General features: G+C 39.2%; 1 protein-coding gene across 1 annotated transcript; it reads right to left on the reverse strand.

Moving 5' to 3' along the window:
- Nucleotides 1–2,902: 2,902 nt before the first annotated feature.
- Nucleotides 2,903–103,115, reverse strand: TLN2 (talin 2). Its single transcript, XM_034065874.1, has 57 exons — nt 103,006–103,115; nt 89,361–89,531; nt 88,638–88,735; nt 88,010–88,139; nt 86,437–86,589; nt 85,438–85,580; nt 83,904–84,031; nt 79,934–79,997; nt 77,806–77,910; nt 76,982–77,137; nt 76,326–76,427; nt 75,358–75,434; nt 73,611–73,791; nt 72,487–72,600; nt 71,739–71,847; nt 70,824–71,032; nt 69,900–69,998; nt 69,169–69,336; nt 67,427–67,721; nt 65,504–65,670; nt 64,479–64,607; nt 62,863–62,976; nt 60,956–61,069; nt 59,561–59,695; nt 58,473–58,601; nt 57,782–57,884; nt 55,581–55,789; nt 54,639–54,758; nt 53,427–53,624; nt 51,256–51,395; nt 48,218–48,311; nt 47,819–47,908; nt 46,829–46,951; nt 45,429–45,572; nt 45,083–45,244; nt 43,866–44,006; nt 43,040–43,221; nt 42,092–42,224; nt 40,628–40,729; nt 39,617–39,787; nt 38,616–38,762; nt 37,927–38,028; nt 36,622–36,741; nt 35,125–35,271; nt 34,375–34,541; nt 32,774–32,957; nt 31,736–31,861; nt 29,306–29,422; nt 27,090–27,275; nt 22,441–22,548; nt 20,932–21,037; nt 18,699–18,823; nt 12,311–12,436; nt 9,751–9,813; nt 9,480–9,662; nt 6,995–7,120; nt 2,903–6,051 (listed from the first exon to the last, which is right to left on the reverse strand). Exons 2-57 carry the CDS (start codon nt 89,494–89,496, stop codon nt 5,923–5,925), a joined length of 7,629 nt encoding a protein of 2,542 aa, XP_033921765.1. The 5' UTR covers nt 89,497–89,531; nt 103,006–103,115; the 3' UTR covers nt 2,903–5,922.
- Between the last annotated feature and the right edge of the window lie 41,064 nt (nt 103,116–144,179).

Raw genomic sequence — 144,179 nt, forward strand, 5'->3', positions numbered from 1 at the left:
TAATGCACACCTTCAAAATGCTTCTGAGACTGCTAAATTAACGTTTGATTCAGCACCATGAGTGAATTTTCATCTTCAAAAGTTCTGAACTTCTGAAGTGAATGTTCTATGTATACCTTTAACAGAGATTTTGACTTTATAGCAATACCAGTTGTGAGTAAACATGCCAAAAGAAACCCTCCTCACCTAAAATAAACCCTTGCAATGGACATTTTAGGATGCTAACAAGTCACCAGGCCCTACTACCTAGTTTTAAAATAAAAAATATACTTTGAGAAAAAAACCAGTAGGGAAATAAAATGTTTGTTACATAAGCTTTATATTACCCTAAATATGCATGCATAAACCCCACTTACTAGCATTTCCTTTGCCACACTAGACATAACTGAGTGACTTGCACAGATAGAAAACTTAACTGTGTATGTTTGTCGTGGTTTAAACCAAGTCCCCCAACTCCCGGAGAGTTAGGAAGGAGAATCCAAAGAATGTAGCCCCCACGGATTGAGATAAGAACGGTTTAATTGCTAAGGCATAACACAAAACCCCTACTGCCATTTACTACTACAAATAATAATGATACAGCAAACATCAAGTGAAAAGAATACAACACCCCACCAGCCACCGACCCATAACTCACTCCACCCTGCCCGGCTGAGCACCGCGTGCTCCCTCCTCCATTTTCCTCTAGAGCTCTACCCCTCCAGCTCTCTCTTTCCCAGTATGCATCCTGGGCATCACGTGCTATGGTATGGAATACCTCATTGACTAGCCTGGGTCAGGTGTCCTGTCTCTCCTTCCTCCTGGACTCCCCTCCTCCACCTGGCTGGAAAAAACCTTGAACAAAAACACCCTCAAAACATGCTCAAACCATGACAATGTTCTTGAAAGAAAGATACTTTGGGGAAAGAGTCCAGCTTTAATAAATGCTCAGAACAAAAGAGAAAGGGAAAAGCTAAGAAATTTGCAAGATAAGGATGAATGGGACCCAAGCATATCAAACATTGTGGTTTAGTTTTCAAGTCTTCAGGCATTACCACGCAAGCACAAAGAATTACTTTCCCTAGAGTCTCTAAGGTAGTGCCTAGAAGGTTTTCAACACAATCAAAATTGTGCTGCACAGAGAATAAGACCAGAGCAAACTTGCCAAATGCTTTTCCCCTAGTAGTTGAAAATACCTATTTTAAAAGATTTTAATAGATATTTAAATAGGTGTTTAAACCTAAAACATACCTCAGGCTTCTATAGTCCCCATTTAAATATTCAGATAAACAATCCTAAAATAGGAGCTTCTTCAATCTTGTTCCTGTCATGGAGAATACACAGAAGAAATCTACCATATAGTCAGTGACATACACCTGGTGATGGAGCCACTTGATAAGCAGACAGAACACAAAAAGGTCCCACTTTGACACAAATGCAGTCATGCCAGAACAGACTCACCTGGCAGCAACATAAAGTTAGCTACAGTGCAACTGCTCCAGGGCAAGATTTCCAGCATAGATTCCATATGGAGAAGTAGCCTAACTGTACATACACAGAGTTACATTTAACATGGAATAATGCTGAATGAATGGAAACCATAACAAATAGAAAAACAAACCTAGCCTTCCCCATAAAAAAACCACTAAGCATCCAGCACCCTTGAATAACTAGTGCTTGACCTTTGTATATACTTATGTGAGATTAATGTGCTTTACTTTAAGAATATTGCATGCTCACTGACACATATCACAGAGTAGGCATTCCTACTTTATACTGCAGAGCTTTAAATAGAACACTCTCCTCTGTCACCTGGGAATCCTGCCTCTTCCCTGCCTTGCAGATAGATACAACTTCTGTCTTGCTTTGCTTAAAGAGCAAAATGATCCTTTGCATGGCCATGGCAACACAAGCCACAGAAACCTACAAGCAGGGGCAAAAAGAAAGAGAATTCCTTCAAGGGCTTATTGTTGGTGAAGACAAGAATAAATTATGTATTTATTCTGTGGCCAGATAAGTACTACACATAATGGTGTGGCAGCAGCACTGCCAATTCCTTTGTGCCTTTCTTGGGGTTAAAACTTTAACAGGAAGGGAAGACATTAAAGTTAGAACTTAATAAACGACAGACAATAATCTTTAAGCAAAATGAATCATGGTATGAGATATGAACTGGCATGGGTACATCATTTTGACACTGTGATGAAGGAGTTAGCAAGGGATGTTGTCTCTTGGGCTGCATGTACTTCAGCCACAGTCACTCAAAGATCTCTGCATTGCTGTCCACTGAATGATGCCTTGTGCCCAAAGACAGAGGTCACACATTAAATGAAGAGTAACTCATGAGCTGGATCTAGTCAGTGCATCTATCTCCAAACACATCTATTCAACTCCACTGCCAGGTACTATGGTCAGGTGACACAGCGATTTCTAAGACCTGCAACTCACATGACCAAACAATGTCTGCATTTGATATCGTAATTTGGGCCACAAATATGTGTTGTTCCCTTAATAAGAACAACCACAATATGTTTAATATATACTGCTGTGAATAAGGAAAAGCAGGTTTCAGGAATCATGACAGCAATAGGAAGATAACTCTGTTAACCATGATGCAGTCACATAAGGACAAAAATTTTTACTAGTTTGGACTGATCAAAAGCAACAACATGCTTGTGAGCTAAACATATCTACATTTAGGAGGTTTTTAGTTTATCTATTCATCCCTTCATTAGAAATTAAGTAATGACGATGCAGAAAACCAAAGGGAAAGGGGCAGACCGAACAGGAGTTTCAATTCTTGTTTTAAATCTTTTCTCACTTTGAGACTTCCGATAAAGAGAAGTTTAGAAAAAGGATTAAATGTTCAAATGATTTCTGCACAGTTGCGGAAACAACACCGGACTATTTGTACACAAACAGCTTTGAGGCATTTTGCTTTTAATTTGCATACAATTCCTTAAAGTGAATTCCACATGAAGAAGGGTGAGATACAACAGAGTTTGTTTGCCATTTCACAAGTTAACAGAACAAAGTAAACATCTGTCCTTCTTATTACTTAGCTTCCATCCTGTACTCCAATTTGTAACTTCCTATTGCAATTCTCCATGCCGAATAAATGCATGGACTAGTTCCAAACTCCACAGACGTTCACATGTGGACTTCAGTGATACTGCAAATTATAACAGCAAAAAAAAAAAAATTAAAATAGAAAGACTTTACATGAGCTTATATTCTCTTCATGTTCCTCAAATAAAGACCAAACATTCAGAGTAAAAAAATACTTCAGTTGTTCAGCTCCGCTACTCATCTGACCACAGTTCCTCTATAGAGCACACAGCTGAGGAGGAAAAAGAACGGTGGCTTTCTGTCAAATAAGAGGGAGTGTTAAACCAAAAACAGAGAGGTCTCAAAATAACTGTGCTAAAATGGACTTCCCAAACTGCTTATTTGGAACACAGCCCGAGCATGCTCTTTCCTCCTACATACTGATAAAGTTTTCTAGCTATACAACTTCCATACATTTGACCAGGCTTTTGGCTTCTTTCAAGCTGACAAATAGCATCCCGATCAAAATATATTACAACAGTATTATACCGATAATAAAATACTGGCATGATGCTAAGGACAGCATCATCTTTCTTCGTGCTTTAATGAGACCAAATAATAGGTTAAACATACGTTAAAAGGGGAGCAGTAACAAATCTGTATGGCAGATCTTTCTGATATGGGAGCGTGAGCCTATCCAGCTAATATAAAAAGAGCCATAAGCTGTAAAGAAGCCAGGCCTCCCAACAGCAGCAGTAACTCCCTATCACTAGAGCTGTCTTTAGTTAGCTCTTAGAGCAATAAACACCAATTTAGCCTTGTTTAGCCTGAAACTTTAGAGTGAGCCTTTTTTTTGGTGTAGGAATTCCTAACATCAAGATTCTGTGACACTGCTCACAGCAAGCTGAGTGAGAAAGATCAAACTAATTGTACTGAAGTGGAAAATGACAGAACTCAGAACTGCAGGTCTCTGATAGTAAGGGTCTGCATATGCACACAAGCCTACACACCACAGCACATCTGTTGATGCCAGTGATTCCATTTGGGACTTGCCAATTCTTTCCTCTCATGATTGTGGAGCCTCCAGCAACTCTACTGAGTCTGAAATATGCCAGTACCAGAGAAGAGACTCTAACAATAAAAATCTTTGTACACTTTAATATTTATTAGTTGTCTAGTAATTTTTTGCTATATATTTAATACTAGTGTGACAAAATTCCTGGTAATCATATCTCATGCATGTAACTTAAATGAGGAGTTAGCACTATCTAAACTGGTAAACCTACCACTAAGGGATTACTTTTGAGTCTACAAGACAAGTATTTCTGCAACAATGACGACTAGTTGGATATGCATGTAACATAACAGGCTTAGCTGAATGGACCTAGCAGGTATCTAAATGACAGCACAGCCTTCAGAAGGACTGGAGTGGCAACATCCTTTGACCTAAATAGACATTATTGTTTAAGAGGGCTTGAGTGAAGTTGGAGGCATGTTGGAAATCATCATTAGGAGAGATGGTGTTTCTGTACTTAGTCAAATAGTTTACCTTTTGCTGGTTAAAGTTGCTGTGATTTGTGTTCTTTCCCTGACAGGGTAAGATGTGGTACTCACTCTACCCATATTGCTATTGTTTAGGACACAACAGAGATATTGAGAGCATCCTAACTATTCTATGATTCTATATTGTACCTTTCTGCAGCTGTAGACAAAAACTGATGACTGATTGCTGCTATTCCTTCTCTGCAATTCCTTGGTGAGTACATTTTCATCAATACCAACTATGGGAACAGACTCCCTAGAGTTCAGATTATTAAAAAATATATTACAGGAAAAGTCTACTTGTAAATCACTTTCTCTTTGCTCCTACCATACCCACAGGTTTCAAAGCAAAATCAGTATAAATGAAATCATTAAACTAACAAGGGTTGTGATAGTTTGTTGTTGTACTGGGCATTTCCCTTTTTTCACTGACATACATTCTAACAGAAATCCCACAGTACAAACAAGATAACTTCCATTAAAAAAAGCAAAATGCAAGCTATTCAGCCCAATGTTCGAGCATGTGTATGTGTGTATAATACTGTAAAAGTAGTCACACATTAGAGGTATATCATTGAAACAGCATTTTCTTTCATGAACCTGCTATTATTGAGGCAGTGACAAGGTTTCCATTTCTTTGTCTTCCAAGCTCTTTAAAGAATGGCTATTGCCACATTTTGTAAACCTAAATATTGTACAAGCAGAAGCTTGTTGGTATCAGGTAAGGAATAATACCACTAGTGCAAACAGGTGCAGAGACAATTCCTCCAGTTTTGGGGTGAACCAGCTATATAACACTGAAAGAGGACAGGCATCTTCAAAGCCACACTCATGTGTGTTTCTCCACTCAGACATACATCCTTCTCTGTCTTGGTCTTCTTTTTACAAGAGTAGTTGGGGGAGAACCACCAGCTCATGTAATATTTATCATACGAAATACTTCTTGACTGTTTTCCTGTTAATAAGATGAATATTTTATAACAAGTCAAGGAACGATAAATACCTCAAGCATCAAGAAAGTGACAGTAATACTGACTTAGTATCTTTAGTAAAAAGTGAAACATTCTCTCCTGAGATATAAGTCAAGGAAGGAACAGGAACGATGAACCTAACACTGTACCATTATTTGATCATCATGCACCTCAGCTGCCCAGATGAGAAAGAACAAGTGTTTATTGCTCTCTGCTCATCCAAAGGTATGACACACAGTTTATTTAGCTAAGTGCTTGGCATACCAGATGTTGTCAGAGCAGTTCTCACTGTACTGTCCCCCTTTAGCTTATTTCTTCAAAAGAAAAGAAAAAAGGAAGAAAAAGAAGGGAAAAAAAAAAAAGGAAGAAGATCTCAGCAGGTTTAACTCTCATCTTCTCTCAGCTCTGTGGGTAGGAATTTGTATTGCTGTTGGCGAATCTGAGCCAGTTTTTTCCTTGCCTCTTCCAGCTCTCTTTCCTTTTTCAGCATTTCTTCTTGGGCTGCAATGATCTAGAAAACACAAGCATAAGTTGTGACAGCAAGGAATACTGTCCATAAAACAAGATTCCTTTCTCTGTGACACCAAGCACAGGTCGGCCTTGAGCATTCTCCAGAGAAGCACCAATTTTCAGTGACTTCAGCAGGAATTGCTCAAATTTTTCCAGCTTCCAGGAGTAGGCCATCAAGAACACCATATTTCCTCTTGTGCCTTAAAGAGGACTAAAAAAAGAAGAATCTATGAGCATAGTTTTACCATACACTCATGATGAATTTTATAGTACTCATGGTGGTGTGGGGTTCACACCATGTCTTAACATAATGTTTGAGTGACAGCAGAATTGAGCACTCATTACTGCAGCTGTCCACAGTATTCTCCTCCTTCTCAAAAGGCCAAAAGAAAAACAACAGTACTACAGACATGCAGAAATAATAAATTTCAATATCTTGTAAGTAGTGACCACAATAGATGGTGTTCCTCATTCACAACAGGATTCACAAGCTGGTAAAGCCTCAAAGCCTTGGAAGGTATTTTAAAATACTGCTATTATTTCCCCATATTTGTTATAGTCACAGCAATGAAATGTCACCAGTTCTTATCTCTGTTTCTTTGATTATATACATACAAAAGTAGTGTTCCACTGAGATTTGTGGATATTTAAAGTACATAAGAGAAATTTGAAAACAACTACTAACTTCATCAGAACAAAATAAAAGATACAGGACACCACTAACTGCTATTAAAGTAAATGCTCAGTGAAGAAGCACTAGATGTCTTGCAGTCTTGCAGCTGTTATGTCAATGGTTACCTAACAGTGAGATATCAAGTAATTTACCGTAGATTTCTACATCTATTTGTCCATCCTGCAACACAGCAGATGGACGATCTAACACTATGCTATGTTTCTATGATAGTTTTCCTCTGCTTTACTTCTTCTTGGGTGATTTTACCAACCTGAGCAATGCCACCCACAAACTTCGTTTTGACCACAACGTCGTCATCCTCTGCTTTCCCAAATGCTGCTTTTTGGGCAGCCCTGACCAGATTGTCTGATGCTCGCTTGACAGCGTTTCCTGCAGCCTTTGAAAAAGACAAAACAAATTTAGCATAAAAATGTGTAAGTAACATGGATTCATCTGAGCATCAAAACTAAAAGATCCCTGCCTGACTACACAAGAAAGGTGTGCTTAGTTTTTCTCAGTGAAAAGTGAATGCATCTTGCAAAATCAATGGCACAGAGAGGAATACAATTCCTTTATTTAAACAGCTGGGAAAAGCATAAAAAAGATTTTTTTCCCCCTACAGTTTGCAATAAAACAGGAGATGAAACCACAAGTTGTTATGCACAACATTGAGTTTTCTTCTTCTGTCCCTCACCTCCCCTCAGTCCCATTCCATATTTCCAGCTTCATCTCCCTTATCTCTCTTCCCACCTGAAATGACCCAAAGATAGATTAATTGAAATTTGCTATGCTCAGTCTGGAGCTCACCCAAAGAGAATGGAAACATTTCTATTTGTTTCATTAAGTTTTGGCATAGGCTTAGTGCATTCCAAGGAAGTATGCATGGAAAATGCAGTTCAAATGTCTTCTCCCAAAGCTTGCAGTTGTTTTTAGGCTAAGAAGGAGAAAACTGATAGACTCAAACTCCCACACCTACCTACTGACTAAAGGTATATGAAAGCATTTTTTGCTGGGGGCAAAGCCAGATGAAAAGCCTCAGTAGTTTTGGCAAATACACCAGTAGAAGTATTTAGTAGACATCAGCTCACTGGTTTTGCTATGATAAAGGACATAATTTCCAAGTGCAAACCGTTTTTCCCTTCATTATTCACTTTGACACTAATAGGAAGCTTGATAGAATCTCCAAGTTAAATTTCAATATGTGCTTGGGCTTCTTTCCTTTTCACATTCCCTTTCATCTTTTCACATTCAATCTTTATTTAATAATATCTCTCTGAGTGACTTAGCACCCCAAATTCCCTGGCAGAGCTGACAAAACAGCCTCTAGTACTGGATTTTGTTCCTGTTTCTACTGCTTGTTCTGCATTTAAAATTAATTCAGACCCATCTTAGCATTTGGATACTAAAGTGCAGGTTGCATTATAGCCAGAAATATCTTCCAGTTACTGATCCAGACCCTTGACAAAATCAGTCTATGCAAATCCTCTAGAAAGCACTAAAACCATCTCACCCCTTAGAGATGAAGACGTCCCTGCTCATTGTAGTGGGCTGGACTAAATGACCTTTGAAGGTCCTTTCCAATCCAAACTATTCTATGATTCTTTAACACTGACATGCCACTGTTTTCTGTATATTTTCATACAGTCATACATCTGTGTTTTTTAACTCCTAAATATCTAACCCATTTCTCTACTTTTAAAAAATAACGGAATCAATTCTTCTTCTTCAGACAGATTAAAGTAATACGTATTTCTGTTGGACTTGATTCTACCCATCCACACATGAGCTGTTATATTGAGTGTTATATTGAGCATTTGTGCAAGTAAGAGAAATGGACAAATTTCACTGTCAAAGATACTCCAGTATGAAAAAAGGAGCTGAAACAGTTCTGAGGTTCCAGGCTGAGCCTGCAGGACAGAATGTCACAGAAGGCTGTAGCCATTTTTAAAATGAACACGCTTCAACAAGACTTCTGGAGATGTTCTGTTTTACCCATCATAACACACTGTTAATTCAGCAACAGTTCATAGAAGCTCAGCATGAAATGGATGTTTAATGTAAAAGGGAACTAGTTTCACATAAAAAAGTTAAACCAGACTCTAGTTGAGACACTGCAGCAGCTTCTGCTCCTGTTTTAGCTTGACATTAATTCTCCATTTTAGAAATGTTCTATCTACAGTTGCTGTCTCTTGACGCCTAGAAACAAAGGAAAGCTGACCATAACTCAGGCTGGCACTAAGGAAAGTACTCTGTTGCACATATGTATAATCTTGAATAGGTCAGGAGGATACTCATGCACAACCCAGTGAAGAGCGCTTAACTGTTTGCAGGTTACTGGGAGTCTAACTGAAAGCAGACTAATTGCAGAGAAATCAGCTGTACTCAGTTGCTATAAAAATGCACGCAGTAAAAATTCCCAGCTCATCTATTCCTGTGGCTTACCATGAATACTGCACCTAAACCAGGGCTTGGCACAGGCCAGTCAATATTTGCATCTCTCAGTGTCTTGTAAAATTGAAGACTAAAACAAGCACTAAATTGAGCCGAAGCTACAGGCTGAATAATGACAAACGCACAATCATCCTTGATGAATGAAAGTGCCCCACAAGGGGCAAGAATCCCATAAGGAAGAAAAACTGCACAGAGCGCTGAAAATTCAATAAGCTATTCCTAAAATCTGGGGTTTGTTCACACAGTGCTAAAACAGCATTTACATCACACTACTATAAGTTTTCAGTAAGAAAGAACATAAGTACCTGCAGCCGCCTCATAGCTTCTGAGTCGTGATCAGCCTTCACTTTGCAAGCCACAAGCAACTGGGCTGTAGAAGCTGCCACTTGTTTGGCAGATGAGATGAGCTTCTCCTCACTAGCGTGGCCTTGTACTGATGCATTAGCTGCTTCACAGAGATTGCTGGTTGCAGCTGCCACCATTCGGGCCTAGGAGACAGTAAAAAAAGTCACTGTGCATTCTCACAGGTTATTATTTCTTCAGGGATGGTGCTAGTTTTCCTCAAGAGTTACTCACAGCAGAAATAAGTCCCTGAGACCACTGTCCATCATCAGCTGCGTTTGCAGGGATTGCTCCAACCTGAAAAACAGTTCACAGATATCTCACAATAAAACAGGACATACAATTGCTTTGTCTCAGTTTTAGACAAACAGTAATCCATGAAAAAAGGAAAGACCTGCACTGTTACTGTGCCCAGCACATACAGTAGCAGAAAATCCAGCTGAAAGTTAGTTGTCAAAGTGTGCTTCCAGCATGTCTGCCTGCTCATGTAGTGCCAGCTTGCTATGTTTCTTGAATTGCCCCATCCTTGGAACATGCGTAGAAGTCCCACAGTAATGGTTGTTGCAGCTGAGACATTGGCCTAAGCAACAACAGCAGGAGATCCCAGCCTCCTGATCTTTAAAAGACTTTATTTCTGTCTCCACAACACATTTGGATTTACATCATTCAGACTTACATCATTCCTCAGCCTCTTCGGATTCTGGTACTATGGGAACATACAAGCCAGAAGCTCCACAGGCAAGCCCCCTAACCACGGTTGAACCTAATAATGGCATTTGAAGAAAACAGCCTATTTTTCTGCATGGCTAATCCACTGAAGAGTTCTTGACACCAGCAGTACAGGCAACAAGAAGTTGTTAGATGCAAGTAATGAAACAACATTCTACACACAGTTGGTTGCCAGCTCTCCACTCCCAGCTGCTGGGGCTGGGAGGTTTTGGGAGAGGAGCTGGAAGGTGTGAAATGCAAACAGGGTCCAGAAACTTCATGTATTTTTAAGAAAATTGAAACAGGGATTTGTACATAATGAGGATCCCAAGGGTTGGAATTGAATTCTTATGTGCAGCATCAGCATAAACAGAAGGTGTGCTCTCTCATAGCTATAGTGACACAACATACTAAATTGGAAAGGTCAATGAGGAATAGTTAGTTGTCAGAATAAGTGTGTTTACCCCATAGTGATAATTACCTAAGCACTCGTAATTAGTAAAGAAGAAAAATGGGTTAAGGCTTCATTATTTCAAAAGTATCTTAATGGCTTTATTTATTGGTGAGGAGTATCACAATGTGAGGATATGCCACACTGATTTTGGTGGGGATCAATTTCTTCCTTTAAAGACTACAGTATTATTTTCATATCCTTCAAGCAGGCAAGAAACTATCAGTAAAAGCCATTTGCAAAAGCAAGTTACTACAGAAAAGTGATGGATAAAGCAAATCAGCTAAATTCAGTAAAGTAGGCACAACAGATCTGCTAATAGGGCAGTATATTTGACAGGTGTGCTTCTGTTAGAACGGCAAGATAATGCTTTCCTTAGAAAGACTACAGTGGTCTTAGCAACTATCTGAACTTGGGTGGAATAGGATGCAAATGCCTCAATCTGAATTGTTAGCCTCAATCTGAAAGACACAAACAGAAATGTATCTGTGGGAGCAAAGCAACCAAAACCTGCAGGAGATTCAGGGCTGGTACCAGGTATGTTCTCTATTATTCTATCTAACTTTACAGTGGTGGTGATGAGGAAAGTAAAGCAAGCTGTATGTCATAATGAAACTAAGTAAGAACAGGTCTCACCGCATAAACACACTGCACAATAATTTAAGCAAAGCAGGTAAGTAAAAATTCTCTTTTTTGGGCTGTCTCCACAGTCAGATTTTTATCACATTAACATCTAATTTTATGCAGCACTGGCAAGTTCCATAGCTACAGCTCACAGTGGGTCTTTTCACACAGTTACATCACTATTGTTCTGAAACACGTGCTCTGTGCTCCTGCTGGAACTAACAGCACAAGCTCTTCACAAATTCTAGCTGAAGCAGAGAGCATTGCGCTTTTGCGACAGGATCCACGATACAGTCTGCTCAGAATAAAGAAGTGGATGAAATTGGAAACCACTACTATATAACAACAATGATCCTTGAACAAATTTTCTCACAGGGAACATATATATTTGCTATTCAGATTTTAAATTTCAAAGTATATTAACTGGGAAAAAAACAGTGATGGGTAGGAAATGAATTACAAAGCTCTCAATCCTGACCAGACCAAAAGGACAAGCACTCTTTCCATTGGTCCTGACAACAATAATAAGCACATCCACTTAAATGCACTGCACTTGCACACAGGCCTGCATTCTCACTGAATCAGACCACAAACACCAAGGACACATTAGTGAAACCCTTTCTATTCCGGTTCAGAACAGTGTTGTATACAGTGACATTTGGTTTTGGATCCCCAGGCTGTCTTGTGGGACTGTACACTACTAGCATGAATGACAGAGCTTCAGAAAATGAAAAAAACAAACCCACAAACACAAAACCTCCCCACAGCAGAAAGAGCTGGAAAGCCAAACACTTCATGACACTTGCAAGGTTTAAATAAATATAATTGTGTTTTCCCTCAATGGAACTAGGCCTGGACCATGCATTGTGATGAGCAAAAAAAATACTGACATTTTCATTACTCATTCCCAGGTCTTTTCCTCGCGTTTTAACAGAGGAGTTAAGAGGCTAGATTCAATTTTGATGCTTTCGCCATCACCCACCACTGTTGCTGCTTGTCCTGTTTACCCACCTTTCCCTGTGCCACCAGTTCCCTCTGGGCTGCTGAAGCTGACTTCACAAGGGCGCTGGTAGCAGCTGCAATGGATTTAGCTGCTTCCAGGATCTGTTCTTCAAAATCCAGAGTCTCATCTGCTTGCTATAACCAAGAAGAAACAATGTCACACATTATTCACCTGAAAGCACTTGTATTTTCAAGAGAGAGGACATATGAAAAGTGAAGCAACATGATTTTGAGACACATCAGTAAATTCACTAAGACCTACAACATGATTTTGTGCAAAGGAATTTCCTGTGAACTGAAGCTGAGAGTCAACAAAAGTGAATTTAAATATTGGGTTGCCCTGTGGCTGCTCATAGATGAAATTGAGTATCACACAAGAAACTTATAGAATGACCTTCAGCTTTCTAACACGTAACTTCCACTAGGGCTGCTCAAAACTACATTTGGAAAAGTCCAGGTCTGAAAAGAAATTCTTGGTTTTCCGTAGTGCTATCATACTGGCTTTCAGGATTGCTAAACTAAGTAGAGCATTTTCTAAATAGTTCACAACTTCAAGCAATAAAAAAGAGCAGTGAGGAATGTATATTGTCTCATTCACCTGTACTAAGAAATGTAAAGTAGATGCCAAGCAAGCCATAGAGTTAATAGCTTTTAGTAAGAGCAGTCATTTCACAGAAAGCAGCACTGTGAAGCAGTCCAGTTTAGTCACCTTGGAGATAGGAAGTTCCAAAGGTCTGTCTGGAACACTTCAGTCATCCAAAACGTGTCTTTCAACAAACATACATAACTAGAGACATCAGCTGTTCCTAATAAGGCTTCTTACTATTTAAAATGCAAATCTGTTGTTCCATAAAACAACTTCAACTTCCTAATCACTTAAGCAAATACTGAGAACATCATCCATTTAAGCATATGCCTCTGCAAAAAGAGTGTAAGGAATTGCTTTAAGAGCACAAGTCATGTTCCATGTGAATTTTGGCAATGCTTGCAATGTCATATCACAACCATTATTACACCTAAGTGGTAATCACATTCGTCCTGAATTTATGCAACAGGCATCAGGTCTTACAAAAACTCTGCTTCAATCACAACATCACAAAACCAAAGTGACTAAATGGAATTCAGTATAGTCACAACAGAGTCTTTTTCATTATTAAAATAGATGTGGTTTTGACTTTAAGTTGACTAAAGACATAAACGAAAATAGCAACAAAAACCACTGGACCATAGTACATTTAACAAATACGGTACTTCTACTTTCAACAGACTGTTATTACACTCTTATTTTATTCCAAGGCTCCTGTTATACTTAATTACTTAAACTAAGTATAAATTGAGAATTTAAGTGAGCACTTAAATTTTTATTTCCAGCACATCAAAATATATGATGTGTATTATCCTTTCTAGGTCAGCATTGTCAGAAATTCAAACTTAAGTGAGTGAGCATTTCAGTGTCTGCTTCCTTATCATAAAGGAGGTGTCGTTCTTTTGTCCAGTTAATAAAATGCCCATGGCCATGCTCTGATCTATGAGGCACATGGGTATCTGCCCCATTTGTTACAAAACAGCCACCAAAAAGAGCTGAAAGTTGTTGTTGGAACTCAGTTCAGTGGAGTGAGCAGATTAAGTATTGCACACAAGTGCTGGGAAAAAATAACTGCTTTCCAAGGGAATGCAGATAAATCAGATCTTGCATTACTGAGAATGCTGTTGTAAAACTGCTGGATTAACCTCCACCATGCAGCAGCAGGTAAAGCTCAGTAGGAAAACAGATAAATAAACCCTACTATCTCATTAGGAAACAGATTACGTTTTTTTAACCCCATGTACCAAATGAATTTTTTCCTCATTATATTGAAATCTGGGAGCAGAGAGACAAAAAGTTTCTCAACTTCCAAAGCCCACATTTCCTGTCATCTCACAATTTCACAGACTCACAGAACGGTTAGGGTTGGAAGATCATCCAGTTCCAACCCCCCTGCCATGGGCATGGACACCTCATACTAGATCATGTCACCCAAGGCTCTGTCTTACCTGGCCTAGGTAAATTTCTTTAATTTTAGGTTGTGTGTGTGTGTGTTCTATTGACAGTTGATCTCTTCCATGGATAATTTATTTTGGAAGCAGTCTTACAGAGCACACAAGCTGTGGAACTTCTCTTGAGTTTCCATCTTTTCTAATAAATCCCTATTTTCTAGTCCTTCCCTACAGTCTTCCTGTCAGCATTCTCAGGTACAACATATCTAAGGGTTGAATCCTCATGCGTGAAAGAGGGAAGATGGCAGGAAGCTTGGACAGTGCTGTGGGTATGTTTACCTGTCTGTACTCTCCAAAAAGCACTACTCAGCAACAGGACATGTAGCACTCCAAGACTGAACACAGCAAAACACCCTACAAAATAAGTTAGCCTTCTACCCACTCACATTCCTGAACAGCATGTTCCTGAGCTGCCTGAGGTTCACACTCCTCAACAGTGCCCTCAGCACGTGTCAACTCACAGCCTTCATGAACCAAGTTAGGAACAACAATGTGATTTATGGCAGAAAATTTCACCTTGCAGGATTTTAGTTACTTGAGGGGGTACTTTGGCTTCTTTAGAAAACCAGATTGATAAGACAAGTGACAAGTTTCTCCTTCCTCAAGTAGCCCCTACAAAGATCAGCATCTCATTTCCCACAAGCTTAAAGTAATAAGCTGTTATTGACGAAGTACAAGTTTAAATGGATCCGAAAATGAAGTCACCAGAACAGACAAACAAAACTATTATGCTACAGTCTGTAGCATGAAATAGCCTGAAAATGTTGACTGTGCCATTAAAAAATAAAGTTGAGCTGGTTTTGAACTGTATTTTAACCAGTTTTCTACAGCATCTCTACTATTAGGGGTAGCATAAATCAAGCCAGGGTTAACAGAACAGATGAGCCCCAAATCTCACTGCTAAATAACAGAGAAAATCACAAAAGATAAAGCATTTTATTTTGAAGCAACTCTCATCTTCTGTTTCATAACAGAAAACCAGTATGGGTAAGTTACTGCACTGAGCCATAGAAAACACAATAACCAGTTCAGAGAAAGTCAGTCCTTGGAACAGCTGCTGCTCACTGTCATAAAAGGCCCTACACAGCTTAAGAGTCCCTCCAAGAGCTATTCCACTGATAAAGGAGCCCTTCATGTATATATTTTAAATCAGATTAGATTAGGAGTCTGCAGAAAGTCTTCTAAACCTGCTTGTGAGTGAATGTACTCCTTCATATTGCCTTCTACTATATTAAAACCCCCGGAGACAGGGCAGGACACTGTAGGAATATGTTTGATATATAGTTGGATTAAATAACAACCTAATATATCAAACATATCACACAGAGTCCTGCAGAAAAAGGCATCCAGGTTTGATTCATCTTGGGGAAAAAAAAGGACAAGCTGCTGAAAGCTAACAGCAGGGAACTCTTATTGACTACTAAAGACACTCGTGTTTGAAGGCATAAGCCTGCACAGAAGCATGACGAGCACACCAACAGACTAGGGTAGGTACAGAAATGTTCTCTGCTGTTGTACCTCATCTTCCACACCTTTTTCCTTAAAAGTGTTCTTTTCCCAATAGTAGTGAAGCACGTAGTTGTTACTAGACAAAAGGTTTTTCTTCTTCTGAAGCTACTAATTTGGGGGGTGGGGGTGTTGTTATTCTAAAGCCAGTGGCATATTTGCATAACAGGAGGAATATGTGGCTGTACTGCAAGACACCTGATCCTCCAAAATGGAAAACAGAAAAAAAGGAGTCTACACTCTGGAAAAATATAATTGTATTTAAAGGAAATAAACCAGCCAAAACTTGTTAATAAAGATCTCATCGCTTTAGAGAACATTCCCCATCTTGAACATTGGAATAAGAGCACTGAACAGTTTTTGTGTTATGGGGAGTAGTAACACCAGCTACTTAGGAAAGTCCTCAAAGCGCTTGTAAGATAAAAGCTTAGAAGACAGACATATATTAACAGGGTATCAATGGGGCAGGGGACTAGCACACTAAGCATTTTAGGAGCACATTCACCAGCAGCTATATGGCCAGAATTTAAAGCAAACAGAGTATGCATCACACAATAAACATGGGCAGCAGTTAACAGGTCTGTGTCTTATTAGAGAATGTTCTCTGAGATGATTCCCAGTACTAGAAAATGAAGACATCTCATGCTATTGGTCTCAGTCTAAGACAGCAAAGGGGTATGGTAGGTGCAAAAATATGAAAACATGGAAAAGAAGAATGAAAAAAGTCCAAAGTATAAAAAAAAAATTCAGATAGCAGAACAAATGAGAGAATCCCCCACCTTCAACTAGTAGATTTTTTCTTTAGAAGTAATAAGACAAACTGGAACACATAAAGATGAAAATTTCAAACCTGAATGAAATGACTCTCACTCCCTGCCCCAGTAACAGAAGCTTACCCAGAAACAGAGAAGCCGCCACCAATTAATAATGATGAAGATGATGGATTTCCTGCAGGCAGATTATTCTAAAATTACTGACTAATGACTTCTCTGCAAGTCCACTTGATGATTACTGTTAACCAAAGCAGAACATTGGACTAGCTGCAGCACTGGTCTGTTGCACTGCAGAAGATAGATCCTATTCCTGCATTTCATAGACTAAGCATAAGGAAAATCAACTATATCAACCCCCTTACCTAGTCTAGGCGTTCACCCTACAACACTAGGTATGTTGTCAAAGACAGAGCCTGTTCAGAATCCCACTCTGGGAGGATATGAGCTACAAGTCTTCAGCAGAAAAGGTGACATATGAGCCCTTCTGTGATCTTCCTAGTACTTTTCATGTGAATTACAATCCTTACTGTGAAAGGGATTAAATATCTAAGAAAGGGTGTAAAGGCTGTTCAAACCCAAAATTACACAAACGTCTGGATATGAATTTTAGTTTCATTTACTAAAAACATTTAGTTTAGTTTTATTTTAGGCAAATAAACAGAGCAATAAATCACAGAGACTGGACACTCAAATTACCATGTTAAATAAGGAGCAGGTGTGAGATCTACATTCATTGTGAAATTACAATGACCCTGGAGAAGCTTAGATGTTGGAAGGAAACTGCTCCATGGTTACCAGGCAACACATATACACTATTGTGTAGCGATTGTACAGAAAAGGTGATGGAGGACTCTTCCTCTCCTTGTACTCAGCCTGTGTCCTCTGCTCTGCAGAATCTCATTAGAAAGGACCACTTTTCTTTATAAACAAAATAGATATACTTGTTAAAAAATGGAGGACAAAGAGCATTTATTTGTTATGAGCTGATTTATTCCCAGCACCAAGCAGTGTGAGAGGACTGCGGTGGCTGGGAAGTCCTCAAAGAGAAAAGCTATCAAAAACTATTTCATCTGATGTTCCTCAGTGACAAAATACCACCCTGTACCAAAAACAATCATCTACCACTGAAAGTTCTTGAGGCCCTGCTTTTAGAAAGACTTCTCATTAGCTTCGAGAAAACAGTTCTGTACCTACAAAGCAGCATAAACAGGGAAATGGATATATAGTTCTTTACTGAAATCAGTTATACAGCTAAAGCATGATTTTCATTTTAAAGACATGCAATTCCAGACAACACAGAAATTTCTTCTAAACGTTGCCTGTTATTCCACACAAGGCAAGAAGAAGCAGTTCTCTGTGATCCAGTCTTGTGAGCTATGTATACAACCAGAAGTAGCAGCAGTTTCATGTACTACCTCTATACCACCCACGAAAAAAGCTGGCTTAATTTAATCTAATCTATTCAGACACACATTTGAAATGAATTTGCAACATGCAGCACTACTTGCTTTCATAATGAAATGTAATTTATTTTCCTTCGGGAAAATTAAATATAAATGGTCATACCACATATCTCATTAGATACTGAGACAGCTACTCTTTTAGCATGGCATAAAATGCCATGTTTTTAATCTGAGAAAATCCTGAAGGTCTTTGCATTCTCCTGAACCCCTTCTGTGTTGCTACTCCTCTCTCCTGCTATACTACACACTAAAGGTGAAAACAAAGCATCCTTCAAAGGAAAGCAAATGAGAATGATTTTTTACATCAGTCAAATGTGACTGAGAAGTAAATAATTAACAGCAATGATGCTGTAACTCTTACAAGCATTTCTAACATTTGGCTTTTCTTACTTTGCTTGCTCATGGCTGGTGCTTGACTCATTCCCTGAAAAGCATCTTTTACCCTCTTCCTTCAAGGGTGAGTCCCATTCAGTGCAATGTCTCATGGCACTGAGAGCAAAGCAAGGTTTGACTGTTTATACCATTATCAGAGACAGTATCAAAGTATATACCAATATATGGGCTATACACATCTTCTGCTTTATTAACTCCAAAGGAACAGTGGGGATGGATACTCACCTTTGGCTTGGCTCTTGGTTTCAGCTGCTCTAACTTCTTTGCTGCAGCTTCAATTGATGCTGCAGCCCCTAGTAGCTCCGTCTCTGCAATGACTGTTGGGTCCTCTGGATCCACCCACTCTGTCCCTGAAATTAATACAGACAAAGACAATAACTTCAGAGCCACTGTGAGCTGTCACTCAAACAGGGTGATTTGCAGTCAAGTGTCAAACACATGATGCACATGGTAGAAAGCTGATTTGAGTACCATAATGGCATAAAATCACTAATGTTTATATCATTGAGAGTGAAATGTAACTCAGAGTGAAAGAAAGCATTTCTTAGGATTACTCTATTATGAAAGTAACTGAAGAACTGTGCAAGCAAAGCAGCTTCAAAAAGGGATACTGCCATATCCTGGGAACAAAACTAGCTGTCACTCAACTTGTTTTATCAAAGCTCTTACTAACGTGGTTTCTAACTTGGTAAGGTACATTGAGACGTCTGATGGAAAAGTAAAGATGACATGTTATAGGCAACACAGCCATCCACAGCACACTTTTCAGAGTCTCTTTTTATGGTAGTGGCTAGAGATGAGGCTATTATTGACTGCAGAAAGCATGCTTTTGGCAACATGTTCCTAACAGCAATGTAGAGTTTCTGCAGCATAGCCAAAGGTCAACTTTTTTTGGTTTGTTTTGTTTGGTTTTTGGCATTTCTCTTGGCTCAAAGAGATTCTGGAGGTTCACAAAATAAACACTTGGCTGCATAAGTCTCAGATTTCTCTGTGCATTATTATTTTCCATTTCATAACATTATTCTCTGGATTACAAGATTTAAAAAGCATCCATGTTTTGGACCGAGGGAAGCAATGAGACAGCCAACAGGAAAATCAGATGGAGAGAGAAAAGGAAACTAGAAATAAAACTAAGTTCATAACTACAAGAGGCAAGGGGAGAAAGTGGCATCACAGATGGAAACAGCAGAGGATAGGAAGCAGTGTACACCAGGCAAAGGGAGACTAAGCTAGAATGAAACAAAGAAAAACACCTCTTAACACCTTTTTAAAAGTCACTGAAACTGGATCAGAAAATTTGGGTGAACCTAATAATAAAATCTCAACCGAAACATCAATCATTACTAAGGAACAACTACTGGGGAGAAGGATACTGGCACTTTGCGTCAGGAATAGCATAACCCATGTCTGATTCATCAAACAGCAAGGAAATAACATTGAATGTTTATGGATTACCATTGCACCAGGTAAAGAATGAGGCAGTTTTTGTTCTGGATGACCAAATCACAGGAGAATGCAAAATGACTGGTTCCTACTTTTGATGTGCTAGGAGAAAATTGAAGTATATGGTACTGTAATCCTGCTGAGCTACGTTTCATGCTGCTAATCACTACAGAGTACATATATATGTGTTTTATATAAAATATCAGAACGTTACCAAAGACAACTTAGCTCAAGTAGTGTACAAGATGAAGGAAATGTATATTAAGCCCTAATATTGGCAGATAAGCAGGGAAAGAGATATTTTTGATGAAGGCAGCATGTATAAACACAGTCAAAATCAAACTTATAGCAGCTCCTCTTCAAAACCAGGCACTTTACAACTACCTGACAGGAGGATGGAGCCAGGAAGTGCTGGTCTCTTGGTGACAGGACAAGAGGAAAGAATCTCAAGCTGTGACAGGGGAGGTTTAGGCTGGATTTTAGGAAAATCACCACGCGAGGAAGTATTCACAAACCGTGTAGGTGAGGCCCTTTGTGCCATGGTTTAGTGGTGGCCCTTAGCAGCACTGGGGAAACAATTGGACTTGATGATCTTAGGTCTTTTCCCAGCTGGTTGCTTCTACGCTCCAGACCACAACTTTCTGAAGTCTCACTGTCTCATTAACATGCTTTGCCAGGGCTGGACCCAGACAGGACTGTGTGCACTTATAGATACCACTGCTAGAGGCTGAGTATTAATTCAGTAATCAAGCTCTGCTTGATGGTTCCATCTTCAAAGGCCACACAGATGACTTATGACCAACCATATTAAGTGCGAGATGGTCAAATATACGTTTACCAAGACTGTGAGCTGAACACCAGCAGTGCAATTTGAAAAATGAAAGTATGTGGTACCAAGACACTGGAAACATAATCAAAAGGGGGTTTGTTAGTTTTCATTTTGTTTTAAACTACAAAAATGACAGTTCCATCATCTGGAGTATAAAGCATACTGTATCCAGGCTGCTCAACTCACCTTTCATTGCCTCTGCTGATTGGATGAGCTCTGTAACAGCACCAGCAACCCGCTTGGAGAAAGAGGCCAACTGATGCTTTAGTTCTGGAGTTGGTTTTTGAAGGATCTAGAGGAAAAGATAAAATGTACTAATGCATATTAGTAAGGATTCCAGAGAACGCTGGTACATTTCCGAGCCATACTACTGAATGGGTTGAGAGAAAACATGAGTGCAGTAAAAGAAATACAGTTGTCAGTGGATCCCTAGGAGCAAAGGCCCATCCTGCAATGTCTGACACATGCTAGGGAAGTGTCACTGCCTCCCATTTCTACAGGAACTGGCAATATTGTCTGGAAACTGCTGAAACTAGGACAGGATTTTCCAAAACAGAGGTACATGTGTGACTGTGTGAGGAACACATGCTTTAGCACTCCAGTCTTAGATATTACAGTCATTATACTTATGCATCAGGCTTAGTCCTTCTACACTGCTGGAGAGGAGCTGATTTCCTCATATGAGCAAACTGGATGATCACTATTACTAAGAAACAGAATTAGAGTTCTGCAAGCTAGCTCTAGTTGTCTGTTCTGGAAAAAATCACCAATGGTGAACACAATGGAAATGTCAACCCTGGGCAAGACACTTAAATAGCAGGGAAAAGGAAACCCCTCTGAGCTGAATTTGCATGAAGTATTAAACTGCACTTCTGCAAATGAAAAACAGTCAGACACTCAGACAGTGAAGTTGAATTCTTTCCTAAACAGGAACAACATTTGCATCTTTAATTACCATGTTGTAGGGAGAAAAAAGATTAAGTTTGGAAATTCACATATACTCAAAAACTACTTCTGAGACGAAAGTGACAGATAAGGAAAGAGATTTAAGAGCAAAACAAGACTCTTGAAAGTCACATTCAGGTATGCATTTTCTTCATGTTTTCAAAGCTGTTCTGCAAAGCAGCTCAAACTACATGCACATCAAACCCACATTTTATCTTTCTGTAGGCATGTTTCCCATTTTGCAGATAAATGCCTAACCTTGGATATGAGAAGTTTTATATAGAGCTTTGGGGATGCCATGTCTGGCATGAGTTGGAGAGCTCTTTGTGACGCAGTGCTGGCTTGGGGTTTTGGGGTGGCATTGAGAAGGTGTGACTGCAAAAGGCAGGTTTCCTAAAGAAATCTCTTTGCTCTGGGGGACAGAAGTGTGCCTAACATACCTAATGCTTACAGTGGGCTTAAAAAACACTGAAGTGTCTTATTTTAATTTCTTTGTTGGGGACCATTTTTAGGTCAGGACTCATCAGATCCCAATTCAGTCCCATTTAAGTACTTCTGGTCTTCCTCCTACCTTGCAGCTTGAGCTGAAGTGTTGCGTTTACTTCAGCTTGCTTTTCCTGAGTAACAAAACTGTTCAAAACCTTGTGACAAAGTGATAAAAACTTGTCACTAGCAGCTACTGTACAAAGAGGTCAGAGAGAACATTCTTCCTGGGAGGGACCCAGTATGTGCATGCAGACGACTCCTTACCAGGAGAACATGTTCCAAGAGTTCCAAGTATCCCAGGGTACATTCTGTTCCAAAGCGCAGGGCTCGCTCTCGAACTTCTCCGCTCACATCTGGGTGATACGATGCTTGCTGAGAAGGCAGAATATTAGTACCCCAAAATTGCTCCCACAAGCAAAAGTCAACACAGAGAACATAAGGGAAAAAGAAGGGAAGAGATTTTTCATAATATGCAAATGACATTCGAGCTCGGGGCCGACCATTTCTGTTGTAAAGGCATAACCAAATGGTGCTCAAAGAGCAGCAGAGCTCCAGTTCCAAGAATGGCACTGGGAACACGCTTCCTTTCATCTGCACATTCTCTTGTCTGGGGGTACATCTGCAGTCTTAGTCCTTCGTTAGGTATTGTTAGCAGCAGTACTACTTCTTTCTGCCAAATAGCGAAACCCTTGAAAAACCATCTAAAAAATACAGAAGGATTTATGACTTCTTCTGAAGACAAATACATCACTTGGAATAAACCTTGGGGTTGGAATGGGCTCTTGGGTTGCATTTGTAATGTTCTGCAGTGCAAAGGTTATCTTGTGGCTCTTCCTTTTTACCAGCAAATATAAACATTGTGCCACCCACATATGGCAATTCACTTCTTACAGGTTAGGAATATGCTAAACCCATTTTTAAGCCTGTACAGCCTACCATCAAGGAATGAAAGAAGAATGTCCATCTGGTTTAGAGACCAAAGCACTGGTCTGGCCCCACAAGACTTTGGGCCAATAAAGGTCAACCCCTACCCCACTGTGTGGGCCACACATGGGTCTCACTTTTCCCTCTCCACTATAAAAGATAAATATAACAGTCTGTTCCTTAGAGAAAGCTTTGCTACAGAAGTGCAGGAAATTGTTACTTTCCACCAGATACACAAAAACCCCAAACCAACCCACCCACACAAAAAAAGGTTTTTTGTTATTTGGTAATATGTTGTAAGTAAATGCTTGCTAATGGCTTCAGCTTCACATAGGGATTCAACACAGCAATGGGCAGCTCTGGAACCATCTGTTTAAATACAGAGGAGCAACAACAGAGTCAGTGCTTTTTCTTCTTAAGGATTTCCATTAAGTACAATGCCTTACATCTAACAGAAGCCTGACTAATTCAAGCATGCTCTTTCCAACAAAAAGTGAAGCCTGCAGCATCTTCCAGCTTTGTTTTTTTTCTAAAGTAAGCTTCCAAGGAACTATTTTTTAAACACAAATGCCAGTATTTGACAAGTTGGACTTCCTTAAAACCTTGAAAATCAGCATTTCCTCTCTCAGAGCAGCTCCTTCCTCCCCTGCAGCTTCCTGCCTTCCGCTAGCAGGGGGCATTGTCTCACTGCTCGCCCATTTCGAACCCTTGCTGCAGCCCTCAACATCCCGAGCAAGCGCCGCTGTCAGCGGGGCCCGGAGCCGGCCTATGGGCTCCCTCTGCCGGGAAGCTCAAGATGAGCAGAGCACGAAAACATCTCTGCAGGTTGTCCCCAGATCATCTGCAGGGAAAGGCGATGGGAGGAAACAAGGTAGGATTTCCCCCAGCTTCAAACGACGCCCAAACCATACAGAACAGCCCGTATTTAATTCTCAAGCAGGGCAGAAGGATCCGCTAGTGCACTGTAAGCGTCCTAATACTACTCCTTGTGCTCTTAAACATTATTGATACAAATGCAATTAGAGCAAATGTGTAGGAGAGGAATAGAAATTTCCTTTTATGCTTTGTGTACATAGCCAAAACTGACATCAGAATATTTTGGGAGCATTTTTGAAGGTCAGCGAGTCTCAAAACATACTTCACAGCAGACTAAAGAGGTAATAGCTGTTTTAGGAACACATTTTTGTACCCAGAAACATCTCAATAGCAATCTCACTGCACCAGTTAGGACCCACAACAAAGACGTGTACTCCTCCAGACTTGCACAGAAAACCTGCTGAAGCACCTCAAACAGAAACATGTGTCCGAAGAACCAGAGTACACATTTATTTCCTCCTGCTAAAGCTTCCCTTCACTATCAGACCCCTTTTTCTCTTCACATTCTTTCAGAACAGTAAGGCAGCAAGCAATACTTGGCCCTAGGACCACAACTTCTAGCCGTCAGCACTGATGAATAACTTGTGGAGGTAAAATGTACTGAGATAGTAATAAAATCAGTGCCATTTGAAGGAACCTGGAGAACTCACATAGTCCAACCTCCTGCTTAAAGCTGGGTCAACACTGAATTCAGACCAGATACTATAATAGTGATGTAATACACAGGTTACTTAGTGCACAGATATTAGTTTGTACAAATAGGTAATAAAGAAATTGTTATTATCTTGGAGCCCGCTCTAACCTTCACTAAATGTAATTACAGTGTTTCCACTGACTTTAATGAGAGTTGTCTTGATTCATTATATCCTGCAGTCATCAACCTCATTGTCTTTTGAAATGGCATCTTCTTATAAGCATAGAATTAGCAATGGGTGCTGTAAATTCACATACAGCAGAACAAGCACATGAGTAACTGATAATAATTTGGATCCCTTACGACTTGCCTTAGGCAGCCAGCAACAAAATGGAACTTCCTCACAGCAGGGAAGTTTAAGCTATGTTCCATACAATTCTTACATAGATCATATACATGTACTTTTGTCTTGCCCAAAGGATATCTAATCTGATTATTTGTCAGTGCTTATTGTACAGACTAGCTGAGCCACACTGGAAACTCCCCCAGTATTTGTCAAATATCACAGAAATCAAGTTGCACTCACTGCCTTGCACAGCTTTCATGGCATAGTGAGACTAAGACTGCTGCTTCCTACCCCCAAAATTCAAGAGATGTGGCTTATCAAGGGAATGCCATGTACAGTAACCAACTTGTAGAAATTAATGGCATAAGATTTTTAAGGCTCTAAGCAAAATTTGTAGAAACAGAATTTGCTAAATAAAGTCTAGTACAAACTGTATATTTAAAAAGCTTTGTTAAATGACATGGCTATTTCGTCATACATTTTAGTTCAAATGTATAATAAAATTAGGATACCTGAAGACTTTTACTGCTGCTTGCCAAGTAACCACCTCTGATTTTATGAAAACTAGGCAAGATAAAACTAAACCTTACTCCTTGTCAGTGTACCATTACAGGTAAGTAAAATGATTCCCAGTCATTTTCCTTCTGAGGATTGCTTTCTTTGTGAAGGTAATTCCCTGGGACACCACAGATGCTTTTCCAGCATTGTTCCATTTGCAGGAAGTTTCATCCTGTCGGCCAACTTGCAATTCATGAACTCTGAAACCATTAAACTAACTGGGAACAAATGTATACAGAAAATGATGAATGTTTGTAAGTTAATGTTCAGAATTACATATTGAGATATACATTGTGTGAGTGTGTTTATATTATTTCTGGAAAAAAGAGGATCCTCTTCCTGAGAATTTGCTGTCTGTGTGGAGACTTTGGAACAGAAATGTAGCACTAGCCACTTCCAAAGGACAAAGGATGCTTAGTGCGCCTCAGCATCTGAATTCATGCCTGAATTGATTTGTTAGAATGTGCCACAACTATGAGCACTTCTTAGCCTCCCTTAGAAGTTTCAATTAAGTGGCTTGGACCTAAGACATAATAGGCTACAGTAGCTCTCATGTAAGTGGCAGTCGTCTCATTTTGCCATGCAAATTAGAGCTGGTTTGCTGTGTTGATATGAAGCAGAGAGAACAGAATCCAAATTTGAAATGTGCCAAGTGGTCAAGAACTGCCAGACTAAAGACCCTGACAGAAAACTCAGGAAAATGAAAAGTTTTAAGTTCTATTAGGACTTGCACTTGCTCATGGGGATCAGTTTAGAACCAGTTATTAGAATTAACCCTTCCATCCAGGCACTTTTAAGCTGCGAGTGACTTAGGCAGTTCAGATTTGACCAAAGGCTGAAAATCAGACACCTCATAGAGAGCACAATTATTTTACTGTCATTTTCCACACATGTAAGGGCAAAAGAAAATAAATATAATTTACTGGCAGAGGTACTTTTGTGTTACTACCAAGGACCAAAAGGAATGAGATCTTTACAACCCTTTTGTTTTTAATTTATGCCTAGATCTTGTTTATCATCAGAACAAAGCCAAACGGTTTAATATGACACATTCCCCCCAGAGATTTTCAGCTCAGATTTCCAAAGCTGTTCAGCTCTAGCAAGCGTAGAAAACAGGGTGCATAGGCAAAACACACTCTTGAAAAGCACAGCAGAAATTGAGCAAGCCAACAGATTTTTTTAGGGTAGAAAATGACTATGAAAAATAGACCAGAGTGATTCCTTTCACTGTTCTAGCAATACTGAAATTGTATTTGTGACCATAAGATTATATGTATAATCCACTACTTGCACAAGTTGTTTTTCTGCTAGTTTAACAGCAGACTGAAAAGTAGGAAATTTCAGGTCAACTAAAACTTCTCATTTGAACAAACAGAGTTGGTATTAGTGCTGCTGCTTTTTTTCTGTGCATAGCACAGATAATCCTTTCTGAGAGACGATCCCTTACCATTGACTTTCTCATCTGAAAAGTAGAACATTAGTACAAAGAAACCAAACAAATGATAGCATTTGAGGGATTTAGAGGCACACCACAGGGAGGGGGAATCAATCTTAGGCAAGCAAATGAATCTTTACCTTACAAGCTGTTAGCATGTCAGCTACTGCTTTGCGGCTCAGATTCGCTGTAGCAATCACATCTTCCTGTCTGCATGAGTTCCCAGCTGCAACAGCTTTGGCAGTTGCCATGGTGATTCCCTTCGTCATCCGGATTGATTCTTCAGGTGATGATGTCTTTTCTGGAACCTCGCTTGACTGAAACACCTAAAAGCGAAAGCAGAAGCAAAGCCTGATGCGATTCAAGTCAAAGCAGAACATCCATGAGAAAGAGTCAGCAAATGAAAGCAGCCTTCCAATAGCAGGAAATCAGAAAAATATTCAAAGTACTTGAATATCATTCTTGCTTGTCATGAGCCTGGTCCTGAAAAGCCTGCTAACCTACAGACAGCAGAGAGAAACAATAAGCTGAGGGAAGCATACAAAAAAAGATTAACCCATCTTTCTCATTTGCCACTGCACTACCCAGATGACAGTTTGTCACTGAGCAGCTGTTCAGAGTGTTATGGGATCAAAAGAATTACCATTCCCTTAATTACATTCTTTTTTCATCCTGATAGCTGCTTAGGCTGGTCTGTTCACATGAGGAGGTCCTTCCTCTGCAAAGGCTGGGCCCTACCAAGCTTTGTTAATAGCACAGTGTAGGACAGACTGAGAACATCACTGAAACAGTCAAATGTCTCTTAAAATAGAGGTGGAGTGTGGCCTCTTACACTGTACTTAGCCTTCCTGGTAAACCTAAAGATATAATTCTGCAGGGTGAATTGTGTGAAAATAATTCAAATTATCTGACAGTACATACTGCTCTCATGAGTACTGGAATACATGAACTGTGGCACAACGTGGGTAACCTTACTTTTATCTTACATTTCTTTTTCCCAAACTTTAGTCTGTATCTGCTTGCCATTTTGTTACTGTGCAGGGGCAATTTGGAGTGCACAATTCATCAGGAGAGCTTTCTTGACTACACACAGTGCAACCTAAGCAGTCTAGTGGTTACAGAATAAATATATCTGGGCACATATAAGCCTGGTCTATCCCATACTCCCATTTCATCAGTTTTTCACTTTCTCTCTCCAGAAATGGAACCAAGATCAAAAAATAAAGTTGAGTTAAATGGGCAAAGGACATCCCTCAATGTTGATCCAGGCCCTGGAGTCCCAAGTAAACCTTGAGGCATTTTCTGGAGCATATACGTGCCATCCTTGGTTCCTCTTGACCCTCTCCTAGTACTCCATTTTTGGCCCTATGAAAAAGATGACATCTCCACAGACCCATTCCTTAGCAATGCTTGGAAAAAGAAAAGGAGGAGGAGGAACATTTCAAACAGATGCCAACCAGATGTGATGCACAATCCTTCAGTGACTGATCAGGACAGGTTTTAGATCAGAATTATGGGAAGGAATGTAACTTAGCCAGGCCTTCACGAGGCTCCATGACAGAAAAGTGCATTAGATACCCTTGCACTAGATACAGAACATTCCTGATCAGGTACTGACCTGAGCTTTTCCCACTGCAGACACTGTATGATTTCCCAACCACTGTGTACAGGTATTTTAAAACCCTTAAATGATCCAAATAAACAAGAGTTATTTCTTCATTACAACAGCATTGCTCACCCAGTGAAACATACATGTTTTATGAAGAGCACTTGACAAGGCAAAACTGTGATAGCACCGTTACAGTGTTATTTTTATATCGTTTAAAGAGGAAGGAAAACAATTGTCATGGTCTAATACCTAATGTGGAAGTTAATTCCTGCTGAGACAGCATATCAGATAACAGACTATGTATCACTGGTAGTATCATTTCATAATAAAGGAAAAACAGAAACAAGGTTAAACGGGTGGTGCAATACAGCTATAATGCTGAGGAGACATTACCAAAGCCAGGATCAAAAAAAAATGGAATAACATTGGACTCAGAAAATAATATGTGTAATGAAGCTTAAGAGCTAAAAAACAAAGAAGTAGCAGTTGTTTCCAGATAGGCACAAGAGAAGAGAGTAGCACCTCAAATCTCAAAGTGGCAACTGTTAATATCTGAAAGCAGATAGGCTGAAGTGGCATTGTAATTGTACTTCCAGAGACGATTTGCAACAGGTAGAGAGCACCAAATTGCATCCAATGCACTGCAAGGAAGTAGAGCAGACCTTGAGGAGGAATGCCTTGGCTGCCTGGTTTGAGTGCAAGAGCCTACTTCCAAAAACTGCTACATATGGCTATTCTGATCTATACCGTGAGTTCTTGCTTGATATACTCTATTGTGGCCTCAAGAGCTCTTGTCCCTCGAGTAGCTTCATCTTCTACTGCTTTAACAGTCTTCAAAAGCGATGTGACATTGGTTACCATCACCTGAAGGAGACAGAAGTGAAGACAAAGATACATGATTCCTTCCTCCCATTTTTCAGAGATAGCAAAGTATGAAGTAAGGCAAATTGAGGTGGGTAGGATTATTATAGAATCATAGAATGGTTAGGGTTGGAAAGGACCTCAAGATCATCTAGTTCCAACCCCCCTGCCATGGGCAGGGACACCTCACACTAAAGCATGCCATTCAAGGCTTCATCCAGCCTGGCCTTGAACACTGCCAGGGATGGAGCATTCACAACTTCCCTGGGCAACCCATTCCAGTACCTCACCACCCTAACAGGAAAGAATTTCTTCCTTATATCCTATCTAAACCTCTGCTGTTTAAGTTTCAACCCGTTACCCCTTGTCTTATCACTACAGTCCCTATTGAATAGTCCCTCACCAGCATCCCTGTAGGCCCCCTTCAGATACTGGAAGGCTGCTATGAGGTCTCCACGCAGCCTTCTCTTCTCCAGGCTGAACAACTTTCTCAGCCTGTCTTCATACGGGAGGTGCTCCAGTCCCCTGATCATCCTCGTGGCCCTCCTCTGGACTTGTTCTAACAGCTCCATGCCCTTTTTATGTTGAGGACACCAGAACTGCACACAATACTCCAAATGAAGTCTCACAAGAGCAGAGGGGCAGGATCACCTCTTTTGACCTGCTGGTCACGCTCCTTTTGATGCAGCCCAGGATATGATTGGCTTTCTGGGCTGTAAGCACACACTACTGGCTCATGTTCATTTTCTCATTGACCAACACCCCCAAGTCCTTCTCCGCAGGGCTGCTCTGAATCTCTTCTCTGCCCAACCTGTAGCTGTGCCTGGGACTGCTCCTACTCAGGTGTAGGACCTTGCACTTGTCATGGTTAAACTTCATGAGGCTGGCATCAGCCCACCTCACAAGCGTGTCAAGGTCCCTCTAGATAGCATTCCTTCCCTACTTGTAGTAGGGCCTAAGAAGCTTCATGAACTGCACTTGTTATGGGACTAAACACCAAATCTCCTGCTTGTCAGTTTCTGAAATTGCCCTGTAAGCTGCAGCACAGCTTATTGCAGAGTGACACCATCAATTCACAACATTTCCATTTCTCTTAGACAAACTGATTATCTTAGTGTCTTTTTTTCCCCACACATCTTACACTGCAAGTTGAAAGAGATGTGAATTGAGGTACAGTATTTCTTTTTGAAAGGTACCCAGTACCATCTCTGCAATCACATAAACCCACAGGTAAGCAAGCAGCCAAACACCAGCCTCAAACCCAAATGCAGAAACAAAATTAATGTTTCTGTTCCCAGTACATACAATAGTCCTGATGCAGAATGACCTCATATATTCACTACAATAACTACACCCTTCTTATAGCCCAGTATGTTTAGACAAAAATGATAGCTACAGTGAAAAAAGAGACAGAAAGGACAGCTTCTTGACCATTATGACTTAAAACAGAGACCTCTTCAAGGCAGGAAGAGTCAAGAAGCCAGCTATTTTTATTAGATGAGCCATTTCTAAGTAGTACCTCAACAATATACTGTTATCATGTGCTCTGAAGAGAGGCACAAGTCTTATATATAAGCAATAAACAGTGAAAGAGTGAAATAAAGAGTGAAAACAGCTTCCAGCCAAGCAAGAAGCTACCATGACACTCATAATGTGAAAGCAGAAGTAATACCACCTAAATCTCCATGTCTGGAAATATTTTGCTGACACAAAGTCACAAGATCTTTGTGAGGCCAATGTCAAAAAACATCTCAGGTGAAGAGAAAATCAACATATCACAGGGAAAGTGTAATCCGTGTAAGTTTTGAGCTCTGATACTTAGATACTTCCTGGAAAGCTCTAGCAGAGAGGGATCAGAAATGCACAATATCTTACTGCAGTTATTGGAGCGTTTTTTTTTCCCCTTCCCTCCCCAAGCCACAAGGTCCAAATAAAGAGGCCCCATGCCTATCCTGAGCATGGTATTGTTTAGAATACAGTTTTCAGGTACCATTTCATACTGGAAAATTTTACTCAATAACATTACTAAAGGAGAACCTGCCCTGAAATACAGGCTGACAAAAGAAAGCAGTTTCTCTTCAGAAAGATGACAGTTTTTTCCATAAAATCACAAAAGTCACCTGGCAGCCTACAAAACTGAAGGCTACATGGAAACTCAATTGCATCTTATTTTGCTGTATCATCCTAGGATGATAACGAAACAAAGGAACAGATGGGATTTTACGCAATCAGGAATTGCTGAAATCCCAGCTTTGCATGTCTATCAAGTGCAATTGCACATATAGTTTCAAATAAAATGTAAGAATATGGCTTTACTTTAGCAGCACCCTTCAGCTGGTACATGGATGGATCATCTGCTGGTTTGCTGGCTGCTCCTTTTGTAGCACCAATGAGATCAGAAAGGGCCTTTGCCACATCCTTGATAGCATTGATCAGGACAACCTGTAGGAATGAGACACAGTTGTGAGGATCAGGCAGGAAATGGCAGACAGGACAAGGGTGTGATTTTGAGAGCACAGCTAAAAAATAAATCTACTATTGGTCAAATAGCATCTCCCTCCCTCTACTCCAGTAAAACACGTTGTGTTCTGGAAGAGGAAAAGCTGTGTTGATATTTCATACAACCAGTCAGAAAACAAAAGTGACTACTTCCCATGAAGACACTGAGATGCTGACTGCAGGTAGGATTTCCTTCCTGTGAGCTTCTTAATCTTTTGGGTGAAGTGGGACAAGAGCAAGTTTATAAGTTTACTATCTAATGCTACAGTTATGTACCAATGCTGAAATCAACTACTGAAAGATCAAACGTAGTTGCTATGGCTAGGTGTTAGAGGGAGATGGTTTTCCATCAGGAAAAGGAAGCTGAGCCTCTGAGAGGCTATCTAGAATTAAATGCTAAATAACTTGGTTGGCCTTACAGTCAGGAAAACTCAAGTCTGGAGATACTGTATCCTAAACCCAAGCTTAAAGACAGAAGTCCTAGACAAAATACAGACACTACAACAGGCGTCTTAATTATTTTAGGGTGTTACTGGAATAATGAATAATTCTCTTCTCCAAATCCTTCTCCTTTTCCGTTTCCACCAGCAGAAAAGCAGATGTTCCAAGTATTCTGCTGGAATTACGAAGAGTTTATTTTAAGGAAAATATTGAAAGAACACAAAAAATGAAAAAGTTTGGGGTGAAAATAAAGTGTGGAACACAAAAAAGAGTGATGTCTAAGTGAATTCAGGAAAGTCCCAGACGAGATGAACCTTACTGTGACGCTTAAAAGCAAAAGTCCCACTAAGCATTATCACTTGAAAACTGTCCCTGGTCTTTTTAAAAGTGTAAGAAAAGCATTAAAAATCTCACCTGTGTCTCAGGGTCATCAGATCCCAAGCTAGCTGCTCCCAATTTTACTACCTCAGCAAGCTGAGTGATGGTGTTAGCTGACGACTGAGCTGCTTGAGCCAGTTTGTCCTGACTCGAGGCAGCACCAGAAACCAACAATTTTGTATCTTCCACTAAAGCTTTTGCAGTTTTCAGAATATTTTCCCTATAGGAAAAAAAAAAAAAAAGAGGAAGCAGGGAAGGGAGTGGAAAAGGAGAAGAGGAAAATAATGTGCTTTACATTGTTATGGTGACTAACAGCTACCAAAAAGAGCTGATATAAGTCATCATGGCAGTGTTCACTCATGATACTATACCACAGGCCAGCTTGCAAGTAAATAAATAGTCATTTAGAATGAAAAATAAGTACTACAACTATGCAACAATAGTATGATACTTTGGGCTAGATGTAAGGTAGTTTATTAGAATGACCCTATATTGAAAAGAAAGGAAACAGGGCAGTAGCAGAAGACGGCATTGCATTGTAACACCAGAAGACAATCTGGCCATGCTGTGGGGAAAGTAACAGCTGTCAAGCCTCCATCTTCATCAGCATATTGTAAGGAAATGAAAATAATGATTTCTGAGGAAGGCAGCAGCAAGAACAGCAAAAGGAACAGAGAACATGATCCAGTCAGGGCACATCCCCCCATATACATGTTTTGACATGACAATAAACGCAAAGCAACATCTGGGTAAAAGAAGAAACCATTTTGAGTACATGCTTCACAAGTAAGTCAAATTAACTGAGAACCAGAACCACATCCATGTAAAATGCCAGCCTGGAAATTAATGACACCAGTATGGAAATCCCTGACTGACAGTCTACAGAATAGTGGCAACTTACACACCACTGCCTCTTTCCCCTTTCTTTAGTAACTGGGAAGGCAGGGAATAAACACTGGCCATGCAACCGTCACATAGGCCAATTAGGCTGTAAAGCAGTAAGTCAGTGTCTTGGTTGCGAAGCCACGGGTTTTACTGCAAAGGAAGTAACAGTTACATGCTGCAAATTTCTTAACGTGATGAAAAATGCTGTGGGATTAATTTGTTACAGATGCGACTTGAAGGGAAAAACGGGCTTATCCCTGCCAAATGGGAAAATGTGTGGAATAGCCATGCCATTGCCATCACTGCTGTCCACAACAGCATTAACCGTAAGCATGATTTAGCAAAACAAACAGCCAGTCAAGAACAGCTGTTGGAAAAAAGCATACAGAAGATTCCTCTTTAATGTCATGAACAGCTAACACTGGAGTGACAGCACATCTGTGCAGTGACATGGCCTGAACACAGTAAAATAAAGCCACACTAGCATGACAGTCGTGGTCTGCTGTTGGGACTGCTCTCAGCAGATGTTCCCCAGCTTTTTCAAATTCCTTTCTCACAGAAGTAACCAAGGTGAAGTTTGCTGTACTTCACTGATATCCCAATCCTCCCGTTTCATTTCTCACTCCACTGACCACACAATTTCATCCACAGAAATGTAGGAAGGCAAAAATTCATCTTCACGTGCTGGTTACTTCTGCCACTTCCATTGTTCCCTGTGCACACATTCTTCTATCTTTTCCAGTTACACTGACCTGTGGTCTGCAAATGATTCATTGTTCTCAGCATTAAGGGTTCCAGCAGTAGCAAACATGATAGTGGTGTCCAGATCTGCAATTATCCCAGATACTGCACTAGCTGCAGTAATACAGGCTTGAGTGCCTTTATTCCCTGCTTGAAGAGCGGATAAAACTAAGGAGACCTAAAATAACATAAAGCAACAAGGTAGTCATCAGAAGAAACCTTCATTAGGGGACATCCGGTTCAGCAAGCTTGTTAACATGGCTGGAATCAACAATGGAAATTCACTCCATGGTATCATTTTGCAAACTGTAATAAAACTTTCCTCCCCCTTTCCCTAATTGCTCTCTTTGTGCAGCAGTCATTGTGGTGACTAAGGATTGCCTCAAATTAAAGGTGACTTCAGATAGGAAGTCTGCTTTTCAGACAGAATGACCTGGTCATCATAGGATGAAGCACATCAGTTACAACTTCCATGAAATACAGTCAGAGGGAATATAGTGAACTTCTGCTGAGATAAAAGTCATAGCCAAGAGCCATCACGTTTTCCCTAATGTGCAAATAAACACTGCTCTTAAGCACCCCAGGAGTCACGTACAGTACACTGATATAAACTTTAACATCAGGAAAAATAGAACTCTGACAGCACTGACTAAATATGCTTAGATTTGGTATATTTATTATCCCCCACCTGGGGATATGCATACTGACTTCTAGCAGCACAGTTCTTTCCTGAGTTCTGTCCAGTTTCTATGTTTTCATACCTTTTCTGTGACAGCACGAGCACATTCTATCAACTCCCTTTTGGTGTAGCTGTCTGTTGGGCAAATCTGCAGAGCTCCAGCTTTTTGCACAAGAAAGATACAGCCATGGCCAAGTTCTTGTACCCGTGTCCTGATCTGGAACCCTATCTAGATGGTAAAGGAGGTACAGGGAAAAAAGGAGCAAGAGCAAAGTGAATAAATACACGTCATGTGGGTACATTCTGTCACTACAAATGGAAACACAGTCACTCTGCGGAATCTTTATTACCAATATCCTGCCAATTGCTATGCTCTCTGCAGAGATCAGAATAAAAGGACAGATGTGATACTACCTGCTCATGTAGCACTACCCTACGAAAGGCTCACTGATGAAACAGGAGTACTAGTGAACCAGACCAAGTGTACCTGATTCAAGTGCACACATCTTCACTTCATTTGAAGAATGCTGCTTCATCTCCCAGCGCTGTACTGTCAGCGTGAGCTGTGTTTAAGGTCTGTACTATGGGTACCCAAAGAACACATCTACTCTGTGCTACTGAAACAGGGTCAAACAGTATATGACTGGTTTTGAATCTCACACAGAGCTTCAAGTCTCCAGAACTGACCACATATAGGTGGAGCACTGACATGTGGGAAAACCCTGCCCTTGCCACTTCCCATTTATTAATAAACCTACAGCATAAACTGCAGGGCTCCTGCTTAGAAACATGTGATAGTTTTAGTCCCTACATGTACTTAGGCATATAAGTGTGTAGTGGGATAAGTAAGCAGGAATCACAGCCATTAGTATCACAATTATTTCAACTTCAGGCAGAAAATAATGTGCAGAAATGGTACGTCAATTTAACAATATCAAGCTGCTTTTCACATAGCTACTGAGCATGGAATACCCAAGTAGTCTACCAGTGGTAGAACCTAACTACAAAGACAGAAACTGTTCTATATAGGTAATCTGATACATTTGATGATGGTGAGATACCCTCTTACCACATCTCAACACAGTTTGTCTATGCTCCACAACAGAGGCATGCAATGAGAAGAGGTGAAAGTATTTCTGTAATTGTGCTCAGAGAATATGCAGCAACTACTGGAATGGGTTAATGCAACTGAGGAGAATAGTCTGTATTCCTCTGTTAGCTGTTACGGGCAAGAGGTAGTGCATCTGTTGGCCCATCAGGCAGAGCTAACATTGTATAGACAGTACTTGCGTACAGAAGTAGCTAACGAAGCAAAGGCAGTGGAAATGTGTGCGTTGCAGTCATTTTAGATCATTGCAAAGACACTGGAAAGAAACTCCTTATCCAATAGCTCAAAACCTGTAATCTGTCTGGTCATACAAGGGATGTGTCACATTTGGCAACAGCTGCAAATGTGTTGCTGCAACCGAGTGAGGTGGATGCCCCTCATCACTTCATATTTACTGTATGCTCTACCATTAAACAATACCCATTTGATGCCACAATGTATACAGAATAAAGAGGTCTAAAAAATGCAGACCTCCTCTGGTTCTGCTGTAGCTGCAGCCATTCGGCCCTGGAGAGCCAAATGCCCATAGTCATTGGTCATTTGTGATGCAAGTCCTCCCAACTCCTCCGGGTTAGTAACCGACTTAGTCATCTGGAAAAAGAACACAGGCGAGAGAAAAACAAAAATGACAGGCATGAGAATAATTTGTTAATACACTCCAGCTCAGAAGCACAGTCGTTTGTTTGGCCACACTGATGAAATGGGGTAAACCCCTTGCCATGTAAGAGACCTGTCCCCTAGCAAGAATTCCATGAGGCAACTCAAGCAAACATGCTTTATTAGAGTCATGGTAATCAGGCACTTGCAGAACATAGGGAGCAATCAAAGAGCAGCAGTTAGAGCTGATAAATCACTCTTTGACGCAGCAGGGTGATGGCCCAGATACACAGTCACCTGGACTGGGTCAGGAAGCAGGTTTGGTGTCACAGCCAGAACTGAATCTGTCTTTAGAATAAGCCTGACTTTTAACAGAGATACTACCTCTTTCTCCAGTTCATGCTAGTAAAAGTGATGGAATTCCATCCTTGGGGCAGAACTAGTTTTAGAAAAACATACACTGTTTACCAGTAAGCTGCAATGTCATAGGTAGCAGAATCATCAACCTGTCTCGACGGCAACAGCAACCAATTTTGTAAAAACTGTGTAGCATACAGCAAAGTCCCCTTGCCTCCCTCAAAGACAAACAAGGAAGGTACTCTTCAGAAGGCAAATGTGGTTTCACTACTGTGAAACATGAATTAAGAACATCTCCACTCAACAAGCGTCCTGTCTTCTTCTGTGCAACCCAGGCAAATCACAGAAACACAAGAAAAGAACAATGTGAGATGTTGCTCTCTATTCATTCTGAATTATTAGGGGGTCTGAAAATACATGTTATTTCACATGCTAAATGAAACAGTAAGTGTGAAAGAGTAACCTAAAGTCATCTGTAAGTATGAGGTGGTATTTTAGGGACAATTAAAGAGGCTGACGTGTGTAAGTACAATGTTTTCCTTTTATTTCTCATTAAAAAATGTGCCAAATGAACAGGTTTTGTGCAGAAGAGCCAGAAAAGGGCCCAGCACTCCTCATGTAGAGGGCCACCCCTATGATCAAGCCACTAAGATCCAAGAGTGAATCTGACAAAATCATCACTTCCTGTGTTCCATTACCCATAAAGAGATATATATAGGCATAGAAAATAAGCATTTCACAGTTTCACTGCACTGAGCAAATCATTCCACCTTCCCTATGTACACAGAAGAGTTTGTATTTTATTCTAATCAAATATCTTACCATTTCCTGTGCTGTTACGGCAATGGCTTTCGAATATTTCACCACAGTGGTCTGATAATCAACAAATGTTCCCTTGGGATCTGGAGGAGTGCCTTCATCCAGCTGCAAAGAAGAGAGAAAAAATATGGCAGAAATAGTAAAGTCATAACCAAAAGCATGCTTTACACTTAATGATGCAATTGTATTATATATTCATATTTATAATCTCCTCTGTCTCAAAATATGCAAGTGCAGAAAGTGCACCAGGGTGTACGGTGAAGCTCAGACAAGACTGTAGCCCATGTTACAAAGATGCAGAAATTGACAGTGCAGAGTAAACTCTCTGAAAGCAGTTTGCCTCCGGGTTGCTCTGCTGATCATTTAGGAGACTAACATGAAAGGTAAGTAGGAAAAGGAAGCACAAATAAGAGGCCAGTTGACCTAAGGCTGCACTTGAACATCATCACATTACCGAATAAAAACATGTTACATTAATTCTACTGACAGGTATTGTGCATGTTGTTAATGCGAGCACCAAACCCCACACGTCCATCTGGTTTCACATCTGCAAAATCAAAGAATCTTGAGGTTTCCTGTCATAGCATGTCAGCCATCGCTGCTGTCAAGAAGCAGCACCTCTTCCAAATCCCTGCAATGCTGATTGGCTGTCAAGGGCAAAACAAAAAGGGGGTCTGGATTTCTGTACTCACCTTGCTCATTGCCTCTGCTATTGAGTCCACCATACCTCCAACCATGCCTACTTCACTTGCAGCTTCATTTAAGGTAACCATGATATCATCCACAGCCTCTTTCATGAGCTGAGCAGCCTCAGTGATTGCATCATGAGTATGGGATGCCTGGAAGAGAGAAAAATGAGAAAACAGTGATCAGAGACAATTCTGTGCATAATCAAAGTATGACTCAACAGTGCAATTAATGAAAACAGTACAATAAGAGCTCTGAAACAACAGAGCAACAAAGGGAAGCAACAAAGACAAAGGAAGACAAAAGTAGCACCAGACCATGACTAAGTGTACCTCCATAACCCCCTCCCCAGAATTTTCAGAAAAGACCTATATAGACATATGAACAACACCACAAAATGCCTGCCATAAAAAGGAAGAAAAAATTAGTGCAGCTAAATACATCTCTAAAAAAGTCTGTAACAAAAACCATAAGGAATCATTCCACAACAAAGGGTTTTCTAAAGCTGTAAAAGGAAACAAATACCAACCTGCCAAAACATCCATCTTTGATAACAACCTACTTAAGGGACCTGCTTGGATATTCGTGAAAAACTCCCCAAAGAAGAACAAAAAGGCCCAAACTAAATCCTAAAACAAATGTAAAGAAAAGAGGAATAAAACCAGCAGGGAGCATAAGCACCCCTCAGAGAAAGACTCAAGAAGAATGCCTGAGGTAAAAGCATTGGTGGTGGGTTTCTCTAGTAGTAGACAACATAGACACTTGCTGTTAGACCCTGACTTTGTGCCTTGTGAAGATGATGTCCACCTGACTGCAATCCTGTCTTCCAGAAGTGTGCCCTGCTTGCCACTGAGAGATGCCACAAGACCTGTCAATGGCATTCTTCACTGCAAATGTGTCCCTGTGCCAGGCAACAGGTAGCAGTTGCTTTCTGTGATGTGCCTGCTCTCTCTCCACACCCACCCACCTTCCCCAATAATCCTTTCATCACACACAGCAACTGTACCTTGGGGTTTCCTCCCCCTTCTTTGGCAGCATACAACATCTGTAAGGCAGATTCTGCTAGTGTCTTGCTCTGGTCCAACAGAGTCATCTGTTGCTGATGATCCAGTGTTTTGGATGCCATGCCAACTGCGGCTAAAACCAAGGGTTCAAAGTAACTTGCCAGCTGCATTACCTAAGAAAGCCAGAACAGGAAAGCCATTAACCCTGTTTCTAAGGTGTAACCCTGATTAACCACGGGGCTGTGGGGTTAGCTCAAGCAGCACACTGTCCTAGTGCTTCTGCAACGTACAGCATTTAGTTTGTTTTATGTGCCAGTATGATTGCATCTCCTCTCACCTTCACATCCCTCAGTGAAGCCACGTGTCTCCTCCCTCAGATGCAGATAGTCCCTCATGCTGAGATGAAAGCCTTTTCAAAATGTGAGCCACATGCTCAAGGAAAGTGCTGTGGACTTTGGTCAACATTTATCTAACAAGCAGGAGGAATGTGACTCCCTAAGTACCTGTATCTTGGCAATCATGATTTATTGTGCACCTCAAAGGGCCAGGGAAACTGAGAATCAAAACTGTGAACAGTTGACACTATGAAATGTTTTATGGTCATCCAAAGCTAAACAGAGTTACTCAAGTCCTGGAAACAGGAGAACCTATACATGCACACAGTTACTAGTTCCAACAGCCAGAGGCAGGGAGACCTGTAACATAGCACTCTGCCCTTCCATCCTTGCTTTTCCCTCCCCTGTCTTCATTTTTCCTTTGGCTACGAACATGTTCCTCACCAAAAACCCTCAATGAAAGTATCTTTCCTATAATACAGGACCCCAAATATAAACCCCCAAATATAAAAGGTTTATTTAGTCTCAGCTCCAAGTCTTTGAAAATCCTTGATTTTTCCTCCTCCACCATGCTTTCCTCTGGTCTTTCATAGGAAATGAAAAAGCTGCAAAATCATTGTCTTCCCTAGCACCGAGTTGTCCGAGACTTCAAATACCTTTGCAATGGTAGGTCAGTACCTTGTGCCCGAGCTGAGCTGCCTCTCCCCGAGCTGCAGTAGCTATGGGATCAATGAGATGGCCAATTTCCTGGACGACTGATGTCAGCTGCTCCTGTAGAGCCTAATAGAAAGAGAAATTGTCAGTCACTATCACAGCTGTTCTTTTATCAAGTTGTACCATACCAGAACAATCACCCTCAGACCAACCAACAAACTTGGAACACTGTTCAAATGACCCAACTACATTAGATGCAGAAATCCAGCCAGCTTGATACTTGCTCATTTCTTCTCCATTACCCTGTTTCAACAAGAAACAGGGCAAAGGAGGTAAGCCTGCCCCTCTTTAGATCTATAATGGCAAGAGAAACCAGCAGGAGCTCCCATTTAAATAAATACAGCACAAGAGCAAAAGGCTCCGCTGTAAGCTTTGAAACTAACAGGAGAAATTCACTGGTAAGAAAGACGAACACAAAATACAACATCTCTGAGCAACAGAGATGAGGACTGACCTCCTGACTACTGTCTGCAGGACAGGGGCATAAGAAAAGCGTGTTAGTGGGCTTGTTGAGACATAAATACTGGCTGCTAATTCCAATACACTTAATGTCTTGGCAGCCACTGGGAGTTAGCTCACTCTCTGGAAAGGCAAGAGAAGAGATACTATTTTGTCACTTTGTTATATTCTATTTGCCTTATAAATAACTGCCTTTTTCAGTAACAGTTCAACATGGTGTCCAAGATGACTTCATCATTGAACTAGAAAAGAAGTATAACTATGACCTATTTCCTGTAGTAAATTCTTTTGTATAGCTTCATTTAGTCTGATATGTTTCCAGTATGTTGCATTACAGCCCAAGAAACTGCTGGAATACACAAATAGATGTGTAGTGTCAGGAAGCAATAGTACAGAAAGACATGAAATACCAGGCTGAGAATTTGATCGTGAGTTGCTGACTTTTTGTACACAATGGCCCTTCTTCTATGAGCTTAATAGGACAGGATTGATCTACATTAAATTGAGGGGCAGCAAAGGAAGCTTTTTCATAACCTATCTACATCACCTTCAGATCTCATTTAATGACAAAACTGGCATTAACAAAAATGACATGGACATAAATTGGACTTCTAGTAATAGATCAGTTTCAGAAATATCCCAACTTCCACATGGCAAGCCAGCAGAGAAACACTATCAGTTGGTCGTATCAGCACAGGAAGTCAGAGAAATATATTGATGGTGGCTAAAAATAACTGCTTTCACCCTTGCTTTTACCTGGTGACTCTGGTATCTTCCCAGAACTGATATACTTTGTCTAGCATGTGATTTTCCCTAGAAACATTCCAGTAAGAATATTTCTTTCACTGGCAGTAGACTGCCAGTCTACTGAGCTCTGCTCAGCTCCAGATCTTTGTATGGCACAAAATGCAGCTGGGTAAGCCAGGCTGCTCAGTGTTACTCCCTCTGTTCCTGTGCTATCTACTGTACCTCAACTGAGATGTCATCCCTGGTGGCCAGACTCTGACTGACAGCAGCAAGGGAGGCTTGCTCGATGTCTCTGATGCATCTGTTGATCCCATCAATGGAGAAATCACATTCCCGCTGGCCTGGGGCCTTGTCCCTAAAAGATAGGGAGAGTAAGCTGAGCATGCTGGGGAGGAGGCAGGCTCTTCAGGAATGCACATCAGCGTACTTCTGTACCTGACAACACATGAGTCACATGGGAGGACAGCACAAGGATAAAAGTTAGCTTTGTCCTACCTACTGGATTCTGATATACATAAAGAGTACTCTGCATGCTCTCATATACACACACTGCTCCTCTCAATGATTACACAGAAAAAAACAATTGTTGCCTCAGAAGAAATAAGCTCTGAATGGACCATAATGAATGACACCATTAAAATACAACAGACATCGGGAAAAAACATTTGTGATTCTGTATAGTGCCACTGACTGCCTGGGAGAAGAATTCCTGAAGTATTAGGTGTTATGTTCACTCCTAGGTTTCTTTTCATCAGGGTTAGTTTCCGAGTACTCTGTCCTGACGTGAAGTTTGCTATTTCAGTACAGTTGTTATCAAAGATCAACAAAGCTGTATACACTCTGCGTTTCATTGCTTTTATACCATTTTGATTTAACCAGTAGTAAGAGGTTAGGCACAAAACTACACTTGAAAATTTTCATTAAGAAAGGGACAGACAGTTTTGGCCAGAAAAAGAGATTATTCACTTCCTGCTACAGCATTCTATGCTGCAGAGTGCTGGAGTCATCAATTATGATGAAGCACCCAGTGTAACTGGGGAGATACTATACACCACAGAATAAGTCATTTACATTAGTGAAGAATACCACAGTGCTAATGGCCATATGGTATTATTCTTTATGAGCAGCTACTCAATTATTACTGCAATCTTGTTATTAGAAAAGACATACCTGATAGAGGTGATAAGACTCTTAATAGAATCTGAGACAGTATGGGAATGCCCAGCTAGTACAGACCATGTAGGAGGGTCTTTTGGATTGATAGCCAGAGAACGAGCAGTTTTGATCAGTAAAGATGAGCTCTCCAACATTGTTTTAGCAGAAACTAGAATTGGTTCCTGTGCTCGTGATCCCTGTGGTCAAAAAGGTACAAGAACACAACGTTTTAGTACTTATCTGAATATTAAAATGGTATTATAATGTCTTGTATCATACTATTACATTCACAGTTAATCAACATGGAACTGGGACCAAAATCATAATAGTCCAACTGTTTTCTTAAGAAACACTTGCAAGTTTAGAAAGGCACATCCACAGTTACAAGGTATGGGGGGAGAGAATACAGAAAGTTCTTCTTCATGGAAAACCTGCTTGTTGTCATCATGACCATGTCATTTTTGAAGTGAAAACCCCAGTGGCATCCTTTCCACCCTTTTCAGATCTAATTAGGTTCCTTTTGTTAAACCTGCTCTTAAGGAAAAAAAGGATATTTATTACTTTATCATACAGAATAATCCAGTGACCGGAGTCTCCCACACTGTATATCACTTCAGTAAGAGGAGACTGGCAGCACTTGTTGTAGCCTAGCTGTTTTTATCCTACTGGTGCAAAATTCCATTCCATTAAGGAAAAGACAGCAGAATGCCCTATGAACACCCAGGAATGCAGAGAGAAATTTTGGGGTCAGGTCTTTTACACTCACTTCCTCTCCCTTGGCACACAAACTAATTCAGCATTTTCAGCTTTTTGAGGGTGGAAGTGCCACATCCTGCCGTACCTCAGTGCTGATCTGTGCTGGTATGCTGACAAATTCTGGATTGGAGGCAAATGCTGTCAGGTTTTCCACAGCCTCTATCAAAGGTGCAGTAGCAATTCTGCACTTGTTGCGGTTCTCTTCAGAGAAATCACCATCCAGGGCCTGGAAATCAAACCATGATAGAGTTCTGTCTGAACAGGTTTCTTTGCAAAACTGAAAAAAGATGGTTTAATTCTTCTAGCTTAAACTTCTGCGTGTTTATGACACTGGAAAGTTCCTCCACAAACAATGCTGATGCAAAGAATGTGATCCTTTCAGTGTGTGTTTTTTTCCTTAGCTGGTATTGATCCTAAACTTAAGACTGCTGCTTTGTTTCACAGGACTGAATAAAGGTTTTCTATCACTGCACTCATATGACTCATTAATTGTGTCTCAGCACCTCATGCTTGAGAAGTTGGAAGTGGCTTACAAGGTGGTTCTTTCCTATGAACTGATTTATTTTTATAACTAATAATTTATTGCTCTCATTTTCACATGAGTCAACTGATCTTTCTGATAATCTCATAGCAAAGATTTCAATATGAAGGACCTTCTGTGTAATGTAACAGAACCTTCCAGTCCTAAGATCATAATTATTTTAGATGACTTTCAGTAGCAGATCAGCTGCTGGCTTCCAGAGGGATTTAGAGACCTCTGCAGCTTAACAACAACTATTTCTGCCAACATGAGGAAATACTACCTCCTGACAAATTGCAGGAAGGTATCTGGAATATAAAAGATTACTATTAACAGAAGACTATTCAAGAGAAGCAACATAAACAGCTTCTGTTTGGTTGCCAGTATTATTTGTTTATTTTTCTCTTATAAATATGATAAAACTGTCAGAAATACCTCCACAAACCTCCAGATATCAGGCAACATGACACTAAAAACCTTCACATTCAGTTATTTGCAATTTATTCTCATGGTGCAAGGCTATTAACCACATCCAAACAAAGGTGTCTCATCTGAATGGGGTAGATATCACCAAATTCTTTCCATCTTGACTACAGCACAGTTATACCACTGAACTTGTTTTCCAATTGAGGTTTGCAAAATGTAACTAATGATTCTTAAACCATACATATCACAGAGGGAAAAAGATAACTCTAACTGGCCTGATCCTGCCTCAACAGGAAAAAAAAAGAAAAAAGAAACACACAAAGGAAGAAGGAAGCACAATTGAGCAGCATTTGTACCTTGATAGTTTTCACCAGGTTAGCAGTGCTGTTTGCAACTTCCTTGGCAGACTGCACGAAGTGTCTCTTGGCAACAGGATTTGCTGTCTTCGATGAAGCAATACGACAAGCATTGCAGAGAGCAGAAGTGTGTTTGGCCACAATTGTCGCAGCTGATAGTACCTGTAAAAATAGCACAAAACACACGGACTGTCAAAAGAGCATGACAGTTACTACACTCAAGTCTGCAAAGTCACAGTTCAAAGCCACACAACAGCTTCAAACCACAACTCTTTTGCTTGCTCACAACTGAAGCAAAGTCATGTGTCCTAACAATGACAGTCTTGCTGCAATTCACTGGAATCACCTGTGAGGGGCTGCTTGCTGGATCTACCAGGTTCTGGCAGGCCATCTGGATTGCTTGATTGGCTCTGGCGAATTGAATTGGGTCAACAAGACCCTGTTGACCAGCCTGACTGTTTGGATCTGAGATGCCAACCAGGTAAGCAGCCTAGAAACAGAGAAAGGAAGAAAACAATTCTAAGAAACAATGTTAAATCCATCTTGGTTCTTTGAGAAGCTTCCCATGTCATACCACATGGTGGTCTGAGATTATCCAGAAATCATACCATGAGGTATTATCCCCACTTTCTTTGCATTAAATCTCCATAATACTCTGAAACTGAGGAAACTTACCCTTACACCTGTGAAATTTATTTAGTCAAAATAAAACCTGTCTCTTGTTTAAGCAGCTGGTATCCCTGGAAACATTATTTTTCACTTATTTTTTTGCACAGCTAGTGGAAAAAGCTTTAATCATCACAAGAATCAGCAAATTATTTACTGGATTAGCCACAGCGGAGGTAGTGAAGGTTTTCATCAATTCTGACCACAAACTTAATTCATAGCAAATGCACTGCTTCTGAGCATAGGATCCATCAAGTCTGCAGTTGCAGGTCTCACTGCAGCTCAAGATGTCTGATGGCCAAGCTTACTTTCTCAATTAAAGAGAAGTTTCATGTCTCTCAAAAAGGAAGAATTGTCTGAACTGTCTTACACCATTTTTGAAGATTTCTTGATCAATATTCATTACAGATAGGATGAAGGAGATTTAAGTCCATACTGAGACATTCAATATGCAGAAAAATCAAGATATGCTTTGCAGATACAGAGAATAAATCTCATCAGCCAAATCCTTCACTGAACAGGCTTTACCAGCTCTTGAGACTACAAGTCACTCAGTTATGAGATCAGTGAAACCAGTGACTGGTTACAGACTCTGATTTGTTGTAATAGCTTAAGAATTTTGGTTATTCTGAGTGTCTGAACAGCTGAAACAGCTTGCTTATAATTTAAAATGGCTGAAATTAGTAGTGCTCCTTATGAATTTTTACAAACTAAATCAAACTTGATTCATTAATTTTAACTGTGGGTGTCTTGTGCACTTCTCTATGAGGTAACAGTTCAGAGCTTGAGCTGCAAACATGAATTCCATATGCTGCAGCTTTGACATTTGCTTCATCCTCAGAAAAGTTTCCTTCTTGATGTCAATTCCCTTCCTTATAAAATATGCATATTATTGCACTCTGCTGCTTCAGCAGCATATAGCAGTGTGCCCAATTTCTGCAGATATACACAGAACATGGCATGCACTACAAGGTCATCATTTGTTTGGCCACAAGGAAGACCATCTCACATAATGCACCCACAACATAAGCTTGCTTAAAACAAGAACATAAACTTGCTTTATAAACTTCAGTAGCTTACCTGAGCTGCTGCCTCTGTGAGGCCACAGAGTGCCTTGGATGCAACTCCAACACATTCTCCAAAGACTAACAGATCCCCAGTTTTGGCATTCTGGGAAATGCCCGCCATTGATTCTCCAAGAACCTGTTAAATTAAAAACCAAAGTTATCTTCCCAGTATGCTTCCCTGTCACTTAAAAGCAAGTGATTTCTGGCCTTGAGCCAGTTCTGGCCCACAAACCTCTGATTTGGATACTAGAAATTTTAGCTAGTTAGCAACTTCACGGAATGGGGCACATTGCTGTGTGTGCCATGCTGGATAAGGCATGCACATCAACACTGAATACACATTAATTCCCACAGTGTCTCCCACTGAATTCTGCTGATTTTCTTTGAAAATTCCAAATAAGGTCTGGCTGCAGTAGAGCATCAGCCGCAAGATAACATCTATCAGGCTTGCTCTTTTTCTTTCAGAGAAGGAAGGATCTGAGACGATTCCAACAGATCAAAAAAGAACATCAAATGCAAAGCTTCAAAGGAAGATGTATAATACGGTATATTTAAAAATAACTTCTGAGATTTCACAGAGTTTCTGATGAGCTGGAATATCTGGACTGCTCAGACACTTCTCCAAGCTATTTTGCACAGAACAATACAATGGCTTTTCATTGCCAGGCCTCCCATTTGTGCTTTAGGCTGTTCTATCATAGCTGCAGTTGCTATCATAGCATATCATGAAAGTATGACACGCTGTCTAATGCACAGGAGAGGAAGGGAGAACACGGGAAACTTCATTAACAATTTCTTACCACAACAATATGCCTTTTAAGTGACCCAAACCTAAATTTACCTGTAAGAGACCTATCTCAGATGGAGTTTTATCAAGGGATGCAGCATACACTGTAGCTATAAACACCATGTTGTGTTTCTAATATGCTTGATAAGCATGTGGAATCTTCAGATTATCAAAACACACCTGACAATTGTCACAGCAGTGGGAAAAGGAAGTTACCTTTGAGTTTTCCATTACACCTTCAATACAATCAAAATATGAGAGGTCGCTCACAGGTTCATTGGGGTTATCCAGCATTCCCTTAACTGTCTGAAATAAAGGAACTCTAATTATTGACAGGGCCTAAAAACCAGGCAATAAATTTGAGAAATAAAGGGAAAAAGTAAGAACTTAATAATTGTAAAGAGAAATTGAAAGCTTATACAGCTTTCCCCGAAGTTTGGTAGGTTCCTTGGGTCACTTCAATGTCTGGTTTCAGGACTATGTGGCTTTGCCTCAGTTTCCCTTTTCTTTGAAATTCATCTAGTTCCATACACCCAGACTCTTCTCACTAACTGTCCTCAGGCAAGTGTTTCCTGAAGTTCTAGATGGTACAGAACTTGTGAAATGTAGTAATACCTCCAGTTCTCTGAGAGCATTATCACATTCCTTCTGCCCGGGAGCTTGCTGGGTGCACAGCGTGATGAGCTGGTTTATACTCTCAGTTACAGCTCTAGGAAGAGCAGAAGAAAAAAAACAGGTATATTTTAAAATTAAAGCATTCACCTTATTAAAACTTTGCTTCTTTAACTGTACATAGCATCAGGATTTAAAACTTTAATATTCTACTGTGTTGTTTCTTTCCAGTGTTTGGGGATTCACTGTACGTTAAAAAGCTCACCTGGAGACCTTTGCTGTAACAAGCTTCATAAGAGCAAAAAATATTCTCACCAAGACATGTGATAGTGATCCACACTTGAAAATCTATTCCTTCAGTGCAAACAATTGGGAAGTCTGTCCAGAAGAAACAGAGGCTTCATCTTACAGCAACAAGTGTACTAGGGGTGTGTGGCAAGCTTTTGGTTGCAGGGAGGCCTCTATGAGAAAAGGCCAAGGGCTGCTCCAGGCAGCTGAGTGCAGACACTCCAACAGACCCACCACAGGACACAGCTGAGCCCAGCAGACAAAGCTGGGGGCACCTCTGGGAAAACATGGGTGAGAAAGAGCAGAACAGCATCTAGTAGCAGGTCAGTGCACGCACTAGCAGCATGACTTAACTTCCTTGCTAAAAGGTACTTCAGCACTTCTCCAGGTCTGGTATTAACTGAATCATTTCTCAACTACACCCCAGGAGACTTAAAAGACACAGAAATATGTGACTAGTATGTCAAAAACTGTTGGAATGTAACGTAATAATACACATGCTTTGCTAACAAGTCCCTGTCTGACATACTGTGTGACACACACACAATCTCACTATGTATTTCTATAGCCTGTTATCAAGTTGGGTTTTTAATCTTTCACTAATTATTGATATTCTGAGTCTCCCTGAGGCTTAAATCCACACAGAACAAGATATTTTTGCATTATGTTTCTGTGGGAGTTCACAGCTCTGGCACTCTTGAACACAGGCAGAATGAGACATACAATATAGTCACTATTTGTGTTTCTGATGAATGCTCTGATATTGAGCAAAATCCATTATAAATACATTCATTTTAGACTAAAGGCTAACTACCCAGGAAAGCAGCTTCTAGAAGAAAAGGCTTTTCAGGAGGAGGAGGAAGTATGCCATTCATTGTTATTAATGGAAGATAATTTCTCTAGCTAGGCATGTTGTCACCAATTTGCAAATGCTTAGCTTGCATTGTGACATTATAGTGCAATGCAGGTGGTTTTGTGTTGTATTTCATGGCCAATTAGAAACTGAGTAAAACAAGACAGCTTGGAGGATATGCTTTCTTCTGGTTTGAAAACTCTTGACTAGCACTTGGACTATTTTCTCTTTAAGAAAATTGGAACCTCATAACATGTTGGTTATATCAATAACATGATTACCTAAGATGGATGGCATCACCTGTTACAAAAGGAAACAGAATGTGCTTATTACATATACACCAGATTTTACGTTTATTTTCAGAGCAAAAAGACTGAGAAGTAAAAATACTTGACCCTGACCATGTCACAGCAGGGAAAGAGAACCAAGTCCTGGCAAGCTTGTCACAATCAGGCATGGAGGATTTGAAAAGGGAAATCTGGTGTCCCCTTAGCCTCTTAAGCACACACACTGAGAACTGGTACAGTATTGACTTTTTATGGTTAACTAATGTCTAGTCATATGCATGCAGACACACATACAGAGGCTAATAGCATGGCAAAACAGAACATCTAAAGCTCTAAATGGCTTGTCTCCCTTTTTTGATTATGTGCTTCTACAGAGGGAATAGCAGCCTGGCAAAAACAAACAACTAAATGGGCTTCACTGGGGGCACTAACTTCATCTATGCTCCAAACAGGAATGCTCCAAGCCTAAAGGAAAAGTCTGTAGCAGTTTGATACTGCAGCAGTAACAAAAGCTCATGAAACTCCACCTTCAAGCAGCATGCGTTGAACTACCAACAGTTTTCCTACAAGCTATTTATTTATGAGATTAGATGGATGTCAGAATTTATTTATCTGTTTAACAAATACAACAAAGTAAAGCAGCAAAACGCTTTTAACAAGTCCTCTATTAAAGGAGTATATTTTTTAAATTAAAGTTATTGCTGTTAAAAAGGGATGATTACAAGGTTCAGGACAAACATCAACTGCATTATCCCTAAAAAAGGAACAGTCTTTACTTACTTCATCTCTAGGCTGATCTTTGAGGGTTTAAACATTTTGGAAGACAATATTGTAAGTCACATCCTCACTGTCTCAGACATTCATCTGATTTACATTGGCAGTTCTAGGTGTGATATGTATCTGTCCTACAGCAGTTCCCTGCCAGTTTGATATTTGAGCATTCCATTTACAAACTTAAATAACTGAATAAAAACTTAATTTAGAAAAACTTAATTGTCAAAAGGATTTGACAAAGTGGAGAAGAGGAGATAATCCAGAGACTGAAATGCAGTGTTATTTTTCACATAAACATGGAGCATCCTGACTGAAGAACAGAGTCCAAAAAATGGAATTCAGGGCATGGCTGACAGAATACTTTCAATAAGGATATCTTCGACCAAATAAACATAGCATCTAACCCTTGCAAGTGCTCTCTATCACACACACATATGCACTGTTAATGATAGGTAGTCACAACGTGACTGCTAAGTACATTCTATATGAGAATATGATTCAATTTATTTTCTTTGTTAGCAATTGAGAGGCTTAATGTTAACAACTGCCTTGTCAGAACACAGGTGGTAAAAACACAGTAGACACAACACATTAGTCCCTTTCAAAAACCAGGCCAACTCTTCAACTGATAGCCCTTATTTCTATCAAAGGTAACAAGTTATATCAGTTAAGGAACTATTTCCAAATTAGCAGTTTTCCTTAGGCCTACTTTCATTTAAACAGAACTGCAGGTTCCAACCACTCAAGTGTCAACAGCAGAAGAATATATAAACACATGACAAATATCACAGACAAAACAAATATATTTGGAAAATCGAAATCAAGCAACATATTCTTACCTTGCTGCTGCTGCTAAGAGGTTCTTGGCATTAGGTGCTCCGGGGTCAACAGACAGAGACTTGGCAGCTAGTAACAGCTTGCTGGAAGCCATAGAGATGCTCTTGAGGTTACCTATTACTTGAATCTGGTCCTCTTTAGTCTGGAAAGCGACAGCAGCATAAAATTAGGTGCAGAGTTTGCAATACAGTGTGCCAAAAGCCCATTTGGAAACCCAATTTGTTTATCCACCTGAAACCACGGACATGCAGGGGACCACATTCGAGACAAGGACACAGACCAAAGCCTCTGAACCCAGACAGGTGCCTCTAGCTTCACTTACGTTACAGAAGAAGCAGCCCATATAACAAACAGCTTGGTTTCTAACAATGGCAGTATTCACAAATGAGCAACGGAGAAACTTTACTACTTGTTGAACAATGCTTTTGTTGTCAAGACTCTCATGTGTCTCTGCCTGGCACAACTGATCCACATTATTCACTCAGTGTAGATTCTCTGCATTCTAGCATCATCTGAAACAAACCCTCAGGCTCTCTAGCATGTAACTGGGATTACTCACACAAAAAGATCATTCCAGATAGTCCTCTATCCCAAAAAAAGGCATTTCTACAAGCAAATTTGGTAAACATTCTGACTTGGATGGTCTATTACTTATTTAAGGCACGGCCTGAAAAGGAGAACCTGCATATACATACAATTACAGGGAAGGGCTGCATTATCACAACAAATAGCTGTGACTAGATTCTTCTGCCAGTGCTCAGAAGCGAATCTATTCTTTCTAACAGTCTGTTCAGAGTTTTATGTAAAGAGGTTGCATATTACTCGGCCAATGTGAATAGGTTTTACTCAATATTTAAATTCTCTGCTTCCTCCCTACCCCAAAATTTTGCTGGGCATCCAGAATACCTGTACGGCTTCTGTTCAGACCAAATAGCTAGACAAAGACAGAAGGCATTCCCTTTTGAAAGATCAGCCATTCACAATTAAGATGGTTATCATCCCCTATGTTAGCAAGGGTAAGCAAATCCACAGGGGCCACAAGGACAGCAGCAGCTGGAATTCTCTTTTCAAACAGCTATTTGCACTAGCATTTCTACTTTTGCCTTCATTGAATTGCCTCAGACAAAACATACCAGAAGCCAGTGAGGCCCTTGGCTAAAAAGATTCAGGTACGTGACTCCTATTCAGTTTCAGAGAATCAGCTGACATTTGGTGCCTGCCTAACTTCATGGATCTGGAAATAGAATAATTAAGTTTTGATGCAGGATAATTAGCAGTTATTGTCCAATCTATCTACTCAGCTCTATCTACAAAGCATCTGCTCTATAGAGACACTTCTTTAAAGACTTCAAAGGACTCTCTGGCTAGTTTTCTTTTGGCAAGAATTTCTTAGATTTGCAAGTTCCTCCTGCTAATTAGGGCAAAACAGTCTGCACTCTTTTCTGCAAGTCCTCTGCGCTCTCTCGGTACCTGACCCTTTTTAATATGCTGGCATTTGTTAAGCTAAACCATCTCCACATGACCAATTAGTGTAATTCAGTACACCTAAAGCCAGTAAGATAAAATGAAGGTGATATCTCCAACTTCAAATGAGTACTTGCGCTACTAGGAATAAGCTAGGAATAATATGTGGTAACATTCCTTATTGTTACTGAGTTCATCAGAATAGAACTCTGCAGATTTAAATTACTAAGTCGTCGAAGTACTTGCTGTCAGATCCATGGCAGCATGCACTATAGAGCAATAAATGCATCTTTCCTCCCTCTACTTAAAGCACTTGGAAATTAGCAAAGACAGGCGCTCAATTTTGAATAGTGTTCACATAAATTATACTCCATGGTAGTTCTACTAAAATAGAAGCAATGCTTTCAGAGGTTCAGCACAACTTTGTACCTTGACATATATAGCCAAAATTGGTTAAAGAGCCCAAATTACACAGAGGACTATGAAGTCACATTTCTGATTGGGCACAGGAACAAACAGAATTATCCTGTGTAAAACTTTAGTCTGGGCAATCAGTTAGAGATGACTGCTCCATAACATCACCCTATCATATCTGCATAGGCTCACAGCAGCACATTGTACCATCCTACTAGATAACCAAGATACTTCACTGCAAGACACTATGCCCTAGATAATCCTTGGTCCCAATTAGCTAGATAAAAAAATTTACCTGTGCTTGGCCAGCCATTTCAATACCAGCATCAAGGAACTCATCAAAATCATCACTGAATTTTCCAGAGGCTGCGGCCAGTTCACCACTTTGGCCCCGTGTAGCATGAACAACTTCTCCTGCTGACTGATTCAGGTCTGCTGCTGCCTGGTTCAGTTCACTTTGAGCTTCTTGAAATGACTTGGAACTTGGAGGTAGCTGTAAGAGACCCAGTGCCGTATGTTATTGTCTGTCACGTCACACTTCACAACTGAGAAGTTCAACACAATTCAAGAACACCAAATACAGAGCTTCACATACAAGCTAGAATGGAGTACTGCAACTGGGCTGATAGTGATTCAGTTCTGAGTGCAGAATAGTCCAGCTACAGGACACGTTATCAACCAGAAATCTATACAAGTGTAGTCCTAATGTTTCTTTCAAGGGACTGACAAGTACCCATGTGCCTTTCAAGGGGCAGAGATAATGACAGCTGTTTTATGGTTCAACTACGAAATTTAAAGTGATGAACTCTGTGGCAAAAGTTGGAGCATTTTGGTCTCCAAGTCATCATTTACTTCCACAAACAAGCTTTCCAGAACACCACACAAGTATTGACAGCTCTTCAGAATAACTGTAAACTCCTGACTTGGTTTTACCAAAACCTGCACAAACAAATCAAAATATAATCCCTCCTTCCTTCACAGGGTAGCAGGATCACTGATAGGTGCAGAAAAACAAGCTGTTCAAATCATATGACCTCCTGGCAAATTTCCAGTGCACAAAGGGCTTTTCTTGACATGGATGCAGTTAAACAGAAATACAGCAAATCTTCTCCCTGTACAAAATGACCTTACATGCACCAAACATCTTCTGGCTGACCACAATACTCGTTAGACCAAACTCATCACTTTTCGGTGAGAGATAAATTATAATTTTCTAATTGTCATATTCTTCAAAATATCAAGTCACAGTTGGCATTTTCAACAAAACAAACTAACGGTGATCCATGCCATCAACTTTACTACTGCCTTCACAAGCCACAGACATATTTCACCTTTCCCATACACTAGAATAACATTATTTCAGCCAAAGCAGTAGCTACTTAAAGTTTCATTAACTTAAACAAAACTTCTATTATGTATACTTAGGGCATATTTACTAAATAAGAATTTGACACAGATCTGCTTTTCAGTTCTCTGAAATTTATTTCCATGTTAAAAGACATCTCACCGAATCAACAAGGAGCTTCTTGCTAGATTCCCCAATACTCTTCAAGGCCACATCCACATCCTTTTGGCCAGGCAGACAATTCACACAGTTATTTAAGGAGTGGGACACTGCTTTTGCCACCTGCAATACAAGTAAACATATCCACACTGAGAAAGGCTTAAGTGGTTATTTATTGAAGAGGAGGCATATTCTGTAGACAGCAATTCCTACATTCTGTCTTTAACAAGACCCTTTTTGAGGCTTGGAACTCTCTTGGTTTGCTCACCTGTAGTCTAGCAGTAGTCATTATTCACACTTAGCCATTTGATTGGATAGTGTTGGCAAGGGTGCTCCTGGCACCTGGGATAAAGGCTGCAGCACTGAAGGTAAGGGACTGCCCCGGAAGTTAACCATACACTAACTGCAGAAATCCTTTGCATGTTACGTTGTTTAAAGTAATTTTTTAAAGATTATAACAACTGTCTCCTCTATGAAATTATTTCAAACACAGGCCAATTACAGAACTTTTCAAACAAGTAAAAAAGAATCTGTTACTCCTTGAAGTCTTCAAAAGCTGCAGTGTCTGGAAAATGGGCATTCACTTTCTGAATGTAAATAAATATAGATCCTTCATTTCATAAGGATTTGTTTAACAGTTGCTGCAGTTTTGCAGTCAAACAGCCTACTCAAATACGCTGTGGGTAAAAACAGTTAACTGCATCTTTACATACATTTATTTTTGTAAAAAGGTGACTATAATGCCACAATTCACACCACCTGCATTGATTAACATAAGCACTATGTTACTATCTGAGAGCTGCTGGGAGGACTAGAAAGCTGATATTCCTTGCAGCCTCATATACAGTTGTTCTCTCCCATTATTTAGTGGTGTGTTCTAAGTAATTTCAGTAGATGTTTTATGATTCTATGATAACTGATGTAGCAGCTCAAGTTGCAACTTACCTGGGCTAATCTCTGTTGACTATCTGCATCCCCTGGTGCAGCCAGAGCCTGTTTTGCCTCCTGAATAAGCATAGCAGAGCCTTCCATGACATCCCTTGCTGAATCCAGCATTGCATGTGCTGCCACAGGGTCGGTAGTAGATGCTGCAACCCCTCGTGCTGCCTGAGCCAAAGTCTTCAAAGCCTGAGCAGTCTCTCTGGCAGCAACTCCTATGTTCAGAGTCCATCAAGGGGTCTATCAGTACCCTTAAAGATAATCTTTGTATTTCATAACAGATGAACTTGCAGGCAAAGATCCCATTGCAAAATAATATTGCAAATACAGTTTAGAAGAAAATCTTCAAACACAAACACATTTGACACACAGCATCATTTGCCTTGAGAAATGCCTGCAGTGAAGCTATAAAGTAAGTATTATACCCCCAAGACCACTTTCTGGGCACAGCTCTATATCAGTGACTAGATCTTAGTCTGAAAAAAAAGAAAATCTATACCTGAAAAAGAGAAAAAACCCATACTCCAAGCTATGGGGGAAAGGGATTGTTTGCAAGAACAATTGTACATTTACTGTGCAAGACCTCTTGGTGATCCATATTTAGGTATTAAAAATAATCAGAATGTTCTAATATCCCTATTGGAAATGTCTGTAAAAGCTGGGACATCACAACCAAATACAATCCATGAAGTAGCCATGTTATCATTTTAACTCCAGCGCCTTTTAACATCTTCCAATCAACTGAACATTCTGAACTGAATAAACTTTAGAAGATAATGAAAAGCAAGTGAGAATATAGGTCAAAGTAAAGCCAAGTACCACAGAGAAACAGTATTGCCTACATTGTCGTAGGCAACCTTTCTATTTGACAAGCCACAGACAGCTTTCTAGATTCTTAATTTAAAGAATATTTCAGGAAAACCACCCGCACTTTCTGTTTCCTTTAATTAATCTTTTAAGTGCAACTTAATCTATCACAGCACCACAAAATAAAGAAGTCTGATTGCTTTTCCTTCACCTTCATGCTGCTTTCATTCTGTACAAAGCTTTCAATACGAAGTGAAAAGAAACTTACTGTGATGTTGAAGACAAGAAAGAATTATTAAATAGTGAATGTAAGCTGTAAAGAACTTTTATCACACACAAACAGTAGAATGTCATAACACCTGCAAACAGTGCTTGCTTGAGCACCCAACAGTTTGTGCATAACAAGACAGTATGAGATACGAAGTTGTTATATGAGCTTTGAAAACTAACTCCCTGCTTTATAGGACCTGCCAACCAAACAGCTCTTACAGATTGATGTTGAGAGCCATTAGATTCAATTGTTCAATATCAGCTGCAAGTATCTGTATTCCTTCATCAGATACCCAGTGCTAACTTCTGCTAACTACGTGACAGAAACGTGAGCCATCTTAATGCAATTACATCTGCTTCAAATGAAAGCAGCTCAAAGTTGTGCAGCCCTGATGCAATTATAATCAATGGAATGGTAATTGCCATAACGCAGTTTGCAAGAAATATTTTAAAAAATCCTACAGTAGCATTTGCATCAAGAGCTTCTATTTTTTACAGAAATAAGACGACAGAACATTTTACCACCCAAGAGTAAACCTCACTCCTGCAAGGAATATTTTCCTTATCAAGTCGACTTCGGTTTCTAAAATTACAGGTACAAAAATTGTAGAATCTCTGTGTCCACATGCCCTTCTGGTTTTACCTCAAACTATGCAAATGTGACTGGTGAATCAGAAAGACCAGCTGCATTATACATGTAAACTGGTAACATGAAGTGAGAGATGCACTTTTAAACATCACCAGGCTATCCCAAGTATGTTTGCATTCTGTACTTCAAAAAATATCCAAAGGCCTTTTTAACCTTCTGAAAGGACTCAGCAACATTTCTCGTGGCACTGACCTTTAAATTGCATTACATTTTAGTTCTGTCCTTCACAGAGCTTCAGTGGCATATATACAAAGAAACAGCAGATGTCTGTTCTGATTATAGAGACCCACAGCAGATTGCAACACTTCCTTCGTGAAGCACAGTATTCACACTCACAAGTCCTAATAATTTGCCACAGTTCACCATCAGCATAAAGAAGAACAAGGAGCAATTCCTTGCTTTAAGAGTCTGTAATATGAAAACCTTCTATCAAGTACTTTATGTGAACAGAGGTTTCACAAAGGCATGAATAAAACATTACCTGTGTAGTGCTCGTTGCCTTGAGCAGCACAAGTTAACAACTGGGCCATTGATGAACCAACTGCTTTGGATGTACTTCCCAGGTCCTGAGTACATTTCTCAAGCTGTGAAAAATTGCAAAGGACAAAATTCTTGTTTAAGCTCAACTAAAACACACTATTTTAAATACTAAAAAATCCCTCATTCCACAAACCCAAACTTTTATCTCAGCTACCGAACACACACAGAGGTTCTCCGAAATCTGACTAATGTGTTCCCTGTCCAGGCTGAAATAAATTAACATGTTAGATAATGTGAACAAAAACCCCTTGTATAACTAGCAATGGAAATCAAGATCTTCATCTTAGGGGAAGGGGATTTTTGCCAAATAAAACATTTCACTTTCTAAGCCTACCAGGACTGCTAGTATTACAACTATTGAGTTCCCATCTTGGTCACTACAGAAAAGAAATTCTTTTTGACAAGAAAAGACTGAAACATTAATGCTACTATACTGTCATTTCTACAATAAAGGAGGACCTAGAGTCCTGTAATTCCACTACGGAACATGAACTCTTTTTAAGAGAATTAGCACAAAATCCTATCAGTGTCACCATTATCCAAAGCCTCACTACTTGTTTTGCCTCCAATACTTATATTTTTTAACAGCCAACTTGTTTGTTTTTAAATGAAGAACATCCTTCCTCAATTACAGTTTCTCCTGGGAGAGGTTTTAACTGCCCATCCACAGCTGCCATCTTCGCATCTTGCAGTTCATTTTTGAGTGTCTGGACTGTATTCAAAGCAGAATCGATTTCCATCGGGCCACATGCTTCATGAGCCTATTCAGAAATCAGATCAATATCAATGTTAGCAGCTGTAAGCCACTATCAGAAATAGTAAATACTTCAGGTATAACCTCCCTCTCCCAAATGATGCCTTTAGAGGCCACTGTGAGCACTTTCAAGCATTACATATCATCGATTCCAAACTCCTTCACAATATTCTTAGCTTGTGAGTAGCATAACACACTGTTAAGAGCCACCAGGGGAATGAGATACACTCAGCTTGTGTAGACATACCTTCACACTGGTAGTCCAGGCATTGAGAAAATAAGTGCTGCAGTCTGGACTTCACCTTTGACAAATAGCTACCTATGCATCATGACAAAAGTCACACTGACTCATTCAATGAGGCAGCCCACAGTCATCAGTACCTGGGCATTTTAATGTTAGCTCAGATGTAGCCACCTATATGCTACAAACCTTGTCCAGGGCCTCATTGCACACAAAAATCAAAGAGCAGACTGTCCACTTTAAAACATGCTGGTTTTTTTCAAACCCATATATAATTTAGCAATCAGTGTCTGAAAAACAGATGGCCTCTGCTTCCCTGAATTTTAGAGGTGATAGCTCCAGTTCACAATCAATGTGACCACAGTAGTGCTCTAGCTGGGTTCTCACCAGTTTGGAAGGTGCATGAGATAGGCTCCCCTTCCCCTGCTCTCCTTCAGACGTAAAGCAGCTCAGAGCTCCGATGTGCTGCTCTGTGTATAGCCTCCTCCTGTCTTTCTGGCAAGGGCAGCACAGGCTTTTCAATTTTCTTGCCATTTCTCCCACCCCTTTCTGTTATGACACAGAAGCCACCTGTGACTCTGAGCAAACTGTGCAATACACAAAGTGAACACTGCCTGAGAGTGAGTCGTTCCTTTGGGGGAGACACAGTGGGCCAAGGAAAAGTGAGCCTGTTACCACCATTCAGGGCATATTGCTTTAGCTGGTTAAAACTAGCATTCACCTACCTTCTGGGAGGCTGTTCGTAGCTCAGCTAAACTGGTAGCAAGATTCTTTGCACACTGACTTAGCTGCATTGCTGCTGCTTGATCAGTCACAGTGGGGACTGCAGCTTTAGCAGATGCCACCATCTTACTTCCAGGCTGTTCAAATAAGAGTAGGGAATACAGCTGGTTTTACTAGTTCATTTTCTTTAAATGTGGCTTAGGAGTCAGTAAACAAACTGCTTCCTCCATTCACAGTCAGGAGGTTTCCACATTTTCTGTAATGATTATTTCATGCACTTCCCTGCTCCTTAACCACAACCCTCTAGATCCCAGCCTTTTAATCATATGCTGCACCCTGTCATAATTCCATATGGCAGTGTCTTCTGCAGCAGGACACATTATGCTTTACTAGTTCAATGACTTCTTCACTGGTACCAATGTCTGCTTGAGGCCTTTGAGTATTCATGTTGACTACTTAAAAATATTGCAATGTGTAGTTTTGCCATTCAGCATCCAGGTGGCACAAGCAGGTCCAGGTGGCACAGATGGCAAATTTGCCTCAATATTTCTAAGTGTTAAACTCCGCCAAAATGCTCTATCTTGAAAATTAATTGTAACTCAAGCACTGATTCCTCCCAAGGTCTGCTGCTAGTACAATTAGAATACTTTGCTGATTCTTACCACACTATGGTACACATACAGCCAGAGGAAAGATGGATCATTTTTTAATGCCTCTGGAGAGAATCATATAGCAAAATACTTGGAATGAGAGTATGGTTTGAAATAGCTCTAGCTACATGGGTCCATAAAGAGCCTGTTATCAGCAACCGCATTTAAGGCAGGACTAACTGATGCCAAATAATCATTAAGTCATTATACAGAAAATTGGTTTAGTGTGTTTGTTTCTTGTAATTTCAACATTAAATCCAATAGGTTTGATATCAACATTCAATATTTTATCTTCTTTAAGACAAGTGTCTAAAAATGGTAATACTCTCTTTAATTTGTGAAGAATTTTGGAGCTGCTTCTTGCATCACTAACTTTACCTTCACCAAGAAAATTACAACATCATCTCACATACTCAGACCTCTGCTTAGAAAGATGCTCAATTCTTTCCATCTTGTTCTTTAAACTCTTTTACAGAAGGCAAGTGCTATAGCAATGAATGTTTCTTCTCTACACACTCGACTTTTCTTGTTACTTTTATCCTCAATTTTGTTGGTTTTCATTTTCCACAGATTCAACATACTTCAGCCATCTTATCTGAGAAACTAAATTCTCCTTAGCTATAGCTTACAGTCAGTAATGGACTTTTTAGAACAGTTTACTCCTTATTAGTCACAAATAAAAACATCTAGCACTACAAAATGCTTTTTGCTGTGATGGATTCTAGTACAGTGATTGATTCACTCCACCTGAAGGAAATTCTGGCTGGAATTTATTAGAGCAAGCTGGGCACTGAGGTCTTCTGATTGAGCTTGACTTCCTCTTACACCCTGCACCAACTGAGGAATATGATCCGCAACATTCTACAAAAACAAAGAGAAAACCTTTTAATAGATAAATAAAAACTCCAAACACACTGACAGATAAGCAAACCCTCTCTCAACCCCCCTTAAAGACAACCTGTAGTATTCACAGGTACAATCCTCCTGTGCCTTCACAGAATTCATTTAGGACACCATGGAACTGAACGAATACACCATAGGGTTTTTTCAAAGACTTCTACTTAAGAAATCTTTATTCAAGCTACTGATTAAAGATCCTACAAAACAACCTATGATTTTTCTGCAAAATTCCATACAAAAAGTGTTTTAATTCCTTCCTTTGCCAAGCTCGAATGCAAGTACTGGAGGGGACATGCTTTTCAAGAGAACATCTTGCTTTCAGAAAATCATTGTCTTCTACACCTAAGCATCTCAGGCTCCTTTTCCTTGACTTCTAACAATACAAACTATATAATGTGCCTGGAGCATGAAACAGTGGGCGTTGCTAAAACTTTATTCCTGAACTGCCCAGATTCATGCTCTTTGTCCATTCATTCCACAATAAAACTTACTTCAGCAGTGCAGTATGAACTCCCCATCCCCCCAAAAAAAGTAAAAATGTATCAGTCTTCTCTATTACCTAAGAAATGATCATCAAGAAATTAGAACAAACTGGAAACAAGAAAGTGAATCAACTCACCTTTTATTATCATTTTTTCAATTCATACTGAAATAGCAGCATCCTACATCACAATTTTGACATGCACTTGAGTTACCTTACTTAACTACAACATTTTTAGGATTACCACCAAGAAATTGCTGAATGTTAATGTGGTTTTTAACAATGCCTTCTTTGCTGGTTTTGTTCTTGTTCCCCACATAGCTGCTCTTCCATCCAAAAGAAAACTCTTCTGCATTCTATTGTCTTTTCAATTTTTGTTTGAATGCAGTTTATTTTAAAGCCCTGAAGCAACACTAGTCAGAAATTAAGCTGCCAAATGTAGCTTAAACACTAAAGAGAACAGCTTCTCAGTAGGCTCTGAATTCCAGCTTGGAACTATAAAAAATGTGCTTGACTTCAGGCATACCTTGAAATCTGTGGTCTTGGCAGCTTCAAGCTAAGAATCATGTTAACCCGATTGTAAGGTCTAGAATGTTTCTACAGTGACATTTCAGGCTGCAGGTACTTGTATGCTGAACATCAGAATAGCAGGATCAGAGCTGTTTGCTATCTAACCAGTATATTAAAATAAGGATTTCACTCCATTATAGTAAAAATCACTCTTGCTAGTCTATTATTTGTTGCAGCAAAATCAAAGGTTACCTTTATATTAAAGCAGACATCAACCCCATTTCACTGTATGTATCATTCAAAGGCCTGTTTTGACGATCACAGAGCTCCTCATCTGCTAAAGAGCACACTTGGGAGAGTGTACAGATTTTGCTGCAGACCCCTCTGCAGACTGCTTCTAGCATAGCTCTGCATTAACAGTACTGCTGACTGTATGCATTTACTTAAATAACTTACTTCAGGTGAACTGCTTATTACTCAACAGATGTATGCTGATGTATATAAGCCTGTGTATTCTTTGTAGTAAAGTGTTTGCAGGGGTATTTGTAACAGCCAAATACTACTACATGACATTCACAGTAGCATAGCTTTCCAAGGCTCTCCAAACAGTAAAGCAGGGAAACTATGGATAATTCAATAAATGAGGGCTCTCTGGAATCCTCAGATGAGTGTGTGTTGCAATACTATTATTACAGGAGGTGACCTTCAGTACCCCATAAAGCAGAGCCTGAGAGTTATTTCTCAGGGGCTGTGATACATTTACCTTACAGCTCTGCACAAGTTGCTGGTGGGCTGCTGTGTTCTTATTTGACACTGCTGCATTCTGAGAAGCTGCAATAGTCTGAGTAGCAGCAGCTGCAGCTTGCTTAGCAGCAATCTGTGGAGAAAAAGAAACAGACTTAAATCAGCGGTAAAAGTCTAAGTCATTTAGAGGATGAAATACATATTTTAGGTAACTTTGACAGTAACAACTTTTGACAGATTAATACATTGTATCCTTAGATTAGTTTGAGTTGCCTTAAGGAAACTCAGAATTGTTCTCTCAAGATGAAAGTAAGCTGAACACTGTTATCTGGCTCTACCTTGCCAGTAAAGAAAAAGGTGGAACTAGGAGAATTCTAACTTCTTACTTCTTCATAACTTCAGATGTAATATGACCAAAAGCAGTCAGTTACAGAGCAGAAACGGTCTAATCAATTAGCTCCTTACAAAGAAGGCCGGAGAAAACAGGCAAAGTATATACAGTGCTTCACACTGCTACATCAACACTTCTGACAAAGACTCAGGGGAGCCAGCTTCTACTGAGATTGCTCTATGGTAAAACCAAAGATACTTAACTTATGAAGAGGCAGAAAATATTGATATTGCTGAGTCTGAAAGCACTGAGAAGATTAAAAATTCAACCATTCATCCAAGCTATGCGAACATGTTATAACATTCTTTTCTTTAACTGGCCCACTAAATACAACCAAGCAGGAAGCTCATTGTTATCATTACACACTTCTCTCCTTTCTAAGGCAGTATGTATTGTAAAACAATTATCCTTTCCATAAAGCTTTCTTGCATACAGCCACAAAATTGAGACATCAGTGATTATTTCCTGAAACACTGTTCATTTTTGGTTCTAGTCAGATAAAGTAATTTATATGCACTTCTGGAACACAGTTACCTCCTTGAGTTCTCCTTGTTTGTCTAATCTCATTGCACTTGAATCAGACTACTGTAAAACCACAGCTGGAAACCAGGAATTATGAAAGGCCTCTTTTTTCAATCTGTCTTGTCTACATTTTAGGCTGAGAATGGGAAGATCAAACCTTTCCTACAAGACAAACCTCACAGATATTTTATTCTTAGCGCACAGCAAATTGCCTTTCTCCTTCTCGGCTGTCCTATCAGATAGGATGTATCTTTTTATTTCTGCTTTGATTCTCCAAATAAAGTACCAGTTTATTTGGATATGCTGCAACTCAACATATCTTTGTATGGAAATTAACATGAAACTGGCAGATACACTAGACAACCACCAAAAGATACAGTGTGTAAATGACAGATCATAGAGATAAATGAAAACAGAAATTAAGTACTTTCAGCTCAGCTGTTCAAAATCTCAGTTCTTCTGATTTTATGACTGGGCCACCATCAAATGTCTCCTGAGTCACTTTGCTACATCAGTGATAAGTTGCTCAATTTTCTGAGGACTATGGTATCACAAACTAGTATCTCAAAATCCAAGCCTTGTACTCTGGAACTGAGCTTGCAGTGCTGTTCTGTGCTTAGCACTTTTCCCGAAATAGGCACTTTTGCTTGCTTGAAATTATCTACTGATACTAATTACCAAAATGGAATAAATTGCAACTTCAACAGTCTCTGGTTTCCAACCTCTAATCTGTTGACAATTTTCTTCTTGATGGCATTCTGTGCAGCAGCATTTGTAGCAACCCGCAGTCCCTCCGCTGCTTCTCTCAGACGCTGCTGTTGATCCTCATTTTCAGGATTGGCTGCAGCTCCCTGCACAAGATTTCAGAGCAAAAACCATGAGGCTTAGTAAAAGTTCCTGGAGAAAATGTAGATAACAATTAAGGCTTTAGTTCCAGACAGTGTCTGCTACATCACCCTTTATTTTTCTTATTTTGTCTTAACCAAACTTAGAAGAACATTAAAGTGCTGCAAGACTTTGAAGCGGAAAATTTATTGCTGTTGCAAGGTTCTTACCATGTATGTTAGGTATTGTGAGGAAGGCAGTTGAACATTTGCTTTATACACTACTTTAGGTGGTTGGGAAAAAAACCCTGTGTAAACCACCAGATCTGTAATAACATACTTTGGTGACTGTAGGCTTTGAAAAGAACAGTTTTCAAAAATCCCAGTTCAATGTGCCTTTCAGGAACTGCAGTCCAAACCCTGAGATTTAACCCAGTAGGTTTTCTTCATTTGAAGTCTGAGAAAGTAACTTATAAGTCAAGCATATGTTCTGTAGCCTTCCAGAGGCCTAGCAGAATAGCTGGCCCTGGTCTGTAAAAATCATTTAAGTGCAGGATCTGGGAAACAATGCAAAAAACTTATTATTCCCTAGTGGCTTTAAACAGCTTTCTAGCACAGAGTTCTCTTGTGAGAACAGGAGTAGGGAGGTGGGGGGAACAGCACAGACAAAATTTCCCAGGTGGAGGGCACTGTTCCTGAGAAGCAAAGTTGCTTTAACTGCTTTTGTAGGAGATAGTTGTAAATGGCTGCTATGGGTTATTTTTTCTCAATGTATTATCATGATAAATTGCTAAAAGCAGAACATTTACTGGCTAAGAAAAAACATCTCTACTATCAGCCAGATCCTACGTATGATATCCCACATACCGCTTTGTGAATAACCATACAGTTTGAAGCTGTCAGTTATTTAATTTTCCTGGTACCTTTGCAGCTTCAACCATGCGGGCCGTAGAATCTGCCAGGAGCTTTGCAGCAGCCAGAAGCTTCTTAGAGTTCTCCATGTCGATTTCTGCTTCAGCATCTGACCTCATGGCATTGACAAGATCAGAAGTGGCTTGAGCCAGTACCCTGGCCTGCCGTACCATTTCACCTGCAGGGTACAGTTATACCTTTACTTTCCTCCTCTCTGCATTTCAGTTTCCATTTCTAAAGTCATCTCAACAAAATGAAAATAAAGTTACATTTGCCAAAGTATTCTTTTGATGAAACATTCTTTTGACTTGAAAATGATGCTCAAAGTTCATAACTTAGGAGCTTCACAAACAAAATCTTGGATTGCAACATGAATGAAGGACACTGCTACAGTGGAGAGGAAAAAATGTAGTATTTGCATTCTAGATAGGAAGACAAACCTCAATACTTTAAGGTAATTTTGAATACACAGTTCAAGGAAGCTCCTGGCCTAGTGGAGACTAATAATTTTGCTTTCAAATTACAGCCAAGATTTCACTTTCATTAAAAATTATCCATTTTCACCTATTCTTCTCTGTCTAATATAATCTAAACTGTCAGAAAAGAGCACCAATTAGGTGGGTTTGGCCAAAAACAAGGTGTATATTTAAGATACCAAAGTCATGGTGAAGCATGGAGACGAAACAGCAATACTTCTGAAGTGGACAGACACCCTTTCTAGGGCAAATTCATTTGATCACCAAAGCATACACTTGAACTCCTTTGTAATAGACTGGAGCCGATAAAGCCTTGGGCTTTCTGCAGGTTATCAAACCAATTAGGATGTATTTGAGCTTAAGGTCTCATTCTTTCCAAACGCTCTTAAAAAAATCATGGGAAAGAAAACCAAAGCAGCGTTTTTCTCATGTGTTAAGGTGACTTTAGGGCTTCAGAATTAAATCGCCTTCTTATCAGGCTGCTTTGCTCAGAAGCAGGCAAAGCAATTAAGAGTTTTCTAGCTTTTATCACCTATTTCCCAAAACGCAATTTTGGAATTACGGTTTTTACCAATAATGGTAACTCAGTTCCCAGTCCAAATATTCCACTTATTAAAAAAATCCCTTTAAATGCCCTTTCTTAGAGCATTAAGCCAATAAATCAAAGTAGAAAGAATAACCTGCTTGGGTAATAACACAGTAGTCACAAGCCAGAGTCTCTTCGCTGTTAAAACTGTGACCTCAGAAGTGCAGTAAGTTGGAAACACAGAATGGAATCTGAATGCCTTCTACTAAAAACTAAGTATCGCACAATAAGATATTTGACTGTGAACAGGAATAAAATGCTATTTAAGATCATCTCTTTCACTGCAGTCTTACGTACAGAAGCTGAATCATGAGTGTTGGCTAAACATAAAACTTGACATGGCTTCCTGTGCACATCTTCAGTAACTAGATTCCTTAGCAATTTACTGCTTCTTTACTAAAAATTCATATTGAATTGGTTAAATGTCAGGCATCTCAAGTTTTGGTTAGTTCTAGAAGCTGCATATTTTAAAAACATCACAGAAAAAAAAAGCAGGATCAAGTTTCAAAACCTACAACAAATCTAGGTATAATGAAATTAATCAGTGGGAAATACTTGCCCAGGTACCTGTCTTTATATTTGAAGATGAGAAACTGCTACACAATTCTGTGAATTGAAACAGTGGTAGAAAACAGAAAAAATATTACAGTGATCCTTTAGCATGAGACTCATTGTTTTCACAGAACATTCGTTCTACCTAGCACACAGCTGTGTGCACATTGCTGATTTAATATTATGGGCTGAATGACTACCCATCATGACAGCACTAGCCTAGAACCACAGTACACCAGAGAAGTGGCTTTTTACTTGTGCTGTTTGAAATGTCCACATCTTTGAGTCATGAAAAGCTACTGCTCATTAGATAAACTTACCAGCATCTCCCATTGAACTGAAAATACTCTCTGTGACACACATGATGGTATCTGTAGCCTGGTCATAGCGTCCAATGGGCTCTCCCCTGCTGGCAAACTGGCGGACATGCTGCAAGAGGTCATTCAGGGCTTGGCTGACAATGCTGGCAGCTGCACTGACCTGCTTCAGTAACTCAGTGTCATCTGTGGCAGCCTGGCAGGCCCTCACGCAGTTCTCCACCGAACGGTCTACCAGTTTCCCTGCCTCAATCAGCTGTTCCTGACACACTGGAGAGCTGATGGTGGGACTCACAACCTGCATGGGGGAAGGATACAAAGCATTCAGAAAAGGTTTATCTGCAAATTCCTAACTACTAATCTACTGCATCAAGTTTTTGTTTTCCCTTGACAGAAAACCCGGAAAGTATTTAAATAGGTAGCTTCAGACATCTAGATTAGGAATCTGGATTCTGCAGATTGTTAACTGGGTTCTAAGAATGGAAGTCCCTTTCTTGTTTCATACTTCTTCAACAGCTACTGAAGTGAGAAAACCATAGAGAATGGTTCTGGAAGGCAGGCATGGGCCAAACTCCTCTAGAATAACTACATCCTCTGACAGACTCCTGTTCCCCTGGAATTCCAAATAAAATTAAATCTGAACTGGAAATGGTCTTGTAAAGCCTTCTTATATCTGCCTTTTGTTTGTTTGTTTAAATAAAGGTAGTGCTTCATACAAGTCAAACTACGTTCTATTTCTGAAAGACAAGTAATAAACAAGTAATAAACCTACAGGTTAGAAGCAAACCTCCCTTGTTTTGTTCAGGCATATCCAAAGAGCCTTCAGCAATGGGAAAAGTTTACATATTTTATGAGGAAAATAGGATGCCATTGGTTATCTTACGCCATATTGAACAAATTCACTGGCAGTAGGAACATCGAGTCCAAATAATGAAAATCCATAAATATGGATTAAAAAAAGCCCTTGCAGCCAGAGGAATAAAGTAAAAAATATATAAAATTTAGTACCTAATATTGGCTGTTAATTTTAATAGAACCCTTCTGGCTATTATGTTTTCTGCAAAAGATGACCATGCAGACTTCGAAAGCAGCATCCAGGTAGGCAATGAGAACTATTTAATAATGTAAATGTAAACAAGTAGTTTGTTTCTTTAGTTTTTTAGACAAAAAAGGCTGCAGAAGTTGTACTGTTCCAATTGCAGACTTCAGAATTTGAGGTATGAGCTCCACTCCTTTGTAATTTGCTTTGACTGAACACCACTACTTGGCCAAAAGCAACGGATCTATTAAAATGACTGGGCTACTTTAAATTAGTGCAAACATATTTAAAATCAATGATGATCAAATTGATTTTATTTTCAGCAAGAATACCAACTTTTCATTATTTAGCTTTGCATGAGGTAAACCCATCCTAATCCTAGGCTTTCACTGATAACTTACATAGTCATCCCCAGGTAAGATGCCCTTCTTAAGCCAATGTTTTCTAGTTTTTTATCAGTATTAGTACTCATCAGACAGGCTCTGTTATTTGTGGAAACTTCTCTGGAGAATGCAGCAACACCTCACATACTCAGGGCTCCTGATTGCCACTGTTATGGGTGACAATTCCTTAACCAAAACCTTTGATACTACATAAATCTAGAGCTATGATATTAACACAACATATTGCCAGAGACCATTGGAAATACAGAGAAGCACAGACACAAACTAACACCTTGCCACCTCATGGGCACTGCTAGCCTCACCTTCGCACAAGCCACAAGCTGGGAAGTAGACAGTGCGCACTGTGTAGCAGCAGCAATGACCCGGTTCTGCAGGACAGTGTCCTCTGCGACCTGTGCTACGTTCTTGGCCTTCAGCACTAACATGGCAGCAGCATTTGCAACAGCTTTCGCCAGACTCATAAGAACATCCTGGTACAATAAAGGGAAAACTCAATCTTATGAACAAAAAAAAGTATGTTTTTGTTAAGATTTATATTAAGAATTTATATTAAAATCATTTATATTAAGATCAAGTATTCTAAAGGTAAGAAGTTCTCTTGTATCAAAACTTAAACATTTTGTTTCATGTAAAGCAGCAAACATGGTTATTACTTAGAAAACTTGACAGTTCTCTATCCACGTTATCAACCTACTGGATAGTATGAGTCAAATTTTGAATTGGCTTGTAGTCCACAAGAAAAATATATGTCCCAAATGCATTTGAAACACTGAGGAGAGTACAGTGCAAACGGCTCTCCATGAAGCCAGAAAGCATCTGTATGATGCACAGAATGAAGTGTGGGTCTCCATGAAATCAGCACTTTGTGACTGTGTAATTAAAAACAATTTCACAATGGATTAACCTCAATTAGGAGGGAGAAATTTTCAATCTGGCATTTCCTAACCACACTTTAGGAAGCCTGGTTTTATGCAGTGGCCTTCTCGTCAGTAAGCTGCACAGTTCTGACAGTGACAAGCAACCCCCTCATTACCTGGAACCTTTCATCTGTTTCATTCTCTCCAATTTGTCTCAGTAGCTCCCCGCTTGCTTGTCCAATGCTTCCAGCTGCAGTCAGAACTGTCTGTCGAGGCTGGAAAAATAGAAGGGTGAAGTACATTAATTCAAAGAAAATGAGCTTTACTTGCATTTTAGATTTCCTCCAGGAACTTCTGCATTAGCATGCAATCAATATGGGTAAAAAAAACCCCATTACACAACAGAAATACTTTGGAAAAATCTTTACTTTTCCAAATACACAACTGCACATCCATACTTCACGGGTTTCACCTAAAGTGCCCCAGATAACTTGATAAGAATTTCAAAGAACTCAAATAAGACATTGTAATAACTCTATTAAGGTTGGACAGTCAATATGCCAACTGATCTGCAACATCAGGAAATTTCATGTTCTTCAGACCATAAATACTTGAAGAGATCCAAGGCAACCTGGCTACTGACTGCAACCCTTAAGAAACTGATCAAGACAGTCTACCCTGGTCAATACTACTCTAATTTCTGGAAGACTACAGCAGAGGAATTAACTTTTCATTTTATATGTCAAAGTAGACAAAGATAGTAAAGAAAAAGAATCATGGATGAGTATCTCTCCACATCCTATTAAACTGAGTCTTACTATTGTTCAAAATTCGTTTCAAAAAGAGAATGCAGGACCCAGATAAATTAACTATTTATTGCACAAATCAACCTCTGCAAAGTGGTTATCAATAATATCAAGGTGCAATACCTAAAGGCCTGAAGACAGATACAGATGAAGGAATAAGAAACAGCAAAAAGAACTTGCTCAAGAGAAATTGCTTGGCATGGAGCAGGCAATGTTAGCTTAGAAGCTAACATGTCTCAGAAAAGCCAAAGCCACACATTTCACAGAGAACCTGAGAAGTTTCCATCTATTCACCTCTCCTGAAGTGGGTTGCACTGCCTTCAGCAAGTCTGAGACAGCACTGGCCAATGTTCGAGCAGCTTTCAGGAGGTCTTCTCCACTTCCAACTTCATCATCCATGAGAGCAGCAAGCAGTTTCACACCTTTAGACATCTCAGTGAGGTTGGAAGAGATGGTTGTAATTGCACATCCCACAGCAGTGTAATCAGTGTCAACTGGGTCCCCTGTAGAGAAAAAGTTTTTTTATGTTCAGAATGCTTGGCTGGTTAAAAGGAAAAAGAAGCAGCTACCCCAGGCTACACTCTGGTGAGACTCAAAAGAGACATTTAAGATAGCCAAGCAATGCCTACTAAGTAATTTCATTGCCACTTAAAAAAAAAAATCAGACTGATAGGATTTTTCCAATTTCTATACTTCTTCTACAAGAATTTATCTTCTAATAGAATTTCTCTTCATTGAGTACAATTTGCTGAGCAGTTCACAGTTTCAGGCATCTTCCAACATTGAAAGAACCCAAAGTAATAGAGTATTGACCCCTTTAAGCCATTCACAGCTCTTCCAATTCGTAATTTGCTCAAGAAAAAACCCCACCGTCAATGAGCATATAATCTCTCTCTAAGAACTGTCAGATCAAAAATGCTTTTTTTTGTAATAACCTTGCAAACATTCTCAATTCTACTTTGTGGAGTAAGCAAGCCACACTTCATCTTCATCAATGGTCATATGTTTAGTGTAAGAGAGAAACTGAAGATACAAAAATAGTGTTGGGAGGGGCTGAGAAAGCTCATTTCACACATCAATACACTTAGCTACTGGGGTAATTTCAAGAAAAATTTTCTCCAGCCACCCCATACTCAGTTCCTGTGTTACTTGAATTAGATGGAGAAATAAATAGGAGAGTGCAAGGAAATACTTCCCTTTTAAATTTACCTGCTGTAAGGTTAACAACAGATGCAGTTCCTGCAGTGATAGCATCAACCTGAGAGTGTATTTCATGTTTTGATTCATCAACCTTGTTCTGAACCCATACTCTAGATGCCTGAAGAGCAATAACAAAAGAATTAAAGATTGCAGTGAGGTTCTGTAAGAGGAGATACTTTGGAAATCTCTTGTTCCTTCATAAACCTTTATAAAAGCGAAACAGAGGACAACAACCAAATGCTTAAGTAACATATGAAAGCAAGCGTTTTCTTTTGCTGAATCATTCACTACAGAATTGCTACCACATTCCAACAGCTGCCCTTTTGAGGTAAATGCCAGAAATAGTGCCTCTATGAAGGCTAACTGACAGTCCCCTATAAACAATAGTCTCTTGATCTTGTCCCTCTCCCCTAACCTGGATCAGGAGTGAGAGAAAACTGTTTTGTTTGTTTTTCCAAGTGTCCTGGAGGCAGCCACTTCCACCATAAATATTGCCTATAGTTTGTGTTACATCGTACATATGCACACAATGCTGGCAAGACTCCAGATAAGGCTACGCAAGGAAGTCTGCCACACCTGATCACAGAAGACTGATCAGTCACGTGGAACACTGTACATGAATTCCTTAAAGAGAACACAAAATTTTATCTCATTTTAAAAGCTTTACCAATACCACTTTAGATCCAGGGATAATGACTGATCTGTAAACACTCCAAAGCATTAAAATCCATTTCCATGAGGGACCAGAAAAGCTCACCATGTCCTGCCCTAAAGGTGGTAGGTTATCGACTTCATTGAGGTCAGCTTGTGCCTGTTGAACAGCATGCATACTGGAATTAATAGTCCCCATCAAGGCCTGCTGAGCTGAGGTCTGAAAGGCAAAACAAGGAAATGGCGGTGTGCAACGTTCCAAATGCAACATCTTCAAACAGATGTTAGACATGCATGGAAAGACAGTGAGTGACACAATCCAACACCAGGCCATTTCAGAAAACTAAATTTTCCACAGTGCAATGGAGAAAGCAAAGCTTTCTAACACTCCTCTCACACAGTCTTGATTCAGCCCGTGTCATTTTATACTCCTTGGTACTTGCACGTGCCAATAAAATGCTGAACTTTCCCAGATCAAACAATGCACAACAGACACACAGAAAGACACCAAGCTGTCTTAACTTGCATTCTATGAACATGAGTACGAAAACCAAATTTTCTTCAAGGATATAACATCACCGACTTCCTGTAACAGCCTACCAATGTAATCTAGTATGATTCTAAAACTGAATTACCATCAATATGCATAAGCTAATGGAAGACTAAAGGGGTTTAGGCAGAGCAGGATCTGTATTGGGTGTCTGCAGCCCTGCAAACACCAATGTCTGACAAGGATGGAGAGGATTCCCCAGCTGCTCCTGGGAGAGATCACAGTGGAGTAGGTTATTCCACTGCAGCCTGCAGAGAGGGCCATGCTAGCAGATACCCACTCTGCAGCTAACAGAGGACTTTGCATTGCAGCAGGTTGATATTTCCCTAAAAGAAACTACATCCTTTGGAGACCCCACACTGGAATAGAGTCCTGACAGAAACTGCAACTCATGGAGGACTCTCACTGGAGCAGGCTCTCCTGAAAGCAGCTGCAGCTCATAGGGAACCCACACTGGAGCCAATTTATCTTGAAGGACTGTAGCTCATAGAAAGGACCCATCCTGGAGCTGAGGAAAAGCATGAGGAAGAAGGAGCAGCAGATAGAGGTTGCTATAAACTGACAGCTTGGGAGCAGGGAGTGGAAGAGTTAAGCTGTTTCTGACTTACTTCCAGCACAGACAAGTTTCAAACACCCACAAAAAAGTAAAGTTTCAAATACAAAACAAGGAGGTTTCTCACAAGTGGAGGCATATGTCCTCTGTGCATTTGACCAATTGTGACTTGTTGCTGGGGAGAAGGCATGATGCCAATGTTGAAAGTCTCTGGGCCGCTGGACCCTGAGCGCATCACAGCTGGTAGTGCCACAGAGCCATGCTCCACCTTCCCTGTTCGGTTGAACTGCTGCTGCAAGATGGTAGGCCTGGAAAGGAGGAAAAATACAAAATACAATACAGGGCGTTAGTTAGCTCCTGCAAATCAATCTCTGTTGGACGCTCTTCCTTCAGGATTTTAAATTGCATTTCACAACATTTGGAGAAGCTGGAAAACTTCCCAGTTTTTCTTTCTAACCATTTTCTAACATTTTAGAAAAATCACAATAAACTGTGGCTTTTGACAGATCAAATATTAGTAGCACTAATAAGCAGGCACCAAGCAAGCAAGCAAGCAATGGTTTTGGTATATGCGGTACAATAGCTTTACCCCTTTCAGATGCATGACAGACAGAACCTTAAGGCATAACAATTTCTTTGTTTTAGTTGTTTCATAGGCTGATTAACAGAAAACATTTTGCAAGAAAACCCTAAATTTAGGATAAAAACTAACATTCTTCCCTCTTTATACACACAAGCACACACAGTATTTGCTAATAATCTGGCAGCCTACCAAATAATGAGCTGGGAGGCAGCATACTTTCAAGAGTAATAGTTATGTCATCCATGCTCATGAACCACTTTGCCAGATATACTGTTCATAATTAAACATGGTTCAAGCTTTAACAGCTAGAAGGTCTAGCTTTAACAACAACACTGCTACGAGAAAAAATTATTTCAATTGGGAAAAACCTTGTATTCATCTGTTACAAGTTTTGGGCTTCTTTGGACAAAATTTAGCTAAGAGTATATTCTGGAAGTGATTTGGAAAGGGCAGTGTCAAAAGCAAGCACATCTGAACATGTGCAATTTGTCAAAAGCTGAAATTCCCCATAAGGCCACATTAGATATCTAACAAGTCTATCTCCTATAAACCATGTGTTTAGCAATAAATCAAACAGACTTCTCACATACACACTGCTGACACTACCATAATCAGAGCTCCAAGAGGAGACTTGAGTAGCTCATTACAGCTTGTAATGCCACAAACCTATCTGTGATCTTTCACTGGAAGGAAAGATTGAATATTCCTTTCAAGAGCATGGCCAGCTCTGCTTTTGCTATATTCAGTTACTCTCCCATCAGAACCATAGCCTGACCTACTAGTACCAAAACTACCTTTACCCACAGCACACATCTGATTTGTCTAAAGCAATTTGATGAAATAAGGCAGCTCTGTTCAAGACCCAGTATACAATTGACAGAAGTTAAATTTACCTAGCAGACCTAGCAGACACAAGCAGCTAAAACCTTGTAAATCCTAGGTATTTGCATGAACATCAAAAATATAGTGCATCTTCACTACTGCTGAAGTACCCTCCCCAGCACCCTACTGAATTACAGCCTCAGTTCCTTTGCTCAAGGGTCAAGTTACCACAAGCTGGTGTCAAGGTTGGCTTCTTTAACCACCAGTTTTGTGACAAATACCTCTCTTTAGACCTCAAATGAAGCTAGGAGCCAGCTGAACTATATGGGGGTAGTACTTCCTTCTGTTGAAATACCCTGTAGAAAATCCTTCTTTAACAGTAATAACCACAGTATTGCATTTGAAAAAGAAGCTGCCCCAGCTAAAAGGCGTCACTCAAAGAGCATTTCCTTCTGTTGTATACACTCACTTCTTAGGTGAAACAGATTCTTCCAACATGGTTGATTCTTCATCTCCTTCAAGTCCAAATCTATCTTTACTTTGCTTCTGGAGGGGAAATAAAAATAACAAATTGTTGTTAAACAATGTGTGCTGGTTTTTGCTTTCTCTCCACCATTTCCTTGTCATTTATCTGAAACCTCGTCAAATAACCTGCAGAGTCATGTCTGGTGCTGAACACCATGCTTTTTGGCAGTGTGTGACACAATATCCTCTACCTCAGAAGAGATGCTCTTCAGCATTTAACAAACCAGGTTCTAAGCAATGGCAGATTTAAGTGTATAAAGGAAAAAAGCCTATTGGTGCCTTTTTGAACAAAGGTATAAAAAAAGTGCTGAGATACCGTCTTTTCTCACAAAAAAATATTTAGAGTACTGAGTGATATGCAACAACAGCAAATCCTGGTACAGATCAGACACGTACCATGTCTCTTCCTGTTCTCTTCTAACTCAGGAGCATCAGACTGACTTAGATAATGGGAACTCAGCTACAAGTCATATTTAGTATCCTGAAATGTTTTTATATGCATACATGCCTCAAACACAGATATCTTCAACTTGACAACTGGAAACTGCATGCTTCTTATTTGTATCATGAAGCTTCATAGGGGTTTATTAGCTAACCTGTTCTTAATTCCATTCGTTTTAAAACTGGCTGTGTCAGCAGATTGAAAAGAACAAATTGAAGACTGGAAGGGAGTGGAAATACATGTGTATTCTATCAAGATAGAAAGGCTGCTTTCATTTTGCACTAGAGAGTGAAGTTACTTTTGAATCAAGTTTTAAACCATCTATAGAAACCTGCAGTTTATTTAACATTTATTAAATCTGACACCGATTTTATGAGAAAAAAGAACTGCAGCTTGCACACATTTGAGCTTTTGCACTGTTGTACAGCGATTTTTTACTGTGCTTTTACTATGTTATCTTGGTACTTTACCTTCTTTAGGATGATATCAATGTAACCTGCTATTAACTGAGAGATCTGTTCTCCTTCAGTGGTCTGCACCGAGTAATAGCTTTCCTGATATTCCCCAAAATCCTGAAGGAGGTAAAAAAAAAAATAAAAATACCAAACATGAGAGAATTCAGTTTTTAAAATTGTTTGTACAGACATATTATAACATCCAACTGTAAGTGAAACTGCTCCAAGATTCTAAGCCAGTTTATATATGGAGGGTGAGGCAGAAGAGAAGGATGTTTTTTATTGCAGTTTAATAACAGACGTTTCATAAATTGAAATGCCCATTCTCAGTCTGACTTTATCAGACTCGGTCACTGAAGGATGGAGAAAAGTCTTCAGAATTTTATTTGAAAGCATTAGTGGCTAGGCACAAAAAAGTTCTAATTGGTGTTTTTTGAAGAGATTTATACAGCATTTTTGGGGAACTGGTCCATCTAGAAACGTCAAAATGCTGATTGATTTTAGACAGCAGTATGGGCTGGTTTATTAGTTTAAGACTCTGACTCTATATAATGCCAGAAAATTACACATAGAACAAATTACAATGAAAAATTTGTTCTGAATATAAGTCCATCTTCTTTTCTCCTTGCCACATAGATCCCTCTGCCTCTCAATATATATAAAAAGGTTACCAGAGTGAAGCTTTTAGGTGAGGCAGCCCAACGTTTTACAGTTGTCAGTGGCCATTCCTGCAAAACTTCCTTGGTCCTCTCATCCACACGCATCACTGAGTCTTTGGTAACACCCAGCAATCGAGGAACCAGCTTGTTTTTGCCTTTCATTTTTTCCTAAAACAAAATTGTTTTTCATTCAAATGGAGCTTGCCACAGGAAAAAGAAAAGCATGACAGAATATACTGACAAAAGGAAGCACCTGGCATGCAGACTAGGACAATTTAAAACTCCAGGCTCAGTTTGTCTGGTCATAGGCTGGGACTTTAAAGCAATGCATTAACATTAAGAAGCTCTGGTCTTTACTGGATCTTTACTATGTAGTCCAAAAGGCACTCTCTCTTCCCCTTCCTCCAGAAACAGAAGCATTTTAGGGATTGTGGTAACAAATCTCTGGCCTCTGTAAAACCTTATCAGCTGATGAAGCTATTCTTCCAGTGCAGCTTTTCAGCATGCAATCTGTATTCTCATTAAACTTATAAACAGCAACAATTTATGAGCTCTTTGCTAATGTTTTTCTGAAGACAGGACATTGTTGCTAATCAAAAGAAAAAGCAGAAATGTTGATTTGAAGAATTTAAATCATGACGGACTCAACTTTCTGGAAGAACTATGACAAGGATCCACACTGAAATTATAATTCTGTCCCACATGTAATTTACACGTTTTCCAAATGCTGCTTTCAGACAGAAGGCTGAAAGAACATCTTTGACCTTTGCTTAGTGAAGAATCTGAGGTAAATACATAACCAAGCATACAGGATGATCACAGCAAGATTACATTACCTTAACAAGAAAAAAGGACACTCCATAGGTCCGCAGGGAGCGGGCTAGCTTCACATACTTTACTTTGGCTTCTATTTCAGTCATCTCACCGCAGTTTTTGTGCTCCTGTAATGACAGTTCAGTATCACTTAGGCAGAAACAAACAAAAAAGGGGTTTTTCTTTTACCTTTTTAAGGATGCTTACTTAATAATTATTACAACCAGAGTGTTTGAAAACAATACTGGTTAAAAAAATGTTAGCTGCATCCTGTAATTCCTCACAAAGGAGAGCATAACCTGTGCACCATTGGGTTTCATAAACTAACACCTCTTTACTCAGCCTTACAGATTAATTTAAAAGTTCCAGCACCCATATTTTTTCCAAGGAACAGACTATATTCCTTCTTTGTACCCAAACCTTCTGACTCATGAAAGCATCACACCTTGCAGTTGACCATTTCTCATCTCTTGTAGATTCTTCCAATAGGCTTTTTTTCCCAGCTGCACTGTTAGCTACAATTTTTTTCATCACATGAAAAGAATTCTACAGATGAAGAAGCAGCAATGATTTTTCTAAATTTTTTTTTATTTTTCTAAATAAAAATCCTGAAATACTCATCTAGGTTTGTCTGGTAACTCTCCATTTCTATTTATTACTTTAAAACTTAGTAATAAATAAACTATTAACTGGAAGCAATAGCAGCTATCAATATTATGTATTCAAACAACATCTGCTGTCCTACCCCAGATGATTCTTCTGAAAACCCTCTCCCAGTGTCCTGCTATTTAAATACTGTTTGTGGGATCTCTATCACACCCCTTCTTCCCCTTGCACTCTTCTAAACTGCTGGTTGCTGCCTCTCATGCTGACTGATGGCAGCTAGGGGAGCACTGAGATCATGGGAAACACTTTGCTGCTCCAGTTTAAGTTACCATCTTGACAATGGCTCACGGAGAAGCACTAGCATGAGCAACTGCAACTCCAAAAAGCCTTTTGCATCCCAAGGACATAGACTGATCATGTCTCTCAAGTTCAGTGCACAGAGAACACGAGTGGGATCCAAAAGAGCAAGGAGCCCAAATGTAGTCACTGCAGATGGAGTACTTGGTGAAAATCACCTGCCAAACTCAACAGTGTTATGCCTCAGGGCAACAGCTGATTTTTATCAGAGACAGCTTGCTTATTCTACTTGCTATTTTATCTTTGCCCAGCATCAGTGCCCTCACTGATCAGTTTCTTATCAATGCACTGAAGCATGTAATGACTAAAACTACTCATAGATCATATTGCAATTGGGCAAAAATCACATGCTACAACTAGCATGATACAGCAATACTTAGAAATGTATGAATCTTTTTTTCCTTAAACTGCAACAACATTGCAGCTAAAAGGCCAGGAAAGCATTAGGCATATTCATTTATGAAGTGGTACTATAAGCTCGGACTTACTGAGCTACACAATTCCTAGACTTGGAGTGTAACAGACATAGGAAACTATATGACCCCTTCCTGCTCTTCAACTCATCTCCCAAGCTGTTATCACAGATCACTGGTATGTCCTTCCACTATCCAAATGACTTGATTTTAGGTGCTGACCTCAGATTTTTTCTACTTGCATTGTATTGCCAAAAGTATTTTTCAGTAGGCACAGATATTTAGTGCATCCACAGTACTCAAACTCTGAGACCACTTCCAACAATACCAGTACATTTCACACTTAACTGCTTCAGTCTTTTACAACTGTGAGGTTCCCAGACACACCACCGAACTCCAGCATTAGAAGAACTCTGTGTTACTTGAAGCTCATGCTCAGATAATGAAAACAGCAAATTAAAACTACTTTCCTAAATGTGTTTCTGTTTTAGTACAAATATATATCCTTACATTTCAATGCAACAGAGAAAAAGATCTTAGGAATATTGAATATTCATTCTCCATCCTTCAAAGTACACTGAACAATCATCAGTGAAGAAAAAAGGATCAGGACAATACATTTGCTGAAGAAGGAAAAGAAAAGCTGACAGATTCTTTACACTTGATTTTCTGATAGTTATATAATTCAAGTATACACAGAGTATACATCTGTGAAAGCCTGTATTTTCCTTATAAAGGAAGTGATGATATGGTAGGTTTTTCAGTCTCAAATTACCTGAAATATTCTCTTTTCAGCCCCTCTTTGTTTGGTGTATTCCTTAGGCAGGAATTCTTTTAGGCTAGAAAAAAAAAGCATTCGTAGTTAATGGTGCCTTCACAAGGAGAGATGCTTCCCGCACTCCTTTATTGGCAGTAAGTCCCTCAAGCTTCCTAAATAAGCATAAAATACCTATACAGTGAAACAAAATTCTGCCTAAGTAGGGTGAGAGCATGAAAGTAACTTACATACTTCAGAAAACACTGCAGTTACATCCCCATGTAAGACCCCTTCATGTTTTAAAAAGTTATCAAAAGTTTGTAATAACTGGGTCATTTTCCATTCTTAAACTATATGATATCTCTCAGCATCTCAGACAGGTTCACATCTAAGTTCAGATACACTCACTGCAATCTGGGGGAAGAAGGGGACATCAAAGATTGAGCCAGCTCTGTGTCTGAGTTCGGACACTGCCATTACTTTCCAGTAGCTCTTTGTTTTACTGATGCGTTGGACCAAGTTCTCCCTCTGTGTCTTCCAAATGTTAGAACACTAATACTTTACTGAAAAACTGCAAATCCATGTAAGTGAATGCTTAGTACCAGTCACTTTCTCAAAAGAAAAGTAAAAAAAAAACATCAATCCTAGTTTTTGTAGCATTCAATTACTAATGGTGTCAGAATACAAAGTAATCTAAGTCAGTTTAGCCTCCATGGTAGAGTTAAGTCAGAATCTTTAAACACATCACTGGCATTTCCTTGCTGTATAACAAAATAAACCCTTTATCTCAGTCAAACACCAACCCAACTTGAAGACATTTCAACATCATGCTTTAGCAAATGTTCCTTTGTGGATTGCACTTTCCCATGTGGAACACTCTACTCTGAAGAAACTATGTCACAGATTCAGCAGTTCATTTTCAGTCTGAGGAAACTTCCACAATCCAAAAAAACTGGTTTCTAAGGTTCCCTTGTGCTTTGAACTGAGAATCACAGGAAAAGCATGACTGGGGAATCCCGTTCTCATTTTGATTTATTCAGTAAACAAGCACACGATTGACACAGAAAGCTAGAACTACCTTCTATCATACAAAAGTTCTTTTCCATAAAGCTCTAGCAATATAAGACAAAGTGAGACCAACTGACCTTGCTGATCTTTCTTACAATGCTCCAGTAGATACATCTCGTTAATACATAATAATGAAATCTCTTCCCACAGACACATCACTGGGTGGGGAAGGCTGGACAGCCAAATTCATTTTGTATCCATTTGTATGCAAGGACTATACACAAGTGCCAACATATTTATTGTTTTTCATTAGCATAAAGGTAAAGCCAGTGCTCTTGAAAAACACAGTTTAAGACAGGAAAACAGGCTAGATTAATGAACTGAGTTTATGGGCACCAATTATGCTTGGAAAGAAAAAGCCAAGGCAAGCATTTCAGGTGCTCCTTTCCTATCCACATATGACTAACGTAAGTTCTTTATTAGATATTCTCTCAGCAAATTTAAACACAGTGTGCCCCTGTAGGTACAATGCCGAACTTCAGCTGTATGAGTAAGCGCATGAAGAAGGACTATTTGCAACTTGAGAGTTTACAAGCTTTCACAATTTACTTTGGCATGACCTTCGAGGGAATTCCTACAACCAAAGTGTTAACAAGATGCAGGTAATAATCTTCATCTGTACCAAGAATCCAAAAAAAGAATACAGAAGTTCTCTCTATATAAATATCTTGCAGGTATGGCAAAATAAACCTCACTGTTTCAAAACAACTCTAAAAAATACTAGTACTATTCTGTTACATGCTGTTTTCAGTATGAGCTGACACATTCTACTTAAGGAAATCTGTAGCATGTTCAGGTTTCACTGACGAGTGAATGGACACATCTCAAATGTATTTCACACACTGAGTTACAGCATATAGTTTACATATAAACGTAACTTCTTTCATACGTGAAAATAAGCAGCATGCATCCACCAAAGTTTGACATAGTTTGGTGAAGCTTTAAAAAAGCTCAAACTTTTTCAAAAAGAAAACAACAAGAAAGTTGCTTTTCTGAAAGGATGACAGATGCATTTCCAGGGAATAAAATAATCAGCACAGCAAGTGATTAGACTTAGTGACCTGCAAGGCTTGATCCTGATGCAGTCAAAGCCCACTTAAATGAAAATAAAACAATAGTAAGGAAATTTTCTGCAGAAAATAACAAGATTCTCAATTTTGGAATTCTAAATGATTCCCACTGGAGTAATGTTCACTTTCTAACATAAAGTGCAGTTATTTATACGTTTCACTGGAGTTAGGATTAAAAAAAGATAATGCACTTTATATGTGTGATGACTTCATTCTGTGAGGGACTTCAAACTATCTAGCACTGCATACCAAGTAATAATGTCATCCAGCCAGTAGTTTCAGTCCACTATAAAACACAGTTACTATAGGAGAGCTGAAAAGAAGGAAAAAAATTAAATCTTGACACCAGAGAAAACCAGGTAGAACCCCTAAAAAAACCTAGGATCATTTCAGCAACTCTGCACAGCCGTGTGCAAAACTACTGCTTAAGTGTGTGGGGAATCACAGCTTTAAAAATTCAAACCAACTCTTGCTGGGAACATCTAACTCTTTAAATCATTACCATGACACAACAGTAGCTTGCCATGAGGTAATACCCTAATGGTTTGCTGCAGGAATCCTCTTGAGTGAGTAGATGCAGAAGGGAAGAATAAGTAGACAATGGACAAGTCCCAGAGGAAGACTGTTGTGTAACTGGTCACTGTTCTAGGGAATAAGAACCACAAGTACACTGAAGCTATTACACTGAGTCCCCATAATTCAAGACATCAGTGGCTCTGTTAAGAAATATTCGTGGGCCAACCAGTAGCAGACAGACAGCACAAACAGAAGCTTGTTATTACTTGGAACTGAAGGATGTTTGTTCACATGGTTTGTCTGCATAACTGAATTGCTGCTTCTGGAAAAGCTTTAAAAAGTGAAGCATTTCAAACCAACAGTGTTGCAGCATTGCATGTTCCAAAACAAGTCACCATATTGAAGTAATTCCCGAGATACAGTAAACCCCAGACTCAGGCTCACAAAGGAAGTGTAAGAGTCAGCACTGAGCACTCAGCCAGTGGAACAGGACAGAAACCAAACATGCACCCATTGCTATGTGCACCCCATTAAGGTATCCGTGAGCCTCATATGCAGGCAAGGCTTGATGGAGTGTGCAGTAAATAGCTTAAATAGCTTTCTTTTACCTTCCTACATTCCTCAGACTCCGGCCCTCAGTTAATTCTACTGCAGGAAAACCAATCAGAAAATCAAATCAGTAAAAAAATGGAACATCTACATTTCAGTCAAACTAAACTTGCCCTGCTGGTAGCAGTTAAGTTTCACAATAAAGATTAAAGGATGGGTCAGTTGTAAGCAAGACTCCTGTTTGCATCTGAAACAAAGTGCACGGTTCTAGATCTCCATTCATATAACACCATGAAGGGGTGAATCTGAAAGACTAACTACTGTCACTGAAGAAGACTAAAATTTAACCTCCATACACAGCAACATTATTCAAATGACAAAGCATCTTTCCATTCATTTTCTGCTTTCCTAGAAAATCAGAACATCTGTGTTATACTGATGTACACTTAATTCACTCATGGCATGACTAAATGCAGGCATTTATATAGAAGAACAAAATCCCAGTCTTCCCCCATTACCAGGTGTCTAGGGAATCCAGCTGCATAGTTATCTGGCATCCTATTGGAGCTGCTGCCCTGTGCTGTCTAATAAGCCACTGCCCAAGGTTCCCATATCAGTTTGGGTTGCTGATTTTTGCAACCAGGCTCTTTTCATGATGAGATTGCTACAGAAAACCCACCGATTCTGATTACCTCTACCTGAAGTACTAAAATGCATTTAGTCTGCAACAACTCAACATTAGTTACACTTCAGGTCACCCGAATTTAGAAGTTAGAAGCATTTACTCTAAAAATCCAGGTTTGTGTTTGTGTTCTACATGAGGTCCAAACTGGATCTGCGCTTGAAAGCCTCCAAACTCGCAGGCCTTCTCAAAGGAGACAGGATGGGACCCATTCAGAATGTCATCACGTGCCTATAGGAGGTAAGCAAAGACATGTCAGGGACATCCAAAATAACTATTACATCTCTGAAATGCCTTGAGAGCTTAAACATGGACCAAGCATCCAGTAACACACTTCTCTGTCTCAGTGCCTTTATCAATCCATTCTGGATGTGTTTAGGACTAATAAAATAAATAAAGGGCTAGATTATTTTCCAGTGAATATTGATGGAGCCTTACTGAAACCATGGTTGTAACAGCCATCATCAAAAGGAGGACCTGACACCCATTTCCTGTCATACATATATAAAATACAACGTACGTATTTATACTTACGTGCATGTAAACACATATATATAGAAAGATACGTGTGTGTACATGCACATGTGTAAAAGCTTTTACACCTTAGCACCTCACAACAGCAGGGAAAACGATCTGCACATCTAGTAAGTAAAAACCATATCACTATTGTGAAATGAAAACTCCAAAAGGCAAACAGAGTTTTCCTTCCTGATATTTAAATTTAGTGGTCACTCATCTATCCGTAGATAAACAATGACAAGGCAGAATCAACACATACTGTTTCAACAGTAGCTGGATAAAAAAAAATGTCTAAGTGGCAGGAGAACAGCTCAGTGTTATACATTCTTCTAAAATGCTTGAAAAATGGCCTGCCATCTTACAAGCAAAACCACTTTTATCTTTTGCCTCTGATTTTTAAAATGTAATTTAGAGCAATCCCATTTGAATAAGCCTCAAGTATAACAAATGAACATTGCAATATTTATTTTGTTGGTGTGTTTTCGGGGTTTGTTGAACTGCATTGCAGGCCACTGCACTGGAGCCTTCAGTTAAATAGAACTTACGCATAAAACTCAGCTTTACTAAGATACTTCAAATACCTCTAACAGACTGGGGAACATGCCTAGATAGACATCCACTGTGTTACATGATAACATTTTGAACAGGAAGCCTGCCTGCCCTTGTGTACTCTCTAAGTTGAAGACTGGAGAGTGAATGCAGAAGCAGCTCACAACACTGATCAGGTGGGAAAGAGATGAGAAGCAGAAAGCTGGTTGCAAGACTGAGCTGAGATTACATACTACAGAGAAAGCATCACCTATAGAAGAGAATTTGGAGAAGAACTAAAAAGAATGACTTAGACATTCACTACTTTTAAGGAAACAGGATGCGAAAGTCAGTGGATATTTGGTTGAGCCCTTATTGGGTTGAAACTATTTGATTAAAAAAAAAAAAATCAGCAAAGCCTCTGGACTACCGTGTATTCTTGTTGGAGTGTTGTGTTTATTTCTCTCTAAAGCACATCCAGAACTGGAATTCTAGAAGATGAAGTATTTCAGCAACAAAATGTTTGTAATTAACCAACACAGATTTCCTCAGACAAGACAGAGCCCTTGCTTCTGGTCCACATACTGTACCTGAACATAGAGCAAATTAAGCTGAACAGGATCTCTTGAATCTACGTTCTGGTCTGAGTAAAAGAACTTTCGCCTCAAGAGTAGTGTTTCATTTTCATCAACCCCTTGTTCTCTAAATGTTCGGCTATGATCCAGCCAATTTACTGTAACAGAACCAGACATGCACACAGTTAAAGTGTAGCCAGTGTTAAAAGCTGATGTGAAAATCATGTGAAAATCGTTGTTTTCACTAGAGGGGAAAACACTGCAAAAAAAAATGTTCCTTTCACTTCTGTTTCTAATTATTGGGGTTGAAGGTGGCTACAAAAGAAAACTGAAGAATGCACTGCTGAGAAACAAGAATTTACTATGGCATAAAACACCATTAATATTGTTGAAGAAACAACTATAGCAACCTTTCAATACTATATTTAGATCTTCAAAGCTTCATTGCAAAGTTACTGGAAAGTTTACCATATTTTCCCCCTAAACCAAACTGCTCTGTTTCTTTTCTTATCCCTGATTGCAATTTTGAAACATCCAAATTGCTATGTTTCTTTTCTTAACCCTGACTGCAATTTTGAAACATCTTCCTGCTAGTCACAGTTAATCCAATAGTGTCTTAGTTCTTTGGCAAGCTCCATTTACAGTAAAAATTCGTACCTTCAAAGACACAACTCCCTTTTGATGGCTTTCAACAAGCATCGATACTTAAATATCCCACTTTATTGAAGAGGAACAAATGGTCATTACAGAAATGACCCTTCAGACTTAGGTTAGAACCAAAAAAGTAACAAAAGGCACTTCAAAAGACCTGCCAACTCCTACAATTAGATGCAACAACTTCTTAATCTACCTATTTTTAAAACTAATGACACTGTATATAAAAGGGTGCAAAAATACAGGTAGGGATCAACTGAGACACACTGAAGAATCTAAAAATGTATTCCTGTATGGTTTTCTTGCACTGAACTGTAGAAAGATATTAATTGAAGAATTACCCTGGAATCCATGACTTACAATCATCATCTGTATGAAGCTTTGCTTTCAATTTTTCCATTTTTCTTTCATCTCTCAACAACGTCCTGTCTTTCTTAAGTGTTCCTGTACTCTCCTCTTTTTTTTCTTCAATGCTCTCCTGGATTAAGGAATATTCCTCATAATTTGTTATTCCTGGAATCATAAATAAATCCAGTACTTGTAACAATAAAAATTTCATATATTTTAGGACACGTGAATTATTCTTCTCTATTGTTCATGGTTCATTTCAGGTACAGTAAAATATAGCAGATGGAATGCTGGAAGTGTATGGAGTATGAGATCCCAAGAATAATTAACAACTTCTGCATTCAAGACACCAGTATCCGGCATTATCCTTAAAATACATAATTCCTTCATCATATGTTGCATTTTCCACTTTTGGAAAGTAATTAAGGGGTTTTTAGTCATCTACCAAGAGAAGCTGCCAGCTTAAGAACATGATGGAATTTAAAAAAGCAATGAATTCCAAAATGGGGACACGCCATAGTAAATTTCCTTGCATGGATGCCTACAACTGCTTCCTGAGAACTGCGTCATTTCAGCTTGCCCACCATGTGTAGAAGAAATGTGCAGAACAGACTGAAAAATAGAAATGTGAAATATATGGCTTTTAAAACTCAACTCCTCCCATTAATTTTACATGAAACTGAATCAAAAACCAGTTGACAGCATTTAGCATGCATGCTAAGTTGCTCTCATTTCTTTGTTCTGCTTCGGCTTTTTCCATTGCTTGGTAAAGCATGTTTACATTACACAGCAAAGCAAATTAAAAGCTCACCTACATGATCACATTCATGAAAATAAGTCAAACTAATTTCTTAAGTGAAGTAGTCACAGCACAATGGAATTCAACATAGAAACACTTAAACAAAATTGAAATAGATGAATTTAAATTTAGCTTAATTCACTTTCCAAGCAAATTAATCTAAATCAAATTAAGTCCACTTTAATTCCAAATGAGAATTAAGCATGGTTTAAGGTGATTTAAGCTAATCCATGCTGCATGCATGTTTATAGTTAAATATGAATTAGTTTTCCAAAATGTCTCTGTTTAGGTAAATACAGAGTATAACCAATATGACACATTTCTGACCAGCTGCTCTGGAAGGCTTCCAGATGTTGTTTTACAAATTATGCTGTTATCAACCCTAAATCATAACAACATAGATCCTTAAGTTTAGGTATATTTCAAGGTGAACAGTATTTTATATTCTATCACATTGAAATGAAGTATAAATCTAATTCTCTAAGCATGAAAGTGTATGTAAATGTAACATACAGTAAAAACATTATAGCTATACTTTTAGATAACTTTGTGCCTTTACCTGCTAGATATTGAAGTTTAAGGATATAAGCTAACTCTACAGACTTTCATAAAACCTAGAGAACAGTTACCAGAGATGTGTTTGGTAAATTTTAACTGATAACAAATTTAAATATTTTAACATATTTGCCAGTAATTTCTAGTCAGTAATACATATCACATCATTAAAATCAAAATGCAAATACAGCTGAAAAAAACTTCTTAAGCCGGTGGCTTCAAGAATCTTACCTATCCTGCTGCAAATGGTAACCAGCAGTTCACCAACTGTTTTAGAATCATCCACCATGACTGTTTTCACTGAACCATCCAACATACGTATTTTCTGAGGTCTCTGCTTTTTTTTGTACTCCAGTATATCCTAGAAAGTAAACAATACTGTTTCTAAATGCTTTTGGAAGCCACCAGAAGCCAACTCACCTAGATGCCTAAACCATGATTTGTTTCCCAACCCCTCCAAGCTGCATTTTTCCTTTATTATAGTATAGGCTAACTTACTTATGTAACTAACTTGAGAAGTGTTTTAGTTCTGCAAATGTAATTTTTAAGAGCTTGTCCTAGCTGGCTAGACCAAAACGTAAACAGGGGAGGACAGACCAAAGTGCGTTTGTGCTGCAAAAGCTCATTTAGCATTTAAAAAGGATAGCAATCCCTTTTGGTTGTAAGCAAGCTGGCCATAATGTAAGCAAGTATGATCTCATCATATTTAGTATTGATGAAGTCTACCCTTTATATCTGAGGTGACCTTGCATTAAAGGTCATTCCTACACCTCCAAACTCTTAAGTATTCTTCTTGCTCCTTGGGAAACAAGTTTTCTAACAACCTGCTGATGAAAGAAGCAACAGACTTGCACCATACCCCATTTCTCAGCATGTAATAATCCAGCGTTCGTCCAGCCTCCAGCCATATACCTTTTCGAGGATCTTCATCCGATAAGAACAATCCATAGTCAGAGGCTGTGGAACAGAGGAGACAGAATCATCAAATCTAATAAAGTCAACATGATTTTATTCAAGGTTATTCAGCACCAGGGTTAAGCTTAAAGCTTAAATCAGGATTAAACTCAACATGTAGCAGCATTGTGAATATGGTATGCACAGCTTGGTGATGCTTTTAGTTATTAACTTATTTCAAACATTTCCCTTTGCACAGTTTGGAGATGTCTAGCCATTCTTTTGTAATCCGTGCTGTTGCTTCCTTTGCTGAGGCACAATAAGCCAGCGCTGACTTTCCTAGAGAGCATTGCCATGAACATAGCTTTAGAAAGCACTCTTCATAGAAAAAACTGTCAGAACAGAAGGAAGAAAAAGGATGCAGCTATCTTCTATCACTTACAAATCTATTCGCACTTTGTGCCTTTCACTCCATGACTTATGTTTGGAAAAACACCAAACACACCCCCAAAATCACAAAACTACACACACACACCAAAAAAAAAAAACAACCAACCAACAAAATAAAACAAATTGCCCAGCCTGAAAGATTAATAGTGGAACAGAATGGTGCAAAAAACCCCAAACAGGTCTCTGTTTACTTTCAATCCAGCCAATGAATTTACTAAGGACAAATACAGGAACTCACCTTGCCCTGTTTGAGCCTCTGGCACTCGTTCACGAATAACTCTACAGGCATCATACACTGCAGTGGATGGTTCAAACTGCATCGTCTTCACTACATTGCAGTGGCGGACACAGATCTTCAAGGAAAGAGCTACCATGGTGCCAAGTCACTTCTAAGTTCCTACTAAAGTATCTGAGAAAACAGTAACAGCATTATTGCTTAGAGGTTTCCACTTCATGCTTTAATACAGTCAACTTTTCATTAAAAATATTTGAATTTAGTTCAGAAGAATTATATCTATTCAAATGCAGTTCTACATGAAGTTTCATTAGCATCATCAAGCTAGAAACTATCCAAACCATGGGTTTTTCTTGGTACACTGGAAATTCATCTTGTGATGAATTTGCTTGAAGCTTGTGTGCACATAAGTAAAGGTTTGTCTGAGGTATACCAAAATAGTGCACAGGAAAACAATACACATACAGGATATATTGTCAACATATTTACTACTGACAGAAAACTATTTTTCTCTTGCCATACTTTTTTATTAGACCATTTAGATTAGATGGTAACTAGCAGCTTAGATTAACTTAAAGAAGTGGTGAGACACTGGCAGAGGTTGCCCAAATAAGCTGCAGCTGCCATATTCCTGGCTGGACATGCAAGGCCAGGCTGGACAGAGCTTGGTGATTTTCTTAGTATGTAACTTCTTACTGAAGATTCTTAAACATGTAAAACTGCATTGTGTTTTTTTTCCAAGTATCCACATATATCTGCTAGATGTTTTTAACCTGTTGCCCAGCTACCCAGAGCTTCAAGAATAAGCTATTTTTCCTTTCAGTTCTATTTCAGAAACTTCACTGAATTTGACAGCATTTGTCTACAGAAACAGGAAGCTACAGATGCATTTTGTTTTGTTTCATTTTGTAGATAGTCTGGTTTTGTGTCTCAAGTGTCTTCCCTTGCTGTCATAACACACCAAACTACTCTTCCATCATTAGACTTTCCACAGTGATCTCCAAGAACTCTTCAGTACTGAAGTCCTTGCTGCACAAACACAGAATCTACCAGATTACCCAAATCCTGTCTGCATAAATTCATGGATGTGTGTTTTTCAATAGGAAGACATGGGATTCTGTGGACTACTGATGATGATGATAATTTGAATAGGAGAAATTCCAGTAGTTCAACAAAAATTTAAACCCCAGCTGTGCATCTTTTTACTGTTCAGATACTCAGTTTGGCAAAATTACTTTGAGAAATATGAAGGAAACACAGTTTACATTTGGTCAATACACTGAGCTCAATGACTGCAGCCCTTTTCCACAGCATAGACAGAGCTAAGCCATTTCTGTATGATAATCTTTAGGAGCAGCTTTGTCTCTAAGGTGTTATGCTGCCTCCATGTTTTTGGGGAGCCCATCCATCTGCCTCTCAAAAGCATATAATCCTCCTTCAGATCTTTTAGTACTTCCAAGACTACTCACTACCAGTATGAAATGCTATCTGACAAAGGAAAAGGCGTGAAAAACCTAAAAAACATATACGAAACATTAACCTACACACCTCAGTGTTCTTCTAATCTGTCATTATCTGGTAAAAAAACAATCTGTATTTTGAACCAATCATCCTAAGCAGAGATCTGACAAGTAAGTGAAGATCTCACCCTACCACCAAAAACTAGTTCCTAAGATCTATCCAAAAGATGTTTTCATTTCAGAAGTAATGGTTCAGTATAGCAGCAGCAGCACAAAGTAAATACAAGATAAAGAAAATATATCTCTGCAGTATTTCCACAGAGATTTACCATAATTCAGTTCAGTTCTTACTTACACATAAGCAAACCTCAGAACATCCCCAAATCTGAAATACCCTTAGAAACCACAGATCAGAACAATTTTTCACCATCCAGAACGGTCCCAGGAAGAGTAATTATATTCACATGCACTGTTAAAACGCCGTGACACACTAACAGCTGGAAAAGAGACAGATCAGCTTGGAACACAGACTGATCAAGTTGCTCAGTAGGCTGCTGTAATTCAGAGATGACCTCTGGAACCCGGCTTCCAGTGTGGTAAAGTGAGCCGCAGTCTGGGCTCTGTCTTCTGTCTGGTCTGTGTTAGAGCAGGGCCATTACAACGCAACACTCTAAACTCCCTATCTCCTCTATTTTCTACCCCACTTCAGAAGAGAAATGACATAAAGTGACATCAGTGTCTGTCCTTGCCAGATGCTCATTTGATCCATTCTGGCAAAGCTCCATTCCAATGGAGTCCACAACGTCTACAGGGAAGCTGCTCAATTTTTACTGTACACATTGTACTATGTCTGCATTTTGGGTGGTTCTTCTCTACCCACACAAGTTCTCAACCTAGGCCTTCCATTCTGCAAAAGAATCTTTTTTCCCTGCCCTACATAAACAGACACAACAATTTAACATCTTTAACACAATTTTAAAAGTTAGAAACTTGTCACTGTGACCCCCATAATGCCCCTCCTGTTTTTCAGGGTCAAATTCAACTCCTTAAAGAAGGAAGGACCTAAATATATTGGTGATCTGGTCTCCTTCAACTCAGTGCTTTTGATTTCAGAGACACCAAAGGATGCTTTATTAGAAAAAGCTTATGAAAAGAGCCCATGAATTATCAGCTTCCTCCAACACTGTATTATCAAACTTCAGAAAAAGGTTTCCATTTGTCTCAAGATTACCCTCAGGCTCTAAACCTGCCCACTTAGCCTTCAGTAATAACCAGGACAGGCAGTTTCCATCTCCTGGGTAACAGCCAAAATAGGACAGCTGGTTTTTCTCAAAAGGACTAAGAGCTTGGTAAAGAAAAAGTGCTGAGATCACAGAGAAAAACGCAGGGAAATTATCTCCCACATTCCCTTTATCTTCCATACATTGACTCACATATTTAAATATTTCTCTGTGCAGGTAATAGACTCTGCTCCCCAAAATCACTGTCTCTGGAATGGCTGGCCAAAAGTCAAAGGGTTTCAGGAAATTAAGAGTATTTGGAAGGAATGGTTTGCCTGGCATGAAGTCTAATGCTCTGTGAGTAATGAAGTAGAGAATTTCTAAATCAGGCTGTGACTGATCTATGCTTGCCAGGCTGGAGACTGAAGTAATAAATTATGGATCTGACAGGTTTGAGAGATGTAACAACAGCTCTGAGCTTTTAAAATGTGACAGATCGTCAGTGAGAGAACCCAATGCCTCCAGGTATGTATCACAGTGTGTACATCAAGGCCTCAAGATGAGCCATCACAGTGCTCAGGTTCTGGGAAATCCCAACAAAACAAGATTATGACCAGTGCCTGAATCAAAATGAGCAGGGCTCTGTGTGCCCACAGAGATAGCATACCAACAAAGTAAACAAGCAAAAATAGTTCAAAGGCAAAAACCCCAAAATACTATAAAGTGCTGATAAGAAAGACATAAGAACCAGGCAATATTTAGGTTCTTTAAATTAAAGTCACTCTAACAGAATAACCAGACAGCAACCAACTCCCCTTCAGCTCCAGGAGTTAACAGTCCCTCTCACAGCTGCCAGTGTTTCTGTTCACATAATCACTCTCTCAACCAATTCTGACACTTTGTGTGTGTGTTTGCCATTGCATTTTTGAAGACTCTTTCCCTCACTTTTTGACAGAACTGGGTTATGGAGAGATTATACAGAGGATTTGCCAGAACATCTGAGGGACTAGGACTCTCCAGGAGAGGTACAGGAGCAATGCACGGCAAAGAATGGTCACTGGCTAGCTGGGTCACCATAGCCTCTGGTTACTGTATGTTGGGAGGATAAAGCTTGCAGCAGGCACCTGCACTTCCATGGACACAGCCTTACTTCAGTTCCCAGCCCAGGTTACTGTATTCTTCCCAAATATTCCCTGCACACATACCTCCTCAGAACAACTAGAGCTAGGATGCTAAATTGTTAAAATTTTGTTGTTAAATTACAACAGGTATAGACTTCAAAGCAGATATAAATCAACAGATAGGTAAACTATTTTTCTTTAACCATTTCTCTTCATTGAAATGAACTTTCTGGAATGCTAGGAACCAGTATCCACAAATCTAAACACCACTCTATCCCTTGCAAAGTAGGTATTTTCAGTGGGACAGTTTGAACATTAAATAGAAAAAACATTCTTTGCTGAAATTCTTCTACGATTCTATGAAATAGTTATAAATATTTATAGCTCTGAACATTTTATTTCCCCCGACACGAAATAAAGCTGTAAAACGCCTTTCTATTAATTTGATGTAAAATAAGCCAGAAAACAAAAGTAACTATGGACAGCAAGTCATAAACTAATAAATCAAACAAAAACTTAGATGTATTTGTTTGAGAAATGTCCTCAAAATAGCAGAAAGCAAGCTGATGTCAAAGCATATCCACCCTTAATTTCCACTGGCAGTTCATTTAAAACTTCTTTTCCTCCTGGTGTCATTTGAGAGGAGCAAACCAGAACTATCCAACACCTAGCAGGACTCCCAGAGCTGAGTAACATACTAATTTCCTCATATCCTACTGCACCTCTTCCTTCATCCCTCCTAATGATAATTTCTACACTCTGTGCTACCACAGTAAGAAATTAATATAATCTGTTTGGATTTACTCTCCAGCTTCCTTCTTCTATGTAGCTTGGCTGTCTCATATTGAGAGACTGCAGAGTCAGCAGGAAACCTTTCCAGATAAACATTCAAGGGTGATTCATGGCCCCATGCTCTGGTCAGCAGAAGCATGGCATCCTGTAGCACAAGCCAACATAGCCAGCATTTGAATTGAGGCAATACCAATATGCTGCAGCTATTGGAGTAACTACACTGTAAAGTCAGTAAGCAACAAAACCAGAACACAGCGTCTGAAACTTCAGTTAAAGTGGTGGAAATTAACCCCACACTTCAGTAAAGCCAAACTAGTGGTGTAGTAGGGTTAAGGGAAACCCAATTGTAAGCATGAGTAAAAGCTGCATGGTTACAAGCGCTCTTTACTCAGAGCTCCTAGTGCAAACCATATATTGCAACTATTAACTACAGGGAACCAAACCAGTGGTAAACAAAATGACCCATACTGGTCATACAAGATCAAGTTCAGACTTGCTCTGGTTAGAAAGTTTGTATGATTTTCGTCAGGCTCATTAAATGAGTGACGAATCTGTGAGGGATCCAATTCTGCTCTACTTTAAACGTTTACAGGTCAAATCAGTACTATGGATGTGAGTCTCATGTAATATACAGATCATGTCTCTGTCCCACAATACCTTGCTCAGATTAGCTAGCATAATAAAATGACAATTACAGAAATTCCGCATAAATTCCCCAAGAAACTAAATTGTACCTGATAGCCCAAATCTGATAGACTAGGAAGGTGGCACTGATGTTACAATAGCTCATCAGCTGCTGTACAGAGAGATAGACTAAGGCAAGGGAGAGCAGAGTTGTCTTGACAAGCATTTTACAAGGACTCTCAAGAGACACATAACTAAGGGTAAAAGGCTGTGTCCCCAGATACTGACACGTACAGAAGTTTTCATCATATAATTCTGACAGGAAACAACTATCATCAAGCTAAAAGCATACAACATACCAGCAGAAGAATGGCTCAACCAGATACATGGGGAAAATGGGTTTTAGAGGAGAGACCTGTTAGTGAACACTGACCTCCCTAATCATTCACATACTCTTAGTTTATATTGGTTTGATTTATACCATTCCTGTCCTAATGTCTGTGGTGTCTGACAACCAATGGGACCTTGACTTTATCTGCATATTTTGAACTACACTGCTAAGCCAACAGAAACTGCAAAATCTCAGCTTAATATTATCACTGCTAAATGCTGAGGATATGAACAATTTGTTGTCTTCCATTTCACACTGTTGCAAAAAGAGTGCGCTAAGTAAAACACAAACCAAAAATATCTGCATTTCTAAACTAGGCAAATGTGGAACAGCTAACACTGGCACTGTCAAATATGGACTACGCCCACCCAGCTAAATGAGAGTTGCCACTGCCAGTGCTAGTTAAAAGCAAAGCTCTGCCATGATTTAGTAGAGGTCTGTCTCCCTGGAGATATTTCTTAACTGGTTCACTCAAGCTTGAGCAGTTTGCTTGAACAAACACAAATCTAGGTCATGAGACTGTCACAGTCTAAAAGCCTGCATGTGTACATGCTAGTATAGGCAAGCCTACAGATTTCTAATACTTGATTAACCTTGTAAGAAAATCCAGTGGGACAGAAGTTCTCTACTGTCTTCAGTCCTCCCACCACCTACCTACTGGCACAGTACACCAGCAAAACAGGACACATTACATTTTCTGTTGTTCACAATGTTTGAATGTCTAATTCTACTGCAGCACATCTAATACTTGTTTAGTGAGTCCACTAAAGGTGGCTGGTAAAAAATCCTTAAGCAAAGGACACTCAAAAATACAAATGCAGTTTTACTGGCAGGTACATGTATTTCCAAAATCATCAATGCAAATATAAGTGTTACTGGTCAAAAGCAGGCAAGTGGGCCAGTGATGGCACAAGCATGGATGGTAACAACACATTTTACTACGAACTCTTAATGGCACTTCAACTACTTGGTCTTTGCTGTTGTTGGCATCTTATGTGTTTATATAAAAGGTCACACTGCCTCTCTCCAAGGAAAATAGGCCTCTTTTTAGTACTGCACTGCTGTCATTTTGTAGGTCATTTATAGTTTATATATAAACATGTAAGGGGTTTAAGGGCTGCTATTAGTAAGGCTTTCTTAGAACACAAGGCTGGTTTGCCACCAGAACACTGCATAGGAGCTGAACCATCATCTGTGGGTTCTATGCCTGAAACACATGTCCATATACCATTGCAAGGCCTTAATCATCAACTTCTTGATGGACAACACAGTGAAGATGTCATCACTGGTCAGATACATTGCCATATTACTGAATGCTGTAGAGAAGTGCTTTGGGGATCACGTTCACCCACATGCAAATATCACACTTGTAAACACTGGGCTGGAAGTTGTGTCTTGTCAGTATGCTTAGAAGGGAGCAGTACATACTCCTGTGGTGATCAGAAAGGAAAGACACCCCACATTTCTACCTAATTAGACCAAAGAGAAAGGCAGGAGCAGTAACCCACTAGACTACAAGTTGATATTCTAAATGGGCAGTGGGTACAAAGATACCAGCTTTGGGGAGACCAAGTAGCCTAACAACCTCAGGCACCACATGCTGTCTGGGGTGGCTAGTCAGAACTCTTGAAGCTTGAACAAGTAAGCAAAAAAAGTATAATCATTCATTCCCTCAGTTATAACACAAGGAACTCACACTGTACAGCATAAGCCATTGTTTGTTCTCTGTTTCTAAATGTGCATGGACAATTAAAATAAAAGACCTCTGCCCCAGGAAAAGTCCTACCCCATCTCAATGCCTGTATATGTACACCACACATCTCATAAGCAAGCTTACAGTTAAAACCTTCAAGAAGCTCAGGAAAAATACACAACATATATCTGTAGCATGCAATACTGAATCTTAGAAACAAAACTCTTGAAAAACACAGTTAAATGAAGGTGAACTAGGGCAAGCTTTCAATGGCTACTGTGAAAGCAGGCTTTAATCGTAAGCATTTATCTTGCCATTCTCAGTTCACACATTATAGTTGTACAGAAACAGCAGCTATTTTGCTAAGAGCCCAGCAAGGAAGTACCCTCAAGCACAGTTATGCAAGAGACCAAAATATTTGAGTGTAATTAGGAATGGTTTATAGGACAGTCAGCTTATTAGCAATTCAACTGCAGCTTGCTTATTAAGTCAAAATACGTATTTGCAAACTAACTTGCTTGAACGTATCTTCAGAAGGAAGTATTAATTACACGGGACTACAAGAGGAATCTCATTGTTCCAGATAGAGCTGGAACAGCTTTTAGATAACAGAAGCAAAGAGCTCAACTGGAACTACTTGTAGCATAGAAGTCATTAGCCTCAGGAGCAGGAGTCTCCAATATTGCAGTCAATGACAGAACTCTGAAGAGGTCTTCCAGGCTTTTGTTCTTATTTTGCAAGAACACTGCAGGAAAAAGCTGAAAACAGGAAACATGAGTTTCTGTAGAAATCAGAAGTGAATCTACATCCTTTTGCTAGGTTCCTCTCCAAATGAAGCATTTCCATTGTGGAGGTGAGCACTTTTAGGAAAGCACTTGGGAGGATGGCAATAAAGATGTTCACAGATTCTAGGAGTATAATTAAAACAGCATCTGAGATACAGAAAACCTTTTTCTTTGGTGGAGTTTGGGGTTTTTGTTGTTGGGGGAGCATTGGTTGATTGGGGGGTTGGTTGCTTGTTTTGATGGGGTTGTTTGGTGGTGATGTTGGTTTTGGGTTTGCTTGCTTTTTTTGAGGGGCTTGTTTTCCATTTTAAACTGAAGAGAACTGCTTGCAAGGTTTATCTAGACCCATCACAAGAGCTGCAGTTGCTTACACTGGGATATATACTTACACAGCTTCACATATATTTTCTGATTTCCAGTAATTTAAGGGCACATCAACTAATTATAGGTTGAGAAGAATAGACAGATTTAAAATTCTTTCTTTTCTTTTCTGGAAGAGTTAAGCTGATACAAAGCTGGTTTTCCAAAGTAGCAGATTTGAGTATTTAAAGCATTTCACCCACAGATTCTAAAACACACAGCAGTAATAGGATGAACTATCAAGTGGGCTGTTAAATGCAGGCTTGCACAGTTCTGCATATTCATGCTATTTTCAACTGCTGAAATGCCGTAACCTTTTGAAGGACAATTTTTAAGCTTTTATGTCTAGGTTTTCAACCTTGGAGCACACTAACTTCAATGCTTTTCTTGACAGAATTAATTCAAAGCCACCACTCAAAGTTCTGAACTCTGCCTGCCATTCCTGGCAACCACCCCAAAGTAGGATGTAATAAACCACTCAGAGTTGTTAATTTTGTCATGAAAGGACACATTAGGATACTCTCTTGGGCTCACCTGCTGTGCTATAAAGATGACTCTGCATTTCCTTTATTTTGCTTTTAAAGTGACATGCATAGGCAGCATTTACAATACTTCATGAGTTTTGCACCGTAATATACTCTGCTTATTCAAAAGAAAATCAAGTAATCTTTTTCTTCAGGGATAGAAACAGTATCGCTAAGTTCTAGATAATATGAAATAGCAAATCATACAAGAATTCTTCTTCTGTTTTTCTCCCACTCTCCTGATCATCACCTCACTCTGCCCTGGAATTTTCTGATCCTTTTATTTAAGGAGAAGAGCCATTAATAGTTACTTTATACATACTCTATTTGATTACCTGCCTTAGGGAACATAAAGGCAACTAATGGTTTGCTCTAGTTTCTTATCAGTTTTATAAATCACCTCCTTTGTTTATTAGCTAAACTGCTATTTGAGGCTGAACTACTGAATAAAATAGCATCCACTAAGTTACTGGAATCACTGAAATAAATCCATATTGATAATTTTAATCAGCATTATCATCCAGAATTAGATGGGGTAGACAAATAGAACAAGAAAATTAGTAAAGCTTGAGTAAAATTGCTTTTTGCCAGTCCTGTTATAGGGTTTATATAGAATAGCTCTCACAGATTTGATCTGAAATGGTAGACTTAACAGGCTCTGAAACTGGTTTTGAACTATCTCAATAATCAGTTAATCCAATAATTTGAAACAGTTCACTGAAATAGAAAGTGAGGCAGAAAAAAAGTAAACCTTTATAAAATGTTATTTGAACGAATGCAGCTGTAGTCTAGCAAGTTAGCACTCCACTATTTAAGCAAGCCCCGAAGAACCTGTAGGAGTACTACACAGAACTGGTAGTCCACAGAACTGACCACTAAACCATCATCTGCACAATGAACCTCATCTGCTTGTCCAGAATCTTCACAAACTGAGGATGAAGTCAGATGAATTCCTGACTTGGAAAACCATTAGTTCTTGCAGGCACATTCAGAAACTGGATGCTTAGTAAAGTGCTTGGTCATTTAGTGAAACCTTAGAGATTGATTGTCATTTATATTAAGCAAAGCACGGCAAGGCAGGTCTCAGACAGAAAATCATAGCTTCTCTTCAGGCAAGCTAGCTCAGATTTTCTCTGTTCAAGCACATGGAATGCACCAAAATTCATCCTATTTTAAAACAACCATACACGGAAAGATGAAGTGCACTTTAGAGCCGTATGGTTCAACATAAATCCAAGTGCTTGAGCTACCACTTTTATTTAAACCTTCAGTATAAGCTCCTTCAGGAGTTTGTCAGGAATAATCACTATCATGGAAAATATTAATCTCTACAGTGTTGTTTGTCCTAAGACTGTGATTAAAAATAAAACAACCCAAACCAAACCAAATCAAATCAAAAGGCAGCTAAGGGGATACTGAAAGCTTTGTCTGCCTATCCCACCAAGATAAGTCCAGAACTTGTCCTATCAGTACAAACTGCCCATCCCAAATGCTCAGCACGCAACCTAACACTGACTTCCATAATATACTATATCTGTATAAATACCAGGTACTGATGCTTCCTGTATTCTTGTTAACTCCTGTCATTATGTGCCTTTTGCAGAGGTCATAGACAGTTTTTATAATACTAAAACATTACATCAATTAAAACATTATAACATTATTATTACAGTTACAATAATAAACATTGGTTGAAGAGTAAAGCAAAGTGTATTTTGCTGATAGCCCACTATGAGAAGCCAATACATAGAAACTAAAAAATAGGTAACTGTGTGCAGTAAAGGCAAAATCTCCAAGGTAAATATGATATGGTCATTCAAGAAGTTACTACACACTAATACAAGACTAAATAAAATTATAATGAAGAATCAGACATTATTAGAAAGCATATAAGGTGCCATATGGTACATTCAACTAAGAAAGTATTAAACTACTAATGTTTTTAAAGCTGTAGGTATTTGATTCTTTGACCTGTACATGTAACATTTTATGGAGTTATTTTTTTCTGTATTATTTAGGATCCTCTTACTGTGACTAACATCAGTATCATTGCCATATATAACATTGTTATATATTTTTCCAAAAAGTATCAGCCATTTTAGACTTAAACTTGTATAACTAGAACTCTGCTGCCACCACGGACATCTCTCCTTGAAACAAAATGAAGCCCAGAACAACGGAAAACATAAGCAAAATCACCCAGGTGACACTACACCCAAATTAGGGTAAGACAAAAAAAAGCCTGAAGGTAAAAACTGCAAGAGAGTCAACATCAATCTAAAAACCAAGCTGGCAGCAGTACTTTTAACAGAATTCGTTGAAAGCAAAATAATTCCCTATTGGATTCCTAATGTGAACCACAGAACATATGGTTATGGGCCTGGAGTCAAAATGGAAAAGAGCCACTAGGTGCTTCCCACAGATACTTCTCAGACTTGGAGACACGCTTTTGGTATCATTTACACAGTGTTACCAGTGCTGAAATTTAACATGAATTGCTACCTGCAAAAACAATTAGACAAGAATGGTGATACCTGACTCAACCCAATGCAACTTTTTTCTGCATAAGATGTTATTGAAGGGGCCTTAGACAGAAGTCATAGCATGGAGTCTTTGATAAAAAAGGTACATGACAATTCACTGGAAAGGAGTGGCCAAAGAAACACTTGCAAAAACAAGCTTCAAAAGACATCAAGTGAATAACGTAAGCTATTACATGAGATTCCTCTCTGCACCTTTCAATATTGCTTGCTGGAAGCTCAATGAAAGGTAGGTTGTTGTCTGGGATCAAACAGTCAAGCAAGTCCACCAGAACAATTCACTAATGGCATTTCTCCAACATTTGCTTTACTTAGCTGTGTCCACTGGAATTAGCCCACAGGTTGCTGACCTCATTCTTGACACAAAGTGTAGGATGTCAGAAGCCACGTCACTGCATATTTTGCTTAAGGTCAATTAGAATACCTGTGGCATGTCAAGTGTTTTTCAAAACCTGAGCTATGATTCTCATTCCCCTACAGCAATCAGTCTAAATCAGATTTCAAGAAAATAAGTACAAAAAAAAGAGGAAATAAAGGAAATCCAGATCAAGACAAATAGGGGTTTTTATCAGCATCATGTTGTTTACTATACTGAACACTTTGGCATATTTTTGCCTAACAGTACTTCTTGAAAACTCAAAGCTAATCCCTTCTCTAAAGTGATTAGATAATCTAAATTATAATTAATTCAGATATGTTTCTACCTGTATGTAAATACTCTGGTCTCAATCCCATCTACTGTAGTAACATCCAGACAGTTTTTGCTAACAAGGAATCACAATCTGGAATCAAGATGAGATTAACACAATTTCTCCATAAATGATCATTCTTCATCAATTTTCACGCCACAGAGTTAAGGTTTACAGTAAGAATCAACAAAATATTTGTATGTCAAAGACAGCAATACTAATTCCATAGACATCCCTCAATAGATAGGTGATCACATAGAACTGTGATAATATCATCATACCCTGGCAAATGCTGGGAAAGTATACGCAACAATTTACACAAAGTCTACAACTCAAAATGATGCATCTTTAATATTTCAAATCTAAACACAGCAGAAGAAACAGGGAACAGCTTGTCAAAAGAACTCTGAGTAAAACACATAGAGAGGGGAAAAAATAAGCCCTATACCAACAGGCTGCAGAAGGCTCAGGTACTACCAGAATCACTAACACTAATGAGAACAGAAAAGCTGAGCAAGAACAGTTCATTTGCCCCTGTCAAATCAACATCTCAGTCACAGCCACAAACCGTGAACAGAGCATGAAACGTTAGAGTGAATGTTTCAAGCAAGCTCCACAGCATTCATCTCACTCCAGCTTTAAGAGCACTCCATACCCTCAAGGTAAACATCTCACAACTACTGGATAAGGAAGGAAATTACAAGTTAGTGTGCACCTTATGAAAACTTCTGAACAGGCTTAAGCTTGAGAAAAACCTAAATCTATGAAAAGACCAGGACCGAATTCCAAAGCAGCTGCTACTCCTACAACAAAGGAAGAGCTCATAAAACACTAAACTTTTATCAGAGTGTAACAGTGCACAATCATCACATGTCAATTAGATTACACATAGCCTAGCACACTGCCAACTGTGTGTTAACCTAAGGTCAAGCCTCCTCCTACATCAAATGCGCTCAGAAAGACTCTGGCAGTGTCTTACTGGAAAGCTCAACTCGACAGACTTCAACTGGTTAAGCCTGAATTCAGATGTTTCATTATCTTTCTTAGCAAAGCCTATTTCAAGCTGTACCTAAAAGACTGGATGTTTCTTGCATCTTGTAGCTATTAGCTCTTGTAAGTGTCCTAAAATGCATTACTTGCACAGAGCAGGAATATACTAGATATGTGCTATATATGGAAGATCATATCACCACCCTTTGCCATGTACACAAAAAGACGAGGGCAATAAAAAAAGAGATATTATTTTTTAAGCGCAGGTAGGAAAAAATAACCTGTCACTGTCAATGCTCATGTTGATTACAGCAAGCAGCAAAAGGGAAATCAACCTGAGATGTAGTTTACAACTACAGGTACTATGCCTACCTAAAGACATGACATAGGTTCCAGTTAGGGGCTCTTTTGGGATCAGCCTTTGACAGTTATCATTTTGGCTACCTAGGAGATACTTACCAAGCAGCCCTCTCCAAGACTAAATTAATGGCTCTTCAGGTGAGAATCAGAGGAATATCCCAAAACATAGTCACGAGTGTTTGAAGTTTTTCTGCAATTCAAACAACTGAGCTAAATCAGGAACAGACATTGCCTTATTCTCCCTGTAGGGTTTCTACCTGCAAAGAGATTTTCCATTAAAAAAAGGTAAGGAAGGCTAGAACAAGTAGGGCAACAAGATTTCCCACTTGGAAATTTCACAGATTCACCAATGGCTCTAAATATATAGTCTGAAAATACTTCTTCCCCAGACCATACCCTTTAAGGAAAAAAAAAACCTCAACAAAATGACTTTATAGTAAGTTATTGAAAAGACCTAAACCCAACTGCTCAACATCTCTTTTTCTCCCCAGTATATTACAACTCATGTCTCTCATTTCTGGGCTTCAGAGGACAGCTCAGCATTCATTTCTGCAGACAACAATCATACTGCCAAATTGATTTTCATGTACTTGCTAGCGTGTTCCCAGCTCTCACTCCTGTGCCAAAACTTCCATTTTTACTGCTGACTTCCACAGTGAGTTTCAGGCACTTCCGGAATCAAATCCAAGAAAGATAAAACACAAAATAAAAGAAGATTTGGATAAATATCAACACAGGGGACAGCTGTACAGGGAGCATTCATTCTTTCTATCACTGTGAAAATTCTCTCCAGCTCGAAGTAGCTATAGAATCATGGAATTCTGTTTTTCATGAGATGTAGGTTCAATTTGCCCCCTAGCAAACACGCCTTCCCTGGAACCAGCACTTCTGAGAAACAGAAGACTGTTCACAAAGGTCCTGATGTCATACATTAAATTTTCTGTTTGTTTTTGTTTAAGTGTTTACATGAGTTTTGAAAACAATTCCTGGCATAAAGGAACAATAAACTCGACAGAATCCCTAAATCCAAACTGCTATTAACCTTGTGAAAATTCAACAGTTATAAACCTTATTTAAAACTGGAATACGTTATAACATTATCCCCCTAACTTTATACAATAAAAACACAAGCAGATGTGTACTTCTAAATAGAAATCCATATCCATCTTTATCTGATCTCATCAAAGTTATCCTCTTCAGCATACAGTGCAAAGCACGCTATTTCTGTAGCAGCAACAAAGGACAATATAAATGAACAAAACATTATACCAGTACTTAATACAGAAATTTAAACTATTTTGGTACCTGTTACCACCTGAAAGGTAACAAATAAACCACAACTGTAAAAACACATAACATAGTCATAATCGAACTATCAAAGAACTCGGCTTATTTTTAAAAAAACATACATGCTAGCAGAAAGGTTCTAAAGTGACTGACACTGTAAATAACATGTTTAATAATATACCAAGTCTCAATTTTAGAAGTACCACTTGGCTTTGATATACTATTTCTGTGTTTAGGTGTATGCATACGAACATACTAATGTTACATAAATACAGCATATTTGTGTGTGCATGTATGACACAACCATGTGCACATATACATCCCTAAAAATCATCAAGGCTTTTCAGCATTGCATATCATTGAGAAAGTTGAAAAGGGATTGAAGGGAATTTGCAATTCCCTAATACATTGTCCAGTGCAATGAGCACACTCAAGGTCAAAGACCTCCTCCTTCTCTTCCTCCCTCTACTGTTATCACCGATTTAATGGCTGACTGCTTTAGCTGTAAATTTAAGACCTCAACAACATGCACTGAGCATTTAAAATATATCCTTCTTACAGTTACTGCAACCTCAGCATCGTTCATCAACTCCAGTTACAACAGAATGCTCACTTGGTTGCTCATACTGAATTATATATTTACAGACTGATTAATAATGCAATATATCAAAAATCTGAAGTAAATCTATCCATGGACTAGCAGCAGAAGGGTACAGAGAAAATACTCAATGGAAAAGTTTGAAACAGAACTTCAGTATAATAGCTGGTAGTAGTGGCATCATTTCACTGTTTTATTTTGGAGGGGCAGGGCAGGACTTGAACACAGTTAACAGAAGAAACACCATGAATCACAGAATCCCGAGGGTTGGAAGGGACCTCAAAAGATCATCTAGTCCAACCCCCCTGCAAGAGCAGGGTAACCTACAGTACATCACAGAGGAACTTGTCCAGGCAGGCCTTGAATATCTCCAACAGAGGAGACTCCACAACCTCCCTGGGCAACCTGTTCCAGTGCTCTGTCACTCTTACAGTAAAGAAGTTCTTCCTGATGTTAACATGGAACCTCCTATGCTCCAGTTTACACCCACTGCCCCTTGTCCTATCACTGGATATCACTGAAAAAAGCCTAGCTCCATCATCCTGACACCCACCCTTTACATATTTGTAAACACTGATGAGGTCACCCCTCAGTCTCCTCCAAGCTAAAGAGACCCAGCTCCCTCAGCCTCTCCTCATAAGGGAGGTGTTCCACTCCCTTCACCATCTTTGTGGCTCTGCACTGGACTCTTTCAAGCAATTCCCTGTCCTTCTTGAACTGAGGGGCCCAGAACTGGATGCAATATTCCAGATGCGGCCTCACCAAGGCAGAGTAGAGGGGGAGGAGAACCTCTCTTGCCCTACTAACCACACCCTTTCTAATGCACCCTAGGATGCCATTTGCCTTCTTGGCCACAAGGGCACATTGCTGGCTCATGGTCATCCTCCTATCCACCAGGACCCCCAGGTCCCTTTCCCCTTCACTCCTTTCCAGCAGGTCAACCCCCAACCTGTACTGGTACATGGGGTTGTTCTTCCCCAGATGCAAGACTCTACACTTGCCCTTGTTGAATTTCATCAAGTTTCTCCCTGCCCAACTCTCCAGCCTGTCCAGGTCTCGCTGAATGGCAACACAGCCTTCTGGTGTGTCAGCCACTCCTCCCAGTTTAGTGTCATCAGCGAACTTGCTGAGGGTACACTTGGTTCCCTCATCCAGGTCGTTGATGAAAATATTAAACAGCACTGGTCCCAGCACCGACCCCTGAGGGACTCTACTAGTCACAGACCTCCAGCTAGCTTCTGCCCCATTGACCACGAATCACTGCGTTTAACAAGTTATTTATCTAAGCGTATTTAGAATAAAGCATTGTGCTGAATCTTTTACTATGTACCTGAATGATGTACATCATTCACCCAGTGCTACACGATTTTAACCTACACTAGAATTCATATCCATAAACATGAGTTTAACTGACCTCCTTTTTCAATCTTCCACATCACTCTTACAGAAATGTCCCCTTATAGGGAAGAGTCCTTCTATTCTGTATATTTTATTTGATTGTGCAACTCAAATCATTTCCCTCTTAGATGTACTTTCTGCAACAACTAGGCAAGACAGGAGTGAAATATTTGCTTGTGTAACACTTTTCCAGCCTACTACAGCCTGACCCTACACCACTATTGCCCAATGCACTCCATATTTTGTATTAAAACATCAAATAGATTCTTTCACAGTTCCAAGTTCAATTTGCATCCTCTTTTCATGGTGTAAAACATACACTTCATTCAAAATGAGGGTGAAGAAAGCACCAAAGTACTGAAATTTAATGTGGAAAATCACCAAGCAGACAGCTATTAAAATCAGGAATCTATCCAGCTTTGGCCGGAATCTCAGTCTTACTGCAGTTTCCTACTTGCTTACCATGTGTTGTGTCCCAGCTATTCACTGCAGTGCTGTTTCTTGTGGAATGGATACTAAAACAGTTGCTTTAAGTGCAGCTTCAAAGTTTAAGTAAAACTATTAACAAAACTTGAAAGAAACTCCCTGTTTAGGGTTTAGGACACTGTGCAGGGAAGATTTGGATGCTGCCATTGATTTGCCTAGATCATCTTCCCCCAGAGAGACTCTGCTTCCCCACCTATTCCTTGTAAAGACCAGTGTTCTTCTCAGAGAACTGCTAACCAATGTACTCCAGAATAACATTCCAGGTAGATTTCCAGATTCATTCTATATTGACAAGAGAGCCACCCTATCAAACCTGTATAAGGGCAAGTTTTCTTCAACATGAAGTTTCTCATGTCCTAATATCTGAACTATTTGATGCAGAAAACCCACTGAATCATGACAACCAGGCGAAAGCCAGCTTCCTTGGCTAATCCGTCTTAGCAAATTCCAAGTAAACACATGCCATTAACTCTCAAAAAGTCTTCAAATGAGTGGGACCTCTGCAATGACAACCACATAACATTTAAAACCAACTGAAAGAATTTGCATAAATTCCAGCTTTTGTTTTCCTTCCAGTGTATGCAGGAAAAGGGCTTGAAACATTCCTTACTATTCATGTTCTTCACTGGCACTGATTCCACTAGTGACTATGGTTACTTTCTGCTACTACAGGCTGTTGTTCCATCAGTTAACAAGATGCCACATGAAGAAGTCGCTGGCGTGACCTCTTCTTGAGTACAAGTTTAATTTTCCAACCATACACTTACCTACACAACAGCCAGCAGCACTAACATGCTGCTGACAGAGAGAAATCTTTGTGATTCATTCCTGCATCAGGCCAGCATGAATGAATTCAAAATGTTTCCTGGGGAAATTATCATTTCACAGTTAAGAAACCAGCAATATTCCCAGAAGCACCTGTTTCCTTTGATTAGTAGTTGTCACCAATCCAGCCCCATCAGTTGAACAGCCATACTACTGAATTCAGTCTAACTACACAAAGAGATTATACTTTTTATAAAATCTCTAAAATCAAAAGCTAATGAAGACCTTTAGCCAAGCTATTTGATACCACAAATGATAACAGTGATCTGAGAGCAGCATCAGTGAGATGAGGAAATCAAAGACATTGCAAAAGAGGACTTAATGCAGTGTGAAGTCCTAAAAATACAATACTTACAAGTTTTTCCTGAGAGGCTTGATTATAAGAATGTTCTATAAATATTTAGCCCTAACTGTATAACAAGAACAAAACAGTGTTGCTAGCCACCTAACCTTCTCAAGATTTGCACCTATTATGAAATGTGTATCCTAAATAACTACTTTTTAGTGATTTTATTTCATTTAAACTTGTCCTTAGACATATCTGATATAAACTGACATGCTGCTTTAATTATAGTATGCTTTGAAAGTTCACTAAAGACATTTTTCAAGCACGAAGAATAGCAAGACAAAATTCCATTAGTGACCTTTTAGTATTACAAGCACCATTTCCAGATGAGCAGTCAAAGCCAGAGACACATTTAGAACAGTAATGTGTACAAGGTCAAAATAACTTCAACAAATTAAGAATGTGGAGCAAGATTTATCACCATTTTGCCCAAAGTCTTGCCACTTTGAGGTATTCTCTTCTCAAAGCATTATGGTATAGAAATGGTAATGTATTTGTGAAGTTTTTCCAGTAATGGTTTTTCCTTGTTCTTTTTGCCATCTCTCTTACATGTATTAAGATGAAACAAAATTAAGTCATCTTCTCAGCTATTTGTTCTCATACCAATGAAAGGCATGGCCCTTTTTCCTGAGGCTTAGAGAACTCATTTATTATGGGATCATATTCTCCGGTCTCCCTGGAAACCATTTAAAAATAGTCAATAGCTGTAATGGCCAGGTTAATCTCCTGGCTGTTAATTGCAGTGTTTACTTGGAACTTCAATATTCATGCATCACATGTATTTTTCAGCTTGATTTCTCCTCTCACGCAGCTCTGGTGAATACATTTTAAGCATGCTCTAAAGAAAATATTACACTAATCTATGCAGGCAGCAGACAGAAGTTTTTAATTACTGTAGGAGGTTTTGTGTCATTATATGTGTAACAAAGAAAATCAAACAAATCCTTACCTCAAAATTAAACTTCATTTAATAGGAATTAAGCTTGTCTGAAAGTACTGCTTGACCATGTGGAACGCTTCCAGTAACCAGGTCTGTAATGAAAGATACAAACAAGTTACTTACTTACAGTCCATTAATTCCTAGTTTTAAAGTACCTTCTATCAACACACTGGAAAGGAAGCAATTCAGAAGGTGGTAAGTTCCATTTTCTCTTTGGGAGTCAGCATTTGCCTTGCCAAAAAGAACAGGTTTAAGTTCAAGAAAAAATTCAATCCAGGCTTCCAAATTACAGTTAAAAGCTCATAATAAATGAACAAGACTTTTATACAGGTCTAGTCAAGAAGAAACCACTTGCAGCACAAATCCAGGTATTAATATAAATTAAACAATAACATTGACCTCTCAAAGGTCTCTATTTTGAAATTAACTGTGCTTTTCTACAGTTACAGTCTCTGCATGGAATAACTTAGTAGAAAACGGTGCAGCACAAGCCTCTCCAGGCAGTTTCCCTTCACAGTGAAACCCCTGCTGAGAGTATGATTGCAGAAAAGTAAAAATGGAATTAGCAATTTTTAAAAGATGACAGAAACTTTATTTCAAGATTTTGGTTGTTTTGAGGAGGTGGACTTGCTGGTTGGGTGGGTTTAGGCTCTGTATTTTACACCTGGTTTTCTTATTTTCCATAGGATTCTTAGGACCATTTCTTAGGCTTTAATTTAAACAAAAGCTAGTATAGTATACAGGTTTAATACTCAGCTCATGAGGATGGGAAAATCAGTCTGAACACCAAAAAGATTGAAACTTCTCCATTCCTCCCCCAGCCCCTACAGTGCTGTGAAATAAACACCACTTTTTTGTCAAGTACTTCAAAGTTTACAAGATTGTTCACTTTTTTTTTCTGGCACATTAGTATGTTTGGAGAAAAAGAAGATGGCCAAGATCCTGCTGTTAGCTAAGGCCTGTGTATGTTCTCTGTGTGCAGACTAGTTATGGAAGGCTTTTATCTCACTTTTGGATCTCTTGGAGCACTCTCTTAGTGCAATCATAAAATTCAGATCAAATTCTCATCCCCAAAAGCCATCCAAATTTGAAACTAGTTTTTGTAACAATCTAAAAGACCAGGAAGTTAAAGAATAAAATTACAGAAGTACAAAGCTACATAGCACGGAATGCCTCCTGGAGAAAAGCCTAGAGCAACAACAGAATTCCTGCACTTTTTAACCAACCAAAGTTGGCAAAAACATTTCCAATAGAATCTGTTCATCATAGGATATTATTTCTTGTTGGTCAGAAAAGCTTTTTTTTTTTCCCTTCAGTGGGCTTCCAACCAGCATCAGCTCTCTGCCAACACAACTATTAACTGCAGGTTAACAGATTTACTGCAGCCTAGAGTAAATGCAGTTTGCATTAGGACAATCATTTTAGCATCTAATGGATCATCTGCACCTCCATTAAAATCAACATTATAGTAGATAGTTACTTTGAAATTTAGACCCTTAATAAACACTCATTTTCAACACCTCCCAAATCTCCAGTAATGCATAAAGAATGTGCAATTAAATTTAATGAAAAGGTGTGCCACCAGCCTGCATCTTGTGGATTTTCTGCTAAAATCTAAGGTCAGGATAAAAGCAAATTCAGTGTAACAGAATGTCAGCATATCTAATGCATTCCCTTGGGCAGCAGTGTGTAAGGGATTTATCCATCATGGAAGTATTTGTATTACAGTAACATGCCAAAATCCTGTTCAGTACAGCTCATAAATTCATCAGCTACCTTATTTTCTGGAAGCCACTACTCACTGCTTCATACGTGCACATGTTTTAACTTTTTAAGATTTGCTTCAGATGCAATTGTGAAGTATTTGAATTCACAACTCAAATTCGAGTTGATACAATTGTGAAGTATTCACAGTTTGCAATTGTGAAGTATTTCTAGTTGTATTCACTTGCAACACTGATAGCTTTCTTCCTTTTCAGTCCTTTGTTAACAACCACACCAGAAACCCTTTCGAATCCACAAATTCTGAAAGCACCAAGTACTCCTGGAGCTGGAAGCATCTTCACCTCTACTCAGAGCTTTCATCAACTGAGGCTGACACTTACCAGGCTTGTATCAAAAGTGAATGTCTGAAAAACATACCACATTCTAGGGGACAGAAACCTGATGTAGCAGAGAACGAAGTGACCATCCCAGTATTGTTTCCTTCTAGGTATACCTGACAAAGGTCCCCAAATAAGTTTTCGAATTCAACACATGTTGTTCATTTACCAACACTGTGATTTAAATGAGTGGGAAACTGCTCTGATATCTGCTGTTGATGCAGTTCTGTAACAGAGCTGTTGCTTAAAAAAATGAATAAAAATAAAAATCAGCTTGTTTTCAAGCTGTAAACCAAATATGGTGAAATAGAAATTCATTTTTCTGTAGTTTATCAGGAGGGACTATTTACTCATGTTAATCAGAAATGTGACTGGAAATGAAGCAGGCGAGGGAACAGTTCTCTTAACATTTTACATCAAGGAATGCAACGGAACAATACATTTGCATACACCACCAGAGCAACCCGATGAGTAGAATACCATGTTTCAAAATTCAAACTTCATTTAAAACAGTAGATTTTCAGTTATATGAGTATTTAACAGTGGAAAAATTAATATATCCTGTAGATTCAGAGAAAAACAAAAATTCAATATACTACCTTACGTTTTAAGACTACCTTGAACAAATGTAACTGTGGAAAGAACAATCATTTTTCAAGTGGTTAGTTACTGCTGAAGTAGCCATATATTTTTTTACTTACCAATTGGAGCTAAAAGAGAACCTAAAAATTGCTCATCACTGTTTGTTTGTTCTATTGTCTTCACTTCCTGGAATGCAGTCAGAGCCCTAAAGCTCAGTCAGCAAATCAGAGCCCTGAATCCTGGAATTGTTTATAGCATGAGCCTCCTTCTTAATACCCTGAACGTATTGTAAAGTGGGAACAATGAGTGCATAAAGCCCATAATTCTGAAAGTTTACACAAAATTCAACAGGACTTTCTGAAAATTTTGAGTATTTTTTAGCATAAGTGTCCTCCATCTTTTTTTTTTTTTTTTTATTTAGCTGCAGCTACATTTCTCTGAAGTGGTTTTGCTACAAATGCTAGTGATGTTTTGGGGTTTTTTCCCCCCCTTACTGTTGTTAGCCAAGCATTGCTGTAAAAAAAGGAAAAGTTATTGAATTATGAGGCTAAAGCCACCATTATTCCTGCAGCCAGGTTACAGCTACTGATTTTTTCAGTTTTAGGCATGGCACCACCTGAAAATCAGCAAGCTTTTCTAGCTGCAGGAGGCAAACAGAAGAACACTGAATATAAACCCAGAAATTCTGCATTTAGTTCCATCACATCTAACTTGCTCAACCATACAAAACAGCTGCACGCTTTATTAGAATCCTTACTATTTGTGAAGGATTAAGAAGTCAACAGAGAGGGGAAAATGACCAATAAGCACCCTTTACCCCAAAATGGCTGCTGCGGGTAAATAAGTTCTTCATAGAATGAAATGAAATACCAAATTTAACAATTTTAATTAACCTTTTTTTTTTTTACCCAGCAAAGTATTACAGGAGGCATTCATGACAGCAAGAAATCCATTTAAGAAAGCAGAGCCGATACTCATCATCATCTCTTGCCCTTCCAACCCACTAGACACATAAAACCTATCATTAATACTTAAAGTTTGAGAAACTTCTTCTATCAGAAGTAATACAGATTGTCCAGCCCTCCCTGGCTTAGAAGCCACTAAGCTTGTCTCCACTCCAAACCTTCTAACACTCTGGGGTCTTTTTGCCTGACATCTTTGACTTCAACCAGATTAACTGTTCAAAATAACCCATCAAACCTGTTCTTTACTGCAACATACACAACATAATCTACTGCTGTGTCAGATACTTCATAAGTGATCAGAATTCACCTACTGAACAAGGCATTCAGCATGTAGGCAAATTTGACTATCCCTCAGGTGAAACTATACTCTCAAATACAATTCTCCCCTTAAACTTTGCAACTTTAAAGGAATAATGTTTAGTTCCTAGTGTATGAAAATGGTGCTTCATTGTGAGCCTAAGCATTCAAGCTGGACTTTTTTCCTCTGTACCTGACAGATGGTAGCAGCTCAGCCCTACAGCGGTCTGCCAAACCTCAGCTTTCAACCTCTAAGGACTACTGCTTCACTCTGTTAGATCTTAACAACTGTTTTGCAGCTTCTCTTTGCCAGTCTTTACAGCATCCTGCACATATGTGATGATAGTTTTGAGGAGGTCTGAAAAGGCACAACAGGTAAATTCTGCAACACAAGAGAAAAACATGGCATTAATTTTTTTCTCTGACTGTTATTAACTCCTGTGTTTTCATTAATTTTAATTTCGGTCAGGCAAATACTACTTTGCTCCTGTCCATGGCTCTTCAAGAGCAGTAGAATGTTTCCCATAATGGAGAGTTATTAATGAAACTTTATTCTAAACTCTTCTTATATATTATAATATTATAATATCATCTTATTGTATCACCCTTGCCAAATGAATCTGCTAATCACTTGATATTTTGAGCTTCCTCTCTTAAGCTACAAAAAAGGCCCCAATTTTGCTGTCTAGTAGGAAGACGAAATCCTTTTCATGTAAATTGTTATTCCTTTTAAGGTAGGCAAAGAAAGTTAACTAAAAGTTAAATGGTAACTTATTTCAGTTTTTATTACTGTTATTACTACTATAGAAATAACTGCAGCAAATACCACGTTCAGTCATGCTTGGAAAGTTCTTTGAAACATGTCTGCCCAGAACAATATGTAATCCTGGCATAAAATGGCAATGCCTTTCCTTTGATGACAGAAAGTAAGTTTGACTGATTCACAGGAGGGATCTGAAACCCAAGACAGTTATGCTTTACTGCCCCTCTAAGAAACCACGTACTAAAAAGGTGCCACCTGTCTAATACACTTAGTCTTCTGTCATGATGTGAATGACAATCACCCCCCGAGTACTACTACAGGAAGTGTCCAGAGAATGACAAATATGAGCTACTGTTAAGTATGCCAGACTTGAATGTCTGTAAGGAGTTAACTACAGCCATCATCAATGGTTCTTCATTTAGAATAAAATCTCTGGGTCTAGATTTGAGCAGAGAATACAGTCCTTTTAAAAGAGAGCTAAACACAAAATTTTCCATCATGTGATACAATACATAGTAATTGAAAATGACAAGTAATGATGTGAAATAACAGGTATTCAAAAATGAGTACCTGACACTTTCCTCAGCAGGGTACCATTTACACTAACTGTAATTTCTGGACCTTTTACAATTTTGGAATCTACACTAGCATTATCCTTTATTTCCAACCAGACAATCTGTAAACAGTTTAACAAATGTAAACAAGACATTAAGCCTATTCTTTATGAGAACAGAAACTGTCTTAGAACAGTTGCAGTTCTCCACTGTATAATCACACCTGAGCAGTGAACACAACTCCATAGTATCACAAAAGAATTCCTCAGCATAAGGCCCATCTTCTTCCCTTGCTATGATGCTATACACTCATAATACCCAAATACATACTTGCACTCAGGTCAAAATTCATCTGATTTCTCATCTGTTTATATGACATACATTACAGCATCAATAACTTAGCAATCCATTGCAAAGATTCACTGTTTCAGTGGAAGCTATTTAACTTCAGCAGTTCTATGGCAACATAAATAAACAATAGTGTATTTCCATGATCTTTATGAAAAAGTGTTAATTCAGCTGTCATAACTAAATACCATTAAAAACATAAAAAAAAGGAACTTCTACTTTTACTTTAAGTCATGAATCACTCAGGACTCAAGCACTTCTAAATAGGCTTCTTTTCTTTTTTACTGCATGTTCACATTTTCTTTCAAGCTATTAATCCAAGAAAGGTGTATCAAAAGAACACTGCCCTGCTCCTGATTCCTAGTCAAGAATATTTAATCTTCATTTTCATCAGGGAAAAACCAAAAAACACCACAATAAGGCTGGGCTTGCCGTTGGATCAAAACAGAATTTACAGCATAACGCAATTCACAAAATATCTGAAGTCTTTGGCAATTAAAATGACTGCCCATCACAATGCTTGCCATTTCTGTTTCTTCTTAAAAAGTTAAAGAAAAGACATTAACATACTAAACAGCTTGCCTATGTGCTTGGTAGACTTTAACCCCAGATCCAAATCTTACATTAAAATCCCCACAAGAATGGTAACAAAGGTGGCTGGTTCCGAGTACTAACAGTTAAGCTAGCTGGAACAAAAGATTACTGCATTGCCAATATTAATTTCAATGTCACTTTTGTAAGCTATTACAAGATTATAACCAAATTACGAGGCTTAATAATGTGAAGACTTCCATCTTGAATGATAACATGAAATTCATATACATTTTGGCTAAACATCTGCTAATAAAGTCATTAGCAATGAGAGTGTTAGTTTCAGGGGTTGCAATTCCACATCTAGGGTGTGTGTATCAGCTGAATCAGCAATAAAACTTTTCAATGAACAGATAAAAGAGAAAAAACACAAGAAAAACACCACAAGATTTTTATTGGCATAATTTCTTCACAGTATGTTACCAAGAAAGGACACCTGCCATTCTAACAGTGTAATTCTCAAGCTGTCTATATTTAGCATAAAATTGGCCTTCTAAATCTGTTCACAGCAGAACTACGGTCCATTTACACTGTGGTAGACAAAGCAGACAATTTACTTCTGTGGCATGACTAACAGGAAGTGTGCCAGCTTTCCAAATATATTCCTCGAAAGCTGGGCTGCTCTATATTTGCACCCAAAGGGTCAGTATAGTAACAGTACAGACTCCAGATACAAAGTGCTAAAAATCTACTTTCAAAAGAAATACAACTTGGATTTTTATTTTTATAGCATCCCCACTGGTTTACTAGACTGAAGAAATGATTTTTTTTTAAAGCAGTGGTTTATAAAATTTCCTTCTCTTCAGACCTGACAGTAACAAACATACCAAAACACAAATATACTGAATATCTGAGGTTCACCTTAGAATATATTTTTATTGTGTTTGGAAAGAGAAATTGTTTTGAAATCAAATCAGAACAATGCAAACTCAACAAAACCAATGCGTCTTTTTATTAGTATGCCAACAAACCTTAGAGGTACCATCTTCTCCAGTCTGTGTGCATTACAGAAAATCCTAGACCTTCTCAGAATGAAAGCTGGTTATCAAAGAAAATGCAACTGCACTGAGATGCGAAAATAAATGATTCAGGGCTGACACTATTACATACATACACCCCCTATGTGCCTATATGATATTACTTCCGATATGCAAACACACAGAGCTTCTTACAGAGCTTGCAAGAGCTATGTCTTCCCACTACACCCCACCACACAGGCTCAGCACACCTAGCAATTCCAATACAGTCAAGGCTAGAAGTTTCCAACAAGAGGAAGTCAATTGCATCTGAGGCAAACCCCAGCCTGAAAAACCCAGTCAGCAGTTAGGAAAAGACACAACTCTTTCTTAAGTCTCAAAGAGAATGTGGAGAGCATCCAGAGAAACCTTCCTGGGGAAGGCAAGTCTTTAAAGTACTCACCAGGATGTGTACCTACTGTCTCCTATTTCAAAACAAGTTTCAAGTTGGTTTTGCCAATGATTGTAACTTCTTACTTTGAAAAGCTCATATTATAAAACAGAGTTAAAAGTCTCACTGTATTTTGCATCATGACGTAGTGTAAGAATACTCCAATCTCTATTCACATGACAGATATTTCCAGAAAAAAAGACAGACACAACTTTGATTCCTTCTTACTAGAATACTGTATTCATGTAAATATGTTGTGCTTAGGAAATTTCACAGCTAAAATTCCAAACATCATTTTAGCTATCACTCAGCTGTTAAATGGCATGTATTTCTGAAGAGCCAGTAGTACACAGACCTATGCTGCCAGATTGAGAGTGCTGAAGGAGGGAAGAGCACAGAGTCAAACACAGTGCTGGATTTTGCAGTACTGCAAAAAATATAGCAAGATGTACCAAGCTGCTAACAAAATCCACAGACATAATCCAATTCAAGTCATGACTCCAAAATTGGTTCATTTTAATTTCTCAATTCCATTCTTGCACTCCATAAAGCTATTCTTAAAACCTCAATTCCTTCATAGAAAATAAAACCTGACACAGCATGCCTGACCTTCAGACTTCAGACAGCTTGAGATACAATTTTCCTTCTCAAAAAAATAGGTATCCTGGGCTTCATCAAAAGGAACATAAGCAGCAGGTCGAAGGAGGTGATCCTGCCTCTCTACACTGCTCTGGTGAGACCTCACTTGGAGTACTGTGTGCAGTTCTGGTGTCCTCAACATAAAAAGGACATGGCACTGTTAGAACAAGTCCAGAGGAGGGCCACGAGGATGATCAGGGGACTGGAGCACCTCCCATATGAAGACAGGCTGAGAAAGTTGGGGCTCTTCAGCCTGGAGAAGAGAAGGCTGCATGGAGACCTCACAGCAGCCTTCCAGTATCTGAAGGGGGCCTACAGGGATGCTGGTGAGGGACTGAATTCAGTAGGGACTGTAGTGATAGGACAAGGGGTAATGGGTTGAAACTTAAACAGCAGAGGTTTAGACTTGATATAAGGAAGAAAGTCTTTACTGTTAGGGTGGTGAAGTACTGGAATGGGTTGCCCAGGGAGGTTGTGAATGCTCCATCCCTGGCATTGTTCAAGACCAGGTTGGATGAAGCCTTGCGTGATATGGTTTAGTGTGAGGTGTCCCTGCCCATGGCAGGGGGGTTGGAACTAGATGATCTTAAGGTCCTTTCCAACCCTAACTATTCTATGATTCTGTATTTATCCCAGTGAAAGGTCATTAATGTATAAAAACATCTTGAAATTATTCTTAAAATTTGCTTTTAAACTACAGAAATTAAAAGTATCTTCTGACAGACCACACAAACAGAGGCCTGTCCAGGGCAATCAGGTGTCAAAATGCAGTTCCGGAACCAAATTACAACTTTCTCAGTATGTTTACCATTAGAGCTCTATAACTTAAGAGTACAACACTTTAACACCAATTGTTGGTGCTAAATAATTCATATTTTTATAATAATTTAATAATTTCTGTAACTACTTAAAAGTCTTGGAATTGAAATTATTTCCCTCATCAAAAGAGTTTGATTTTCAAAATTCAGTGGTAAATACAGTTGCCTTGCCATTTCTCTCTACAGAAACAGCCTTTGGAAGCAACATTATCTACTTTTGAAGATCAAGCTACCCCAAATAATTAGGGGGCACACTTATGATATCAATTACTGTTCAAGTTTCACATCACTTCAGAATTGGTAAAGCTAATATCTCAGGAAGTCCCCACACCTTTTTCTGCTACACAAACGATATGGGTGTTCCCTATCTCAGCATTATATGTCTTTTCCCTCTACATTTGTCTAACCACATACAGAAACGAAGCTCAGATTTTCACCCACAGGAAATAATTCCTTAATTTTCAAGTACATAATGTTTATTCATCTCACTAGAATAAACTTGTTTTATTCTGCTACTACCTCAGTAACAAAAAAAGTAAATCCAAACCTGCTTTCTGGAAACAGGAAGTGCTAATTCAACCAGTGTGCATGCTTTAAATATCTATCAAAGACTCCAAATGGTGATAATGAGCAGCTGTGGCCCATGGACATCTTCCATCACTGTCTCTCCAGTCAACCTCTTGAGATAGTAGAACTTAAGATCAAAATCAGCTAGCATTAAAAATTACTCATAGTGAATGTGGTTGCCTAGAATTCAAGCACTTTCTGACCCACCAACACTGTTCTAGCTGAAAGTGAGCCCAGTGTCATCAGCAACTGTTCTAGATCTCTCCAGAGGAAGAAACAAACTCCTCAGAACAGATTACCATTAATAAAGTTTTGTAAGAATTTCCAAGACAGTACTTTTTCAGTTTCTTATATGCTTAAAGCTCATTTCCCCAGCACAATGACTCGGTAGCAAGCTTCCTATACAGTATTTCAACCTTGGCAATTTAAGATTTTTAGATTACTTTCAATGCACTTCCCTCTCCAAATAACAAATGCAAGCGAGTGAAGCTGCACCAAACAGATTAAGCAGAGGAGCAACTACCTCTTGCAGGAGGAACTGTTTTCTTGTGGGAGGTGTAATGTGGTTGGGGAAGGGGGGGAAGAAGGGATGTGAATTTAAAAGGCAGGTTTAATCACCAGAGTTCCTTGGTGATTTAGAATTTAGTCATTCTACAGTGTGCACACATAGTTGCACACTATACCAGACATGCATAAAGCATTTCTCTTTCAGCCTGATTTGTCTTAGAGGACATGAAGTTAGTATTTCAGAAGAAAAAAAACCAGCCAAAACCAGCACGTCTTTAACAATGCAGCTGCCAAATAATTTCTTTCCAATTAAAATATGTTCTGAATTTCATAAGGCCTTTCTACAGACATAGGTCTTGCAGTCCCAAGCACTTCCTGACATTTTAATTGCTTCAAGTCACCAAAATAACAAAAATGATGCTTCGCAGTGTTCACAGACAGGTTGAACAGCACTGTGTCCTAAAGGAGAACAATGTCTGGAATGGCCATTTAAACAGGGGAAGAAGGAGAGACAATGTTGAAAAACACGTACATAAGAAATACACACTGTTTGTACTCTTCATTGACACCAAACATATGAGAAGCTCAACCTCCTCCTCACTCCCCCTCCCAGTAAAGGAAATGTCTTCCCTTGACAAGACTAAACTTTCCAAGAACGTGTTTCTGGACAGAGGCAGTGTCAGAGCAATGTAGGAGAACATGAAATAACCCTTTCCAAGATGCTTTCACTATTTGTAGCTACATGGTCTAAGATCAAGGTTGGTTTTGTTTGCTTTTTTAATACAAATAATTTATGTTTGTTCAATAAGGCAAGTAATGTTCCATCACACTTCTGCACTGAAATGGTCTGGAAGCAAAACAGCATCCAAGTGTGTGCATGGGTTGTCTAACCCCAACTCACTTCCCATACTGGAGCTGCTTCAGCTTCCAATCTCCCTACCGCACTATGGTTCACCTTTGAAGTTAGGTCACATAACCCCCATATACCAACCCAGACTTCTATAATCAAGAAAATCAAATCAGATCCTCCCAAAGCATTTTGCTGGAGAGAAAGCACTGTTTATCTTTGCTCTCAAATAAACTATCTCAGTGCTGCAAAACCTTGAAGTACTCAATCTTAGTCACTCAGAGCTGGTTTCAGTTGTCTAACATGTAGGTACAATGCTGTAGATACAATGCGCTTTACCTGCCACTCTGAAGCACAGTTATCATGGTTGCCACTATACAGCCGCAGGGTTGCATGGCTTCAAAGATAAAGAAGGAAAAAGAAAACACCAAAAAACAAAAGCAAAACCAACCAACCAGAAAAAAGAACCAAAACTAAACCACCCCCACAAAGCATAAACCACACAAGAAACAAAATCCAGCATTTCAGCAACAAGCCAAGCTGTTTGTAAGGAAGAGCAGACTGACTCCTAACACTTTAAACGACAGACACTCCAGAAAGATATATTTTGACTGATGTTCCATTCGTTGTCCTGGAGTTAAAACCAACATACCCAAGTAAATAAGGGAGTGTTTCTATCTGGTCTGTTTGAAACAGGTCACTGTGACACCAGTCTGCACAGAACTAAGGCTTTAGAAAGGAAGAGTTAAAATACAGCTTTCTTAGCTCCAGTATGCATATAGCATTACAGTATTTTCAGAATATTATAGAGTTGATATCCAAAGTTAATTCCAAGGGGGTTTTTATATGCTGTCTGCCCATGGGACTGATTCCACTGAATTCAAAAAGCACATCTTTAGTGTTTATTGCTTCCAGATTTTGGAAGCAGAAATTACTGTTATAACTCAGCTGAGTTGCCTTAACAGCTCTGCTAAAGCCTCTCAGGTTTTCATCCCAGACTCTTGCTTCAGAATTAACACATTTCCGGCTTATTAATTCTCCAGTATACAAAGCTCATATTCACGTTTTAGGCAGAACAATAGCTTTAACAAAGAAGATGAACAGAACCCAAAACTTGTATTGCAGACTACTGAACCACACACAAAATATTCCCAGTATTGGGAACCTGAGGTACTGCATATAATACTAATCTGTTTGCCATTCTCTGCCAAAAATCTGAAGCACCACACTCAGAATTTGTACTAAAACCAAAATTTGAAAATCATGACCCATTCTGCACTTTCTGGTTTAACTGGATTAAGCTAGCACATAGGTGAGAACTGACCTCACTGTCCCAGGTACAGGAATTATGTCATATAACATAACCAACAGCTAACACAGGAATACTAATGCTAATACTAAATGAAGTTGATGTGTAACAGTCAGAGATGAAGGTCTAGAACAGCCCAGCTAACAGCTTAACCCAAGTGATAAGAGAACGGGCACTGACAGCATGTGCAAAAAGCCTGAAACTTTTGCCCAGTGTTTGTTCTCAGAGGTTGCAGACCTTAAAATTAAAATACAAGAGTCTACTAAGTATACAACTGACTGTTGAATGCAGTAACTAAAATATCTGCTTTGGAGCATTAATTTTGGGCATAAACCCCAGGAATGTAAAAACCACTGTTAAGTAAATCATTATCACAAAGCTATGCATAAGGCATTTTGGTGAACAGAGGAAGTGAGCATGTCCATGAACACTGGTGATATAATGCACCTGGATTTGGTAGGTAGCATTTAGTAGGTCAATAGGCCAAGTGACACTGTCAGAATTCAACTTCCACCTTTATTGCTCTGTTATTGCTCTCTATGTTTCAGTTATTGCATGGATTTTATTATGAAAATATTTTAAGTGCTCCTCACAATGCTTTGAAGTGACAGAATCCTCTCATGTCATAGATTCAGAAGCAAAGCTCCTTACCTGTATGAAAATTCAGAACAGCCCAACTCAGGGATACAGTGCTTACAACCTCAGAAGCTAGCAGCAATTCTGAGCTATTACTGAACCTCGTATTAGACATTAATTATCTACCACGTAAACCACAGTTAACAAGGCCACATTTAAAGAGCATGCAAGCTTTTTTGAGCCACTACCTTGAAAGCAGGCACTTCAAAGAGACATAAGTGCTTCTAGAAATCAATTACCTTTTATCAATTCAGTCCAAGAGGAAAGCAACTGCAAAATATCCTTTAGCATCAAATTTTAGTTTGAGATAAATCAGAACTGTTTGCTGGATTTAATTTCACTCCAGCTGCTCTCATGAATGATTAACACTCAAGACTCCTACAACTATGTGCTATTGGCTCCTTGGACAGCACTTCGCTGTACAAACAGATGTACAACAAGTTTTTGGAAGCAATTCTAGCCAAGAACATGCAAGCCAAACCCTCTTTCTTCACTGGCATGGGGAGTGGCATGTGGGAAGAAACACACTTCTGGTTGACATATTTACCACTTGGCACGTGGCCTGAACTTGCAACTGGCAAGCATTTAGGAGAGGCAACTTTTTTCTTGGAGGGAAAGCAATAAGGGACTCATCAGCTTGAGGGCATGGAAGATGATCAAATCATACTTGGAAGTACCACTCTAGGATTAAACAGAAGACTAATTGCAGTATAACCTTAGCATAGCTTAATGAAATACACACAACAGTCAGAAAACCCAAAGTTTTATCAATGGAAAATAATCACTTCCAGGATACCAAATTCTTCTGAAATATTTCTGAATTGCTGGTGTGAACATGTACATTTTTAGCACTATTATCCAAAAGACCACTTTTTGGGGCATATGTTCTTATCGTCTAAACAATGGCCTAGCCAAACAGAAGGAAAGGTAGAACATAATCAAAACCAGGTCAGCACTGACACAGTTGTTATTGTGATGAAAAGGAAGACAAATCCTAAAACAGAGACCACAAAATACTGCCATACATGCACAGGCTTTCTGGAAAGGCATAAACTCTTGGAAAATGGAGGAGTTAACAGTCAATTCTTCCCCAGCATTCTCAAAGAGGAACAACCATTACTTTCAAACCTCATGAACAACCAATCAGCAAAAGACTCAACCAATATGGCTTTATATCACGTTCTCCATATGGTGGAACTACCAAATCTGACATCTGTTAACTATTTCTAGGTGTCCTCAGTCAGTGAAATCTAGTTTTCAGAATAGTCTTAGCAACATGTAACTGTTTACATCACTTTGAGACTACCTGATAAATAGGCTTGTCTGCAAACAGCTTTATTCCAAATTATTTATTTGGTGGAAAACCAAACTTACACATGTCTGTAGAGGAAAGTGGCATCTTATTCCCTTCTTATTTGCTGCCTCACTGAGATTATATAATTTCTCATACCAGCCCAGTATTTCTTATAAACATGTAATTTTGCCAGAACTGTCCAAAGAAAGACTTGACATCCAGGTCCATTTTGAGGATGTTAGTTTGCAACCGACATATAGAAGTGCATCTGCAATGAAGAAAAACTGAATTAAATGTGAAGTTTGCTGTTCAACCATCTAAAGTCATCAATGCTAGTAACGCACTCATATGGGCCTTATCTGCAAAATACAGTTTGCAAGATGTCTCCTCCTTTCTGGCAGTGTATCTCTCCTCAGTACAATGTATAACATGTTCAGTCGAGAATCCTACATAAAAACAGGTATGGCTTAAAATCCAAGCACAATGAAGTTAAGCCACCTTATTTTCTTACCTCTGGAATACAACACCAGTTCCAACATAGAAAGGTAATAGTTAAAATGTCAACAAAGAGCAGAGGCTAACACCAGTGTTTCTTTCATTTTAGCATTTCTGTATTACAAATTGCATGAAATTCAACTGCAACTACTCAGACTTTCTTAAGACATCATTTTTCCCCCATTCCACATTTTTTTTGCTAGATAAAAGTGAACAGCTTAAAGTTCACATGCAACATTTCATGCAATAGCTACACAGAAATCCACACTGATCATGCATTTTGCCATTAACATCCCGTTAACACATTCCACTATGGAAGCTTCAGCACAATTTCAACCATTTCTGCCACCAAATGGAACAGAATTCTTTTAATCTTCTATTTCCAGTAGCATTACACAGCAAGTACATCAGCCACCTACAAGTACTTCAACTCTGACACCTTGTTACTTAAATTTTTGTAACCCCTGCAAACTAAACATTACCATTTAGCTTAAACTGATTTGCTCCACATTAACTTTATTATACCAACACCTATGCATCAAAAATATCTCAGGAGAGCATACAAATAAATTAAACTTCAATTACACTATCACAGGAAAACTGTTTACTTGGTATAGCTATAAAAAAATCCAAGTCCTCCTTCATTGCAAAAATTAATTTCTGAATGCTGAACTCCTGGGCTATGCTGTAAGGGTATATTTAGCTGCTGCACTACAGCTCTCATCTCAGATTACACTACTATTTAAGTCTAAAAAGCAATGCATGTGTTCATGAGAACTGTTAAGAGTAAACATGCAAGTCATAATAGGAAGTTTGTGTGAACTAGGTTAAGCCATAGAGAGATAAAAAATTCAGGAACTACATCAGAGAACGTAGACATCTTCTATGTCACACTTTTTAGCTCTCAAAGGTGCCTGTAATAATTCCTCTGTTTAAGATGGGAAGAGGTTAACTGCCTTTCCCTGTTAGCTGAGAACAGCCTTTCCAAGCCAGACTGAGATAGAAATAGGGACACCATACGCTCAACAACTCCCAGATCACAGTTTAGCCCTACGCTTTGCAAGCCCTTTAGCTTTCAAAGGGCAACAGTCCAGACAAGCCACAGAAGGAAGAGGAACAGAACTAAGTATTCCTTTTGTGTGCCAAAACTAAGAAATCTTTCAAAGTGTAACACAGCTGCTCAATAGTTCAAGACTGCTTCAGCTGCCTCTGTTCTCTGGATATGGAGAGGCACACGGCCACACAGCCTTTAAAAAAGACCAGTAACAAACATGTAACCTGAACGCTATAGGGTAGAAAACAGCAGGCTGAAGGGGAATGACATAGGAAAAAGTTTGGCAGCAATTCCTCCTTCTGTATAGCACTTTTGAAAAGACTGTCTGTGGCACCCACATTTGATGATAAGCAGCTTGAGAACCATAGCTCCACCAAAGGAGACTGAAGTCACTAATTTACTGAGAAAGCTCAGATTCTGGGTTGAGCCAACTTCATTTTGATGCAATGGGAACAAACACAGCCACGCACTGGTAGCTGTAAGAACATTAGTATTAAGCAAATCCTAGCTATGTTTTTGCTCCCAACAGAAAAACTGACCAAAACCACATGCATGACACCTTCAGTTCCTACCAAGTCCTCCAACAAGAGACTTTAGAATTGCTTCACATAAGCAGAATGTCCGCAGAGCATGAGTACGAAGCTTGAAATCATTTCAGGTAATACACATGACACTTATATACAAAACTCAGTAAGACAGCATGTGTCAAGACAAAAGCAGAATGTAAAATTAAAACAAAAGATAAAGCAGGTGAAAATACCTTACAGAACTAAGAAAACATCAGAAAACTGCCATAATAATAATAATGAAGATGACTGAAAAGCCAGATGCTCAGACTGCCAAGCCTCATAAAAGTCCAAGATAAACTTCAAAGCCATATACATGGATTGTTTTCCTTTGAGAAGACTGCACAAAGAAATCTAAGGAGGGGAGGGGAGCAGAGAGGTAGACAACTCTGAAATAACAGAACAAAGAATTCCATTAAAAGTGGACAGATGCAAAAGAAGTGACAGGCCTTCCTACTCAAAAGTACACAAAGAACTAAGGTTCAGAGAATGTGAATCAGTGAGCACATGGTTTAGTTACAATGCATACCAGTTAATACCTGATTTCACTGTGATTTTTTTATTTTAAAGAACAATGCCTTAGCTTTAACTTCAGGACAAATATTTCCAGGCCTAGTCCAAGGGGGTTTTCCCCTACTTTCAGAAAAGGAGAACACCACCGATTCATCTTTCTAACAGTCTGCACCATTTCTTACATTCCCTCAAATATGGATTAACATGACTTTCTAGAATACAGTCATATTATTGAAGTTCTCTTCATTATGCTGTATAAATTGGCTCTGCTTCTCAGAGTGCAATTTATTACAACACTGAGCAGTTTTCACAAAGTTTAAATATGCCTCCCAGAAAGAACTCTTAGAATCATCTTTGACCTATAGATCTCCCCTTACCACACTTCATCAGGATAATTTATACAAAACATTAAACCCAAAGCTGCACGTTTTGTAGTCATAACACCCAGCCAACTGTACTTGCACCAAACTATGCTTGTCAGCAGTATACAAACCCAAAACCTGAGGCTGTAGGAAGTTTTTTAATAAATTGAATGACAAAATATTGGCAAACTTCCTGGAACTGAATCTGAACAGAAGTCAAGGACACTTCGACACCACAGTGAGATCAGTGATACAGCACAAGCCCTACCTATAACAAAGAATTTTTAGTTGCAGTTTAAGTTTGCTAATGATCAGCCTTTACAAGGCAAAAAGCCAAGTAACTTGGGAAGCTCTGCCCAAACAGCAACTATATTGTTGGACTGGTGCAAGTTGTCCAACATTGGGTATGTCAGGCTGAACATTCCCTCTTCTGCACCAGAGGCCATTTTACAAACTTTCCTCCTTCCTAAAAACAGTTTAATTTTCCTCAAAAATACCCACACTACAACACAACAGGAAGTTAGCATATAATTTGTTATAGGCTATTAAATGAGCTACAACTAGGGTCTTGCAAGAGTAAAAAAGTAAACAGAGCGAATAAAATACATCTTTTTCATTCTTTTGCAGGCCTTTCCTAGTCTTCAAATCTGAAAAAAGTTCAATGTTTCTCTTTAAAATTTAAGAGTTTTAACCCATGGTTTCAATTTAATTTCAGGCTCAAACTGCCAGTTATACCCTATTTGCACAATGAATGTCAACACCCTGAAGATAATTTAGTGTCCACCTGCAGACTAAACAGTGGAGCTGTTCAATCAAACAAACCATTCTTGACTCCACAGCCCAGTAGGAAGAAAAGCCAAGTTTTAAGTTCAGAGACACACATGAATACAGCAATTCATCAAAAAAGGATAACATGGCACTTATCTTGCTCCTGAGCAAGGAGGATCCACAGTCAAAACTCACTATTTAACAGTTTCACTACCCAACATGAAGGATTTTTAAACAAGTGCTTACAACCTTTGGAACAGAAGAACCAAACCTTCCTTGCAATAGCTGTCATCATTAATGTGTACAGAGTAACAGCCTGGAACATCAGGGGTATCAGCAGGGCAGTAAGCAGATGAAATTATGTTTTGGGGAGGGTGAAAATTCCAGGCAAGTCTGAGTGTTTGTACTTAAAAATCAAGTCAGTATCAAACTCAGGTTAGTATTCAAGCAATTAAATATAACTCATACTATAAATCAACTGTATTGACACAAGAAAGCCATGTTAATGGAGACAAACATGTCAGTGAGAAAAATAAGTGAACACTTGTGCCTGAAAATAGCCTCAAACAAATGACTGTGAAATCTAAGTTACCATCACACTCCTAATTTAAAAGGAAAGAGGGGATAAAAAGGAAAAAAGAAAAAAGTCAAAATGCTTATCAGATGATGAAGAAATCTCATTCCATTTTCAGAGCAGGGTAACTGATGAATACATCAACAGTTTCCAGGGGCATTTGAACCACACCAGTCATGACATCTGTACCACATTTTGACTGAAGCATTTGTAAGTTTCTGCCGGCAGTCATAGAAAGTTGAGTTGATGATAAAAAATAAAAAAAAGATTCTAGCACTTCCCATTTTTTGAAATGTCACAGTGTGGAACTGTTGCAACAAAACCAGTTTTTCCTGTTCAGATATTCCTCTAGAACCCAATAACTACAGGATGACAGATGTTTGACATACCATGTAGTATTTAATATGACACCCCAGTGAGCAGCACCTGAGGAACTGCTGAGGACAAACACTTCTTTCTTTTTTCCACTATTTTCACTAGAAAACTTATTTCAGCAACCATTGTCTTCTTTTTCCATTCCTTTAAATATAATACAATTTCTTCCAGAGTTTTTATCCAAATGTGATATTGCTAATTTTATACATTTCTTTGCAACAACTAAACAACATCAAGAAGAAAAGGCACTCAACTCCTCCCCAAAAGCTGCTCTTCTTAGGGACCCAGCCTCAGCTGTCTGAAATTAGAGGCATGGCACATTACCTTCAACTGTCAATTGAACACACAACTGTTAACTGAACGCATGTTGTAGATGACACACTTAGTATATGCCTAAACTGGAAAGGCCTTTTAGCATACCTGCTACAGCTCCCTCTCTAAAAGTGGCCAGGAGAGGTACCAGACAAGAACAAAGACCACAGGACTTGGTAAGCATGAGACCAGCAAGCAAACCAAGTCAGCTGCTACACATACAGTGCTTCAGTTCCTGGAGCCAGTCTAGGCATCTCAACAGAAATACTTCATCTGATGGGGCACTCCCTTGGCATTTAGAAAGAATGCTGCTTGACTGCAAGACTTGTTTCCAAACTAAGTAATTGCAACAGTATAAACTACAATGCAAATCTTCCTATGCATTCACCATGTTCCAGTATACTAATATCTTATCCAAATAATTCACATGCCAAGAACACTGACACAAGGTTAAACACCATGTATATTACATGATGTTTTGTTAGAGGTAAAAGGTCCTAGTAACAAACTTCAGACAAATTAAATAATATCACATTCAGTTATTTTGAATGCTTCCCAATATTCTTCCTCCTCACGCTGATAGTTTTATAGGTTATGCACTCAAACACTTCCCCTAGTAGTGTAACACTGTAAAATAACAGCTATTGAAGAATCATTCATTTTATTACAGAATTTTTTCCTTTCTTTTTTACATTCAGTATTTTCTTTAAAGGATACAGATGTAAAATATAGTTTTAACACAGCAGTGCCTTGAATTTGACTATTTATCATCTGCATGGACTAATCATTAAGGGCTAAGTGGCATAAAACAAACGCTGCCTCTAGCCACTTGCTTTGCAAGACTTCTTAAAGCATATCTAACATCACACTATTATTATCTATCTTTGAGGTATGCAGAATTTTAAATGACAGTAAAATATTCCTCCATATCATTGTACTTACTGATCTCTTCCTGCAATTTGCCGTCTTAGCACACTGGAAGAGATCAATAGGATATTGACTTTACAAAGGGAGACGGAGTGCTGCTTGGAGGACCTGGAAGTTTTTACTGGCAAGGTGAGATACATCATATAAGTCAGAGAAGTTGACTATTTGATTTTAGTCTTTACCCTCTTGGTCATTTGTATCTGCGCTCCTCCAGGCACTGTCAAAGTCTTCCTCATTAAGAGAACTAACAGAAATAATTCTTTGCCTTTTAAAATATTTCTGAATAATCAAGGCAACTACAGATTAAAACCGAAGTAATAATTGTATAAATATGTCTTTTAAAAATAATTCTATTATAATTTTAAAGGCATTTTCCAGAAATCTGAAATGTGTTTCCACCAGAAAAGAACGTGATAAGTTTCCTTTAGGATATTTTGCTTGTTTCAAAATCTGCATGCTTTGTAATTTTTGACACATGCATGAAGTGTGTATTTTCAAAGAGAAATGTATCCTCCAAAGAGAATTATCATTATTTTTTTGACAGCAAAGATGTATTGTATTTGTTCATAGTGATCTTTTTGTGCCATGGTGCATATTTTGCCTCTAACTGCAATGTTACACAGAACATTACATATATTTTGCTAATGTGAGTTTCAGTCAGTATTTGCAGGATCATTATCATAAAAAGGACATGGAACTGTTAGAACAAGTCCAGAGGAGGGCCACAAGGATGATCAGGGGACTGGAGCACCTCCCATATGAAGACAGGCTGAGAAAGTTGGGGCTCTTCAGCCTGGAGAAGAGAAGGCTGCGTGGAGACCTCACAGCAGCCTTCCAGTATCTGAAGGGGGCCTACAGGGATGCTGGAGAGGGACTATTCATTAGGGACTGTAGTGATAGGAGAAGGGGTAATGGGTTGAAACTTAAGCAGCAGAGGTTTAGACTGGATATAAGAAAGAAGTTCCTTACTGTGAGGTTGGTGAGGTACTGGAATGGGTTGCCCAGGGAGGTTGTGAATGCTCCATCCCTGGCAGTGTTCAAGGCCAGGTTGGATGAAGCCTTGGGTGATATGGTTTAGCGTGAGGTGTCCCTGCCCATGGTAGGGGGGTTGGAACTAGACGATCTTAAGGTCCTTTTCAACCCTAACTGTTCTACGATTCTATGATAGTCCAGCAGCAAGCAAGACCTAGATATTAACTCACAGCAGAGTACTGCTGAAAGGTAAAAAAAACAACTTGAAATATGGCAGCAAAGTATCCCATACTTCAATCTTTCACAGGGAAGTTAATAACAAACCAGGGCAGCTCATATTGCAAAATTTACCTGGAGTGACCCAACAGCAGCAACTGCTATCCAAACAAACACGAGCTATGGCAAATCTACAGTGCTTGATCAATGCTTCCAAGAACAATAATACTGGAGATATGTAGAAAAAAAGGAAACTCTCAATAGATAATCTTAAGATTTGCAGTGTCACTGTTTCTATTGCCCAATACTTGTTTGTAATAAATTATCTTTCAAGGTAACTGTGATAAAATACTACAGCAAATCAATGACTCTCCAGGCACCTAGAATTTGTGAATCAAGTTTCTCTTTAAATGCCAAAGTCATTTGTCCTGATTGATATTTATGAATATGATTGGCACATTCTGAGGCTGTCAAAACCTAAGATATTTTGGCGAATTTGTAACAGAGTATCTTTAATAAGTCACGGACACCCCCTTGTTGCAGGGAAAGAGCTTGTGTGCCCCTGTGAGGTTGAGAGCTATGCTGGTGGTGGCATATGCCTCTGGTTGTGTCTCCCATGCCAGACAGGTCTCAACTGAAGTGTCAAAGTGTGTCCATAGGCAGGATGGGTTCACTAGCCTTCAGGTGACCATCCTAGGAGAAGGACAACTCAAACTTCAAACCCGGGCAGATGGAGCTCATTTAGCACTGTAAGGCCATCCATCTAAGAGAAGGATACTCTAACCAAACCTACGAACTGAGGACTTTGCTGTCACCGTCCAAGCTTGCTAGGCCCTGGCAGATAAACCCCCGGTGTAAAGGGTGGGGCCAGTTCCGCACACGCTGTGCCTCACTTAAAAAATCCACTGCGCAGGCCCAAAGGGTTTACTCACACTTGCAAAGCCCTGTGCTTGTATTAAGCACGGGTAAAGCCCTTCCCAAATCTTAGTGCATGAAGTCAAGCCATCACCTTTAATAAAGGCCATATTTTACATACCTTTCAAAAATTCTGTATTTTATTCTCATGAAACTCACCCATTAACATCTTTGGGCTCAAATCTCACTCAGCAAACTAAGCAACAAAGTTACACTAGAGCCAGTAAAGGAGTAAATATTGCAATCAATAGAAAGACTGTTCAGTCTACATCAATGTTACAACATCGGTGCTAAGGTGTTCATATGAGAAATGCAGTCTTCAACTGATGTGCTTCTTCCCAGACCTCATCCCCCTTTCAAAGAGCTCAAATTCAGATTACATGGGTCTAACAAAAAAACTTTTCTTATTTTAATACTTACCTTTGGAACTTTAAACATGCTTGCAGAGTTTATTAATAATTACTCACAATGTTTAAATAGAACTTAAAAGCTGATGATGGAACTATTGGAACAAGACCAGAGGAGGGCCACAAGGATGATCAGGGGACTGGAGCACCTCCCATATGAAGACAGGCTGAGAAAGTTGGGGCTCTTCAGCCTGGAGAAGAGAAGGCTGCGTGGAGACCTCACAGCAGCCTTCCAGTATCTGAAGGGGGCCTATAAGGATAGGCTGGAGAGGGACTCTTCATTAGGGATTGTAGTGATAGGACAAGGCGTAACGGGTTAAAACTTAAACAGGGGGAGTTTAGACTGGATATAAGAAAGAAGTTCCTTACTGTGAGGTTGGTGAGGTACTGGAATGAGTTGCCCACAGAAGCTGTGAATGCTCCATCCCTGGCAGTGTTCAAGGCCAGGTTGGACAGAGCCTTGGGTGACATGGTTTAGTGTGAGGTATCCCTGCCCATGTCAGGGGGGTTGGAAGTAGATGATCTTAAGGTCCTTTCCAATACCAACTATTCTATGATTCTATGGTGTTATCCAGTGAAGCAAATACTATGTAACCATATATATGCATGCAGATACAGAGTGTACCTTTTACTCCTGCCTGGTTCCATTACTCCCCAGCCCCAGTCATGAACATGCCACAACAATATGCTGTTTCAAGTTCCAAGGATTATTTTACAAGTGGTTAGCTTTTCAAAAAAAAAAAAAAGCCAATTAGGAAATGAAGTCATTTGTTGGTCTTGAAACCATAGCAGCAGTCATTACCATTCACTTTAGCACTGTTGCTCATCTATGTAGCAAAGCTTGACTTATCAAAAGACATCAGCTATTCACAGAATGAGCACCAGCCTGCCTGCCCCCCAGTGCAGAGGGGTATCAAAGTCCACTATGTTTCAGCCGCTCAGGGTGATCTACAAAACTTACAGAAGTAATCTAACATCATTGCTTGCTCCCCCTGATTAAAAAACTCTCAAGTGTATTAATTAGCTTACCCATGCACAGCATTCCATGACTCTATGCATAGCTTTTTTTTTTCAGTTTCAAGGTTCAGCAATAAGGAGATACTTCATGAAGATGTGCAGATTAATTAAAAGCCATCTCATCTCAAGAGTTTATAGGTAAGGGTAATGATAATTTTACCTAAGAAAACTGAAGGCATGCCAGAAATAATTGGAGATTCAAAACAAACCTACACTGTAATCCATTCTGCAGTAACTATCTTATCTGACAGCTAACAGCACAAATTACTGGCTTTTCAACTACAACAGTCTCCTAGACTACCAATAGTGAATCTTGAGGCCTTGCAGGTTATTTGGTTAGACTGACAGCAGGTTAAAACCTACAGCATGTTTGTGAGATTAGGTAAAAACCTACTCTAAGCATTCAATGCTCTAAAGACTTTCCAGTCCAACCCTGGAGCTAGTATACCTTCCCCTTCTTCCTCCACCCCAGAAAAAAGAAAAGCTTACAGAAACAGCAGCTGTAATTTCCATCACCACCACCAACAGAAACTCACAATAACACCTCTGAAATACCTTTCTGTAACATTTAGCCTGCAAATTTGGCCAGTTTGAATTCAAAACACTGAGAACAGAATTTAAAACCATGCTATTTGAGTTTGCCACGATCTTTATCCACAGCCTAGTTAAATAGTGCTGACCTGCCAGAGATACTGATGAAATAGTGCCTCAAAGCACATCAAATTCTGAGGTCTCAGCACTACAACTATGAAACTCCATCAATGCACTGGATGAGAACGTTGGAGAATGCAGTACTGACAGCACTGTTGTAATATTGAGTGAACTCACTGCAGTCTTGTAAGATTGCTTGTTCCCCAGATGAGAAACTATGTTCTCTGTATTTTTAAGATATAGAACGTATTATTACGCTACAAAATTCCACAATGAACATTCAGAGATGCCTTTTCCTGCACAAGAAGTGCCTACCACAGATCAGGGAACAGTACGGACTTGTAGTCTTTCTGAACTTAGTTACTAGCAGCAGGCTGTAAATAGTACTAAAAGAATATTCAGATTGTTCTCTATGACTGCTGGGTTGAATTTAAAGATGCTCCAGTTTGTGCACATCAAAGTCCTTGCAGTGTTGAGTAAAAACTACTGCTCAGACCCAGCTTGCAAACTGTTACATAGTCAGAACAAGAAAACATTGCTAAGGTACTAAATATCAGTTAGCTAGTCACTCAGAAATAATCAGATTAATCTCAGTGAAGTACAGACAAGTAACACAAAACAGATCCCATTTCCATGCAGCTCAGCTAGCTAATTAAATTTCACAGATCTTCCCAGACTGATATCTATACAAATAGTCTCACCTGTCCTAGCACTCTACACTCTCCTTCAGTTTCATACAGGATGAATTAATCCTTGAAATACACAATTTATGCATGGCATATGTAAGCCATGGTCCTAGCTACAACAAAATAGCTATGCGAAGAAAGAGCTGAAGTTTAGTAACTTCATCTATCTTAGTGACTACTGTTGAGCACTGAAAACACCACAAGCGTAGCAGTGTCTTAATCTCAACAACTGAAAGCAGAAATAGTCCTCTCTCCCTTTACGTCAGACAACAACCTTCTCTCAGGTTTTTCTATCTGATTGACTTTCACAAGAGACCAGATTTTCTAGGAGAGCCAAATACAATCTAGTGGCCAACCAGCATGGCCAGCACTGGAAAAGATTCTGGGCTGTGTGGAAACTTTAAACAAGCCTGTAACCTGGAAGAGATGCTTTAGTTAGATTTCTTGCTATAGTTTCAACCCTTCTTCCATGGCATATAACAACAACAGTGCATATCAGGAAAACTAGGCAAGACTCTACATCCCTACATACATGCACAAACACATTTAATATTCACCTGGCAAGCTGTTAACCAGTGATTTCAGGTTTATTAATACACACTTCAAAGCACAATGGTTACAGGCATTAATGACATTGCCTGTAAAGCACTTGCATATAATCATTTTAGCCTCTAGCAGATTAGGTGTGTTAAAATAACGTGTCAGGGCAGTGATCAATAGCAGATGACTTGTTTCTTCTAGTGACCCAAGGCTTGTACTACAAGTCTATGTGTGTGAGATATAAAAGTAAGTCACTGGTACCTTTTACACAAAGCTGGCCCTTAAGTGCAGAAAATGATGCAGCAGTATCATTTGATGCTGTCAAGTATGTCATACACAATTAACTAACTACAAGACTATCAGGCCATTTAACTGGTGCTTAAACTATCATTTCTAACCTTGCCCAAATAAGAATACTAAGTTGTAATTGAAAACATAACAATCCAGTTTGAGCCAGTGTGGTGGGACTGGCAGTTCAGGAAGCCACCTTCATGAGCTTTGCTCTGCACCTCCAAGTAGCATATTCCAGCTGCTCTGCTTGGAGCAGCTCCTCCTCCTCCTCCTTGTCCATGCAGACTTGAATTTGACCCCTGCCCCCTGGCTCTGATATCAGACTGCTTTCACAACTGGTTGATTAATTATTTATTCATTCATTTGCATAAATAGTGCTCTGGCTTAGAATCATAGAATAGTTAGGGTTGGAAAGGACCTTAAGATCATCTAGTTCCAACCCCCCCACCATGGGCAGGGACACCTCACACTAAAGCGTGCCACGCAAGGCTTCATCCAACCTGGCCTTGAACACTGCCAGGGATGGAGTATTCACAATCTCCCTGGGCCTCACCAACCTCACAGTAAAGAATTTCTTTCTTAAATCTAATCTAAACCTCCCCTGTTTAAGTTTTAACCTGTTACCCTTTGTCCTGTCACTGCAATCCCTAATGAAGAGTCCCTCCCCAGCATCCTTGTGGGCCCCCTTCAGATACTGGAAGGTTGCTATGAGGTCTCCATGCAGCCTTCTCTAGGCTAAACAGCTCCAACTCTAGTTTTAGCTCTTTAATCCTGCATCTTTTCCTCACTCAGCCAGTGCACCAAACTCTCCTGTTCAGAATCCAAACAGAAAGTCAGAGGTGCATATTTCGTATATATTTCAGCATGTACAGAAGTCCATGAAGACATTAACAATCTCACCACTAGCAAGCAGACCACTTTTACTCAAAGAACTAGATTCCCTGGGAGTGCACTCCTGTCTCAGTCAAAATCCTACAATCCTTTATCCAACTATACAGTTTTTCCCATGCCCACCTTACACTGGCACTCAGCCCCGCCTATAGCAAGTATGTGCAGGGAGCTGAACTATCCACTATGTCTCCCACCCTATGCCTTCTCAACAATATTAGTTTTCAGATATGCTGAAATTTCCAGTCTAGCTCACTGCAGTCAGGCCAATGCTGAGGTTGTCCAAGGGGAGAAGGGAGGAAGAGCAAGACATTAACTTTTGTTCAATCTAAACCAAGCCACCTTGGAACTGCACCTCAGAGAAGTGTTTCTACATCAGTAAACATTTATTATATTCAATTAAAGCTTCCTTCCACACACAGTGCTTATCAGGATACAAATCAGACCTGAGGGACTCATGGTAACAAAGATTTGTGCTAATGTAACAGGTTTCATTATCACAACTTTCACAACACAGAGTTCAGCTTATATTCCAAGTTAAGAACAGAATTTATGGCAATTTCACATTGTGCAAATGACACGAGGCAGTTGCCCTTTTTAAACAAATTATCATGATTATTGACTCTCCCAAGTCACTCATTTCAACACACAAACCATTTACACTACATAGCTAATAGGATGAGAGGAGTAACATTTAATATTTAATTTATATAAAGATTAGATACTTTATTACTATGCTTGTAGGAGACTACAAGACACATGATCAGGAGTGTTTTATTGACAAGTTGAATATGATGGTCACTTCTACTTTCTACCTCTGTGCCCAATAATACTCCACAGCTAGGGAGACTCATTTACTTTCCTAGCTGCAGGAGTATGATCATGGAAGAGATGACCCTTCCATCTTAGTAGTTAAAGCAGCTATCTAAAAAGTAGGGTAAGAAAAATTCCTCCACACTGACCTTAAACCACTTAATATGAAATGTGGTCCCAGAATTGAAAGGATTCCAATTTCCCAACTAGCTCAAGTCTTACTAAGAAACTGGATTTATCATGTCCTATCAAGATACTTCTTCACAGCTGTAGGAGCACTAACTATGCAAGTCCCTACAAACATATGAATGTATCCTCTAGTTTCATAGAATCGTAGAATAGTTAGGGTTGGAAAGGACCTTAAGATCATCTAGTTCCAACCCCCCTGCCATGGGCAGGGACAGACGCTATAGATTCCAATGCTCCTTGTGAGCATAAGTTTGCAGTACATGTTACAGTTAAACAGCACAGGCCTTCACAAACACAAAGAAACAAACAGCCTGGCTTAGAATTAAACCAGGAATTTTTGCAGGCTATGTTGCTCTGGAATGATAGCTGGCTTTGTCCTGCTTCCAATTCTCATTTAAGCCTTTACTCTTAATAAAGGCCACAGATATTGCAGCCTACTTTATTTAGCTGCCATTCATTTGGAATAAATAGAGGCTTTGTTTACAAGCCTGAAATACATAAAGAAGGCTACCCCACACATTTGACATGCAACCAAACCAGAATGCAACAGCATAAAGGTCTTCAACTATTAGTGACTTCAGATTTGCAAGATATGAATTTGTCAAAGCGCTGTCAAAGTTGAAGATTAACAGCTCTCCACCATAAGTACTGAATATACCATAAATGTATGTACTAGCAGCATGTAACATATGCTTCTAGTCTGCTTGACTGTCAGATCAGACTGCCTTGCAGCCCAGAAAGCTAATTGTGCTTTGGGCAGCATAAAAGAAACACAGTCAGCAGGTTGAGGGAGGTGATTCTTACGAGACTCCACCTGAAGTAACAAGTCCACCTCTGGGATCCCCAGTACAATACAGACTTAAACCTGCTAGAGCAGGTCCAGAGGAAGGCCACCAAAATGGAAAGATGGCTATGATAGCCCTTCTATGAAGAAAGGCTGAGAGGGCTGTTTAGCCTGGAGAAAAGACTCTAGAGGGATGTTAGCATGGCCTTTCTATACTCAAAATCATAGAATCATAGAATAGTTAGGGTTGGAAAGGACCTTAAGATCATCTAGTTCCAACCCCCCTGCCATGGGCAGGGACACCTCACACTAAACCATATCACCCAAGGCTTCATCCAACCTGGTCTTGAACACTGCCAGGGATGGAACAGTCACCACCTCCCTGGGCAACCCATTCCAGTACCTCACCACCCTAACAGGAAAGAATTTCTTCCTTAGATCCAATCTAAACTTCCCCTGTTTAAGTTTCAACCCATTACTCCTTGTCCTATCACTACAGTCCCTAATGAATAGTCCCTCTCCAGCATCCCTGTAGGCCCCCTTCAGATACTGGAAGGCTGCTATGAGGTCTCCACGCAGCCTTCTCTTCTCCAGGCTGAAGAGCCCCAACTTTCTCAGCCTGTCTTCATATGGGAGGTGCTCCAGTCCCCTGATCATCCTCGTGGCCCTCCTCTGGACTTGTTCTAACAGTACCATGTCCTTTTTATGTTGAGGACACCAGAACTGCACACAATACTCCAAGTGAGGTCTCACGAGAGCAGAATAGAGGAGGGGCAGGATCACCTCCTTCGACCTGCTGGTCATGCTTCTTTTGATGAAGCCCAGGATACGGTTGACTTTCTGGGCTGTGAGTGCACACTGAAGCCGGCTCATGTTCATTTTCTCATTGACTAACACCCCCAAGTCCTTCTCCGCAGAACTACCATGAATTAAAGGGGGCTTATAAGAAACACAGACTTCTTATGAAGTCCTGTAGTCACAGGATAAGGGACAACTGTTTTAGAGGGCAAACTTAGGCTGGGAAGAAGGAAGAAATATATTTTTACAATGACAGTGGTAAGACACTGGAATGCATTGTCTAGATAAGTTGTGGATGTTCCATCTTTGACAGTTGGAAGGGACTTTGAGCTACCTCATTTAGTAAAAGATGTCTCTGCCCATGGCAGAATGGTTGGACTAGTTTATCTTTAAAGGCGCCTTCCAATCCAGACCATTCTGTAATTCTGTGATTGTTATTAATAAGCACATAGAGACCAGCAACTTCCACTCCACTGCAAAAAATTAGAAAAGCATGAAGTACCTAAAAGGTTGCAGTCTCCTATTTTTTTCATGTTATTCCAATTACACTGTAAGGTTTTATTTGTTTCCTCTGGCCATTTCAAAATTCCCATTAACTCTTCCTTAAGCAATTTATTATTCTGCAAAAAAGTATAATTGTAAAAGATTATACTTCAAATCTGAATCAAGCACACTTTCCTGAAGTACAAAAGGTGTCTCATGGCAGCACCCCAACTGCCAAGAAGTGATGTGTTCCTCTAACACCAGCAGTGTGTACAGATGCGAGTGAAATTCCTAAATAAACAGTCTCAAGGACCAACAGCTTCCATTTTTACAGAAGCATCATATTTGAACATATTCCACAAAAGAAGAGATAATGACTTTTGACTTTCTCTTATTTTCCTCCCACAAGATACATGGGTTCAGGATTTCTTTACCAAGCCTTTTACCACAATCAGCCATTATCAAGCCTAACTCACATTTGTTATTTTCCTTTCATTAAAGGAAAACATCAGTAGAAATAAGCTGAAAGAGATCAACAGAAATGGGAAAAGAGCAACAAGCTGACCAACACAGCAGTTCATTTCCTTATTTAATGTTTGCACTCAGCACAGCAGAAAGCTGTCCCATCATACTGAGTTAACACCACCACTTCTCCAGTTCCATTGTGAATTACAGCTTGTCTCAAGCTTAGTCGTAAGATTTCAAAACCACTTAGAAGGAAGGAAAATGTAGCCAATGGAATTGTAGCTGTATGAAGCAGAAACTGTTGCTCTGCTGTCCAACTTGTAGAAGCTAATCTATGCTGTAATTTTATGGCTCAAAACACAGACAGCTGCAAAATTCCCAGGCTCCCCACTCACTATCTTTTACTTTTAAAACACTTGCCTTCTTCAGCCAACACCTGGCTTTTTCTGCAATAGCCCTCATAGGGTCAACATTCTCCTCTTCCTCTACATTGTACTTTCAAAATCCATAACTCTTGAAAAGATGAAGAGCTACACTTTCATGAGGGAGAACAAAGAGTTGTCTTAAGAAGGGCGAAAAGATGCAACAACACAGTAGTTTCATTCGGAGAGTAACAGAGTTAGGAAGTGGCAAGTTAAAATAACAGCCCTGGCTGAATGGGAAACATGTATGTAAACACAGGCTGCACATGGCAACAGAAAAAAATTGAGGCAAATTTAATACTGAAAGAGACTTTTGAGTGTCTGATAACCCTTCTCTTGAAAGATTGTGGGTGATGGAGATTTCTGTAATCCTTTTTAAAAACAGACTTCCATTCAACCAAAAAAATAGTGTTTAATATTTCAGCTGAGTTTAAGTCCAAAAGCCACCATTGTGAATTCAAAAAAGTTCATAACCACAAGACTGTTTCTATCAAAATCACCCTATTTATCCATATTTCACCTGTATTCCAAAAGTTTAAACTTTAGTTGACAACTCAGGTGAAAGAAACATTGCACCTCATCTTCCACCAGTGACCTATGTGTCAAAACCATGGATTAGTTACTGAGACCCCATCTGGAACTGTTTGATACTGGGACCTGACCCATCAATAGCTCTGACCAGAACTATCAATCATTTCCAAAGAGATCACTCTGCTGATTCTGCAGCTTTACCATGGTATAAAAGTTGGTCTGACATCTGCCACTGTAATCCCTGCTCATCATTTAGATAATATCATCTCATTCCAGAAGTTTCTTCCTTGTCAGTGCTTTGCTTTGCATTTAACAGCCCCATTCATCTCATACTGCAGGTCAATTTCTCACATTTTTCCCCTCTCTCAGAAGAAAATCTCTTTTCTCATAGCACTCCTATCACAGGTGCCTTCCGCACCATGGTTCATACCTCAACCATGGTAGATAAGAATACAAGTGCATGCAAGGAGGAAAATGTAAGCCTTCACTTTTGAGGTAACTTCTGCCAAGAGCAGCTTCTTCCTTGTCATTACACACTACCACCGAGTTTTGATTCCTTAAATTTCTGTCATTAGGACACACATACATATATATACCACAAAAAAAACACCAAAATTCTGTTACATAGCTCTGAAGTATATAATGTTTCCACCTTCATTCACACACACAAAAACATGTGTGAACCAATACAATTTCATAGCTACTAAATAAGTTCCAAACTTGAGCATTACAGTGACCATTCTGATATCATTGGGGGAGCCTGGTAATGCTCAGAGAAGAAATAAGAACAAGTAGATCCAGTTTGTCCAAGTATCCTGGCTCTTTCACATGGATTTCTACAATTACAGCTTGCCACTTCAGCATAACAGCAGTCAGAGGATCCCACAACTGGCTATTAGATACCAACTCTGTACACACACACACACACATAAGGGAAAATTGTAAACTCATCTCCTCTGACCTTAAGGATCAGGTAAACCAGGACATTGAGTTTTGAATTACGGTTTTCCCATTATAATATTATTATTATATATTAATTACAATATAATATTATTTTTCACATCTCACAAAAATCATTCGGTCTCCAAATCAATAGCTGATGCACAAAGAAGCTTACGTTCTTCGAACTTCAATAACCATAATGCAAATGCATTACACATGACTGTGGACACAGGCACCAGAACTGGCACAAGTTATTCTCAAAAAGAAGAGCAAACAACAAAATGATGCTTTTGGGTGTCAGTCATTTGAAAATAAGCTGATATCGAGTTAACTAAAGCATTGGCAGGATTTTTAACAGCATGTTGCCTAGCAAGTTACAAAATAATGTCCACAGAAATATTCAAAGCTAAAACTAGTAAGTGTTGTATGGTTTCCAAGCAGGTCTGTTCAGGTCCTGCCCATAAAGATTCTACAGATTGTCTTAGATCTATGCTCACCAAGTGTTTGGAATTTTTTTTTTTAATTCAGCAGCACACATTCTCCAGGATGCATTTAAGGATTTATTTCTTAAAAGTCGACTAGTTGTAAATGTTTTAGTTTTCTCAGTTTTCAAAGAGCGATAGTGGTCAAGCAGTTGCCTGCACGAGCCATTAGTGATTCATGAATACTACATACACTTACACTAAAACCCAAGAAACAATAATATGAAAGATTCAGGGCTCCTGCTGATTTTTGTTTCTCTACTGGGAACCCAATCACTACAGATTGTTTCACTAACCATACATGTACAGTAAAACCTGCCTGCCTCACTACCCTAAAAGTAACTTTGCTTGGGAAAGTCATCAAGACATCACACATTATGCTCAATAGGAACTTCCAGTATATAATCCCAGCTTTTCCCACTCAAACTGAAGACAGAAGCCAGACTTGAGAAATAATCTGCTTGAAACTGAAGATAAGCTCATCAGCAAGACCTGAAAAATTGAAATTTTAGTTCTTGCCACACTAATGCCTTTTTACATGCTGAAGTTGCTTTGAAGCTGACTGCACCAGCTGAACCAGACATATCTGGTTTTAGTTTGTCCAACAGGAGCAAAAGGATGGAAGAGAATTGACATGACCCTCTTTACAGCTTACGTTTTTCAGACTAATTCTATCTTCTCCCAGTTTTGCTGTCTTGATCTGGGAAATGACCTGAAACTAACACTAATGTCAAATCTATTGTACTATCCCACCAATTAAGTCAAAAGCCAAGCTTAACTTCATTTTCCCCTCAAAACTAAATCACAGTGATGTACGGAATAATGGCAAACCACTAATTCTGCTCTATCATGCACCTAACAGATACAGAACATTTCACTGTTACAGGAGTTGGATCTTTTTCATGCAAGCCACTAAAAGTCACTGAATTAGGAAACATGTTGCCCCAGAGTCATTACTTTCCAGATCTAGTATCAGTCATATCACATTTTAAGTAATAAACTGCTCCCTCGCAACACACCAACACTTACTGCATTGCAAAGTTTGAGATAGAAACAGGATGACTTGAAGGTGAGGTGTAAACTGTATGCTAGTACCAACCTCCATTTGGCCAAAGACGTATTTTAGTAAGATAACTGATCAGCTAGTAAGCAACACAATAAATAACTGAATGGTTGCAAACATTTAGCACTAATAATATTTAATTGACTTGTTTAATAACGGCAATTTTTTACTCACGTTTCATATTTTTTAAAAAGAGTTTAAATATGACATCTTAAAGAAAGAACACACACCAAAATATTACTAAGTTACTTTACCATTTATTTCCATAACAGCTACATGACAAGAACCATAGTCCATACAAAAAAGCCATGTGAACAAAGAAGTGCTGTCTTTTCAAACTGTCATACACACAAGATCTATTTTCTTCAAATTTCAGGCACAGTAGTGTTCCATCATCAACAGCTTCTTAACTCATGATTCAACATAGCTCAGATCAATGCAGGAAGCACACAAAATAGCACATGGCGGTGAATATCAGAAGGGTAAAAGGAAAAAAGAAAGCACTTCTATCACAACAACTTTACCTGCTCATGACCTCAAGTACATAGTTTTTAGTATATAACCGAATTTGTTGCAGCTTGTTGAGAGCTGGAAGTCAAAGCACACTGTAAGACATAGTTTGAACTGAAATAGAAAGCTATGAATGGGAGTTGGCAGCAGGGGAATCCTCTTCCTTCTTGCTGCTATTTATAACTGAAGGCATGTAAGGTCATTTTCAATTTAACACATGGTTCTCAAAGAAACACCTTCTGCAGGAGAGGGAAAAAGAAATGAAAGGTCCCAGTATTTCAAACACAGCATTCTAAGGAAGTGATTAGAAAGCTTCATAAGCCAGCAAAACCCATTTTGACCATTTCTTCAACACATATTGGTCAAAGTTAACATTTAGTGTTATGTGTATAACTTTTATTTTAATCCCAAATGCAGTGAACTTGGAAGTATCTGTAATTGAAATGAGTAAATAAGGAAAACTAATACTAGCTGTCCTACAGCTGGAAAGCATACAACTGATCAAGACTACTGTCCTTTTGTCAGGCAGAATCCATACTGACACTGTCAAACTAATAGAAATTTAAAATTATAAGACAAGAACACTTTTAACTTTGAAGGCCGAGGAAAGGAGCAAATTTAAGAAACAAACCCCAACTACCAAAAATTTTTGAGTTTTGGGATAAACAGGAACAGAGGGTAACAGAGAAGAGATGCACTTTTACCTTAAGCATACATACTCTTAACAGTGCACCAAAAATGGGCTACTCACATTCCAGGTGCAGGTAAGTAAAGGTTAGCAAGATCTTACCATTTCCTCTATCATGCCATTAGAAACAACCAAGAAGCTTTAAAAAAGTTCATCTTAGTTTTAATTTTTAACCAAACTTGCAATATATAAAATTCTAAACAAGACACAAGCAGAAAGCAAGCCAGAAGCAAAAAACCTTACATGTTCTTCAGTCAAAGTGGCACTAATACTCAGGGAGCTACAACAAACTATAAGGTACATGTCACTGTGAGATGGGGTCAGTTACATCACTGAGTACAATAAAAGAAATATATCCCCAGGTGAAATGGATCAAACACTTTCAGCCTTCCCTGAACTGCTGACTGTCTCAAGACAAAATACCATTAGGTATGTAACTGAGCTCAAAACCATTTGGTTTGATTTTTT

Source organism: Melopsittacus undulatus, chromosome 9, assembly GCF_012275295.1.
Source record: "Melopsittacus undulatus isolate bMelUnd1 chromosome 9, bMelUnd1.mat.Z, whole genome shotgun sequence".
NCBI classification, from domain to species: Eukaryota; Metazoa; Chordata; class Aves; order Psittaciformes; family Psittaculidae; genus Melopsittacus; species Melopsittacus undulatus.

What these genes read in the sequence shown, in the direction of transcription:
- TLN2 (XM_034065874.1), bottom strand. Translation starts at nt 89,496, where the DNA reads ATGGTAGCTCTTTCCTTGAAGATCTGTGTCCGCCACTGCAATGTAGTG. An exon ending in CAGCTCAGCTCGGGCACAAG is followed by an intron (nt 39,788 to 40,627) that starts GTACTGACCTAC and finishes TGGCTTTCTTAG; the next exon opens with GTAATGCAGCTGGCAAGTTA. An exon ending in AGCTGAAGGGTGCTGCTAAA is followed by an intron (nt 29,423 to 31,735) that starts GTAAAGCCATAT and finishes TGTCTCCTTCAG; the next exon opens with GTGATGGTAACCAATGTCAC.